The following is a 144179-nucleotide window of genomic DNA, read 5'->3' on the forward strand; positions in this document are numbered from 1 at the left end:
CTCATCATTAAGAATGCTCACATCAGGCAAGAGAGAGGTGGTGAGCAATGTGATGAGGCAGTGAGAGGAGTCACACAAGTCTTGGGCGAGTGTTGTGGGAGGTAGATGTGCAGCTGATCAACCGGTCCGGTGGAGGACCTCGGCTTGTCCTCGCTGCTTGTTTAAGACCTTGGTTTAAAGAAGGTGGTAGTGCTGGGCTGCTTGGCATCCTTCTTCGCTGCCAGGAGCTCCCAGTAGCATGCAGCAGCCTTGTCTATGAAGGACACAGACAAATCATTGCAACCCAGATTCAAATCCCTCTTTCGAATTAGGTTTATCAGTTGATCAGCCCTCCTGAGGATCTCCCGCAGTGTTGCCATGTCCAGCAACAGAATGAGATCTTCCTTGCCCTCCTCCAGAACATGTGTACATTCTTCCTGCATGTTTATAAGCTCTTTGCTGGACAGCTTCTCCCTGTGGCTCTTCAACACATGGATATCTTGTTCATCCACATCCTGGACTCTAGCCTCATGTGACATGTCCACAATGTCCCACTGCACCTTCTCTATGACATGCTCCACCTCCTCCTCCTTTCTCGCTGAGAACCTGATGAAGGAGTAGTTGCTCTCAGCCCATAACTTGCGCCACATGCCACTCACTGTTGAAGCTGACACATTCCGTGCATCAGTTATGTTTTTAGCCCCACCAAAACTGCTTTATGCTATCACTGTCATGGGAATCGCTCGCATCCAGCATCTGCTGCATGGTGCACCGTAGGTATAGAGATTTAAATGTAGAAGTGATTCCCGGGTCCAATGATTGTAGTTGGGTGGTAGTGTTGGGAGGCAGAAAAGCAAATTAGACGTTCTCTATCCAGTTAGCCGTGGAGCCAGGGTGGCTTGGCACAATCACTGATGAGCGAGAAGCAGTCAATGATGCTGTTTTTCAAGGCATTTAGGTGCAGAGAGTGGGAGACAAGTAGCTGGCTACACAGGACTGGCATAACATTGAGGTCAGCCAGAACCTGGCATTGGATTTCCAAGTTACACCAAGGTTTTCCTTGATATAACCTGCCAGGGCATGAGAATTTTTTGCATGGTATACCAAAAACAGCTTTAGCTTAAAGTCGCCCTCAATGCTGACCGCCTGTCCCCCAGCAAGACCATCATAGGGTTATGTCCCCGTTCCACACTACCACAGGCTCCAACAGCAGTAGTTCCGTATAGGAAGGATGTTGCCCAGTTCTTCCTATGGTCAGCCCCTGGTGCACATTACACAGGATCAGCTCAGGCGTTGTAAATAAACACTGGCTTCTTAAGTTCAATGTCTTCTTTTCCAAATGATCACACACTTTCCAACTTCACAATTTTCACACGCACTGAAGATACAAACTGCAACAACACTTCACTGTTTTTTAACAACACTTCACTATTTTCACAAGTACCGAAAAATATACAAACTGCACTGACACTGAACTACACTCAAACTGAACTGAAAACTGACTGAACCTGCTCTAGTCTCTTCTCCATACTTATATAAGTTTGCTTTGTTCTAGAATGATCTACATTTCTCCACAGTTCTGAAGCATTCCCGAGGGAGCACGGTTACAACAGTTACCAACTCAGAGACATCCAAAACATGCTCGAGTTTTCTTACATTACATAACACTGTAAATTATTTAGCATACAAACTTATATTACAAATTTAACAAAGAATCACATAAATAAAACATTATAAAGAAAAAGAGCACAAAAATTAATGCATAACTTACGAAACAACTATACTCACAAACAGCAGGCAACCTGGCAACCTGACTCATAGCGGAACTACAGTAAACATCGAGAATCAGTGAAAAACTTCTAGACTACCTAACTAGAAAATCTCGCTTCTCAACACTACCCCCTCCCTAGTTCTTTGTCGTCCCGACAATACTACACAGTGTATGCAAACATAATTAATCCTAATGAAACATCTAACTATACACAAAATAATCCTTCAACTTATCAGCTCTTCTTCTATGCCGCTTCAGATGATGTCCTTGCTCCTCCACACAGTCCACTCCTCCTGGAAGGTCTTGGTCCTCTTCCTGATTCACTTCTTCCCTCAGGAAACTGTCACCATCCTCTTGTACTGCAGCTCCTTGGTCCTTCTCAACATCCTCGGTTGCAGTAGAGCACAATTCCTCAGAGACATCCCAGCTGTACAGTACTGTCCTGGCCCATGGTACTGCCACAGGCACTTCATGTGTACCATCTTTGGGTGAGACTTCCTGCCTCCCCAAATCCGATATGTAATGTCTGATAGGCAGTCCAACACAGTGTTAGGCCCGTCCTATGGGCTCTGCAGCTTCTGTGATTGTCCCTTCTTTCCCTGAGGATTGTATAACCAAACTTGGTCACCATCCTTGAAGCTCACCTCACTTGCCTTGGCATCATACATGCACTTCATCACCTCTCCTGAAAACTTAGGGCTCCTCGCACTTGATGATGTACCTCAGCCAGCCTTTCCTGAAGATGCTTTGCATAGCTGGAGGTGTCTGTAAGCAGCTCTTCACCAAGTAGTCTTCCCATTACCAAGTCAACAGATAAGTGTACCTTGTGGCCCAACATAAGTTTTGCAGGGGTGTTGCCAGTTGACTCATGGGATGCAGTCTAATATGCCATCAACAATGCAGGTAATTTCTGGTCCCATTCTGTTTGTCCCTCTGTACCTGGCCAGTTCTTGTCCTTGGGTCCAGTTGAATTTCTCCATCATCCCATCTGACTGTGACCTTAGTGGGGTCATCCTGGACTTCTTGATCCCCAATAACTTGTAGCACTCACGGAACACAGCAGACTCAAAGTTTCTACCCTGGTCTGAATGAAGCTCCTGTGGCTTCCTAAAATGACAGAAAAACTGGTCAACCAACACCTGAGCAGCAGTCATAGCCTCTTGATTGGAGATAGCATAGGCTTCTAGCCACTTTGTAAAGTAGTCCATGGCAACACATATATACTGGTTTCCTCTTTCACTGAGTGGCAAAGGTCCAGCAATGTCCACCGCGACTCTTTCCATCGGTGCACCCACTTGGTACAGCTGGAGAGGGGGGCAACCACATTTCTTGGGTCCATTCTTGACACAGCATACATGACAGGCCCGATACCGCTCTTCAACATTCCGGCGCATGCCAAACCAGTAGAACCTCTGTCACAGCCAGCTTAGAGTTGTCTTCACTCCCAGGTGCCCACTAGTGATCTTATCATGAGATTCATCCAAGATCCCAGACCTCATTTTCTTCGGAACCACCAGTTGCCAGTACTTGCTGAGGCCACCAGGTGTCTCCCACTAACGCTCCAGAAGTTCGTTGTTCAAATGAAGAAAGTCCCACTGACTCCAGCAGCTCTTGGTCGCAGGGCTGAATCTAGAAACCTCTTCCCAAGACAGTCGTACTGTACTCCGCTGCAGCCATTCTAGCACTGACTGTAAATCTGCATCCTCCATCTACATCTTCTTCAGGTCTTCTGCATCTGATGCTGACCCTGTCACTGCAGTACAGCTGCATTTCTTGCTATGGTCTTCCTTTTTACTACACTGACGGCACTCTGGATCACAAGGCCAACAACTCAGGCTGTCAGCATTGTCATGTACCTGCCCAGGACGGTGCTGCACCTAATAACTGTGCTGGTCCAGCTTCCCGAGCCAGCATGCCAGTTGTCCTTCTGGATTTTTTAATGTCTTCAGCACTTCAGTGCCACATGGTCTGTCCTGATGATGAAATAGGACCCAGACAAGTAGGGATGGAAGAAAGCAAGGCTCTTCATCACTGCCACGAGTTCCTTACAGGTCACACAGTAGTTTCGCTCCATTGGGCTAAGCTTCTTGCTGTAGTACACCACCACATACTCCTTGTCATCCTACTTCTGCAACAGGACCCCCCCAATTTCATGGTCACTACATCACAGTCCAAGATAAATGGCTGATTCTGATCAGGGTACGGCAACATTGGAGCGCTGGCCAACGCATGCTTGAGTTCGTTGAAGGCTTTCTGTGTCAGTGTTGTCCACGCAAAACTTCTGCTTCTTCCCCAACAGCTTGTGAAAAGGTGCAGCTATCGTTGCAAAGTCCTGGGCAAAACGCCAATAGTAGGCGCAAAAGCCCAGGAAACTCCGTAGCTCTTTCACACAAGTAAGAACTGGCCAGTTTTCCACAGCTGCCACCTTCTCTGGGTCAGTACGGACATGTGTCCCAGGTACTTCACTTCCTTCTGAAACAGGCAGCACTTCTTGGGGTTCAGCTTGAGGTGCGTTGCTTGGGTCCTGTTCAACACCTCCGACAGCCTTTCCACTTCCTGGTTGAAAGTCCGTCCAAACACAATTACATCATCCAGATAGATGAGAGCTGTCTGCCAGTGCAGCCTTCAAGTACGCAATCCATGAGACGCTCAAAAGTAGCTGAGGCATTGCATAGGCCAAATGGCGTCACTTTAAACTGCCATAAACCCTGCCCATATGAAAGGCTGTCTTCTCTATGCCCTTCTCTGCAACCTTGACCTGATGATATCCTGCCTTCATGTCTAGGGTGGAGAACCACTCGGCATCTGACAGAGCATCCAGGGTGTCATCAATTCTTGGCAAGGGGTATGCATCCTTCACTGTCACATCATTCAGGGCTCGATAATCTACACAGCACCTTACTGAGTTATCCTTCTTCCTTGCTAGAATCAGTGCTGATGCCCAAAGACTGCTGGACTTTTCTATCACTCCTTGACTTTGGAGATTCTCCATCACCTTCTTCATTTCTTGCCGTTGGGTTCGCGCCATCCTCTGTGCTGGCTGTTTAACCGGGTGGTGATCCCTGGTGTCTATACTATGTTCCACCAGATCAGTGCACCCCAGGTCTAGTTCTCCAGTGGAGAAGACATCATCAAACTTTGTCAGCAGCTGCCTCAACTTCAGCATTTGTGAGCCATCCAGACATTGGCAACTCCTTGAAAATAACTCTCGTAAGTGGTCTGGCAGAGACCCATCTTCTCTGACTACACTCCTTTTACAGGCCTTCCTCTGATGCCATTCAGGGTCCACTGCCTGGAACAGTCCCAGAGTTTCTCCCTCATTGATCTGTAGCTCACAGGAGAAACTGGCCACCACAACTGGCACTTCACCAGCACCTGTTTCCATCAACATTCTCCCCACCATCACTCCGGCCTTCATCTTGCACCATACATAGGCTCCACTACCCCTAGACAGCTGTCAAAAGAGCCACTCACCTTGCACTGGAACAATAGTTCTGATTTTGGAGCTATAAATGTAGTGTGGTGCACCCTCACCTCACCACCAGAATTGGTACATCTCACTGCTGTGACAGGAACTGACTTTCCTCGACCCTCCAACTTCATGAAGCAGAAGTCCAGCTCACATCCCATGGACATCAAATAGTCCAGACCAAGACAGCAAGGATCCTCCATCTCGGCTACACAGACTGGAAGCATGGCCTCTTGCCCTGCCACTTCAATCCGGACGTCCAAGGGTCCCCTCAGTTTTGCGCGGTGCCCAGTTATGCCACACAATTGTTCTTATGAGTCAGGCAGATACTGATGATGTAACACATCAGGCCTAACAGAAGTCTGCTCCGAGGCTAAATTAAGCACCAGGGAACACTTCTTTCTGTCTATTCTTCCAACTACTTGCACACTGTTGATTGCAGTTCTCCTGCATTTTCCCGGTGGTGGGGCTACTTGGGAATAGCCGGCTGGTGGTTGCCCTTTAACACCAGCCTCCACTAGTTTTCCGCTTCTCTCTGGTCTTCGTTCTGTGCCTGTAATTGTTCTTTGAGTTCTTTCTTTGAAACTTGTAATAGCTTCATAATTGCAGCCAGGGACACCTCCTCCTGCCCAGCTCAGGATCTTGTCTGCACACCCCTTGCTCCATGTCGAAGACTTCACTCTCTGTGGCATTTTCCAAAAATCCCACCCCTGACACCAGTGTTATGTCCCTGTACCACATTGCCACAGCCTCCAACAGCAGTAGTTCAATATAGGAAGGACATTGCACAGTGATTTGTTCTTCCTATGGTCAGCCCCTTGGTGCACAGTGCACAGGATCAGCTCATGCGTCGTAAATAAACACTGGCTTCTCCTTCTGTTTGAGGATTTTGATCCTGTCACTCACTTTGTGTATTTCACTTCCCACTTTATCCTCTGCTGTACAAGATATCTCTTCCCTCACTTCTCTTACCTGGTTGCTTATTCTCTCTGCCTTGTTGTATGCCACCTCTTGTTGTTGCTACAGTTTCCTGGTCACATCCACATCCAGCAGCTCTCCTTACCACTTCCCATGATCCTCCTGACACTCCTTATTTCAAGCTCAGCCCCTCTCTTTAAATTCCTCTTGTTGTTGGTGAAGCTCCTGTCTCTGCCCACCTAGCATTTCCTCTAGTCTTGTGTAGTGTTGTGCCTGGGCATTTTTTTGTTCTTGATATTTCTATTGTTCTCAATATTTCTTATTCTTGCTGTGCTTCTTGCCATGCTCTCAACACTGCAGGTACGTCTTTTGTTCTTCTTGTCATTTTTTGCTGTTCCTAATATTTCTCGTTATCTTGCTGTTTCTTTTGTTCTTGCTATGTTTTTTTTTTTTTCTTCCTGCTGTGCCTGAACATAGCATGTTTATCTTTCTTTTGTTCTTGCTGTGCTTTCAACATTGCGAATATATCTGCCAGAGATGCATCCGCCATTTTGACAGCCTGTCCACGCATGTCCATCTCTCAAGATGCATCCCCGCACCTAACATCAGTTGTTACAACCTTAGTGGTTAGTTGATATGTAGACAGGCCAGGAGGTTAATCAAAGGCAGATAAACCACACTGAGGTGGTTTGGCCATGTGGAGAGGATAGAGTGTGAAAGACTGACGAAGAGAGTGTATGTGAGTGAGGTGGAGGGGGGAAGAGGGAGGGGGAGGCCGAGGATGAGATGGAGGGATGGGGTGGAGAGGTATATGAGAGAGGGGGGTGTGAGTTGGGAGCAGGGCAGTGAAATGGCGGGGGACAGGGAGACTTGGAGGCGATTTGTTTGTGGCCACCCCAAACGGGATTGAGGCGTCTGGCAATAGATAGATAGATACATACTTCTGGCCTTTATTTCTTCTAAGCACAGCTGAGGCAGACTTACAGAACACTGATGTTTCTCTCTCTCTCTCTCTCTCACTATACTCTGTCCTTCACTCACTACTACTCATTCACTGTCTGTTCACTGGCTGACTGACTCACTTACCTGACTAGGCCTACTCCATCCATTACTGACAAATATTTACTGTCTGACTCACTAACTCTGTCAATGACTCACTGACTGTTCACTGATGAAAAACTGAACTGCCGTGCACACAACTCACTGAACTGAACTGTCTGATAGACTGTCTAGAACTGATCCATCTCAGATGCAGAACAGTTTCTTCATATAAACCCCCTACCCCACCTACCAGTGCAGCCCAGAATGTTTAAGTGATCTTACATTTTCTGATGCAATAATGCACATAAATTAACAACACATAATAACAATAATGACAAGAACTAATTCCTTAGATAAGAGAGAAATTAAACAGACATGCTAAAATCTCCACAATATTCCTCACATCTCAAGATACAAACATTAACCTAATCCTCCGACACAACAATTAATTTTTAGTGTTCCTCATATCTCCAAATATAAAACACTACCCTAATCCTACCAGCAAAACAATATTATGTTAACAACACATTATCATCTAAAACAACTGTTTTTTACCTACAAAGCTCATTGGCATAGACTTATTCTTAATACTTGGACTAAAGAGTAGACCAACTCTGACCTACAGAGAAGAGATGGCCACCAACGAGGGAAGTGAGCTGATACAACTGCTTGTACATAAACTTTATTAAAACAGACAAACGTCAATTATGTAGCGCAAAGACAAGAACAGTACAATTCCTTACTTCTAACCAAACCTGACACGACAGCACCATCATACTGACAATCATTTATAAAGCTTAGCTTGCTACATCATATCACTGCACAATTTTTGCCGTTATCAATTTCTACAATTTTAGTTTACATGTTTTTGCTATTAAATACCTTTTCAGTGTGAAGACTAAGTAGTTTGAAGTTAATTTATAACTCTGTATTTTTTCTAGATTACTTGAATAGTATTGTGGTGGGGGGATGATTACATAGGATATCCCTCAGACCCTGTTGCAGAAGGGGGGGGGAATTTATCCTGCCAATCCGTCCTGGATCTACGCCCACGACAAAGCTACAACAGTGTACACATGACATTATTTTTCTTTTGGGGGGGAAGAAAAGCTTCAGCACTGTACTACACAGCTAAATTTCTTAACACCATTGTAAAGTAAAAAAATCACACACACTAACTGCGTGTTGAAACGCTAGGATCCCGAAGACGAAGCCTTGTGTGACCATTACCGTGTGCAGCTGATTCGTTGTTATGCACTGATCTCGGGTTTTACAACCACTCCATTAGACATTTTTTTGGTATTATTTTACAAGTTGCCAATACGCAGTTCAGGAATTTCAGCACCATTAACATACAGTATAGTATATTCCCTGAGGATCATAATGAACCCCCATAACTCCATTCAGAAATTGATATTTTCAGAGATAATGAATTTAAATTAAAATTCCAAAAAATACATACCTTGGATCTTCACTCGGTCAGTCCATGTTAAAAATGTGTGCATTCGTACGTGTGTTTCTCTTCCCTTCGACTGCACATGAGTCTCGTAGATCTGTATCACCCACTCAGAGGCCTACTTTAGGTCACGTGATGGTATTCTATCAATCAATTTGAATGGTGGTCTTTGATTCCTTGTGGATGGAAAATTCAAATCCTTCTCGGTATGGCCTCCGAAGACAAAAGACGTGCTGTGTGTCCCGGGTGTGATATTGATTATTTACGGGTGATTAAGCGTTTCCACTTGGAACCTGAGGAGGCTATTGAGTTTCTTAGAAGACACAGTGTATTACCTTTGGAAGTTTATTGCCCAGACTGTCAGGAACCATGTAAATTTAGAAAAGACAGACATCAGTGGTACTGTGGTTAGTACAAAAAGTACACAAAAAACTAAGAAACAGGTACAGTGAAGTTTTTGTGTTTCTGACTACAAAGGAACTTTTTTGGACAACACACACCTTCCTGCTTGGCAAATCATATTGTTCATAAATGAGGACGACGACGACCCAGACGACCCTCATCCTGGACCATCGTATCTCTACGGTAAGCATTCCCCTAGAATAGGTTAGATATGTTGGGTTAGGTTTGGTTAGGTTTAGTGTGTTTAGTGAAGTTACGGTATGTATTCCCCTAGGATAGGTTAGGTATGTTGGGTTAGATTTAGTGTGTTTGGTGAGGTTACGTTATGTCTGTTTGGCTAGGTTTCGTCTGTTCCATTACATTAACTGGTGGTGCAATATATTTTTCTGATGGTTTTTTACGCGATTTGAGTTGTTTTTTACTTCATATTTTTTGGAAAATCTTGATTTCACCTACTTGTCCAATCAAAGTTCATAATTGGAAGAGGGGAAATGAGGCATTTCCCACAAAAATGGAGGTCAGAAACATTCGAATCGCATCAAAAACTACCATAAAAATATATTGCACTACCTGGGGGGTGTATTGGCAACTCGTAAAAATTTACCTCCCCCCCCCCCCGACTCTGGGCATAGGCTTCACAGCCAGCTCCCATGGCTCAGTAGTCCTTCTACAGTCCGGCCACTTCTACATGTCACCACTTTGGTGCTAACACCCACCGTCCATATCGAATACATCCTAGGGCTGTCTCATACAGGACTGGTGTAATGGTTTCAGCAGGGGTATTTTTACGACGTGTCAGAAGGTCTTCTGGTAGATCAGTAAAGTCTGATTTTATGAAATTCAAATCCTTAAACTGTTCCCTGCCTCAGTGGCGGCCACCTCTCTAGCGACTGAGCCACCGCCTCTCCCAGGAGAAATTAAGATGCAGTTTAATCCTGTAGCATATACAGGATCACCAAGCACTTCTAATCTCTTTTCCATACCAGCAATAAGGTAGTGACACAGGTGCATATTTGTTTACTTATTTTCAATTTGCAAATATCCAGTGGGTTGTATGAGAATTTTGATGGGAGTATTGATTATTGCAGTTTGAATGTTCTTTTTATTATATAAATTTTAAGCTTAAAATCCAGCAAAAAATAAGTTTGTTATTCTTTTGTTCACTGTGACCCTGGGGTTGACCTCAGCATATCGAACATTAACCCCCTTAGTCCGTAAGGCCCAGAATAGGGCCCAGCAGGCTTGGTCCGTGAGGCCCCAAACTGGGCCCTGTTCAAACTCCGCGGTAAGCACAGCTGGGGAGACAGGGATGTGTTCAGGATACTCCTGCCAGATCTCGAGTTTTCATTGGCCCATCCATTCCGCCATTTTTCTTTCAGCAGCTAATCAAAATACAGGGTTTATTTCGAAATATAAACACACACTATGTCTGCCATATCCTCGCGCGAGCTAGGAGTCGTGGCGATGTGCGGTATATTTCATCCTGTTTAGCAGGTAAGTACACAAAATATCTTTACTTCAATATATGTAGAGAGAGATAAAGACAGCAGGTACATGATGCAATAAGTGTATTTTGTTAACAGTGCTGTTTTCTGTGCTAAAAGTGCTCAAGAACTTTACGGTACTGAAAAGAAAAACAATGTTTTGAAGTACAATAGACGGAATTTATCGTGCATAGATCGATAATTATACCATCTGTGAGAGTGACTATGATTGCCAATGATAGTACAGTAATCACTCTAATATCCGGACACCCAATATCCGAACATCCCCACTATCCGGACATAAGAATGTTTCATACTGTACTTTTTTCCATACTATACTTACCTCATTTCACTCTTTAATGTCCTTTATTGGTGTGAATAGGGTGTTAGGAGCTATGCATGTGCAGTAGGAAGGTGTTTTTCTGAGTTAGGCTAGGTTAGGGTCCATAAGTACCAGTCCAGGAGCCAGTCACCAGAATGTTTATTATTGTATGAACCTACTTCTAAACCCTCATTTTATGTTTCTTTTGCATTTATTTCAGTCATTTATGTGCCTTATTGGTGTGATTTGGGTCTTAAATAGGTGCTATGCATGTCCAGAGGGAGCTGTATAGGTGTTTCTCTGAGTTAGGGTCCATAAGTACAAGTCCATAAGCTGGGGCCCAATATCCGGACAGAACCAATATCCGGACCTACCTATGGCTCTATTACATCGGATATTGGAGTGATTACTGTAGTGACATGGAGATGTCTTCTGCTATGGGAAATAAGTCTAAAGAAGAAGAAAGTATGTGTTTTGAGTGATACCAGTGATAAAATTGTCAGTGACTCGAGTGTGCATGTGGTGGGTTGCCTGTAGTTGGGTGGTCACCTGTTGTGTCAGTTTTTTTTATTGGAATAATTGCATTTTCCTTATATTTACAGGGAGATATGTATTTCAGATAAAAGACTAAGAATTTAGGATGGCTGAAGAAAGTATTAGTATGGAGGATTCGCAGTGTTCTGATGGTGAAAATGAGTATGACACTAGTGATGAGGAGCTGAGTGAACCAGGTGATGATTATTTGAGTGATTCAAGTGATGACAGTGACTCACACGATCCAGGAGGTGGGCGTGGCCCCTCTGGACCTGTGGTAGCACTTTGGCATGGATGCCAGTACCTGACAGTGATGCTGGCCCTCCTCCCATGCCTTTCACTGGTGCCACAGGCCTGAAACGCCCTCCAAATGATTGTGCCAAACCTATAGAATATCTAAAGTTGTTTATTACTGGTTTCACTAGTTAGCAAAATAGCAGAGGAAACAAATCTTTATGCTGAACAGTGGATAGAGGCCCATGATGATTATTTGAGAGAGAGAAACCAAGATCTGTTGTTCATATTTGGATAACGCAAGGTAAAACTACAGTCAGGGAATTTTATGCATTTCTAGGAGTGCTTTTGAACATGGGGCTCATAAAGAAACCTACAATCAGATCATATTGGGACAGCTCAAACCACAGCCAAAACACTCCTTGGTTCAAAGAGCATTTCAACAGAGAGCGGTTTGAACTGCTGCTCAAGTTTCTTCCCTTCAGTGATAATTCTTCAATTCCCCAACCTAATGACCCATCATACAGACTGTACAAGATCCAGCCACTAATTGATCATTTCCAGTCAAGATTCAAATCTCAGTATTATCCTCAAAGGGAAATCTCTATTGATGAGAGTATAATTGGCTACAGTGGAAAAACTCCTCTTCTACGACAATATATGCCTAATAAACGTCATGCGAGATTTGGCATAAAAGTTTGGTGCCTCTGTGAATCACAGACTGGATATACTGTCACCTTTGAGGTCTTCAAAGGCATCTCACCACATCCAGTCAGTGAAAATGGAGCAACATATGACCTGGTCATGCACCTGTTGACCCAAGCAGGCCTTCTACACAGAGGCCACCACCTTGGCCTCGACAATTACTTTACATCACCAAAACTGTTCCAAGATTTGTGGCAAAAGCAAACCAAAGCAACAGGAACAGTCAGGATCAACAGAAATGGTTTGCCACAGGAAGCTGTAAGAGAAAAGCTTGTAAACCATCAGGTGTCTGAGCACAGACAAGGACCCATGCTCTGTGTGGCATATAAAGATGGAAAAAAGACACCTGTACTTCTATCAACTGTTGCAAAAGCTGGGTACACTACTGTTCATAGAGGAAATAGACCAGAAAAGAGGCTGCCAAATATAGATGCTGCCTATAATAATGTCATGGGGGGCGTGGACCTAAAGGACACAAAGCTGTACGCGTACCTGAGTGAGAGGCGAACTCTGAAATGGACCACAAAAACTGCATTATCTCTGTTTGGTACAGCAATACTGAACAGTTATATACTTTACAAGAAACATAATTCCGACAGTCATAAAATGACTGATTTCTGTCATTGAGGACCTGGTTGGTGACTACGCCCCATCAAAAACCGTTCGAAGACGTCGTACTGCAGAGCAAATTGAAGCAAGCAGTCACACATCACAACCAATCACATCTACACAGTCTGCAGAGCCTGGAGATGATGGACATGACCTTCAAAAATTGCCACCAGGGAAGAGAAGAAAATGCATTGCTGGGCACACAGGGCGTGTGTGAAGTTGCTACCAGTGCCCTAAATGTGATGCAGGATTCTGCCCAAAATGTTTTGTGCCTTACCACAAAAAACTCAGGAAGTAAATAACCACCCTTCAGCATCTACTACACACCAGTATTGCTCAAATATCATGAAAGTGCTTTACATAATTTGTAATTTTACACACGCTGATATTTTTTTAGTGTTATTTTCCTGGCTAGAGAGTTCATTTTATTTTCAGTTTCATTTATTTATTTACAAATCAGCTGCACTTTTTTCTTTGCTATAGGAAAGTATAGATTTTGAGCTTTCATATGGTGTATAATAGTAGTAGGTTTGCAAAGATAGAGTGTAGTATAAGGGAAGTAATTAAATATGGTCATTAGCACCAAAATATCAATTTGTTTATCTCCACATCTGGCTGCAGCTCACGATTTTATCTCCGGTGTAAGGGGGTTAAGTCCCGTTTGCTGCGGAATTTATTTTCAGCTTGATTCTCAAAAAGTGTCAGTTCTACAAAAAACAAAAATGGTATTACCGTAGGTAATTGTCAACAACACTTTTGATTGCACTTCCATTTTCAGCACTAAAATTCCTTAACTACGTATATTACCAGCAGGACGAAGAATACAAAAAATTTGCTGGGTTTTTAATTAAAAGGACACAGAGATGCTGGTCAGCTGATTTGTAAAGATCCGGTGTTTACCATAATAGTATATTCGTTATCAAGCGTCTTCTGTACAGTTACACTCCCAGCGCCTTCTTAAAAAAACATTTAATCACATTACATTGCATATAACTCACCTACAATATGGTAAATCTCCAAAAAAATGGGGACAATGGTCTAACCGTACGATCAGCTGGGCGGGCATGTTTTGTTGACATGATGTTTTGACTTGCTACCGTATGATGGCACCACGTTCTAGGACGCCGTTGCTATAGCAACGTCGGCGAGAGCCTGAAGTAGTAAGTACTGCACGGCCTGTTCAAACCGTTTTCTGAGGCCCGTCGACTACAGTCAGATTCCGCAGCGAAAAGGAATAATTCACAGAACGACTATAGTCATAAAACGCAGCGAAAGGGCACAACGTCAGCTGCAGGGAATTCATTTGACGCGGCCACTAGAGCCTGAATGAACGAACAGATGGGCGGACAGATTATCAAATGGACAACTCTCATTCTGGCTCAGCCGCTCGTCTCTCTACTTCGTCTTCGGGAAGAGAAATGTCGGCAAGGTATTTATGAGGTTATAGATATGTCAGGGAAACGTTGTACAGCCTGTGATGGCCTCGATTCGGAAAAAAAAAAAAAGTTTAATCATCACAGGTAAAACCAATTTGGAACTATCTTACAAAATGCCGTATATATAGCTACTGCAACTTAAGTATACGTTTACTAATCATACCATAAATTATATGTACAGGAATGACATTTGGAATAATAATGCCACTACACTTAATCATTACGGTACTGTACGTAAGAAATAACTACACTACTACAATATTACAGTATTTTCACCTTACTCGAAAGGAGTCAAACGGAAGGTAGCCTGTTAGTCCATACCCTGACAATGCTACAGCTACTTCTGAGGAATGTGTGGTTATGTCCTTCTTCTCTCCACCAAGACAGTATCATGCCTTTCCTTGAGGTTGTTGAGTCAAATACTACATGATGTTCGATGATTGGTTCGGCATCATTGGCGAGTGCTTTGACTGTCTTTAGGTCGCTCTGTAAAAGAAGTCAGTGTGTAAATGAATGGAAATGAACACACACACATGCACACACACTACACAGAATGGAAGAGAAATCGGAAAGAATTATACTAAAAATTTTAATACAAATATTAATTGGAATACTCTAGATATAATAAGCCAAGAAAGCTGTTGGGACCAAAAGATCCTGGATCTCGTGCAAGAGTTTTTCCTAATGCAACATGTAAGGGAAAGCACCAGAAAAAGAGGACTCGATGTACCCTCAATGCTAGATCTCATATTTACTAGACAAGAAAATTATATTGACAATTTAATATATCACCCTCCATTCGGCAAAAGCGACCATGCAGTACTAAATTGCAACTTCAGGATTGCATATGACATAGTTAACAACAATGAAAGTTACAGGAAGAGCCCAAACTATAAAAGGGGAAAGTATCATGACCTAAAGAAATACTTCTTAGAAACTCATTGGTAAAAGGAGCATAGAGGACAAGATTTAAATGCTATATATAAAAAATTCTGAGAACTTTACGAAATAGGAGTCCAGAAGTACATCCCACAGCACAAAGAAGCAGAAAAGAAATTAGAGAAATGGTTCAATACAGAATTTAAAAAATCAAAAGAAAAAAGAGATTTGTTGTAGAATAGATACAGAAGACACAATAGTGAAAGGGCTTATAATAATTACAAACAGGCAAGAAACGATTATACAAGAATAAGGAGGGAAGTCCAAAAACAGTTTGAGGAGGATATCATAAATAAAAGTAGTGATCAACCAAAGCTATTTTACAGCTACATCAAAAGCAAAACCAAAGTAAAAGATAAAATACAATCCATTACCTATAGACAAGAGAAGGATATTTGTGAAGCACTAAACAAGAATTTCCAATCAGTTTTTACAGAGGAAAAAAATTTTGAGAGGGATTATGTGGAACATGCATGCCCACACATACTACCAGATATACAAACATCAGAAAATGAAATATAGGAGGAGCTAGGTAAATTAGACAAAGGATAAGCAAATGGTCCTGATGAAATTTCATGCTGGGTGCTACGTGAATGTGCAAAGGAGTTAAGTGAACCATTATTTTTAATTTTCAAGAAATCCTTGAGTCAAGGTAAACTACCTGATATTTGAGAGGAAAGCAAACATTGTTCCCTTAATCAAGAAAGGGAATAGACAAAATCCACTTAACTACGGACCAGTATCACTAACCAGTGTTGTAAGCAAGGTATTAGAAAAGCTTATAAGAAAAGCCTGGGTAAATCACCTAGAAGAACACAATATGATAACAGAAAGACAGTTTGGTTTCAGAAAAGGAAAATCATGTGTTACTAATCTGTTGCGCTACTATGACAGAGTAACAGAAACATTACAGGAAACAGAAGGATGGGTGGACAGTATCTATTTAGATTTCAAGAAAGCATTTGACACAGTACCACACCAAAGACTTTTATGGAAACTGTACCATCAAGGAGGAATTCGAGGCAAACTGTATTGTTGGATGAAAGATTTTCTCATGAAAAGAGAAATGAGAACAGAACTAAGGGGAAATTACTCATCATGGAATGAAGTGACTAGTGGAGTACCACAGGGCTCAGTGCTGGCACCAATCATGTTTTTAGTGTATATAAATGATATAGACATAACACTGGAAATGAAAGCTATCTAAATATGTTTGCAGATGATGCAAAAATGCAAAGGAGAATTACTAACACAGACTCTTGTAAAGAGCTACAATGAGAATTAAATAAACTTCATGAATGAAGTAATACATGGCAAATGGAATTCAATGTGGACAAGTGTCATGTAATCAAGTTTGGTAAAAGTGGAAAAAGACCTGATTGGGATTATACGTTAGGAAATAAAACCCTACACACATCAGAAAGAGAGAAGGACCTAGGTGTGATTATCAGTAACAGACTATCTCCGGCTGATCACATTAGTGAGAAGGTACGGAACATGTATACACTGCTTGCAAATATGAAAATAGCGTTTACATACATAAATGAAGACATGCTAAGAAAGATAATAACATCATTCATCAGACCAACCCTGGCGTATGCATCAGTAGTCTTGAGTCCTAATTTCAAAAAACACATAGACAAGATTGAAAAAATTCAAAGGGCCGCTACAAGATGGGTACCAAGCTTAAGGGATCTAAGCTACGAAGAAAGACTAAATAAACTGAATCTACCAACACTACAGGAGACAAGGAAAAGAGGTGACATGATTATGCTATATAAATGCATATCAGGGAAGGAAAAAATAGACATAAATGATTACTTAACCTATGGGGAAGCATCAGCAAGAGGACACTGCAAAAAACTGCATAAGAAGAGAGGTGATAAAGACGTAAGGAAATTTAGTTTCCCAAATAGAGCAATTGATCAGTGGAATGCACTACCGAATGAACTAGTGTGTGCCAAAACAAATACCAAATTTAAGGATATGTACGATAAATATGGTTTAAGACACAGGACAGTACGAGCTTGACTCATTCCTGTAAAGATACAATTAGGTAAGAACACACACACACAGAATGAGAGAGAGAGAAAGAGAGAGAACTGCATCATCACCATAGGACTAGACAAGTGCTTGTGAGCCCTTCGGGCCCCTCGCACTTGATGGTCCGTTTATGTGCTGTTCTACTCTAACGTAGTCACTTGGATTTTTTGCAGCTAACCAATTGATCGTGTTATTTGCAGCTTTGGGAATGGATACCAAGTCGTCCGAACGCAAGTTGGAAGTACACACACAGACACACGGCTACTGCTGCAGTTCATTTTAGTCCTACCTCTGGGCAAAAAATTCTACGGAGATCCTATTCCGGGGCTCGGGAGCAGTGTTTCTTGGTCAAAATGTGATCGCTCATTAAATATAGTAAAAGTTTTTCAATAATGATGGGACCAAGTTTTTTCATATCAGCGATTTTTTTGCGATTTTTGTGCCAATTTTGGTGCGATTTGAATGTGTGGTTTCGGCTGCCCAAAACACACACACACACACACGGCTAGTGCTATAGTATATTAGAAGACAATCTGGTTGCTGGTCTGTTTTGTTAACTAAAATTTTCCACTCCTAATTACTCTACTCTGATTAGTTCTAGGAGACTAATATTGCAAGACGTGGTTACTGCAAAGGAATAAGTGCTTAAAATAACTTTCCTATTACTGAAGACTTTATGCACATCCAAATTATGGCTACAGATCACCAATTCATTGCCTGTCTCGCTGCTGGGTTTGTGTGGCCTCAGTCATCGTAAAGAATAGGGTCAATGCGTGCTTGTGGGGACTAAAGACTCAGTGCCTAGTTGGCTGCCTCCTCGAAAAATGCCCACACTCCCGTAAATAGATACTTATGGTTACATAAGGGTAACAATAACTGAAAATATAGCTGAAAGATACTGAGAGCAATATCATTTACCAGGCCAAGTGTGGTGGTGTGGAGCCCTGCGTCTCTCTCTACAGCACCGTTCCCCAGTTATTCAAAAGCCAAGAATCATGACTATGTACTTCACATACCCAGCTTTAAAGATTAGTTATGTCAAAGTGGTTGACTCTGTTGCATTTTCAGTGGTGATACTACAACATAATCTTTATTAGTTTCACTACAATTAGTCAAGGTGAAAAAAATCTTTTTAATAAATTTTAATTTTGAATCCTAAACTGTTTCCTGGGAACAGGCGGGTCATAAAGATTTTTTTATTTCCTTAATGAAAGAAAGAAGATACCCAAAGGCCAGAAGCCCGCAAGATTGTTCCTTCCAAAAAAAAAAAAAATAAATAAAATAAGAGACATCCAGATTCAAGTTCCGTTCATTTCTAGATACCTGGACACAGTGTGTTTAAAAGACTGGAGATCATAGGCAGTAGGAAATACAGACAGAGGAAGACAGTTCCAGAGGTGACCTGTTCCATATATGAAGGTCTGAGAGTAACGGTTAACTCTTGCATTAGAAAGCTGGACAGAAAAGAAATGAGACTTTGCTTCTCGACGGGTGCTACGTGCCCGCCGTCATGGTGGAGAGATGCAAACAGACAGTTCAGAGGAGCAGTGACCACTGAAGCAACGACAGAGAAGAGATAAAGATGCCACAGTGCAACGAAGAGGCAGAGGTTGAAGGAAGCCAACAAGAGGAGAGGAGTTAATGAGAGGAAATACAGTTTTTGACTCCACCTTCTTGGAAAGAGCTGTATGTGGGGAACCTCCCCAGATATAAGAGTTGTACACAACACATGGGTGAATAGAACCCGTGTATGAACTCAACAACTGTTCAGGGGTTAAGAAGGCATGGAGTCGGCTTGACACACCTAATCTCTTGGAAGCAGATTTTATAAAAAGGCATTATGAACTTTTTAAGATAAATCCCGAGAGACTGAAACCCAAGTATGTTAAAAGATGATGCAGCAGTAAGTTGGATATTGTCAAAAATTAGAGAATACTTCTGCGCATGATTTTGACGGGTTGACAGATGTAAGAACTGAGTTTCTCAAGCATCAGAAACAACAAGATTACTTTTACCCCAATCAGAGATATGTGCCATAGCCTCATCCTTTTTATATTGATGTAACTGCTAAGATTGAAACTGGAGGAACTGGATGGATAGGTGGATAGGATGGATAGGGTGGAGTCATCAATGTATGAGTGTCTTGGGTTAGATGTACAGCGTAAAAGGTCATTGATGAATAGAAGGAAGAGAGTTGGTGATAACACAGAACCCTGAGGAACACCACTATTGGTAGCTCTAAGAGAATTATGGTGGCCGTCTACAACAGCAGCTATATAAAACGACTATGATGGAGTATACTTAAGAGAATAAAGAATTATTGCAGTGAAAATTGAGGTAAATCCTACGAAAATGTTATAAAAAGGCAGGTATCGGTACATACTAGTACAAGCTTCACGGTATATCCTGAAGTCGTCAAGTGTGAAGCCACCGTTGTATGACCGTCCCTCTATGACAATCTGGAAGCGAGACCCTGACACTAGAGTCACCTGTCCGAAAGTCCATCCACCTCGGACCTGACTGCCAAGCGTGTAGCTCCACACCTGGGAGAGAAAAGGGAGAAAAAAAAAATCTTTTGGGAAATGTATGCTGCATCGTGCTGATGAGGGAAATTTCTGAAGACAATGAGATAACACTCATAACCCATTATTATTTAGATTCGTAAACAAAGAATATACTTTACTGCAAATATAGCAGTGGTTGTATATCACAAACAAAAGTTCACATATCATCCCTTGCCAACATTATGTCCTGTCTGCCACATTTCCCATTCTTCGCTAAACATCAAAAGGTATCCTCCTTCTTATATTTTGCTGTGCTTTATATTGCTATCAGATAATATGTAATACTCCATCTCTACAGCTGGGTGGGAGATTACAGCGATTATTTATTGTAAAAGTATAAAATCTACTGTGTTGTTTCTATAATGAATATGGTAAGACAGAATTAAAAGTACAACATGCAAGTGTTGCCTGACCAGAATATCATCAGTGAGGTCAACAAGGAGTCGATTGCCGATGAGCTGCTGTGCTGGTCGCTGGTACACACGTAAGGTAGAGTTGTCTGTTCCAAAACCAGCAAACCAGAAAGTGAAGCATGATGGAGAACGGTCAGAGGGTGGGTCCAAAGTAGGTGACACAAGCTGCAGCCTCTGGGTTCGTCCATTGAAATTGAATACATCAAAATAGATGTATCCACCTGAGGAATGAGAAACTGAGACTGGAGAAGACAGTGATTTAAAAATAAGTTTTAAATTATTTTCAGGATACTAAAACACTGGCTATAACATTGACATATCCAAAACACCACCAACACCCAAACCTGAATCCTGCGTAGATGGGATAAGGCACGATCTAGAAGTAAGGAAGTAGAAAACAAAAGTAGGAACACTATTTAACAACAAGCCCAATAGCATTCGTGTTGTGCTCCTGCTCCTGCTACTGAAGACGTTGTTGTTATTGCTGTTGCTTCTATTATTATTATTATTATTATTATTATTATTATTATTGTTATTATTACTCTACTACTACTATTATTATCATTATTATTATCATTATTAATTATTATTATTATTATTATTATTATTATTATTATTATTATCATCTCTTGCCCCAGGCTCATTGGAGTGCAAGGAAATAGCCACCTCACCTAGAAATTCCCGGAGATCTTTCACTGCGGCTATGTTGAAAGTTTGTTCGTTTAAGTAAGATGCATGAGGTGAGTAATTATGCTGGGGTGTGAGGGGCTGAAGTATAATGTGGAAGTTAAAACCGTACTGTACGTTTTTTTTTTTTTTTTTTTTTTTTTTTTGACCATCAGAGTCTGGCAAAGTCAACTCCTGTCTCTCAGGGAAGTTTCTTTGGGATCATTGTTTGGTGCGGGTTCATGGAAGATGCTGCTGTTGCTGGAAGTTTTTGATGGCTGTGGTGGCATTTTTTTTTTTTTTTTTTTTTTTTCCGAAGTGTAATGTTTGATGGAAGAGACGGCATTGTCTGAGGGGATAAAATGTTGGTAAGCTATTTATTTTCTGTGACTTTATGGTGGGGGTGGTGCTGTATATAATGACAAGGACTGGGTGGTTTGCCAAAGTGGCAAACTATGTTCCTCTCATGTTCAAGGGATCCTCGACTGGAAATACTTTTGTTTCTTGGTGAAGGTAATGTGTAGACTACTTGTGTGTGTGTGTGTAATTCACCGGGTCGGTCATCCTATTATTATTATTATTAAGATTTTATTAATTTATTATTATTATTATTATTATTATTATTACTTGCTTACAGGCCGCCTTTGGCGGCCTTGAGCGAAGGCTGCATTTGGCGGCCTCTGCTCAATGTCGTTAGTTTCTATTTTCAGTCAAAAGGTAACAGAAATTTGAATTACTCATGCCGTGAGCGAGACAGAGCGAGGAATTTTTCGTTATTTTTATCCAGCTGGGACACCCGTTGAGAGAGAGAGAGAGAGAGAGAGGCAGGATAGTAGTGTCTGCTATTATACTCAGTTTTACTATATCATTATTGTATACAATTTTAAGAGGATAAGGAGGAAGAAAGGAGAGGCAAGAGAGTGATAATACAACAAACACGTCACTCTTCTCTTTTCTGTCACGCTGGTAATTTCAATGCCGGATCAAGAGCGAATCCATCCCCTCCACTAAAAGCAAATACTAAATTTGAAGTAAATGGCCAGTAATGAGTCATAACTCGGGAATCGGTGGCCCAACTGGACTGGAAACTGTTCTATTCTTCAAGTTAGAGCAGTAAACAGTACCTTGCTCTAACAAAAATTGTGCTACGTTGGGGAGTTTTAGCTGTGTTACAGGATCAAACAAACATTCATACAGATCGAATCATTATAATATAGATTATCATTATGAGTATTGTTGTTGTTGTTCCACATTTTTACTGCTAAGGTGGGGAGGGACCCAGTTTGGGTTGTACAGTTTCCTGCTTTATGAATGAATATTTATACACTATATTTTTAGCATGTCTTTCAGTTGATCAAAGAAGGCGCCTGTAAGTCTTTTCAAGGCATTAAGTTTAGAGAGGCATTTGCTCTGATGTTGTCTGTGTGTTGAGGATGGGTCATGGGTGTATCAGGAGTTAGTCCTAGAGTTTGTTATGTTTTCTGCAGGGAATGATTAGTTTAAAATGGGCGACCAGAGGACGTAGTATTTGAGATTCATGTCTTCTGGAGCAAGGAGCATAATGGTTGATTTTGTTGCTGAAACAGTCGTTTTCCTTTGCACAGGTCAGTGTTCTACTGAGTGTAAGTAGTGCTGAAGCTGGTTTGCTGCTTGGTGAGCTTTGGGGTGTTGTGACGTTGTCAAGACAACAGTGTGCGGCATAACAGTTAGACAAGGAATGGGGATTGGTAGATCATGGAGGAAACGGTTGAAAAGTGAAGGTGAGTGCACTGAGCCCTGTGTAACGTAGTTATTTGGAAATATTCTGATTTATATATATATATATATATATATATATATATATATATATATATATATATATATATATATATATATATATATATATATATATATATATTATATATATTATATATATATATATATATATATATATATATATATATATATACATATATATATATATTATATATATATATACAGTTCTGATTGAGTACTTGGGCTGTCTGCTTTAAAAGAAGTTACCCACTTCTTGTCAGTGTCTCGGATATCAGTGTTCAGGATTTCATTTATTAAAATATGTTTTGGTAGTCAAAAAGCTTTGTTTACCAGCACGTTTCCTGGAAGGCAATCGGAGCATGTACCCGGCTCCCCTGCATATTCCGGGGTCATCCTTGGGCAAGAGGTAGCTTCGGTTAGCTCACCAAAAAGGTTGTAGGTGGATGGTTACCGTCGTCCCGGGAGGTACTACCATGGGAGTGAGGTGGGTCCAGGACTCAACCTGGATATGACAACACTCCCAGGCGGGAAACTCAACCACAATTATTACGGACTGAGGTTACTACTCTTATAGCTAATATACTATAATCCTGTGTGTGTGTGTGTGTGTGTGTGTGTGTTTACCTAGTTTTATTTACCTAGCTGTGATATACAGGAAATGAGCTACGCTCGTGGGACCCCGTCTCTGTTTCTCAGTAAGTCAAATTTTGCTTTGACCTCGTTTAAGTTTTTAGACTGGACAATCTCTTTGTCCAGGTTATTCCACAGGTCTATGCATCGATATGGAAAAATATATGTCTTTATATCCTTCAGGCAGCTTGGCTTTTTCAGTTTCATTTCGTGTCCTCTTTTTACTCTCCTATCCCATACAAACTGATCTTTTCTGTCAATTTTATCTACTACCATCATGGCCCTGAACACTGCAATCATGTCGCCCCTCTCTCTCCTGTGTGTGTGTGTGTGTGTGTGTGTGTGTGTGTGTGTATGTGTGTGTGTGTTCTTACCTAACTGTATCTTTACAGGAATGAGTCAAGCTCGTACTGTCCCGTGTCTTAAACCATTTCATCATACATATCCCTAAATTTGTGAACTGTTTTGGCACACACTATTTCATTCGGTAGTGCATTCCACTGATCAATTGCCCTGTTTGGAAAACTAAATTTCCTTACGTCTTTATCGTCTCTCTTTTTATGCAGTTTTTTGAGTGTCCTCTTGCTGATGCATCCCTATAGGTTACATATTATTTATGTCTATTTTCTCCTTCCCTAAGACACATTTATATACCATAATCATGTCTCCTCTTTTCCTTCTCTCCTGTAGTGTTGGCAGATTCAGTTTTTCCAGTCTTTCTTTATAGCTTAGATCCCTTAAGCTTGGTACCCATCTTATAGCGGCCCTTTGAACTTTTTCATTCTTATCTATGTGTTTCTTGAGATGAGGACTCCAGACTACTGATGCGTACTCCAGGGTAGGTCTGATGAAAGATGTTATTATCTTTCTCAGGATGTCTTCATTTATGTGTGTGAATGCTATTCTCATATTTGCAAGCAGTGTATACATGTTCCATACCTTCTCACTTACGTGGTCAGCCCCAGATAGTCTGTTATTTATAATCACACCTAAGTCCTTCTCTCTTTCTTCCTAACTTATAATCCCAATCTGGTGTTTTCCCACATTACCAAACTTGATTACATGACACTCGTCCACACTGAATTCTATTTGCTATGTAGTACTCCATTCATGAAGTTTATTTAATTCTTCTTGTAGCCCTTTACAAGAGTCTGTGTTAGTAATTCTCCTTTGTATTTCTGCTTCAACAGCAAACGTATTTAAATAGTTTTCATTCCCAATATTACTATCTATGTCATTTATATACACTAAAAACATAATTGGTGCCAGCACTGAGCCCTGTGGAACTCCGCTAGTCACTTCCCTCCATGATGAGTAATCTCCCTAGCACTGTTCTCATTTCCCTTTTTCTGGGAAAATCTTTCATCCAACACCACAAATTGCCTCGGATTCCTGCTTGATGGTACAGTTTCCATAAAAGTCTTTGGTGCGGTACTCTGTCAAACGCTTTTTTTAAATCTAGATAGATATGTCCACCCATCCTTCTCTTTTCTGTAATGTTTCTGCAACTCTGTCATAGTAGCTAACATATTAGTAACATATGATTTTCCCTTTCTGAAACCAAACTGCCTTTCTGTTATCATATTTTGTTCTAGATGGTTTACCCAAACTTTTTTTATCAGCTTTTCCAGTATCTTACTTACAATGCTGGCTAGTGAAACTGGTCGGTAGGTTAGTGGATTCTGTTTATTCCCTTTCTTGAATAAGGGAACAATGTTTGCTTTCTTCCAAATATCAGATAGTTTACCTTGACCCATAGATTCCTTGAATATTAAAGATAATGGTCTACTTAACTCCTTTGCACATTCTCGTAGCACCCAACATGAAATTTCGTCTGGAACATTTGCTTTTCCTTTGTCTAATTTACTTAACTCCACCTGTATTTCTTTTTCTGACATTTGTATATCTGGTAATGTGTGGGCATGCATGTTCTATATCATCCCTCTCAAAATTATTTTCTTCTGTAATAACTGATTGGAAATTATTAGTCAATGCTTCAGAATTATCCTTCTCTTGTGTATAGGTGATTCCCTCATCCGTAATGGATTGTATTTTATTTTTTACTTTGGTTTTGCTTCGGATGCAGCTGTAAAATAGCTTCGGTTGATCACTACTTTTATTTATGATATCCTCCTGAAACTGTTTTTAGGCTTCTCTCCTTATTCTTGTGTATTCGTTTCTTGCCTGTTTATATTTGTTATATACCCTCTCACTATTGTGTCTTCTGTATCTATTCCACAAGAAGTCTCTTTTTTTCTTAAGATTTTTTACATTCCTTATTAAACTATTTCTTTATTTTCATTTCAGCTTCTTTGTGCCACGGGATGTAATTTTGGACTCCTATTTCATAAAGTTCACAGAATGTGAACTTTGTGTGTGTGTGTGTGTGTGTGTGTGTGTTCTTACCTAATTCTATCTTTACAGGAATGAGTCAAGCCCGTACCGTCCCGTGTCTTAAACCATATTTATCGTACATATCCTTAAATTTGTGAATTGTTTTGGCACACACTATTTCATTCGGTAATGCATTCCAATGATCAATTGCTCTGTTTGGGAAACTGAATTTCCTCACGTCCTTATCATCTCTCTTCTTATGCAGTTTTTTTGCAGTGTCCTCTTGCTGATGCTTCCCCATAGGTTAAGTAATCATTTATGTCTATTTTCTCCTTCCGTGATATGCATTTATATAGCATTATCATATCACCTCTTTTCCTTCTCTTCTGTAGTGCTGGTAGATTCAGTTTATTTAGTCTTTCTTCGTAGCTTAGATCCCTTAAGCTTGGTATCCATCTTGTAGCGGCCCTTTGAACTTTTTCAATCTTGTCTATGTATTTTTTGAGATGAGGACTCCAGACTACTGATGCATACTCCAGGGTTGGTCTGATGAATGATGTTATTATCTTTCTTAGCATGTCTTCATTTATGTATGTGAATGCTATTCTCATATTTGCAAGCAGTGTATACATGTTCCGTACCTTCTCACTGATGTGGTCAGCCGGAGATAGTCTGTTATTGATAATCACACCTAGGTCCTTCTCTCTTTCTGATGTGTGTAGGGTTTTATTTCCTAACGTATAATCCCAATCAGGTCTTTTTCCACTTTTACCAAACTTGATTACATGACACTTGTCCACATTGAATTCCATTTGCCATGTATTACTCCATTCATGAAGTTTAATTCTTCTTGTAGCTCTTTACAAGAGTCTGTGTTAGTAATTCTCCTTTGTATTTTTGCATCATCTGCAAACATATTTAGATAGCTTTCATTTCCAGTGTTACTGTCTATATCATTTATATACAATAAAAACATGATTGGTGCCAGCACTGAGCTCTGTGGCAATCCACTAGTCACTTCTTTCCATGATGAGTAGTTTCCCCTTAGTAATGTTCTCATTTCTCTTTTTATGAGAAAATCTTTCATCCAACAAAACAGTTTGCCTCGAATTCCTCCTTGATGGTACAGTTTCCATAAAAGTCTTTGGTGTGGTACTCTGTCAAATGCTTTCTTGAAATCTAAATAGATACTGTCCACTCATCCTTCTCTTTCCTGAATTGTGTCTGTTACTCTGTCATAGTAGCTCAACAGATTAGTAACACATGATTTTCCTTTTCTGAAACCAAACTGTCTTTCTGTTATCATGTTGTGTTCTTCTAGATGATTTACCCAAGCTTTTCTTATAAGCTTTTCTAGTACCTTGCTTACAACACTGGTCAGTGATACTGGTCGGTAGCTGAGTGGATTTTGTCAATTCCCTTTCTTGAATAAGGGGACAATATTTGCTTTCTTCCAAATATCAGGTAGTTTACCTTGACTCAAGGATTTCTTGAAAATAAAAAATAATTGTTTACTTAACTCCTTTGCACATTCTCGTAGCACCCAACATGAAATTTCATCAGGACCATTTGCTTTTCCTCTGTCTAATTTACTTAACTCCTCCTTTATTACTTTTTCTGATATTTGTATATCTGGTAGTATGTGTGGGCATGCATGTTCCACATAGTCCCTCTCAAAACTCTTTTCTTCTGTAAAAACTGATTGGAAATTCTTATTTAGTACTTCACAAATATCTTTCTCTTGTGTATAGGTGATTCCCTCGTCCGCAATGGATTGTATTATATCTTTTACTTTGGTTTTGCTTCTGATGTAGCTGTAAAATAGCTTCAGTTGATCACTACTTTTATTTATGATATCCTCCTCAAACTGTTTCTGGGCTTCCCTCCTTATTCTTGTATAATCGTTTCTTACCTATTTGTAATTATTATATGCCCTTTCACTATTGTCTTTTCTGTATCTATTCCACAACAAATCTCTTCTTTCTTTTGATTTTTTACATTCTGTATTGAACCATTTCTGTATTTTCTTATCTGCTTCTTTGTGCTGTGGGTTGTACTTCTGGACTCCTGTTTCATAAAATTCACATAATTTTTTATATACAGCATTTAAATCTTGTCCTCTAAGCTCATTTTCCCAATCAACTTCTATGAAATAATTCTTTAGGTCATGATATTTTCCCTTTTGTAACTTTCATTGCTGTTAAGTTCGTCATATGCTATCCTGAAGTTGAAATTTAGTACTGCATGGTCGCTTTTGCCAAGTGGAGGATGATATATTAAACTGTCAATATCATTTTCTTGTCTAGTAAATATGAGATCTAGCATTGAAGGTACATCGAGTCCTCTTTTTCTGGTGCTTTCCCTCACATGTTGCGTTAGGAAAAACTCTTGCAAGAGATCCAGGAGCTTTTGGTCCCAACAGCTTTCTTGGCTTATTATATCTACAGTATTCCAATTTATATTTGTATTAAAATCCCCAGTTAGTATAATTCTTTCCAATTTCTCTTCCATTTTATGTAGTAATGCTCTTAAACTCTGAATTGTACTCTCTGCTAGGTCCTCATATTCGTATCTTTCCCATGTATTTGATCTGGGTGGCATGTACAAATTGGCTACAATTACTTTCCCTTCAGATGTGTTGATCTCTACTGCAATCAGTTCTACTTGTGAAGGTATATCTAGTTTTATTTCATTGACTTTTAGATTTTTCATAGTTAATATTATAATTCCTCCTCCTTTTTTAAGTTTCTATCTCTTCTCCATATATTATATTCCTCTAAGTTTAGTATGTCATTTGATATCCTTGGTGTTTTGTTTCAGTTAGGCATATTATATGTGGTTCATTTTCTCTAACATAAGCATTCATCTCTAATAATTTAGATACCATTCCATCCACAATTGAGTACATCAACTTAATCATCTTGTTTATATACTTGTCATGACATGGTTCTACTACCTTCCTCCTTTTTATTCCCTCCTGTTTATGTAACACTTTCGTACCTGCAATCCTATTACTTTGTAAAAAAAAATGTGTTCTTCTCTTCTTCTGATCTTCCCTCATTTTTTGTTTTTGCTTCCTCCCTCTTCTCTTTCAGTAATTCCAGTACCTCTTGTGTTAGGCATCTTTTTATCCATACATTTTTGAACTCTTCTTTTTCCATAAGATTCTTTGCACTTTTTAGTATCTCCTCGACGATGTTTACACTCTGGAAAGTTACCTTTAGAGGTCTTGACTTGCTTTTCTCGTATTTCCCTAACTTTTTGTGTTCCTCTATGTCTTTACTACAGATTTCCTCTGATACTTCTTTCAATAAACTCATTACATTTGCCATCTCCGTTTTGTCTCTTGAGAGCTTGTTTTTTACTTCTTCCTCTTCTATACCAGTGATTACTATAGATTTGTTGATATCTACTGAATCTCTGACTAACTTTGGATTGTTTTGGATTATTCTTGTCACTTCCTTTTTAATGCTTTTTTCTTCCACCCTTGTTTCTAAGTCTATCTTTACTTTCACCATTTCAGCATACGTGGTTTCCACATCATTTTTGTAGCTTTGCACAGCTTCATTCACCTGTGTTATCTTCTCAATATCACTGCTCTGGTCTATCAGACTGCTTACTTGCCTAATTGTCTCGTATCATTTTTGAACTCTTCCATAATACTCTCGTGTGACTACTGTTCTTGCCATTTCACTCATTTTCCTCCTAAGTGTACTCACTTCCACTGTTAGTTCACTGATGGTTGTGTCTTTCTTGTTGACCTCCCTTCCTAGTTTTTCTATTTCTTCCTTTTGCAAGTGCATCTGCTTCTTTATTTCATGAATCTCATTTTGAAAGGCCATTTCCAGTTTGTGTACAAGCTCTACCAGTCTATTGTGAGTCTCCATTTCAATCAGTTCTTGGTAGAAATCATCATCTTGCTTTCTACCTTTATCCCTTTTCTTTTCCAAATTTGCTTTACTAAAGTATGTGGCCATTTTGCAATACTAAAAGCACAGAGTACTTACATTCCCTGGGGCAGTTGTAGTCTAAACAATCAGCTGACTGAGCGCATTCTTTCGCTACTCGGTTCTCTTTTCTGTTTGAACAAGTCTTGTTTAAACTTTTTTTTTTTTAAATAATAAAAAACCATTTAGTCTAACCTGACACAGAGCTTGACTCATATAAAGATACTAATTTAGGTAATACCACTGGCCGTGCTGGCTCGGTATGGAGCGCTGTCGGCCCACGTCTGCACTCCTTGGTGTTTCCCGTGTGTGTGTGTGTAATGCAGCCGAAACTGGAAAAAAGATTTCGATGAGACTTGGCAGGATGGTTGCAGATAGGTCACAGATGAGTCCATCTCAGTTTCATGTCGACTGAAATTTTCTAATGGGGTGGTTTGACACCTATTTGTTCCCATTATTTTTAAAACTGAACAACCCAATAAGGCCACAAAGCACTTGCTCCTACATCGACGCATAAACCGTTTTTTTTTTTTTTTTTCTAGCAAAGTGAAGCATGGTTCAGAAACGGCTTTCATTTGAGCAACTACCGAGCGGCTCAATAGGGACCCGAAGTGCTTGCATTTCCCATATCGAGCTATGCCTCCTCCATTTTCCTTGCACCTCGTTTTGTGGAAGGACCCTGTTCCGAACCTGGTGAGGCATTGTCTGCCACAGGAAGGCGTCTGCCTGGTTGTGGTCGATGGATCTGCTCGGCTTTACAGACTGGGGCAGAGGAACAATAACAACAACCGGTATGCTTACTACTACTAGAGTGGTTCTTAGTGGGAATTTCTTCTCGCTGAATCCATCTGAAGTAAACCGGGTCAGTTTAGAATCCTGCGTGGTGGTTGCATGCTTGAGTGGAAATCTCTGCTGAGAATCTGACAGAGGATTGTGGTAGTGATATTCTTAAAGAATAGTCTTTCCATGATACTGAAACTTGTCGAGTGCAGAGCCTATTAGGTTATAAGCGTCCATAATGGAAAATGTGGAACGTCTTAGAGCGAGCATGCATAATTACGTTGTTTTTGTAGCTAAAAGAATAATATTGTACCCTCCAACTTGCCTGATGCTAATTCATAATTTGAAAATAACCGTCTTATATTAGATTGTGCAAATTCCGCTCACGCTCGTCAGGAGAGTAGTGCAGGTGCGGCCTTATTCTTGATCAATATCCGTGGTCTTAGTGCCCATTTGAATTCAGTTCATTTTTTCCTACAGTTCATATCCCCTCTAGCCCTGTTCCTCACAGAACCGCAAATCTCTCCTTCTACCGAAATATTCCCAATTTGTTTTCCTGGTTACCATCTTCTCACAAACTTCTGAATTTCCAGTTGACACTATTTTAAACTTCAACTAATTTTGATTACTCACTGTATAAACTATCTACATATCATCAAATATATCTGTGTTGTCTATTGCTCCCACAACGCTTCCTCAGAACCCATCCTATTTGACTCCATATCCACACAACTGAGTAACCTTAACCTTACCCTTAGCACGGAAATTACCATTTTGGGTGATTTTAACATACATAATGTAGAATGGTTATTGCACTCTGCCAGGACAAACGATACTGGTCTAGAGTGCGTACAGTTTGCAGAATCGTTTAATGTCACCCAGCTGGTAAAGCAACCAACCAGAATACCAGATAACCATAATGCCCATTGCTTGGATCTATTCCTGACAAATAATCCAGATCAATAAAGGATAGGAGTGCTGTCACCACTTGGATCCTCCGACCACAATCTCATCAAAGCCTCATTAGTCGGCTCCCCCAATCCTCCCCGTTCTGAACCTGTCAGGGTGACCCGATGACACTTTGAGAGGGCAAACTGTGATGGATTTAGAAATTATCTTGCTGACATTCCATGACAATCTTTCTTCTCTAGTGATATCAATTCTACCCAGTCCCACATTAATAACTTAATACTAGTTGGCATGGATTTATTCACACCAAGTCAACAGTTACTAAAAGATCGAACTCTCCAACATGGTTTAATAGCAACTGTGCCTGAGCACAATCGCTCTGTCAATATAAAATTGCTAGAAACTACGCAAAAGCAGTCATAAATCTCGCTAAATCAAGCTTTCTTCAAAACCAAGCATCAGAACTACGTAACACTCCCAATGACAGTAGAATAATCTGGTCAACTCTCAATTTTTTCAATAATAACTCAAATAAGTCATAATCCATTTCCCCGCTAAAATCTTCACACGGTAACATTACAAATGACCCGCGTGATAAAGCGAATATCCTTGGCAGTATATTTGCCAGAAATTCTACCTTAGAGGATGTCAGCCAGAATGTCCCTGTACTAGAACCTGACTCTCCCGAAACCGTTCCACTTAAAATACAAACTAGATACGTAAAATCCAACCAAGACAATTTACCAACCAACAAAGCTCCAGGCCCAGATGGAATTCCTCCAAATTGTTTTGAAAAAGTGCTCCCCTGAACTTGCCTCCGTTTTAGCTATATTAATCAGACTATGCATACGTACTTCTTCATTCCCTAATTTATGGAAGCCAATATCCACTCAGTTCCAAAAAAAAGAAGTTCCTCTGACCCCCCTAATTACAGACCAATAGCTATCACGTCTTCTCTTAGTAAAGTATTTGAAATTGTAAATAATAAACATATTTAAACATCTTGAATCCAACAACATAATTAGTGATAGACAATATGGTTTTCGCCACGAACGATCCACCATTGATATACTCAATCTCCTAACTCATACCATCCATCAATCAATTGACCAAATGCAGAAACTCACGCAGAAGCCCTTGATATTTCTAAAGCTTTCAACAGAGTGTGGCACCGTTCCCTGCCATCCAAACTCCCTTGCTATAGACTAACGTCTTTTGTTCCTCTGTTTTCCTTATATTTCAGCGACAAAAAAATAAAAGTAGATGATGCAAATGCTCAGACGAAGTTGCATCCATTGTACCACCGCTCCATGTCTTCCCCTGTGCTACGCGAGCATCTGGTAGCGCTCATGGCTGGAATGTCACACAGCCATACTGCAGAACTTCCGCCCATCAGAAATCTTTTTATTCCCCGAACTGCATCTCTCTGGAACTCGCTTCCCCGGAGGTGTCTCCCCCTAAACTTCAACCTACAGCTGTTCAAGTCCAACTGTTACAGATTTTTTATGAATGGAGGACGCCAGTAATCTGGTGTATGGATTATTTTTTATTCATTTGTTTCCCTTCCTCTGTTCTGCTATAAAAAAAAAAAAAAAAGTCAATTTAGGGGCTGTAGACCCTCATGCCAAAGAATACGGGTACCACACTGGACTAAATTTTTGTGCTCAGTATGGGGTTTCTCTCTCTCTCTCTCTCTCTCTCTCTCTGCTAATGAATTTTGAGAAAAGTTTTAAGTAACACCAATTACTCTTCCATAAGCTATCCAGTGATATAAGTAAGTTTGCTGTAACATAGTTTTGCTCTTAATTTGCCGATTTTTGCGCTTTTCAGCAAAATGGTGCCAAATTAGGAGAAACGTGACGGAGCAACACCTATTACATTTTCATGAGCCTTCCTGAGACGTGTTTAGATCTGCGGTGGTTTTAACAGCCTCCAGAACAGCACAGTTTTGGTGGTCAATTTGGCTAATCTAAGAATTAATACATATCAGTTTTTCATAAGCTTGCCAATGATGTGCATATTTCCGCTGTGACTTTATAGTCTCTGAAATATCACAGTGCTGGTGGTGTGCATGGTATAGGCGTCCACGCACTACTGCCACTTGAAAGTTCTCGTTCGTTTCGCTAGCTCGAGCAACAAGATGATAAACTTTTGGGTGGTTTACCTGGCACGAAAAAATGGGAATATTACTGCTCTCTTTCAAACAACAGGGATTTGGTTGTGAGTTCAGGTTCAGAGACTGGAAATTTCAGTGAGGGTATGCTAATATAACGTTGCTAAGGTGAAGGAATAGTAGGAAGATATAACGGACAGCGTCTGTTTTGGTGTAATAGAAAGTACGGTAAGGGAATATCTGTCTGATGAGGTGTACCCTGTTCCGTTCTTATTAGTATTAAAGCAACTATGCTACCCATTAGTTTCTGAAGCATTAGGAGAAGGCCGCTGTTACTGGTGTGTGCTTTGAAGACTTTTTATAACAAAATATAACTGACGTCATGCTTCTATCTGCGTAACCCCTAGAGGCTACTTAGGGTGACCATGGTGCAGGTAAAGTTTTCTATGGACTGGAAGCTTAGCACAATAACCAGCGTATTACTTTCAAACAGTTGCTGGACACTGTTGGGGAAAAAAGCTCTCACATGTGAAACAAGACATGCCGTACTAGATGCGAAATCTCAGTTTTGACCGTGCTTACCTGTGGATGAGTTTCGTACCTAAGGGTAGTGACTGTGTAGTTAATTACATGAACTGAGGGCACATTTCACTTTTTTGGTTGATGGTAGACAACTACGTACTACTTTTTACTGAACTCTCCAAGGAAAAAAAAAAAATCTACTAAAAAAAAATCAACGGAACAAGGTAACCGTCACCCACTAATAGAGCCACATCATCAGTTCCGACCCTAACATACAAGCATTCATTATTTAGTTACCCACCTAAAGCACCATATGTGTGATCAAGCATGCTGGCAGGGCGGCGTGAAGGTGAGGCGGACACCCATGTGAAGTCTGGGTCTGAGGTGAGGTTCAGCCAGCCACACGAGCCCCGAGTGAAGGTACAGTCGCCAGCTCGTACCATGGCAGCTTCTGGCAGAGCTGCGGGAGAGGTCACACTCACATATAGGACAATGTATTGAAGAAAGGACGTGAAAAAAGGTGAATGCAAGGAAAGTGTGACATAGCACTCAGGGAGGATGGAAACAGTCTGCTCAGATCCTGTGTAATTTTATCATCTTATAAGATCATGTGCAAATTCACCAGATTATAATTACTGCAATACAGAAAGTATGATTGAGAATAACTTTCCTTTGTACAATAAACATGAAAATATTGACAAACACATTTGACTGCAAAATTGTGTAATGGTCCCAGTACTGTACACAGCAGTACAATAGCCTGTTAAAAAGAAGTACATCTTACAGCATTATATTGTACTTGTGTTAAATTCCACAGTGAATTATGAAGTCCTTCATTAATTCATTCGTTCATTATTACAATATTAATAAGGGTAAACTTACTGGGACAGTTGCCTTCAAAGATGCTAACATCATCAATAGCTATGGTGCCGGAACTCTCTGATGAACCCCAAGTCCCCTCGAAGATAATCTGTGACAATATAAAGGACCAAACTAATCATATAAAGAAAGACTAATTAGCACTGAATATGATGTCTGCATTGAGGACAGGACGTTATACGAATAAACATATATATGCTGGTGTAGCCAGGCAGGATATTTTCTTGGAGGCGTAGGAGGTTTAAGGCTATGGCACAATCTCCTTTACTGATTTTCTTATGTGCGGTTTCTATTTGACGTACAATTTTTCGATGGTCTTCCTGGAGTTTCTTCAGGAGTTCCCCAAAGAGCAGTGACGTTTCGGAACTAGCTTGTTCCATCTTCAGGCTGGATCTGACGGTTCTGAATGAATGAATGAATGACGTACAGAAAAAGGGGGAACTGAAGGGAGATTAAGAGTGAATGTGTATGTGTGGTGTGTCGTAGGTGGCTGCTTATATACGATCAAGGTGAATCAGGTGGATACTGGTGGGCGGAGCTGATCAGCTAAGCTGGTCGCTCATTGGCTACTTCATTGGCTAAGCCTATGTGGCGTTTTGATGACGGTAGGATTTGGAAATCTTCGACTCGCGTATTTATTGTAGGTTGTTTGGTGATAATGTAGATTCCCTCTAGAAACAACAGATTGCGAGGGTCTTGTTCTCAGTCGACTATTTCGATGTTCTCGTCCACGTTTTGCCGTGTCAGGTGTGATTATTGATGGTACGTGAGGCGCCCCCAAGAATATATATATATATATATATATATATATATATACAGAGAGAGAGAGAGAGAGAGAGAGAGATCGACAGATTGATAAAGCAAACAGCAATAAAATATTTATTGAAAAAAAAAAATGAAAAAAGAGAAATTCAGCGGTAAATAGAGACTAAGTAATGACTTCTCCCCTTCCCCCTTCTTTCCTTATCCGTTCTTCCTCTCCAAGCTATCAGTCTAATGAAGCCATACAAATGTTAGGCTTCACTTTACACCCCAGGCGCAGGTTACAGAGTGCACCCGCCTTCCTTGGCATTAAAAAAAAAAAAAAAAAAAATCATCTTCAACTTGTTTTAATTCATGATAGAAAGGACAATTTTTATATTTAAGATTTCCATTATGAAAAGCAATCTTTCCTATGCTAGTAACAAGAAAAAGTTGCTAGCCTGTTTTTATATCGTAATGAAGACGAGTAAAAGACAAGGTAATTTTCGGAAGAAATTGCAGTTAGCACAGTGCTGCAGCATAAATACAAACGGATGGTGTGGAGGAGGGTTGTACTTGATGACTGGGCCACCATATGTTCCCTAGTTTCCTACCTATGACGTCCCGCAGGGGTGCGTTGGTAGGAGTTAGTGTCTATAGGTGGTGCAGTTCGGTAGAAGGCAGCCATGTAGTAATATGTCCGGAGGATCTTTCATGTGAAACATTGTTTGGGGTAAATGGTACTCTCCTGTGGCCGAAATCATCATTAATGTGGTCACGTAACCCTGGACCCACCCATGGTCTGGATATCTAGGATCCTCAAAGGGATCCTTTAATAAGAGATTAGTTGTTCTAACGTTTTTGTTCTTCATTCTTCTCCAAATATTTCTAATATACTGTGTTACAACCAAGTGTTAGACCATTCGTATGACTATTTTTAGCCTTCGTGATCGCACTGTTTGAAAGAAAAATATGATGACAATGGTGTACACACCAAGGAACAACTCAGTTACATTCCACACGGGTCTTTACCAGTACTTACCCAATTGTAGCTGAGTCTGAGACACAGTGGTGCCAGCATCAAACCAAAGTTTTATAAAACATATCAAACATAAAAACTAACCTGGAAATCATCGTCAGCTCTGAAGGGTGCCTGAGCAAAGTACCATGCCAGCCCCTGGAAGTTGTGCAGGGACCAAAGTGGGGTAAGGACCAGGGAGGAAGGCACATCAAGGGAGGGAGGCAGGTCAAGGGGACTGGAATCTCCTGTGTCCTCTCGCATTAAGAATGCCGCCAGTGAACCAAGGCTGGGGTCCAGTTCATCCAGGGGCTCAAACATCATGTACCTGTATAAGGATTGGGGTATACTGTAACTGGCAGTGTCATGTATTCTGAGATGATTACAAACTGTTATTAAGGAGGGAGAGAGAGTGGATGACCACCTATGGATAAGGATTTGATGCTAAGGGGTAGAAATTATTACGGGCAAGCAAGCTATGTTTACTCTCAGTTAAGTTTGGAAATAAGCGTCCCAGCCCGACCCAGCCTGAACCAACCATCACACTAAGCTGAAGCTAATAACTTCGCTCCTATGTGAAGCAGAGTTGAAATTCTTTCTGCATGCGATTCATCTATTCAATTAATTTTTTTATAAACTAAAAACTCACCCACAAAGGCGTGGGAACCCCTTGGAAACTTGAGTTTTCCATAGGAGTGTTCGGCTGTAATACGTGAATGCCTCAGTTATGAAATCAAATTAAAAAAAAGTTTGCGTCGTAACACTGTTTTTCTGGCATCAGCTCTAGCAATTAAACATCGGAGATTCCGCCTATACTTTTATATCAGAGGGAACTGTGATAACATGTCGCTCGCTCGCTCGTCACGCGCTCATAAAGCGCACTTTACTGGTATATCATACAGAAAGTAGAAAAAAGCATGAAAAATAAAATAGTAATGGCAATGTGTCTATGAAGGGTAACTGACTGGCATACTGGGCTGAAAAGAGAGTTATGGTAAAAAAATGGAAACTTGATAAATGAGAGGATGTTTGATACAACAGAACTTTGCTCGTTTTACTTCAGTATACAGGAATGAAGCAGTACAGATTTTTTGTTTTTTTTCATCAAAAAGGCAACGCCTGACGCATTATTTGGGAAATTTCTTACTAAACACTAAAATAATCTACTGTTCACCGTCTGCCAACAAATCTTACACCGTCCTTTCTTCAGAAATGTCTTGTCCCGTAACACCACAATGCTGAGAAAAAACCAGAACTTGAGTTGTATCAGAACCATTATATTTAGTGCTTCAAAGACCTTGAGTCTCACCAACTCTCAGCTTTTATGCCAAGAAACACTACACCCATGGAACCACCAAATGAGAGGATAGACAAGCAACATTTCTTACAAAACTTTTCTTATTACCACAAACCTTTGTAAATATGATGTGAATTAGCAGCTAAGTTACCTTTATGCATACCCAGTGGAATGTATCCTGGTGTTTAACAGCTGCCATATGCAATTCACTTGATGTCCAGAGTTCCACGAAGGAGCAATGCCACCTCTTAATGTCCACTGATACTTACTCATATATGAAAACAGTAGTAAATGGGATTACTGTAGGTAGTCGATGGATGGCTATTATCAACCCTGGGAGGTACTACCATGAGAGTGAAATGGCTGCAAGTATGGCAACTCACTGCATAATCTTTATTCCAAGCAAGAAACATCCAGCCACAAGTACGAAGAGTCAATGTTGTCTTGCACGGTTTGTTAAAGATCATATTACACACCTCAGATTTCTTTTTTCTCAACAATTTCCAGCAACTGTTGAAAAGAAACTTGCTGGTTTGGGGACCTGATGTACCCCCAGTGCATAGAAAGCATCAGTTATACCATGAGATTCGTTTAAAATGAAGCACGGCTGATTGATATGCTCCAGCCGACTGTTACCGGTAATTTCTGAGACACCAGTACAGTACCTGACTCACGGCAAAAGAATTCAAAACAACTGATCCTGCTCCACTCATATGTGTTTTACTGTGAACCTTAATCACTGAGAAAACAGTATTGTTCCTGCCCTGACAAAACGCATTTCCCATCAACGTATCCTGATCTACAGCATCATCCTACAAGTAAAGGGTTACCAATAGAGTAATAAAGCTGGCAAATACCTGACTAGACTATGTGTTGGCTATTTCATATAACTGTGACGAGGACATAATATAGCAAACGCCTACACAATCTTTAAAAAAAAAATGCAAAATGGGATTTGTTGGGTTCAAATTTCAACAAAATGCGCCTACAGATATTGTTGTTATGGACTGGATTTCACCAATGTATGGATGACAAAGGAAAAATAAATAAAAATAATTACTGAAACAAATACATTCACTGACCGCATACCTGTCATGCCACATAAAGGTTAGCTGCATAACTGCCGGACAATTAGCCATCAAAAATGGACAATGGTATTCATGAAAGAACTAATAGGGAAAATATAACTTCAATCGTCAAGGCGTACAATTTCAAGTACTGTACTCTTCTATCAGCTGTCTTAGTATTATATCACGTAAAGTTGACTAAACATCGTATATTGAGGATAATTATATTTCTGATTCTGCTACCAAATGAAGCAAACTAATTCGACTTACCAAAAAGAGAGGCACTTGATTTGACCCCGTCCCTCCATGACTGGTGAGAGTAGCCAGGCGCGGTCACCCTCTATCTTCTTGTTGGGGTTCTCCATGGTCATGTAGAACCCTGTGTCAGTAGGAGGCATGGATACAGTGGTAGGAAAGAGTGACTGGAAGGTACTATTGCGGACAGGAGTTCTTAACCACCCTCGTCTAGCCATCTTGTGTATGTGGCAGCGTCGCATTCACGAGCACAGAAGTTGCCTTCGATGCATTTCTGTCCAAAAATATTCCTTCAGCTTTGGGCTTGTACTAATGGATAAAGCAATAGTAATATTTACTTTGAAGGCTTGACTCTGATAACACGAATATATCATACTGATTATTTAATAACTTGTTTCTCGTATAGAGCCAAGCAAGTGATAAATATGTATACTTGGTTCCACTCCACGACTTCCTGTAGGTCTGAACCAGCGAACATAGAGTGAACAAGTTCGAAGCATTCATTTGTTAACAGGAGAGAGAGAGAGAGAGAGAGAGAGAGAGAGAGAGAGAGAGAGAGAGAGAGATCGTGTATGGTGGGTGCCTGTGAATTTTGGAATAATGAGGTGGAGGCAGACTGGCGCAGGGAAATGCAAGGGATGAGAAACCCTGGATTCCTGTAATCCATTGAAAACAGGACACAGTGTGAGTATTTCTTCCATCAGTCGCTAAAACTTGCCTTGCTGTGTGATATATATATATATATATATATATATATATATATATATATATATATATATAGATAGATAGATAGATAGATAGATAGATATATAGATAGATATATATAGATATATATATATAAATATATATATATAGTTAGATATATATATATATATATATAGATATATATAGATAGATAGATAGATAGATAGATATAGATAAGGATATATATATAGATAGATAGATAGATAAATAGATAGTTATATATATAATTATATATATATATATATATATATATATATATATATATATATATATATATATATATATATATATATTTCGGATTGCTTTCGTTGGAATAATGAATTAGGAGATAAATGCTGTTGATTTAACAAAAAGCTGTGCTTAAGAAAGTAATTTTCCTCTCTGTCCAGAGAGAAATATCCAGTTAATGAGAAAAATACTTATTAGTTCGCCAAAAATCTCCAGGTGCCAACCACCAGAGAGAGGAAAAAAATGCGAACATAAGGCATCTAACAGAAGTTATGCGGCCTGCCAAATTATTTGACAAAGTCAACTGGCGTTACCCAGAATAAAACCCATCTTTCATTTTGTCCGGTGAGACGTTATCCTGGGATAAATAAACTCCTTCGTCATCAGCGAAAGGAAAAATTCCCTGTTTAGCTTGAGCACCATATTTACTCATATCGCATAAAATCATGTGTATGTAGCCGGAATGAAGCCCCTTATCTATGGCCTGGCAAACTCCCTGTAAAGAGTACCCGGTACTATTTTCTATCGACAGACTGAGTTAAGCGGTGAGACTCATCTTTCGTGTAAGGAAATCCACCCCGCCTCTGTGTGTGTGTGTGTGTGTGTGTGTGTGTGTGTGTGTGTGTTGAATTGAGAGTCATCTGACTTGTGGAGCATGATATGCGGATTGGTAGGTTGGTAACTGGGTGGGTGGATTGGTTAGTGTAGGCTGGTTGTTTCACAGGCGGACTAGGTGGAGTGAGTGGGCGAGAGGGAGGGAAAGGGTTGTTGGGCTGGTTAAGTGGGGTGGAGCGGGGTTCGTGCATTGTTTAAGTGAGGTGGGTGGTGGGGCTACCTGTAGGACAAGGCAAGAGACGGGTTTGTGTCGTCCTGCTTTTGAGACATACTGTATTGAGGAAGGTTGTGGATATGTGCGTTGATGGGTGGGTGTGTAGGTGGATGGACGGATTATGGGAAAACAGGCCACTGGGATTAGGTGAATTGAGTTAATGTCCGAGTTGGGAAAATCGGTCCACAGGGGATATTATTCTGGAATCATGCTAAAGTAGGTATATATATCCAGTGAGTTACAACAGGTCCATCGAGCAATACGTCTGTTGGTTAGGAGGTCTGTGTTTCAACTGCACGCATCAGTGGGTGATATAACCACGTCGGATAACAGGTTTATGGGGAAAATAGGTTCATTGTGACAAATACATCCATGGGTATACGACCATGTAGGAAACCTGCATTCATAGAGAGATTCAAGGTCTACGGAAAAATTGGTCCATGGGGAGAAAATACATCAATGGGGAAAATTAGGTCGGGGAAAAATAGGTTACGTAGGGAAGTAGGCGTCTTTGAAAAAAAAAAAAAAAGTCTTAGGAAAATAGGTCCATGGGGGATTGTGCTCCGAGTGGTGAAAATGTCCATTGATAAAAATATTCATGGGGTGAAAATAGGTCCATAGGGGCATACACGTACTGTAAACATACATGGAAATATTTAAAATAACTGGGATCTAAAACATCCAACTTTTAACAGCGACCGTTGCCTGGAATTAGGCTTACCACTGCACACCTTGCACCAAACAACATTAGCCAGACCCTATTACCACTTCGTCATCCAGTTATTATATTTCATAATTTACCTTCATTTAGCCATTTAAGCATAGAAAGTCAACCGAAACGAAAGGAAAAATCCTTGTTTAACTGTGTTGAGCACCTCATTTCTCCACCTCATTTATCTAAAATTCACGGGCATCCACTACTTTCTCTCTCTCTCTCTCTCTCTCTCTCTCTCTCTCTCTCTCTCTCTCTCTCTCTCTCTCTCCTGTTAACAAATGAATGCTTCGAACTTGTTCACTCTATGTTCGCTGGTTCAGACCTACAGGAAGTCGTGGAGTGGAACCAAATATACATATTTATCACTTGCTTGGCTCTATACGAGAAACAAGTTATTAAATAATCAGTATGATATATTCGTGTTATCAGAGTCAAACCTTCGAAGTAAATATTACTATTGCTTTATCCATTAGTACAAGCCCAAAGCTGAAGGAATATTTTTGGACAGAAATGCATCGAAGGCAACTTCTGTGCTCGTGAATGCGACGCTGCCACATACACAGGATGGCTAGACGAGGGTGGTTAAGAACTCCTGTCCGCAATAGTACAAGCGTAAAAAAAGGATGAAAGGTAGGAAAAGATGAAAGATACGCAGGATGAAGAGAACCCCAGAGAACTGAACAGTACAAATGAAGAAGAAACAGGTGAAAAGACTATAATTATGAAAGCCCTGGAGGTAGAAAGGAATACAAACATGCAAAACTGATGGCGAGAATAACATGGAGGTAGCTAATATGAAGAGGAACTGGAACAGGTAAAAGGAAATCTGTAGCAAGTTCTAGAATAAAACCCTAAACTTAACTCTCAATTTTCTTTATACATTTATAAGCTCTTAGGAACGTTTTTTTTTAATGTACTACTCTTGTAACAGTGTACCATAATTACCAAGTCTGGAGTAATCAAGCAAAAGGCGCTGAATTCGAGGGCAGAGGCTAGCCCAATTCTTAAAATCTAGTATTACAGTCTATTGCATCAAGTCGAGCTTCAAGGCTATTCTACTTGAGCCTGCCCAAACCAAAAACGACGTATGGTAAACTGTGGTTACCGTGTTGTGCGGATGTGGTGTGGTCAGTAGGAGGGAAGGAGCGGTCGGAGGCCTTGATGCGTAGGAAATCCAGGTTGTCAATGCGCTGGCGGGGGACTACGTTGCTCCACCCACACGTATCATCCTCGAAAGTGCAGTCCCCGGAGGTAGGAGGAGCTGCTACAGTGGGCAGAGCTGATGGGGAAGTAAGGGGGTGAGGGGGAGCATAGGGAAGGAAGGCACAGTCACAGGGTGAGGTAGGGAGGGTAACCCGGGAGAGCTGAAGGAGGGCACAGTGTGGAGAGATGAGGAAGGGCATACTGGCAAGAGATGTAGGAGTGTATAGCGAGAAGAGATGAAGGAGAGTATAATGGGGATGTCACGGTTTTTTTTTTAAATATCACGGTGTTTTTAAAATAAATGCTATATATTATTTAATTGATAATAATATTCAATAATATTAAAGAGCAGGGACAATGATTGTCTTGCTAAATCAAACAACGATTCTCTAAAAACGAGAATTTATAAACTTTCTCGACAGTACACAGCAGAGACTAATCACTCAATTGCTGTTTATTAGTACTGTAGCCTCTGGAGAAAGTTACTTCACCCCTGACAATAAATAACTAATACTAACAATAGTATCAGGTTCTTGCTGATGCTTAACTCCTAGGAGGCACAACGGATTTTAAGTTTAATACACAAGACTGGCCTAAGTACCAGTTATGAAAGGCAAACGTTTATGCAAGCTAGGAGCTATAATAGAAATAAGCTTAACTGCGGAGAAATGAAACAAGAGTTTACTTTACATTAAGCTCAAGAAAAAGAACTGTTAATTTTATTGATTACAAAATAAATTTAACGTTACAATTCAAAATCAAATTAATGAGATCGCACTCACTCACTCACTCACTCGAGCTAAATTCTTACGCCTAGGAAAAACACCTTAACTAAGCTCTTAAAACTGGGAAAATACAAAAAGAAATACTGATCGATGAATGCTGTGTATCACCAAGGTGGGAGCACTGGATAACTGTGATTCTAGTGGAGCTTGGGTTGACCTCTCACTTCTGGAGCACAGGACCTCTCTCCGTCAGAGCAAACACTTGACTGAGTAAGTCGTGGGAAAGAAAAGGGGAGCACTAGGCCGCATTTTTTAACGGTCGAGTGAGCGAAACGCGCCCAAAACAAATCGCTCAGTGGAAGCGCTAATGTCTCACACAGAGACGATGACGTATGACAATGAAAAATTGATTTCACAAAGCTTCCGTCCGAATGAGCGGTTAACTGAACGATACACAGTGAGTTTTCCACTAATAGTTCGTGGCTTCTCACAAAAGGGAAATGTCGCGAATTTGATTCGTGACAGTGGAGCTGAGGCAGGATATAGTGGGGAGAGTTGAGGGAGGGCATGATCTGGAGTGATAAGGGGGTATGGTGAAAGGGAGAGGTGAGGGAGGGTATGGTGAGGGAAGGTGTGAGGAGGAAAGGTGAGGGACGGCATGGTGAGAGACAAGTAAGGTAAAATAGAGTGAGAGGAAATGTGAGAGAGGATATAATGAGGAGTAGAGGTGACGAGGAAATCAAGCCAAAGTTTAAGATGTCTACAAGGGAGGTCTTACATGAACCTACAAGAAATTATGTTTCACCCTTCATAAATAATCCAAATACCATCACCATCAATTCATCATTACCATCCCAACCATGATTCCTACCTAAGGGATGAGATGAGACAGAATCCAAAAATATAGTGGAAATATAAGAGAACCATTAAGCAGCTTACTCGGTTTAACGGGACACATCTTAAAAAGAAAAAAAATGTATTTTATATTTCTATGAATGTCGTCCTCTTGGTGGCATTGTGTGAGTAATAAAACCCAACCAGCCCTTGGACTGAGACTATTATGGGCCACTACTGCCAGTGTTTTAGTTTTCATTCAGACCTATCACATTCCACAAAGCCCTAAGAGTCTGCCTAGCTTTACTGGAACCTGGGCAGGCACAGGACCCAGATCCGAGGCTGTCTGAAAATTTCCAGGAACGGTTTAGACTCAAGAGGACAAAGAAATTTCTGGTCTCTAAAACCACCTCCCTTTTAACCTACTTCTCACTTTTGGTAATACAGGTCAGTATTCTCACCCTACGGAGAAGGTCTATGGTTAACCACCCAAGGGCAATAGCGTCATGTATATAGGATGCTATTTGGCTTGTCACAGTGTCGTGGCACCTACAGGTAGCACTGCAACAGATGAATGGATGATAAACTGCTCCACCTATCGCAAACAAAAAATAATAATCAATACAACTTTTAGAATACAGGAAGGTGCAGGTAAGGAACGCCTTCCTGTGGTGATAGCGATATACTGTAGTTGGGCGGCTCTGCTGCCCATTTATACAAACGTCTCAACTCATTCCCTGTCATCTGTAAGAGGATGACGAACTGCATCTGGCAATCTCAGCCTGCAGTTTGCCGGGTTCACACACAAATAAATCTGGAGTTGCAACAAGTCAATAACAAGTATAGAAATATGTTCAAACTGAAAAGATTCACTAGATGTCCTATTAAAACAGCACAGGCATCCTGGCCAAAGCATTAAAATCCGAACGTATATTAAAAAGCCTATGATTAGTTGGGATTATCCTACTCCCGAACAAACTATCAAAGTGTATTCAAACCAGTTAAAGGTCTGAAAGAAAAATATGCCAGTACAGCAAAATAAAGGCAGATTATTAAACAAATGTACTTCATATTCCATAAGCAACTTATCTGTAAGGTAAAGTACCCAAAACGGTAACAATCAGTACCATATTACCTCTTTCAACGGGTAGGGACCTGAGGCTAGGACATTATAATCATCCATATCATTTCTGAGCAGGTGACTGGCCTCCATCCTTGGTGGTATTAATTTACCCACATATATCTAGTCACGTCTTGAGGATTCAACCCTGAGAGAAGGAGATGAACGACACCCCAGCATGTATTTCAGGACACCAAAACTGATATATGAAAACTGTTTCAACCAAGAAAGGAATGCTTGACTACCCTTGAATCACAGTAATGCACATGACAGACTATAGGGGACATTATATAGGAGATAAACATAACTCACTAGCACAGGGTCCTGAGATTATGGTTATGTCGTCTAGAGCGATGTCTCCCAGCCTTGGTTTTCCCACTGAACCCTCAAACACCACCTGCACAGGGAGGGAGAAATGTGGGTGTTGGGAACTGAGTGGGCAAAGGGTATCGTGGAAATATGGATGGACATGAAGGGAACAGAGAGCTGGGATCAGGAAGAATGAACTTAACATGATTATTTTTCTGGCACAATAGACTAAAACCTCCATAATTATTTTCTTCTCAGTGTCTCAGAATTCATCATCATTATCATTATCATCATTATCCTGACCATTTATCTCGCCACTGTACCAAATCCTCACTGATAAATAGCAATAAGTAGGATTTAAAGACACTTCATATGTATTACTTCTGGCTTTAAAGGTATCTGATTCTATGGTCTCTCATCACGAAGGACCAAAAATATGATTATCTAAACACGAAACAGGAGTGTAGGATATGAACTACCTTAAGATCATAAATATTTAAACAGGAAACAGAAATGCCGGATATGAACTACCTTAAATGGTGTGGATGATGAGAGTGGAAGCTGACCCATGACCCAGCGTGAGCCCCTGTTACCACTGATGGTCCACAGAACCCGCTCCCGCCGTGTGACCACATCCTGCAGCAGCACCGCCAGTCGACCCACCCCGCCGCCAGACATGTACGTGTGGAACCTCATGCAGGGCGGGTTGTTGGGGTCTGCACTTGGCCACAGAAAATAGGTTATATGTTGGCTTTATACATCATTATGGGCTGTGATCTTAATGTTTTGAATCTCGTGACTTATTATTTATTGTATTCTTGCTCCTTGCACATATTAGATAAGACTTCTTGTACTGAACAGATTCGTGATGTCTATATCCATCCCCACCCATTCATAGAGTCTCTCCTAAGCTGAATTTAAGCGTCTGAAAGGAACAAGAAAGTAAGAAGAATGTATCAGAGTGATGTGGTTAAGAGGAAGTGGTAGCATTTCAAATTCCAGTACTGACTTGGACATAAAGTACAGTAGATTGAGTATAGAAAGTGAGCCTGCCCTCATACATTCTATAGCTTATTCAAATGTGATGTAATGCGTCAGTTGAACGCAATCTTCAATAACCACACATCTAGAAAATAACTCACTTTATTGAAACTCTTGTATCCTGTTACTCATCTTCCACACACAAGCTTTTACAGTCAGTCTCACTTCTAATCCATCACTCACCTCTCTCCCACAGTCTCCTCTGAGCTTCATACAATTCATTCGTGCATTTAGCATATCAGTCATTCCCCTTGAAGCTTGGTTACATCCTATTTATTTTATTCTTGTTGCTGGCCAATGATTTTATTCAACAACTGGTGTTATTAAGGCTGTGCGTACTCCCCTTCAGTATAAAAGGTCTCTCTTAATCTGAACATAATCGTCAGAAAATGGCAAGAATACAATTAGAAAGACGCCCCCAAACCGGATGGAAAAATTCTGGCCATTCCCTCGCTCTGACCTGTCTCCTGGAACTCTATGCTCTCCAGCCTGGCGACGTCTCCGGGGCGCCTGGGGAAGCTGGAGTCGATGAAAACATAGGCTCCACCCAGAGCGTCACCTCGGGAGCTGCTGTGGTCACGAGGAGGGCCGGTGATGGGGTTCTGGGTCCCTCGCCCCTACCACAAGGGAAGGAGGGATGTGAGAGAGGGAGTGAAGTGAGTTTCAATACATCACACAGTTGTATTACAGCCTTATCGCTGTTTTCTGTTTCTCCTATTACACCATCTTGACCAAATCTCTTCTCTTCCTAAAAGGAACCTTACTGAAAAAGTGGGACCATGGAGAATAACAAGATAATAAGAAGTTAATTCCTTCTGCCACGGAAGTAAGTAAAAAGCTGTTCTTTCTATCATCATATCATGTTATTAATCTCAGTACAGTACTGAAGAGTCTGACGACAACTATATCCAACTTCGAAATGTCTCTCCAGAGTCGAATTAAACTGGCTGTTGGTAGCTAGAATAAAACGAAAAAGATATCATCAGACTGAAACGATTATCTCCTTAAATCCAGCGACACATTTCATATGTTCTTGTTACCTCCAGAGGATTTTTATCAAACTCAAGGGAAACTTTGTGGATGGTGGAGTTAGACAACCTTCAATAATCATTTCAGTGTGAGAAGCCTTCCATACGTGAAATAGAATCATCAAAAAGTAACAAGAATAAAATATAAATACGTTACCGGCTTCAGGGGATAAAGGGATGCAGGCTGAAGAGGCCATGAAAGCACAGAAGAAATAAGATGGGAGGAGAAAAGAAAACTAAGGCAGGTATAAGGACTGATAAGGCATGAAGGGTGAGAAAGAAGTGGTACTATACCCACAGAGCAAGGAAGATTTGTTTGTTTTGAAGCCATGAGGGCTGAGAAAGTGGTGGAAATTAAAAAGGAAGGTACACATGCAAGTTTTAATGACATGAATAGAGAAAGTATAGTGAAAAGCATAACAAATATGAGGCTGCAACGTCTCCTAGACCCACAACCAAAACACCGGTATTTCGGAGAAAACAGTCATCGTCCTAATACTCAAGCCACGCAGATCACCCAATAATTCATCATTACAAGGGACAATGTCTGCCCTGAACACCATCCAATATCATGGAATAACTAATCCCAAAGAATATTAACCCTAGATTCCTACCTGATTAACATGGATCTTAAACCAAACATCGAACTACCAACACCTTTTAAAATCTATTTCCCTTACTTTTGATGGTTTTAACAAGAAGCAGCCACCCTTACGAACTAACTAGCTGCAACAAACACAAGCACATCCTTTGACAGTACAAAGCATTTTGACTAAATGTGCACGACAGTGACAAGAAGGAACTAGCCACCTTCCTATCAAGCATGCAAATCAAAGTGCCCAGCCAAACCATCCATCCATCCATTCACAAGCCAGTCTTGTACTACTTTTTATCAGTAGCATATGGATCCAGACATTCAAGACAAAGATTATCAGTGACTTTCCCTTGAGCGACTTTATGCGAGCAATTAACCCTAATCATCCTTCAGACTTACTGTAGACCCATGAGGACCACATATGGTTACTGAGCCTTACGTACTGAACCACCAGGCATCCATTTGTTGGTTGTGTTTACCATTCAAGATAGTAAATGGTGTCATGATTACAAGAAACCATTTGGTTTGTCACTCAGAGCAGAATGGAGAGTGACCTGAAGGTAGTACTAAATCGAGTATGTAACTAATGAGTGCCCGCACCTACCACCTTGTGTAACAGTAATATCAAATGTCAAGATGTCAGTAGAGGGGAGGCCTGCCCTTCCAATGGACGCGGGTTCGAATCCCGGATGGGACAGGAAACAGTTTATGGATTTGAATTTCTTTAAAGCAGACTTTATTGATCTACCATAAGACCCACCGATATGTCGTAAAAACACCCTCCCGCTAATACCAATATACCACTCTTGTGTAAGACACCCATAGAATTCATTCAATACGAGTGTGGACGGTGGGTGTTGGCGCCGAAGTGGTGAAATGCAGCGGTGCATGGTACATAGGAGGACTGCTGGGCATCAGTGAACAGGTTCTTAAGCATATGCCCAGAGTTGGACAAATAAAAAGAACTCAGAAGCATCGTCCCAGACTCCAGATGGGGCAATAAAATATTAGATAATGGATGAATAGACTGATGTGTAATAGTAATATTACTGTGAATTCACTAACCAGTGAATCAATAGGCAGAATATAAGACTTCCATGTGGCGGTGGTGGTGGTGGTGATGACTGATGATGATGATGATGACGGTGATGATGATTAAGGCCAACATCTGTGCAACTCACCAGAAGCCAGTCAAAGTCATCGGTGCGAGCATTGTTCCAGTCACACATGCCACCCTCGAAGGAACACAGACCAATACATTCCTGTCCAGGCCGCGTGCCCAGGTCGTCCACTGCTATGTGACCACGGAACACATTGAATGGGTCCGCCCCTGCTGCCGGGACTGCCTCCAACACCAGCTGTAAGTGAGAGGGAGAAGCAATGCGGAGTGAGATGCAGAAAGTCCATTCTTAATACTGGGTTTTCGGCTTCATCTTAGAATTTCTTTACTTCATATGTATTCTCTTATTTTTTAACTACATTTTCCAAAATCTGTAGTAACTTTAGTCTCTTCAATCCAATGACACCTTTTAAATTCTATTCTAACAACCTCTGGACGATTTTTTTTATTGGGGCTTAGGACTGTCCATTAGTGATGAACAGGAAAATGGACGCTACATGTAACTTCTTCACTCTGAGAAATTTCTCCCCTTCTGAAGAGAACTGTGTGGTAGTAGCATAACAAAGCTATAAAAGCTACGCGTTGCCCAGGTAAAAAAAAATATGACCGTGCATACTGGCACTGCCTGGGACGCTGGGGGGCCCACCCTTCTGTGAATGAAGACTCCCGGGGTCCCATTTTACTCACTGGACCTTGCCTGGGTCCATTTTCCCAGGAATATATTTCCCAAAGGCATATTCCTACCAAGGACCTATTCACTTCATGGACCTAATCCCCATGGACCTATTTAACGACTACTCACCCACCCATCCATCCCACCCTGCCCACCCAATCAACCAACTACCATACCTAAGCATCAGCCCCCTCACCCACACTCACACACTCACCCACCCACCTTCCCACCAGTCCTGCCCACCCACGCTGCCCCACCCTGCTCCGCCACACTCACCCATTCACCTAAACCTGCCCACTCACCACACCCACCCATCCTCCAAACCCTGCCCAGCCCATCCACCTCGTTCACCTACTCTACCCACCCGTCCATCCAACCACCCAACCCATCTGCCTACCACCCTACCCACCTGTTAATGTACTTCCACCATGCTGATTTGGTATAAAAGTTGTAATATTGTTATGGTTGAAAGAGGAAATTAAAAACTCTACGGTAACTGGCCACCAAGCTCCACTGTGTTGACATGGGTATTTCTACTTTTGGCCGTCTGGGGCGCCACTTTAGCAACTTTGAATCACACCATCAATTTCCTTGTAAAAAGTCACCCTCTTGGACCCCTTACAACAGACAGACAAACAAACAGATAAACTTCTACTAATAAATAATTCGCTGTAGTGAGGGAGTTAATCTCATTTTCAAAAGATACTACTGACCCAGTTTAGAACATTTAAAAACACAACTGTAGTCATCTGCGCACGTACGCACGCACGCACGCACATACACACACACATACACACACACTCACTCACTCACTCTCTCTTCTGCCGGCTGACTCACAGTATGGTTGCCGGTAAAGGTGTACAGCGCCTGGGCCTCCCTCCAGTCGCCGCGAGTCTGGTCCCGCGTCTCCCAGATGACCACTTCGGGAGGGGAGACACTGCGCGCCCCCGCCTCTGGTTGTGTTCCCCTCACCCGCACTCGCAGCACATTGGCGCTCAGGCCAGACACGCTGTACCAGAACTTGAGACACTTCCCTGGAGGAGGAGGAAGGGAGTGTACATTAGAGCATCCCTTCAATTCGATGACCTGTTCCTTTTTTCTCTGCTGCCAGATGATTTTATTTAAATTAGGAGAGACTTTCTGACTGGTAGGCTTCATTAAACTCCTTCACCGTGTGTGGGCGCTCTTATATTTAATCAGATTGTCTAGTGGTAGCCTGATAAATTTAAAAATACGTGATCGTACTGAAAGGGTCAATGCGTGGTTATACTCGTACTGATGGAAGGGCAATGACTGGGTAACAAAAGCTGACAAAAGAGGGAGGAATTTAGTTATTTGTGTGAACTTCTACTAAAGTTTGTAAATTAAGACAGTGATAGATGAATTAACTAACGGAGCTATGAGTAATAATGTAGTGATCACCATTAACTAAGAAACTGGTGGGTCAACGCCCATTCCAGATGAAAATTACACTTTACGACTAATACCCTTCCACCCCTGCCCATACTACCTCACTGTAACTCAACACCTGCAACTATAACCCATCAACAGAAATTATTAAAGCTACAGATGATGGAATAAAAGTAAGGGAGTATGAGTAGGTGTGGTTGAGTCGAGTCTTGGCCGAGTGTAATTCTAGTCTGGAATAGGTTGCTAACCTCGTGAATATCACTAACCCCTTTCAGCTCAGTTGACAGCCATGTGTGGTCTGGCTGGAGGCTGATTTTACTAGTAACCAAGCAGACTTGATCCTAACTAATAACTTAAAGTCATCGAATTTCATGCAACGACGATTTGGTATTGAAGCTGTGTAAGTGGACAAGTTCGTCAGGGAAAAAACAAGCTGGCTATAGTAGATCAGTGATTAAAAATGCAATGATACGGAAGCATACCAGCAGCTCCGGTAGGACCCTGGACACTGGATTCCATGACGGCCGGCTCTGCTTGCCTGCTGGGGGTACTGGAGGTCTCATGGAAGGCATACCCTCCTGGGGACGTTGAAGGGGGGAAAACAGGTTACATTAATAATTCAAGCAGCCATAATAAGTAAACGAATTTCCCTTTTATAAGCCATATACGAATTCTGTATTGACACACATTTGCTGTACATCTGAACTTCCTTAAATCATCAATGTATCTGCCTCCACCCACCTCTGCTGTCTCCGGTGGTGTCGTTGAGGGGGCCACCCACCCACAAAGCGTTGAGACCCGTTGATAAGGTCCAAGAACGAGCCATCCTGCCCTCACCAGACCTGACATACACACAGGTTATAGCCCGACGTTTCATACAGCAACCTCAAAAATGCTTTCATGAATAAACAGAATCTTGGTATAGTTTGTGTCAGGTATTTTACAGTACGTAGGAAATAATGAATACAACTGCAGTATTGTGATTTCTTTCCTTAACAGCAATACACAGTAAGCTCCCGTGATAAGTCGCCGTTCTGACACTTTTCATTCAAGTCCCAAATAAATTACAGAAAGAAAATGCCAGTTAACCCCACCAACCCGGCGATTATCATCATCATCATCATCATCATCATCATTATTATTATTTTATTATTATTATTATTATTATTATTATTATTATTACACTAATGCACCTCCTGACAATCGTTCAGTTTAGGAACGGGTTTTCCAGCGAAGAGACTGGATATGACTTACAATATCCCTTCATTTCAAAGCGATCCCCCGAAAATAAGAAAAAAATCCTCCGGAGGTGGCAATGACAGAAAAACATCATCAAAAAGAAGGGATTAAAGGTTCACTGCTACCTAGAAAGCTGGTATGCCCAGTTTCTCCCATTTTAATTTACATTATTATTATGTAAAAAGTTGCGATATAGTACATGACTGATTCTGAAGGACTGAGCCCACAGAATGATGCAGTGCTGTAATTTCGTTCTCAAGGAGTATGTACTTAAAATTAGAATATATTCCTAGCGTAATAACTGACCGTGAGGTAGCAGTGGGTCCTGGTGAGCTCCACTGACACCATGTCATGCCCTCCTCAGTACCGAAGTCACACAGCTGGTCTATCTGGGTGGCAAACTGCTTCTCCAGGCTCCGGTCAGCCACCTCCACCTGCAGGTACCAGGGGCAGAGTAACATATATCTCATCATTTCAAAACCACTATCATTATGTAATACTTGGATGTGGAGGCTTTTTAAAAGAAGCCTCTGCCTGACTAAACCATCGACTGTGTGTATATGGTAGTGGCCGGCCAGCACACAAAGCATTGACCGGCAGTTTAGTATACAGTAAACCGCCAAGCCGCGTTTCACGGGTCTTGAAGGAGAAGCAAGCCGTAGGACCGAGAAACACTATTTTCTGCCACAGAAGTGGCCTGCCCTCATCCAATGCTTCACCTGGAGTGTAAGATGCAAGGTGTACAGGGACACTGTGTTGAAGCGGCTGTGTTTGTGACTGAGACCAGGTATGGTACTTAATGCATCTTGAAACCAAAGAGAACCTTACACATGACTGACAGTCGAAGTTTATTTCACACGTAAGAAAATAAAACATAAAGTTCATGCCTCCCATTGGTAAAAATGAACTTGTCACAGTTGGGTTTCACAAAATAATCACAGGTGATACATATAATGGAAATGAGAACTACAAAAAGGAATTGCATAGCAAAAAGGAAATTCTCATGCATTAAAAAAAAATAGGGAAAAATTAAAGTGAAAGATAACCTCTACAATTCTGTGACGTATTTTTAAATTTGCATTTTTACTGTCACCAGATTTTATTCAATTTAAATCAGACCTCTAGTAGTGAAGGGGTTAATGAAGGCTATGTCTAACCCCTTCAGTTCGAAAACTGAGTTATCTTGTTCACACACACACACACACACACACACACACACACACACACACACACACACACACACACAAACAGGTCGAACTTTGGCCTTGTCATGTATTCTTGACCTCCCTCCGATTGTTGTCAACTCGAATACCTTCATCTTTGCCTTGCCCTCTGCCATTCCACCAAGTTTGGGCTGAATCGAGCCAAAACTGTTTAAGATGACCTTGCTGTGACCTTGACCTTTGACCTACTTGACCTACTGTTCAAAAAAAAAAAAAAAACGAAAAGGCTAATCCTTTGGGTGACCCTTAACTCTTCCAGCAAGTATGGTCCAAGTCAGATAAAGACTGTTTTGGTTATTTTGTTTACAAACACTCACACATGTGGCGAACTTCGGCTTTGCCCTATGTCTGCGATCTTTAACTGGTAGTTTTCAAAAACATCCTTCGTTCCTGCCTTACCCTTAACCCTTCCACCAAGTTTGGTATACACCAAATGAAAACTGTTTAATGTTGACCTATTGCACTAAAAAAACAATACATATGCTCCTTAGCTGACCCTCAATATTTCTCCCAAATTTTGCTAAAATCGAATCAAAACTGTTTGACTTATAAAGTCAAACAACAAAGAACCACGATGCGTTGAGTCAGCTGGGTTTGTTTATACTACAGCAACACGGGGAAAGTGTAAGTACATACTCTGTTCATTTAGTATTACAAAATGGATACATACTTCAGTAAAACATATTTGGAAAAGAAAAGGGATAAAAGTAAAAGGCAAAATGATGATTTCTACCAAGAACTGGTTGAAGTGGAGACTCACAATAGACTGGTTGAACGGGTACACAAACTAGAAATGGCTTTCAAAATGAAATTGATGAAATAAGCAAATGCACTTGCAAAAGGAAGAGATAGAAAAACTAGGAAGGGAGGCCAATAAGAAAGACACAACCATCAGTGAACTAACAGTGGAATTGAGTACGCTTAGGAAGAAAGTGAGTGAAATGGGAAGTACAGTAGTCAATCACGAGAGTGTTATGGAAGAGTTCAAAAATGACACAGAGACAATTAGACAAGCAAGCAGTCTTATGGACCAGAGCAGTGATATTGAGGAGAAGATAACACAGGTGAATGAAGCTGTGCAAAGCTACAAAAATGATGTAGAAACCACGTATGCTGAAATGGTGAAAGTAAAGAAAGACTTAGAAACAAGGGAGGAGGAAAAAAGCATTAAAAAGGAAGTGAAAAGAATAATCCAAAACAATCCAAAGTTAGTCAGAGATTCAGTAGAAATAAATAAATCAATAGTAATCACTGGTATAGAAGAGGAAGAAATTAAAAACTAGATCACTAGAGACAAAAAGGAGATGGCAAATGTAATGAGCTTACTGAAAGAAGTATCAGAGGAAATCTGTAGTAAAGACATAGAGGAACACAAAAGGTTAGGGAAATACGAGAAAAGCAAGACAAGACCTCTAAAGGTGACTTTCCAGAGTGTAAACACTGTGGAAGAGATACTAAAAAATGCAAAGAATCTTATGGAAAAAGAGGAGTTCAAAAATGTATGGATAAAAAGATGCCTAACACAAGAGGAACTGGAATTACTGAAAGAGAAAAGGGAGGAAGCAAAAACAAAAAATGAGGGAAGATCAGAAGAGGAGTAGAAGAAATTTTTTTACAAAGTAATAGGATTGCAGGTACGAAAGTGGTACACAAACAGGATGGAAGAAAAAGGAGGAAGTTAGTAGAACCATGTCATGACAAGTATATAATCAAGATGATAAAGTTGATGTACTCAAATGAGGATGTAATGGTATCTAAATTACTAGAGATGAATGATTATGTCAGAGAAAATGAACCACAAATAATATGCCTAACTGAGACAAAATTAACACCAAGGATATCCAATGACATACTAAACTTAGAGGAATACAATATATGGAGAAGAGACAGAAATTTAAAAAAAGGAGGAGGAATTATAATATTAACTAAGAAAAATCTGAAAGTCACGGAAATAAACCTAGATATACCATCACAAGTAGAACTGATTGCAGTAGAGATCGACACATCTGAAGGTAAAGTAATTGTAGCCAATTTGTATATGCCACCCAGATCAAACACATGGGAAAGAGACGAATATGAGGACCTGGCAGAGAGTACAATTCAGAGTATAAGATCCTTGCTACATAAAATGGAAGAGAAATCGGAAAGAATTATACTAACTGGGGACTTCAATACAAATATAAATTGGAATACTCTAGATATAAATAGCCAAGAAAGCTGTTGGGACCAAAAGCTCCTGGATCTCGTACAAGAGTTTTTCTTAACGCAACATGTGAGGGAAACCACTAGAAAAAGAGGACTTGATGTACCTTCAGTGCTTGATCTAATATTTACTAGGCAAGAAAATGACATTGACAGTTTAATATATCACCCTCCACTCGGCAAAAGCGATCATGCAGTACTAAATTATAACTTCAGGATAGCATATGACATAGTAAACAGCAATGACAGTTACAAAAAGAGCCTAAACTATAAAAAGGGAAATTATCAAGACCTAAAGAAGTATTTCTTAGAAGTTGATTGGGAAAATGAGCTTAGAGGACAAGATTTAAATGCTGTATATAAAAAATTTTGTGAATTTTATGAAATAGGAGTCCAGAAGTACATCCCACAGCACAAAGAAGCAGATAAGAAAATACAGAAATGGTTCAATACGGAATGTAAAAAATCAAAAGAAAGAAGAGATTTGTTGTGGAATAGATACAGAAGACACAATAGTGAAAGGGTGTATAATAATTACAAACAGGCAAGAAACGACTATACAAGAATAAGGAGGGAAGCCCAAAAACAGTTTGAGGAGGATATAATAAATAAAAGTAGTGATCAACCAAAGCTGTTTTACAGCTATATCAGAAGCAAAACCAAAGTAAAAGATATAATACAATCCATTACGGACGACGGAATCACTTATACACAAGAGAAAGATATTTGTGAAGCACTAAATAAGAATTTCCAATTAGTTTTTACAGAAGAAAAAAATTTTGAGAGGGACTATGTGGAACACGCATGTCCACACATACTACCAGATATACAAATAGCAGAAAAAGTAATACAGGAGGAGTTAAGTTGATTAGACAGAGGAAAAGCAAGTGGTCCTGATGAAATTTCATGTTGGGTGTTACGAGAATGTGCAAAGGAGTTAAGTAAACAATTATTTTTAATTTTCAAGAAATCCTTGAGTCAAGGGAAACTACCTGATATTTGGAAAAAAGCAAATATAGTCCCCTTATTCAAGAAAGGAAATAGACAAAATCCTCTCAACTACCGACCAGTAGCAATGACCAGTGTTGTAAGCAAGGTATTAGAAAAACTTATAAGAAAAGCTTGGGTAAATCATCTAGAAGAACACAGTATGATAACAGAAAGACAGTTTGGTTTCAGAAAAGGAAAATCATGTGTTACTAATCTGTTGAGCTACTATGGCAGAGTAACAAACACAATACAGGAAAGGGAAGGATGGGTGGACAGTATCTATTTAGATTTCAAGAAAGCTTTTGACACAGTACCACACCAAAGACTTTTATGGAAGCTGTACCATCAAGGAGGAATTCGAGGCAAACTGTTTTGTTGGATGCAAGACTTTCTCATAAAAAGAGAAATGAGGACAGTACTAAGAGGAAACTACTCATCATGGAAAGAAGTGACTAGTGGAGTACCACAGGGTTCGGTGCTGGCACCAATCATGTTTTTAGTGTACATAAATGATATAAACAGTAACACTGGAAATGAGAGCTATCTGAATATGTTTGCAGATGATGCAAAAATACAAAGGAGAATTACTAGCACAGACTCTTGTAGGGAGCTACAAGAAGAATTAAATAAACTTCATGAATGGAGTAGTACATGGCAAATGGAATTCAATGTGGACAAGTGTCATGTAATCAAGTTTGGTAAAAGTGGAAAAAGACCTGATTGGGATTATAAGTTAGGAAATAAAACCCTATACACATCAGAAAGAGAGAAAGACCTAGGTGTGATTATCAATAACAGACTATCTCCGGCTGACCACATCAGCGAGAAGGTACGGAACATGTATACACTGCTTGCAAATATGAGAATAGCATTCACATACATAAATGAAGACATGCTAAGAAGGATAATAACATCATTCATTAGACCAACCCTGGAATATGCATCAATAGTCTGGAGTCCTCATCTCAAAAAGCATATAGACAAGATTGAAAAAGTTCAAAGGGCCGCTACAAGATGGATACCAAGCTTAAGGGACCTAAGCTACGAAGAAAGACTAAATAAACTGAATCTACCAACACTACAGGAGAGAAGGAAAAGAGGTGACATGATAATGCTATATAAGTGCATATCAGGAAAGGAGAAAATAGACATAAATGATTACTTAACATATGGAGAAGCATCAGCAAGAGGACACTGCAAAAAACTGCATAAGAAGAGAGGTGATAAAGACGTAAGGAAATTCAGTTTCCCAAACAGAGCAATTGATCAATGGAATGCACTACCGAATGAAATAGTGTGTGCCAAAACAATTCACAAATTTAAGGATATGTACGATAAATATGGTTTAAGACACGGGACAGTACGAGCTTGACTCATTCCTGTAAAGATACAATTAGGTAAGAACAATTAGGTAAGAACACACACACACACACACACACACACACACACACACACACACACGAGCAAAATATTACACCAGGTGTGCCTCCAGAACGCGTAGAAGAAAAAATAATTTCCGGTACATACATGCTACCATCCTAGCTAGTTTGAGAGTGACATATAGACATACAGTACTAAGGACGTGGTAAGGAACGTACTACTAATATTTTCTTTAGCTAACACATGTATATGTTTCAGCTGTACAGAATCGTCACTTAAAAACAAGACAAAGGATACCTTAGATAGCCGCATAAAATCTGTGGGGAAAGAAATAATTATTCACTGGCTAAGCACTTATATGACACAATTCTAGCTCACAAACCGTCCCAGTACGTAATTTCGAAGCCGAAATATCTGTTTCCGGTATTATAACACTTTTGTTTAATTAAACTGTATTAAACTACAGTATCTCTGTGTAAATCTACAAGGCTTATAAATACACTTCAGTACATTATTCCAACTAACTTCCATTCACCATCAGAAAGAGTAAGAAAGCTCAGACACCAAATATAGACGATATATCACTTGCCGCTTTTATGTTAATAATACATTATTGCCTAGTTCCATTGACACTTTGGTAACACCATTAATTAAACAATCATGTTATTCCTCAAATGGCAGAAAGCGGCTGACCCCAATTTTCTCTACCTTCCACGTTAATATTTACAGTCAATAATCGCAAGCCTATAAATATTCCCATCATGATACTGCCTTATCCACATCTGTGACTGATGTCTACAGCTGGTTTGTTTTTACCCGACGGCGTAAGGCCACTCCTACAATATGAATACTACTTCATAGTTGCATGAAATTTGATGAGCCTTTGGCATGAATGAATACCTTTGGTTACTAGTCAAACTGACTCTTCAGTCTTACTACACTTGGCAGTTGGCTGAGATTAGAGGAAGTAGAGATATTTGACATGTTAAAAAAAAAACACGTTTTTGGTCGAATGATCGAAAATAATATAATGATTGGTGTATGGGTCGGTGCATACAAACAACAGACAACAATAACTTATTGTGATTTCGGGATCGTGTGTGGCCATGGTGGCCTAAAAGTTAGGGCTCATGAGTGTATAAAACATTACCACACCGATATATAATTACTGAACAGATACTGCATAAGTACGTAAAGATGTAACCAGATCGATGACATAAAACTTCAAGACCCTGTGATCATCGTTGTAGAAAATTGGCTATCCAACGTGATCAGAATCCTTGCTGAAAACAGAGGCCACAGAGGCACAGACAAATTTACGATCGTCTCCCTTTCGTAAGGGCGCCGCCACACAAGTCCTCGATCGTCTGTTAACAACATGTTTGGATGCATGTATACAGTTGTATTTAGACAAATGTATGTAACATGTTTTAGTGCTTCTTTGAACTCACTGGCAGCAGAGATGATGGGATGAGCGTCTTCATACGAGACAGTTGAAACTTTCATGATTTTGTCAACATGATCTGGATGCTGCTGTTCCCAACACGTTTACAGCGTGTTCGTTACTGTGTTGTTTACATGTTGCCAGCACTTGTTCCAGCACACGTGTGGACTTGCCCTACAGAGCTGCAGTGGTTCGATCAGCTACGCATTCGTGTCGCTACGCACGTATCCCAAGTCTATCGTCGAATCCAAGCTGTGGTGGACATTTAAAGTAGGCACTGGTAGTACGTTTTTTTATGTCTGAATATGTTCGCACTCTGCTGGATCTATCAATGACACGTACAGACTAACACACACGCACACACAAACACATAGCCATTACAACACCTGGACTTTCACAATCAGCACTTCCCACAGACAACATCTCTCTATTCGTACTTCGCCAGCATTAAGATGGGTTAATTGTGGCCATCACTCTCCATCCAAGGAGAAGGTCTGATCCTGCAGTGAACCTGATATGTGCTGATACGGATACAGATACAATTCCTCTCGTAAGTCGGTTATATAATTTGCAGGAAGGACAAAAACTGTAGAATCAACTCAAGTCGTTTGTTCTTCTTGCAAAAACAATTTTCGTTATGTGAGGAATATATATACATACATACATATACACACACACACACACACACACACACACACACACAAATATATATATATATATATATATATATGTATATATATATATATATATATATATATATGTATATATCAGCCAATCCTATGTTTCCCCATGAGGAGCGTGGGATCCTGGGGCTAGGCAAGTTGATCTTGACAATTAACCCAAGGCATCCCATTGATGTATGGGTACGTCGCAACATCTTGTCACAGCTAGACCAATCGACGTACTGGTACGTCACGCAATTGCAAGGTTCATAATTTGCACAATTTTTTTGGTACGTATATATGGGACACCTTCCTCTATTCCTCTACAAGATGCCAGGCAGAGACAATGCCTTATCCCGCATGACCTCCCCCCCCCCGCACGCCATTGTCTCGGCAATTCACCTGTTACCAGTGACCTGGCCAGTAAAGACATTCAGGGCCAGAGTGATTCCCCAATCGATGACAATGTGGAGGACAAAGTTTACATAGCATTAGAGGAAGAAACAGTCAGAAATGATGATCAGGTAATGTCATCAAAAAAGGTCAGGTATGTTGATGTGTGAGTGAAACAATGCTTATATTGCCTATGTTACTGTTTGAAAACCAATATACTCTCGTACTACATATAAACTCGTACCAAATAAATAAATAAAAACCGTTAATGAGTGGTGTGAAATAGTTACCCTCCCATAGAACTCGTTTTCTTTGGAGCCAGCCTGATAGAAAACACAGTAAGGTAAGGAGGTACTGCTACCTGTATCGAGTATTTTAAACCTCAGGTGAGCGATTTCTCTATGAATTTTCGATGTTTCTCACCAAAAGCAGAGGTTTCAGCCAAAAAAAAAAAAAAAAAATCCAAAATTGGTCGGGACTGGGAAAATCGGTCGGGACGTGACGGGTTAAGATGAGAGTGACCAGCCTCATTCATCCCTGAGTGGCATTACATGAGCAATAAACTCCAACCATCCCTTGGATATAAACCATCACCGGCTTAATCCGATTGCAGCTCCATAATTACCCACTAAACCACCAGGGGCCAAAACCTGGTAATATGGTTACCACCCAGCATAGTAAATGGTTTCCTGGTGTACAGGAAACCATTTGGCTTGTCACTCAATGTAGAGTCACCCACAGGCAGAATGAAGGAAAGAAAGACAGAAAAGGGAGTGTAAAGTCACCCGTAAGCAGAATGACGAGGAAAGAATGAAGGAAGAAAAGACAGAAGAGGATGGATGGAAAGAAGGATGAAGGAGAGGAAAGGGCAGACACCCGAGAGCAGTACTACACTGAATGAGTGGATGGTGAGTGCCCCCACCTACCACAGTATGTATACATATACATAATATATATATATATATATATATATATATATATATATATATATATATATGGAAGTGTGCATGGAAAAGTTTGGAAGGAATGAGAGAGTGTTTTTGATCGGTGATATGAATGGTAAGTAGGGAATGTGAAGGTGGATGGAACTGTTGGTGAGTGGGGTGTGCCTGCTGAGATACATGAGAATGGCAGTGCGTTAGAGGACAATTGTGCTGGGAGGGGGTTGGTGATAGCCAATACCCTCTTCAGGCATAAAATGATCCACAGGTATACATGGCGAGTGATGAGAAGGGTGGGTGGTGAACTGAATGAAAGAAAGGCAATGATTGATTATGTGTGTGTGGATGAAAGGATGCGAAGATGTGTAATGGACGCAAGAGCTTATAGAGGTTGGGGGAGTGGACTTTCTAACCATTACTTGGTGGTGGCCAGAATTAGGATCCAAGTAAGATGGAGAAATAGAAGAAGGGAAAGGCGAGAGGAAGGAGTAGTTGCAAGGAGAGTGGAAAGGTTACAAGAGGATGAGAAAAAGGCAGAGTATAAGAGAAAAGTGGAGGAACGATTGGGACGTGGAAGGTGTGTGCAGGATATTTACAGAAGAAATATGTGCAGCATGTGATGTGGTGCATGGAAAGAAGAGAAGACGGAGGGGGGGTGCAAGGAACAGCGCGGTGGACTGAAGAGGTGAGACAGTCTGTGGCACAAAAGAAGAAATCATACAATGAATGGATGAGAAATAGGGGCGTGGAAGAAGTTGAGAGGCGGAAGAGAGAGTTATATGTAGAAAAAAAGAGGTGAAAAGATTAGTAAGAGAGTGTAAGAAGAGAGTGGATGAGGAATTTGGAAGGAATTTGAGTGTAAAGTGGAGGGACTGCAAGAAAATGTTCTGGAAAGAGGTGAAGAGAGAAAGACAGGGTGGAAGTGAGGTTAGCAGGGGAGTGAAAGATAAAAATGGTAGATTACTAGTAGAGAAGGGAGAAAAAGTGAGCAGATGGAGAGAACACTTTAAGGAATTGTTGAACTTAGAGGATGGAAGTAATGCGAGTATAAGTGGCTGGGGAATGACTGGGAGAAGAAGGGAGGTGAGAAGACAGGAAGAAATCAGTAAACACAACAAGATTATTTTTACCCCAGTCAGAGATATAAGCCAAGCCAAACATTAGGTGTGCCATAGCCTCATTCCTTGTTTGTTGAAGAAACTGCTGAGATGGACGCTGTGGAAAGCGAATGTAAAGGTGAAGGGTGGAGTCATCAGCGTATGAGTGGATAGGGTTAGATGTACAGCTTAGGTCATCGATGACCTGAGGAACACCATTATTGATAGCTCTAGGAGAAGAACGGTGGCCGTCTACAACAGCAGCTATAGAACGACCAGAACGGAAGCTAGAGATGAAGGCACAGACAGGAGGATAGAAACCATAAGAGGGCAGTTTGGAAATTAAAGATTTATGCCAGACTCGATCAAAAGCCTTTGAGATGTCAAGCGTAATGGCAAAGTTTTCGCCAAAATCCCGAAAGGAGAATGACCAGGAGTCTGAAAGGTAGGTGAGAAGATCGCCAGTGGAGCGTCCCTGACGGAATCCATACTGACGAACAGAAAGAAGGTTGTGATAGGAATAATGCTTTATTTATTTATTTATTTATTTTTTTGTTATGAATAGACTCGGAAACCTTTGAAACAGGATGTTAAAGGAACTGGGCGATAGTTAGAGTGATGGGAATGGTCACCATTCTTTGGGACTAGCTGAATGAGAGCAAACTTCCAGCAAGAGGTACAAGTTGACAGACAATGGCGAAAGAGTTTACCTAGGCAGAGTGTAAGCACAGAAGCACATTTTATATATATATATATATATATATATATATATATATATATGAAAGGGAGACAGTTGACATTTGTTATATATCTTGTTTTTCCTGCATATAAAAACCTAAGCTGAGAGACTAAACTGACTGTAACTAAGTCTTTCCTGAATCTGGATCCTGGGTCTGCATTCATGAAGGATCTTAATTGGTTCATACGATAAACAAGTCTCCACAGTAGTTAAAGGTTATCACAAATCATTTTCCATATTGTTTACTTCCAACGGTGTAATTTATCCTAGCTTGGCTGTCAGATGTAAACAGTTGATTGAGCTGAAATAAAAGTGTAAACATAGGATTTCAAACAGCACGAAATTAAGCTGAGGAATATTATGGGGACGACCTCAGAGGCGTGGTGCGGCGCAAGGCCTAAAGAATACCACAGGCCTTGGTGCGGCGAGTGGAGTGACACATCCCGGGCACGTGAACGCGGCCACCCACTGTAAACATTGCAACACACTCTCTCCCTCGCTTTTTGTCCCGCCCTTACATGTAACCCTGAGGGGGGAGACGCTACACCTAATTGCTGGACACCAGGGCCAGGTGTTGGTCTGGAGGGTAATTAGTGTCGCTGTATGGCTCCCTACACTGGATAATGGGTCGTATTCCCGTTCACTTAGGAGCTCTCTTGGCACCTCTTCATAAGCGATTTATTTTCCCTAGTCCATCTTTATGTGTTACTGATGCAAATTGTGTCGACATTAGAACAAGCAGCATACAAGAATATATTAAAGTGAAACAAACAATTAATAAATAAAACGCTTAAGAGGAGTGCTACAAAGCCTCTCATGACAACGAGAAAACGGGCCAGTGCTTTTGTGAAAATGTGAGTCCCGGTCGACACTGAATAACTGTTGTGTTACGGTGGACGCCACGCCACGCCTCGCTTCCCTTACACTTGTTGTTAGCCTCCACTTTCATCACTTTCTGGTCATTATCAACTATCTTCACGGGAGGGATTCTGGGGTGGACAATTTTCATTTACATATTCTCCTCCTGAAGGACAAGAGAAAGTGAAATTCCGTCGTACGCTTCAGTGAATGGTCACCATGGGTGGAAGTTCTGGCATTTGTTACTCTGATAGTAAGCCACTGTATAATAGGCTAGTTAAATCAGAAGACAATGTGCCTTGATCAAAAGTTAAATTAGACTACTTACTGCGCTCAAAAAGCTAACGTTACAGCATAATCTGTATAAAAGTATCTATCTATCTATCGATAGATAGATAGATTGATAGACAGACAGACAGATAGATAGATATAAATATATAGATAGACAGATAGACAGACAGATAAACAGATAGAGATATTAAAGTAAAACTCATTCTTGTTACAGTTCCCTAACGTTCATCCACCACTAAGACACTGTTTACATATCCGTATGCGCTCCATGGTAACTTATGATGAAGATGGTGAAAATGTGTGCGCTTGTGTCTGTGTCAGGGTTGTACTGGGTAGATACCCGGTTAAGCTACAGTATCCATTTACCCACACGGGTCTTTTTTTTTTTCTTTTGAAAAGAAATAATGAGACAGGTTGTCTGTTAGAAATTTTAGAGGTAATGTGAACATAAGAAAAGAAGATAACTGCACTAGGTCGGTTGGTCTAATGCAGTTACAGGTAGCTCCTTTAAGACTGCATGACTAAACAACGAAAACGAGACAAGGATAGCATAATAAATATGTGTTTTTGGAGGACGTGTGTGCGTAGGGGGGGGGGGGATTAGAGCAGTCGGCTGCGGCCCAAAAGAACACATCAGTCCCTGGCAAAGAATGGGAACAGCTTGTGGATTCCAATTTCGAAAACAGTAAAGTCTTCAGTAATCTTCCATATCCCTCCAGTGTCCACCCTCACTAACACTGGGCTAACATATGGCCCGGCCCCTTCCACTTAAATGAAGGGGAAATCTTAAACAACAACAACAACCTCACTAACACCGTCACTGTTGTCCTGAATGAGACAGTCCTAGCATGTACTCATGGTTGGTATTAGCGCCAAAGCGGTGACACGTTAAAGTGTGTGATATGTGCAACTGTTGAGTCTGGAGGAAAGGATTGTCTATAAAAAAAAAAATAGTCCAGAGTCTAAAGACCTAGGTCTAGTGCATGTCGAGTAGGTAACACTGATGTATAATACCATTCATGAAACAAGAATTCTTATTTTCATAACAGGTTCGTGTTTCAAATAATACAATAATGTTCATTTAAATCCATGCCATGAAATAAAAGACTTTATACATCAAGCTGTTATTTAAATATTGTTAGCAAACACAGGATGGCATTTGTACGAGTATCACCAGACTTGCTGTTTCACCATTCTGCACTGCATCTAATATACTATTATCCTGGGCGCGCGCGCTTGCGTGTGTGTGTGTGTGTGTGTGTGTGTGTGTGTGTGTGTGTGTGTGTGTGTGTGTGTGCGGCCAAAAGTGGAAAAATTATTTTTTTATAAAACTTGGCAGAATGATGGAATAGGGTCCCAGATGAGCCAGATTCAATCTGATGTCGACTGAATTTTTGAAGGAGTAGCCGCAGCGAGAAATGAACGCTGTGGTGGGGCAGGCGGGATGACCTGGGATTCCCCCATTGTTGCCATATCCACATGTCACCGACCATAGAGGTAGGATGTCACCGACCATCGGCCACCGCTGCAGCCCCGCTCCATGATCCTTACCCTGTGTCTCTGGCTTTCTCTTTCTCTCTCGGTTTCTATATAAACTGGTGTATTTCCGAAACTAATTATGAAATTATTATGACTTTTGTTCCACACCACCACTGAGGTAAAAATCAAGGAGAGTTTTCTGTATAAAGGTTTCCCCCCCCCCTCCTAAATGTGGCATATGAGCGGGGGAGTGCGGCCTTGCCGATACCTCCGCCTGACCTATAATTATACACTCGCCAGAACTGACCTGCCCTCAGACAAGGGGGGGGAAACCTTTATACAGAAAACTCTCCTTGATTTTTACCTCAGTGGTGGTGTGGAACAAAAGTCATAATAATTTCATAATTAGTTTCGGAAATACACCAGTTTATATAGAAACCGAGAGAGAAAGAGAAAGCCAGAGACACAGGGTAAGGATCATGGAGCGGGGCTGCAGCGGTGGCCGATGGTCGGTAACATCCTACCTCTATGGTCGGTGACATGTGGATATGGCAACAATGGGGGAATCCCAGGTCATCCCGCCTGCCCCACCACAGCGTTCATTTCTCGCTGCGGCTACTATAGTGGTTGTCCCCACTGGTGATACTGATACAATACGCGCATGTTCACGAGTCGGCGAAGCATTTCTGTGGAGTTTCATGCATCTTTGGAGAGAGAGAGAGAGAGAGAGAGAGAGAAATTGTAAATCTACAGTCCTTCACTACAGTTACTTCACTGATGCTACTAACAGACGATTTTAATCAGTAAAAAGTGCTGGTGCTGGTGGTGGTGGTGGTGGTGGTGGTGTTGGTGGAAACTGTGATGGTTGTGGTAACAGTAGTGGTGGTGATGGTGCTGGTGGTGGTGATGGTGGTGGTGTCTGTGGTGGTGGTGGTGTAGCTGTGATGGTGGTGGTTGTGGTGGTGGTGGTGGTGTAGCTGTGATGGTAGTGGTGGTGGTCGTGGTGTAGCTGTGATGGTGGCAGTGGTGGTGGTAGCTGTGATGATGACAGTGGTGGTGGTAGCTGTGATGATGATAGTGGTGGTGGTAGCGGTGGTGATGGTGGTGGTTGTGGTGATGGTGGTGTAGCTGTGATGGTGGTGGTGGTGGTGTGATGATGGTAGTGATGGTGGCAGCTGTGATGATAGTGGTGGTGGTAGTGGTGGCGGTGGTGGTGTAGCTGTGATGGTGGTGGTGGTGGTGTAGCTGTGATGGTGGTGGTGGTGGTGTAGCTGTGATGGTAGTGGTGGTGTAGCTGTGATGGTAGTGGTGGTGGTGGTGGTAGCTATGATGGTGGTAGTGGTGGTGGAAGCTGTGACGATGATAGTGGTGGTGGTGGTGGTGGTAGCTGTGGTAGTGGCAGTGGTAGCTGTGATGATGGTGTTGGGGGCTGCTGGAATGGTGGTGGTGGCAGATGTTCAGAAACGGCTCTTATTTGGGCCAGTGCTTTATCGTCCAAAAGCACTTGCTCTAAACCAAAGCGTGGTTCACAGAGGCAGTTCTAATTCGGACAAATGCTGAGCGGCCCGATAGGGCAGCCAGGCTCTTGTACTGACTATAAACATTAATAGCCTAACACACTGGGGCTGTCGACAATGTCATGCTTAGAGTATTCAGAAGACCTATTTCAATACCCCCTACTGTCCCAATAAACCTGGGGTTATTTTGTTAAACCTTGGGTTTTTTAACCCTTTCTGTACCTTTTTTTTATGAGTTGGATCTTCTGATAAAATTAACAGTTTACAGTCCTGGTGTGTGTGTGTGTGTGTGTGTGTGTGTGTGTGTGTGTGTGTGTGTGTGTGTGTGGTTAGGGGTCTCTACACGAGGACAGGAGACAAACCTCAGGTGTGTGAAGCCAGCACTCTGACCCTCAAATGAGGAGCGAACCGTGTCTGATGAAGGTCACAAGTGAATCAGAAACGTCGCCTCACATTACCAAAATCAATCGCTCATTATGTCAGCTCACACGACACACCGATAATAATATTTCCAAACCATCACATCTCCTCCATTGCAAAGAAATATCAAGTAATTCAGCTGGGAAGAAAATGGCATAATAAAACCACTCTCGACGTATTTCCACACACACGGCAGCGATGCACACAAGGACCATGAAATAATTTTTTTTTTTTTCAAGAATAATTAACTCTTTAATCCAATTACATATTTTTCACTTCATGTGAGCTATCTGCAAACACTAAAATTCAGCTTCAGAATGTGTTTGAATGGGAGGAGTTAGATACATACTGTATATCCTTACTTAATCCCTCAAGGAAGAAGGCTTTGTGTCGACGCTGCCGCCTGCTCCCCTGCTGCAGTAAAAACTCAAAATATAACCCGCAGGCAATTCATTGTGCGCACACAACAATGCAGCCCTTCACACTACAATGCAGCCCTTCACAACAATGCAGCCCTTCACACAACAATGCAGCCCTTCACACATGCAGCCCTTCACAAGAATGCAGCCCTTCACACATGCAGCCCTTCACAAGAATGCAGCCCTTCACACATGCAGCCCTTCACACAACAATGCAGCCCCTCACACAACAATGCAGCCCCTCACACAACAATGCAGTCCCCTCACACAACAATGCAGCCCTTCACACAACAATGCAGTCCCCTCACACAACAATGCAGCCCTTCACACAACAATGCAGTCCCCTCACACAACAATGCAGCCCTTCACACAACAATGCAGTCCCCTCACACAACAATGCAGCCCTTCACACAACAATGCAGTTCCCTCACACAACAATGTAGCCCTTCACACAACAATGCAGTCCCCTCCCACAACAATGTAGCCCTTCACACAACAATGCAGTCCCCTCACACAACAATGCAGCCCTTCACACAACAATGCAGTCCCCTCACACAACAATGCAGCCCTTCACACAACAATGCAGTCCCCTCACACAACAATGCAGCCCTTCACACAACAATGCAGCCCTTCACACAACAATGCAGTCCCCTCACACAACAATGCAGTCCCCTCACACAACAATGCAGCCCCTCACACAACAATGCAGCCCTTCACACAACAATGCAGCCCTTCACACAACAATGCAGCCCTTCACACAACAATGCAGCCCTTCACACAACAATGCAGTCCCCTCACACAACAATGCAGTCCCCTCACACAACAATGCAGCCCTTCACACAACAATGCAGCCCTTCACACAACAATGCAGCCCTTCACACAACAATGCAGCCATTCACACAACAATGCAGCCCCCCACACAACAATGCAGCCCTTCACACAACAATGCAGCCCCTCACACAACAATGCAGCCCTTCACACTACGACACACTCACTCATCTCATGCATGTCAACACAAACAATCCTTCAACAAAACCTCAACAAAAGATCTCTGAGAGCGCCCGGTTAAACTAGGTGGTTTCATGCCGCCCACTGGGTACAAATCCAGACGAACCCGGAGTTGTAAAGAAAAAAAAAAAAAAGTAAAGCCTTCTCTCGGTACACATAAAAATAGTTGATGAATAAAATCGCATGACGGTATTTTGATTAAGAATGAAGAAATTACAACCAAGGAAATACCAAAAAACAATGGATTTCAAGTACGGTGGCGTTACGGTGGTGTGAACAAGAATGCAGTGTATGCGGTAAGTACTGTGCTAGTGTCGATGAGTTACGGACCGTTTACCGGGGGTGTGGTGGTGAAATGAACGGTTGACTGACTAAGTTACCTGCTGCGTGGTGATGTAATGGTGATGTACTGGGAACACACACACACACACACACACACACACACACACACACACACACACACGGAAATAAATAACTACATATACTCGCATAAGCTTTGCATTTTCATGAATTTAGAGTTACAACTACAATTACAAAACAGCAAACTCATTTTAAATCATAATAATGTCATTATAAAGTAGCATTTTTATACGAAGTGAGACAGGAAGAACCATCAGCAAGAACTACAACTCCACATAATTACATCTTTAAAAACTACAAAAAAACTAAAAAATAACATTAAGAAGATGGCCACAAAAGAACCATCAACAAAAAGGGCGCGAGAAAGTAGAGAAGGGTGGGGCGGAGCGTTTAGAAGATGGAAGCTGAGGGAGGGTAGACTAAAGAAGAGGTAGCGGGCTGGTAATGACTGGGTGTGTGTGGGTCTTTTTCTTTGTGCCGCACAGACGAACGACCCAGCACCCCCAAGGTCGACACACACCCAAGGATATGAGGTGTGTTTGTGTGTGCAAGGTCGATTGAGTTGGGGGAGGCAGGGGAAGGGGGGAGGAACAGAAAAATAGAAATGGGAGAAACAGTAGAAAAGAGATAAATGAGAAAGGAAACGCAATGGGTAGGGAAGGAAAGAGGGGAAACGGATAAACAAGGACAGGAAGGAAAACAGAAGAGAAGAAAAGAGGGGTGGAAAAGTGAAAGGAAAGCGGAAGAGCATAATGAAGGAGAAAGAAAGGAACATCAGTAGAAATGGAAAGAGGAAAGGGACAAGTATAGGAAAGAATTATAGTGAAAGGAAAGAGAGGAAATGGGGGAGGAGGAGGAGAAGTATACAAGGAAGGGACAGCATGAAGGAGGAGAAGGAAAATATTTGGAGGAGGGGAAAAACAAAGACGGGTAAGAAAAATAGAAGAAAATAAAAAAGAAATGAGGGAAGGAAAGACAAACATAAGAAAAAATACTAAACCAAATGAGGATGGAGGGACAAATGAACAAGAACGAGGGAGTAAAGACAGAGAAAGGGAAGCTCGGTGCCAAAAGAAATGGAGACAGAGAGGGAACCAGTAGCCAAATATACAGGGAAAAAGGAAGGAAGGGAGGAGGAGGAAATGGGGAAGGGTGGAAGTAAATAGATAAGGACGGGAAAGACGAATAGAAAAGACAGAAGAAAGAAATGAGGAAGATGGACATATAAATAAAGATGGAAAAGAGTAATAGAAGGCAAGAAAGAAGTCGGGGAAGGAGGAGGGCAAGATTTGGAATACGGGAAGGAGTAATGGAAAAGAAGGAAAGGATGAACAGAAAAAGGTGGAGAAGGAGAGAAAAATGCAAAGTACGGGAAAGAATAATGTGAGAGAGAGAGAGAGAGAGATGGGAGGGGGGGGGGAGCAAATCTACAAGGACGGGAAAGAACTGTGGAGGTGTAAGCTAGAAATGATAATCAAGTACTACAACAAAAGTAAAGAACACAAAATAAATAAGCTAGAGAGAGAAAGAGCAATTTTAAAATGGTAGAGAGAGAGAGAAAAAAAAAGGAAAGGCAAGAAGGGCTTTTTAAAGAGGTAATACAGCAACAAAAAATATTAAGTGAAGACCAACCCAAAACTGAATAAACTGGGAAGGAGGAAAGGGGTTAGAGAACGAACAACTAAGTTTGAAAGGAGGAAAAAAAAAAAAATGGAAGGGTAAGGGGAGACTTAATACGAAAAACGCAGCAAATGGGAGGACGTAAAGAATAGGCTTTAGGTGTACATGAAGGAGAAACGAGCGTATGTTGACCGTGCATACCTTCGTGTCAACCAAACCGTCAGTCACACTGCCCGTTAAAAAACAGTGGAAATGACCTAATGTCTTCTTACGTGACCTAATTTAAAAGCTTATTTGTCTCGTGGTCAGTTTAGGCTACTTCAGTTCCATTCAGGCCAACCCAGCTTAAGTCAGCCCCAATCAGGCCTCTCCAGGAACTCCACATCTAATCTACTGTGTCATTTCAACCATATTTAGACCCGGTCAGAGCCTTTCACATTCATTTCTACCAGTTAAGTCAAGTCTGTTCCATATTTGTCCATTACGGTCAGTTTAGAGCAGTTCATACTAGGTAGGTCCTTTCAGATTCTTGACATCCAGTCCACTTCTGTCAGATCATTTAGGTCAACCTGGAGCCGTTTAGGGCATTACGTGTACAAATCCGTCGATGGCTGTCACATCCATTCAGGTCTTGTCACATCAAATTTGGGTCATTTAGTTCCAGTTAGGTCATTTCATCCAGTCGGGCCCAGACATGCAAATTCAAGTTAATTCAGGTCAGTTCGGATCAAGTTATCACTATTCAAGCAATTTCAGGTCCATTTACTATCACTGAGGTCAACATAGGTCTATTCTAGTCGTTTTATTTCGTTCCATCATGCTATAACCGAGGATCTTTTCAATCCTATATCAGTCAATTTCGACCCTTCATGTCATGTTTACCTTCTAGGTCACTTTAGATCCATGATATCAACTGAGGTTGGGCTATATATCAATGTAGGTTTTGCTTTCGGAGGCGTGTGCCATGAATAAATGCTAACGTTGTTATTTTTTCTATTCTTTTAAATTTTTTCTTTTTGTCTCTTCTCTCTCTCTCTCTCTCTCTCTCTCTCTCTTTTTTTTTTTTAACAGATATAACTGTGGATGTGATAGGAAGCGTTATGAGGAACACACTGAGGTGGTTTGGCCATGTGGAGAGGATGGAGGGTGAAAGACTGACGAAGAGAGTGTATGTGAGTGAGGTGGAGGGGGGAAGAGGGAGGGGGAGGCCGAGGATGAGATGGAGGGATGGGGTGGAGAGGTATATGAGAGAGGGGTGTGTGAGTTGGGAGCAGGGGAGTGAAATGGCGGGGGACAGGGCGACTTGGAGGCGATTTGTTTGTGGCCACCCCAAACGGGATTGAGGCGTCTGACAATAGATAGATAGATAGAACTGTTCAGGTGTTTCAAGTCCTCTAAGATCCCATGAGGTTCAGATCTGTTTTCCTTGTATTCGAAAGGCTCAGTTAAGATTATATAAAATATCATCTTACAGATCTGTGCACAAAAACTAAAGGATGCTGGTCTAGGTCCCAGGCAACGCCCTCAAGACACTTCTTACACAACGCAAACTGTAACGGGAACATGCAATAAATAATTCTTAATGTAATATTGTTATGAGATTTTCTCATAACGTTTGCCTTGCGTAGAAATGATACATGTCAAAATAAAATTACACAGCCATGAGTCAAAAAGACACTAACTCATATAACCACACATTCTGGAGGTGGGCGGGGGAAGGATTACAGTCATTTTCATAAAATGCTTTAAGTGGCTTCTGTATTTGTAAATGCATGTTGTCAAAGAAGAGGTTGCCATCAAATTATCCCAAAGAGTCTATCACTGCATCACACGGAACTTTCAGTGACCGAAAAACTATAATGCAGCACACTTAGGGTTACAAACTGCCCTTTTTAAATACACAGAAAAAAAAAATGAGTTAACAAATAATTCTAGAATGCTAAGACTGCATCGGTACGACGCTGAATAATCTGTCGACCGTCAGTGTGTTACCGATTAGTTTGTCACCATTCAGATTCATCACCATGTGACTTCGTCACAGACTGATGTATATGGTATTTGCGGTTGATGATGATTACCATAAAGGCTTAAGATGTGTTATTTTGACGGAGTTCTACATTCGTTTTGAAGAGCATGCTCAACGTCTTACTCGAGTGTTTAATACTCGTATATTCTTGGTAATGCATTGACCCTTTCACTACGATGACGACTTTTATACTTTAGAATTTGGATCACCGTACACTTTTATACAGTATGGGAGAAGAGTTGGAACATGAGGTTCAAGACAGCCTTCAATTATTTCTTCACTATAAGGCATCTCTCCTAACAATTATTCATTGGTAACATTATCCATTGGTATCACGGGTAATGCATTAAAAGACACCATGGTACTAAAAAGGTTACGGACATAATATTTTTAAAGCTCTGCCCATTTTCTAGTGGTACACATGACAAAGGCCATCCAGGCATTCTCAGTCGTTGCTAATCACTCTCCCTGTGATATATCATCAAATGAAGACGAAGTACTTATAACTAGAAGTACAGACGAAGTTTAATATCCAACGGCAGTGGTGTTCATATCTGAAATTTTCATCAAAATTTTTACAATAACTGTTGCAGCAGTGTCTGCAAGATCTTCAGAATAAATATACCCTTTCAAGTCTTGATCAATGAGTCACTGTCTGAAATCATCCTGTAAGCCAGTAACTCACACTACCATTTTTACAGGGCGCAATCACCCACATCAACTCATGGTTAATTATAATGAAAGTGATAAAAAAAAATAGCACTGCTTACTTGAGAACGTTGATGACGAAATGACCACGAAATACACTGGTAACAGATTAAGTTCAAACGAAATAACGTAAAAAATCGGTGCGACAAAATTACCAGACGAAAAGACAGCCCACAGTTTTCAAAACCGCCCTGAAGAGATGAATCTCTCAAAATTAATCAGGTATGTTCAGTGGTGATAATCAGTATAATGACACACCTGATCTATCTTTTTTCTTTTCCCTTGAGAAAAAAAAAAAATGAAGGTATGCTGTAGTTGCCCCTCGTACAGAGAAGACAGTCTAGCCTATATCTTTTCCATCCTTAATGATCTAGAGAAGTTTCTGTTGCACTGTACCCATATCCCTGACCGCCTTGGAGAGAGTTCCAACATATTTGACCTCTTCCTTACAACTAATCCTTCTGCTAACGCTGTTAATCTTTTCCCTCCGTCGGGCTCCTCCGATCACAACTTCATCACCTTAACCTGTCCGATCGTTCCAATACGGCCTGTGGACCCTCCTTAGAAGCGGCGGGTATTGCACTTTGGAGCTGCTGATTGGAGTCCCTCAGGCAGTACTTCTTTGATTTTCCCTGGAATGATTATTTTTTCCATGGTCAAAAGCCATTCCAGAGTGCCTCACTCATTACGAAGATTATTCTCTCGGGCATGGAAGCATATATTCCTTTCTCTTATCCTGTGACTAAAGCAAAAAAAAAAAAAAAAAATTGTTTAATCACGCTTGTTCTAATGCTGTTCACAACAGGACAGGGCCGACAAAAGGTACTGCTGCCAACCCACCCCAGAATCTCATCTCTTTTATGTTTCTGCCCAGAATCGTGCTGAGTCTGTTCTTTGCTCTGCTAAAAATAATTTCATTCGTTTTAAATGCTCTGAACTCTCCGACTCAAATTCTTTCTGCTCCTTCTGGCACCTTACCAAAACCTTTTCTAACAACTATACCTCATCAGCTTTCCCTCTCCTTTCCACTATGATGGCTCTGTAGGTGTTTCTTTACTGATTACTCTTCGCTCAGACTTTCTGCTCCAATTCTACCTTCAGACAATTCCGGTGCTATTCCTCCATCACTTCCCCTCTCTGGCTTCCTCATGGCTGACATTCTGCAACTGATGTATTTTCTCCCTAACTGGCCTCAACACTAACAAGGCATATGGGCCTTCTGTGGTCTCTCCTGTTGTCCTCAAGAACTGTGCTTTCTATGCTTACACTCTGCTTAGGCAATCTCTTTCGCCTCTGTCTGCCAACTTTTACCTTTCCTACTTGCAGGAAGTTTGCTCTCATTCAGCCAGTCCCAAGGAAGGGTGACAATTCCCAGCCCTCTAACTATCGCCCAACTGCTTTAATATCCTGCACGTCAAAAGTTTTTGAATCTATTCTTTACAGAAAAGTTTTAAAGCATCTTTCCTATCACAACCCTCTTTCTCATCGTCAGTATGGGTTCCGCCAGGGACGCTCCACTGGCGACCTTCTCACCTACCTTTCAGACTCCTGGTCATCCTCCTTTCGGGACTTTGGTAAAAGCTTTGCCATTGCACTTGGCATCTCAAAGACTTTAGATCGAGTATGGCATAAATCTTTAATTTCCAAACTGCCCTCTTACGGCTTCTTTCCATCAATCTGCGCATTCATCTCCAGCTTCCTTTCTGGTCGTTCTATAGCTGCTGTTGTAGACGGCCACCGTTCTTCTCCTTGAGCTATCAATAGTGATGTTCCTCAGGGTTCTGTTCTTTCACCAACTCTCTTCCTTCTATTCATTAATGATCTTCTAAGCCGTACATCCAACCCTATCCACTCATAAGCTGATGACTCCACCCTTCACCTTTCCATTCGCTTCCCACAGAGCTCATCTCAGCAGTTACTTTAACAGACAAAGGATGAGGCTAGGGCACACCTAACGTCTTACCTGGCTCATATCTCTGACTGGGGTGAAAGTAATCTTGTTTTTAATGTTTCTAAAACTTAGTTTTTACTTTTTTCAACCCGTCAAAATCTTCCACAGGATTCTCTTCTAATTTTTAACAATATCCAGATCAATCCTGCATCATCTTCAAACATACTTGGGGTTTCATTCTCTCGAGATTTATCTTGGAAAGATCATATTACCTCTCTTGTAAAATCTACTTCCAAGAGATGTGGTGTGTTAAGCCGACTCCGTGCCTTCTTTACCCCTGGACAGTTGATGACTTTATGTACGGGTTTTATTCAGCCCTGTGTAGAGTACAACTTTCATGTGTGGGGAGGTTCCCCACCTACAGCTCTTCACAGCAAGGTGGAGTCAGAGGCTTTTCGTCTCATCAATTCTCCTCTTACTGACTCCCTTCAACCTCTGTCTCTTCGCCGCACTGTTGCATTTTTATCTCTTTTCTATCGCTACTTCAATGGTCACAGCTCCTCTGAACTGCCTGCTTGCATCCCTCCACCACTACAGCGGGCGCGTAGCACCCGTCTAACAACAAACTCTCATCCCTTTTCTGTCCTCTCTAATGCAAGATTAACTGTTACTCCAAGTCCTTCATGGTCAACTCTGGAACTGTCTTCCTCTCTCTGTATTTCCTATTACCCATCATTTCTAGTCTTTCAAACGCTGTGTGTCCGGGCATCTCGAAATTAACAGATACTGAATATGGTTCTATGTTATACTGTTTTCGTTTATTCTTGGACGGAACAATCTCACGGGCTTCTGGCTTTTGGTTCCTTCTTCCTTGTATTAAAAAAAAAAAAAAATGTCGCCCCCAGAAATCTGTTCTTCGCAGAGGTACTTTCGTCATTGTTGTTGCATTATCTTTGAAAGGAAACTCGTGAAAGAACCAGTTCATAAAAAAATAAAATGGAAGGAAAGGTTTGATATAATTATAGACACTCGGAAATAATTAAAGACTGAGAGAATGTCCAGGGATACTTGCCCAAGGAATAATTGTACTGTAACAAGTCTGAAGTGAATTGGTGAAGAAATAAAGGAATGACACCAGACTGAAGGGTGTTTTGAATAAAGAAAGAAAAAAGGGTTAAGACAAAAGATGATACGGAAGGAAGACAAAAGTGATGGACGCGGTACAAGTGACGATTTAAAAAAGGGCGTATCCCTGATGGTGACTGGCTTCTTCCCTTCCCTATACTGGTTACTGGCTCCTCTTCCCTTCCCTATACTGGTTACTGGCTCCTCTTCTCTTCCCTATACTGGTTGCTGGCTCTTCATCCCTTCCCTATACTGGCTACTGGCTCTTCTTCCCTATACTGGTTACTGACTCTTCTTCCCTTCCCTGTACCTCAGCCCACGTCAGCATCATGATCCTCCCACATCATTCAGCAAGGGTAACGTGAAATTTCATCACCACCAGCGCGGGACAGGCACGGCCACTGGATCCTTTAATCAACGATCTGAGATGAATCCTTCAGCTGAAATGCAATGGGTTTACCATGAATTAACATATACAGTCACTGTGTATGCGCTTCTTACTCATTTCTTTAACCGTCAGTAGCGTAACTTTTACAACCAAAGGAACAAAGCAGTACAAAACCTATAAGCATGCGTACATGTTTTATGTCCCGCCTAGGCAACTGTATGGTAAAGTAGTTCTATACTCAAACAACAGTAGGAGTCACTTAGATTTCTAAATGTACTGCAGCCCGCGAGATGAGTTGGGCCGTGCCTGTATCTTCCGAAGCGTCGCGAGTATCTACCTCACACATGAGTGTTTTGGCCACTTCCACAAGCACGTCTTTGTGTCAATGTGTTGTGATTTGTCTCATGGTGACTCGGTTAAGTTGTAACAGTTTTTTCTCAAAGTTCGTCATATAAAGACCTGGAACGTTTGGTGATAAATCCAGTTAATTCATGACCTACCTCTCCCCACTACACCTTCCGCCCTTCCTCTCCCTTTCACGTTTTTCATTTTCCATTTGTACACACCCACAAATACTAGTCATTGTCCTGATTGTTCTTCCCTTCCCTTCCTCCCACACCCTCTCCCCTCCCTTCTTTCCTCCCTCCTTTCCTCCCACTTCCTCTCAAACCCTCCCCCTTCTCTGTCTCTCCCTCCCAGCCACTTCCTCCCCCGCCTCAGTTTACGCAATTCCCTGTCATTACTTGGGACGTGACGCCTAGCGGGACCTCCAAAGTGTGACGTCATCATCCGCCGTCACTTAAGGTCACTACAGGCATCATTTTTCAACTACACGATTTGTCAGCAGTTCCTAAACCTGCCTCTTTCACCGCCACCACAACAAGCTCATTCATCGGCCCTGTACATGCTTCGTGACGGCAGTAACATTAGAGATACTGGCAAGTGTGTGTGTGTGTGTGTGTGTGTGTGTGTGTGTGTGTGTGTGTGTGTGTGTGTGTGTGTGTGTGTGTGTGTGTGTGTGTGTGTGTGTGTGTGTGTGTGTGTGTGTGTGTGTGTGTGTGTGTGTGTGTGTGTGTGTGTGTGTGTGTGTGTGTGTGTGTGTGTGTGTGTGTGTGTGTGTGTGTGTGTGTGTGTGTGTGTGTGTGTGTGTGTGTGTGTGTGTGTGTGTGTGTGTGTGTGTGTGTGTGTGTGTGTGTGTGTGTGTGTGTGTGTGTGTGTGTGTGTGTGTGTGTGTGTGTGTGTGTGTGTGTGTGTGTGTGTGTGTGTGTGTGTGTGTGTGTGTGTGTGTGTGTGTGTGTGTGTGTGTGTGTGTGTGTGTGTGTGTGTGTGTGTGTGTGTGTGTGTGTGTGTGTGTGTGTGTGTGTGTGTGTGTGTGTGTGTGTGTGTGTGTGTGTGTGTGTGTGTGTGTGTGTGTGTGTGTGTGTGTGTGTGTGTGTGTGTGTGTGTGTGTGTGTGTGTGTGTGTGTGTGTGTGTGTGTGTGTGTGTGTGTGTGTGTGTGTGTGTGTGTGTGTGTGTGTGTGTGTGTGTGTGTGTGTGTGTGTGTGTGTGTGTGTGTGTGTGTGTGTGTGTGTGTGTGTGTGTGTGTGTGTGTGTGTGTGTGTGTGTGTGTGTGTGTGTGTGTGTGTGTGTGTGTGTGTGTGTGTGTGTGTGTGTGTGTGTGTGTGTGTGTGTGTGTGTGTGTGTGTGTGTGTGTGTGTGTGTGTGTGTGTGTGTGTGTGTGATGGTTAATTCAGGTAACTTTAGGTCCGTACAAACCTTTCACATCCATTCCACCCCAATCACGTCAACACGTAACATTTAAGTGAGTTCAGGCTTTATTGCAGCCATTCTTTTAGCTTATTTCACCAATGTTCAAGTCTATTATCAAGAGTACAAGCTCATTTCTGCCAATTCAGATCTTTAGGTCAGTGTTCGTCTATTAAAGGACATTTAGAACCAATTAAGTATTCAAATCAACTCAGTTCAGCCCTAGTTAGCTCTACTGATATCACTGAAAGTCCACTCACACCCATTACATTCAATTAGACCCAGGCAGAGAAATTAAAGTCAGAAAATTCGGGGTTAATTAGGTCCAGTCAGGTTCAACTAGGCTCACACAAAACAGCTGAGTCCATTCCGGCCCTTCACATCTACAGCATTTTGGCTCACTCATGTCAGGTCAAGGGTGTTCACTTCCGCTTGGGTTCGTGTCAGTCCGCCACAACCCATCTGGCCCACTCGTATAAGTTCATATTCATTAAGTCAATTGATTGCTGGTTAATTAGTTCCAGTTGGAGCTATTCATGTCCAATCAGGCAACTTCAGAGTCATTAACAGATTTTCAGGTTTGTATATAGGTAATATCGGCTTTTATCATTCCAGTGTATTTCCGACATATTCAGGCCCAAACACACAATTTCAACCTATCTCAGTCATGTTAGGTTCCTTCAGGTCCTTCCAGGTCACTTCAGGTTAATATAGATCGATTTAGGCCAGATCCATGAGGCGCGTACCAAAATTTATTCCCAACAGAGGTAGTTTTCGTGATGTCAGTTATTCATATCTTTGAACTCATTTCAGGTTCCTGTAGTTGCATCAGATTACAGTTCTGGACAGACTGCTTCAGGTCATGTCTTCAAAGCCGTAAAAAAAAAATCACTAATAGTTTTGAGTTATATCGATTTAATCTTTTAGGTGTGAGTTGCAGGATGGACGAAGGGGAGTCGGCCGGATGGGTACGCATGACGATGGGTGAAATGATGGCGTACGATGGGGTGTTGTGGTTAGGCCGACAAGGAAAAGTGATGGAGGGAACAAAAGGGTGGGGCTGAGAGAGAAGAGTGACGGGACAGGTTGCCATGGTGGTGGGTTGTGTGTTAGGGCTGGACAAAGTACATCCTGTGAAAATGGGCGTTATATCTCAGGCAGCATTCACAGCAGGAAGATATTTTGCTGAACAGAAGATGGGGAGGGTGAAGAAAAGACGATGTGTAAGAGCGATGATGTCGGAACGGGTTGGAATGGCGTTAGGCAGCGGGGTAGAATGAGGGTACAGAGGTACAAAGTATAGAGGAAAGCAAACAGTAAGAGACCTAATTGTTCTTTCTAGGCTGTTTGTTATAGGGTAAGTTATAACTAAGATAACTGAGTCCATGGGAAGGGTAGCAAAGAAAGAAGGGTAACTAATCCAGTGAAAATGGGTGCTGTAGACTTGATGGTATGGATGACATGAAGGCTTCAATCAAGTTTTTCTCTAGAAGAAAAACAACAACAACAAAGAAAGCACACACACACACACCCTCTCATTCACAAGGCGTCTTATGACGTACTTAACCAAACATTTCGTAGTCAAACAAGAAAAACAAAAGATTAAGCACACGTTGATATAAAAGATCAGACGACATACGAAGCAGGTAATACGCAATGTGTGTGTGTATACAAGAAAGTGAGGGGGGGGGAGGAAGGAGGAATAATAAGCGATGGTGGAGATAGAGGGTCAAGAACGAAGTCCTCAAGGTCCTAAAAGTGTGTTCCCGCCAGACCACACCCCTCTGTCCCTGCTCTGCCCACCCCTCCAGGACACCACTTCTGTTTGGCACCTTGACCTGTTGAAGTGGATGGGCTTGATATGATCACTGAGATTTCTTTCCCAAACTTTATTAAATGGCCTGCCTGTAGCATAAATCTAAAAAAGAATAAGTTACATGACACTGAAGGGATTAACGTTCTTACTACCAAAAGGTCTTCATTTTACTCCTATCACCACAAGATTACCTTTAGCATTATCTGTGGTCGTAGTGAAGGGGTTAACCGCTGAACGGGTTTCTCTTAGCTAAATAACATCGTCTTGTGTCAGCCTCTGTGGATATTCAGGTGAGTCCTTAGCAAATAAAGTTAACACAGGTACTCTTACACCCTGTGACTGTTGGAATCTCTCCTAAGTATGTAAAAATGGTCTTGTGTATACCTGAATATTACAGTTTTGTGAGTCTGAAGTTGATAAAAGTTGGATTGAGACTGAGACGGACAGACAGAGGGGGTTAGAAGGAGGTGAGTTGCAGGATCTGAGGGGAGGGGAGGAGGGAGGTAGAAAAAAAAAACAGAGGCTGGAGGCACGACCAAAGGAAGGACTATGTAAGTGGAGCGATGATGGAGGGAGAGAAAGAAGGGATAAAAGAAGGTGGGGCAGAGGAAGGGTGGAAGAAGGGAGGAAGGAGAGGACAGAGAAAGGTAGATGGGATGGAGGAAGCAAGGAGGGAGGGAGAGAAGGGAGAACAGAGATATATAAAAGGAAAGAGTTGGAGAGCAGGCAAAGCCGAGAAGAAAGCATGGACATGGCAAATGAGAGTAGAGAGTGAAAATAAGAAGAGGGAGGGATGGAGAGAGAAATGGGTGGAAAAGGAAGGAAGGAAGCAACGGGTGAAAAGAATTAGGAAAGAAGGAAGGCGGGAGAGGAAAGGATGGAGACAAGGAAAAAGGAATTATTGAAGAATAAAGAGAAATGTGAGGCAGGAAAGAAAATGTAATTAGGGACAGGAAGGAACGGAAGGAAGGAGGGGAGAGGAGTGGAGGAAGATATAAATGAGGGGAGAAAGGAATGGGAAAGAAAAAACAATGGGTGAAAACGATAAACTGGGAGAGGAAGGAAGGAAGGAAGGAGCGAACAGTGAGAGGAAAGCATGGGTTGAAGGAATGCAGAGAAGGAAAGGATAGAGAGGCAGGAAGAAGTAGATGGTGGGAGGGACGGAAGGAGGGATAAAAGAGGGAGGAGGAATGGACAGGAGGACGCAGGAAGGGAGGATGGAGGGAGGGAAGAAAAGAACTATGAAGGGACGGAAGGAGGAAGGAGACAGGAGGGAGGGAACGATGGAGGAGTGGGTGGAGTAAGGAGGGGGTTGTGGGAAGCACGGAAGGACGGGTGGGAAAGTAAAAGGTGGGGCAGGGGAATGGTGGATGGCGGGATGAGCAGGTGGGGAGGCGTAACACCAGAAAAGTGGGAATGAAGAAAGCACATCACAAAAAGACAGAAATACGTGAAGAGGAAGCTGTGTGTGGATAGTGAAAATGACAATGGCCAGAAATACGTCAAGAGAAAGTGACACGTGGGTAGAAATACGTAAAGAGGTAAATTATTGGTGGACAAATTTACGTAGGAGGAAATTTAAAACAGGAGAGAAATAATGAGGAAATTACAACCGGACAGAAATAAGTAGAATGCCGTGGTGGAGCAAAGAGAGAAGGTAGAGATGATGTACCAGGATTAAACTGAGCGAGAAAGACGGCTAAAAAGGCAACAGTTGATAAATGAGGAAAGAGGAAGGATGTTAAAAGATCAAAGACTGCTGAGTGGCTAACAATGATCGGTAAAAGAATAAGTTAAAATGGTGATCTCTCCTGAATACACTTCTCTTTTCACACTTCTCTCTCTCTCTCTCTCTCTCTCTCTCTCTCTCTCTCTCTCTCTCTCTCTCTCTCTCTCTCTCTCTCTCTCTCTCTCTCTCTCTCTCTCTCTCTCTCTCTCTCTCTCTCTCTCTTTCTCTCTCTCTCTTTCTCATCATCATCATCACCCCCTATACTACTCTCCATAAGGAACTACCTGTCTTCTCACCAGCTCAGTCCTACTCTTTCTCCTTTCCCCCTCAGTCCCCCTCCCGTCCCCTCCTTCACCATCCTCCCTCACTTCCCCTCCCCCCCCAAGCCCGCACGCGTTGAGATGGAGCCACAAAACGCGGCACGCGGGTCGTAGTTTTACCTCACACGACCTCGCAGGTGACAGCGGTGCCACTCCCACGCTATGGAGAGGAAGGGAGGGGGAGGAAGAGGGAGAAGGGGAAAGGAACGGAGACGGGGAGAGGGAGAGAAGGGGAGGGGGAGAGAGGAGGGGCAGAAGAGGGAAGAGGGGGAGGGGGAGGGGAGGGGGAGGGGGAGAGGGAGGGGGAGGGGGAGGGGGGAGGGGAGGGGTGGAAGGGACGGAGAGAGGCGAAAGAAGAGATTTGATGTGGATGCTAGAATGAAGTACTCATTAAAAAATGTATATATATATATATATATATATATATATATATATATATATATATATATATATATATATATATATACAGTATATATATATATATATATATATATATATATATATATATATATATATATATATATATATATATATATATATATATATATATATATATATATATATATATATATATATATTTAAAAGCTACAATAGTTTCGGCTCCACGTAGACTCTTTCACAGCACCGTGAAAGGAGACAGTAGGGATGTTCACTTCAGTACAGGTACTGTTTTCCAGATTACCTCTGACTAGGGTCCATAACTTATTTATTTATCAGTCCTTCGAAGCAGGATGTATAATTTTCAACAACGTGCCCTATACTGTTGCGAGCGATTCAGTTGTGTGTGTGTGTGTGTGTGTGTGTGTGTGTGTGTGTGTGTGTGTGTATGTATGTGTGTGTGTGTGTGTGTGTGTGTGTGTGTGTGTGTGTGTGTGTGTGTGTGTGTGTGTGTGTGTGTGTGTGTGTGTGTGTGTGTGTGTGTGTGTGTGTGTGTGTGTGTGTGTGTGTGTGTGTGTGTGTCCCTCCACGGGAACCACCTTGTCGTGGTGTGGGACTTGCGTGCCTTGTTAATCTGGTAGGCCGTAACAGCGGGGGGGATCTCCTAACTCAGCAGAGGACAGTGCTACCCATGCTAGAGGGGCCATCAGTGAGGGGTCAGATATGTGTTCCCAGATCCACTGCCTTGTGGATTTGCCCTTGGATGGGTTAAGGCTACAGGAGTAAACCACGAACGAAAAATCCGTGAGTGGAGTGCCACGGAAGGCGGGGCTCGACAGACAAACAGGTCCCAGCAGACTCTTGCAACCCTGCTCAGTAGAAGGTAGACGGTCGTCCTGAATCTTCATGGCACCATCACAGGCTGAGAAGGGCCAAGTCATGTGGTGGTAAGGACTGCACACCCTCACCACCACACCAAATCCATTCATTGTGCAAGCCCACTGCTATACTCACCTCCCACATCATCCTTTCATCAAAACCAAAAGTCCTATGGCGAAAGGATAGGGTGACAGCGACAGGTCATGGATGTGGCTGGAAGTCGCTAGCTCCCGTCCTGAACACAGGCAGCATTGGCCCTGTGGTCGTTGGTATGATGGCATAGAAGCAGGCCATGACTTCAGCAGCATCCAGTGTGACTAAGCGCAACTGCATACCCTTGATGGGGTGGGATTTAGAAAAGGTAACCTAAACATTTGCTGCTCCACACAACCTGGGCAGATAACCGCGTCTGTCATGGCATCCCACACTGCGGTCGAAAAACCAAAAGAATCCCTCTGACTCTTGCTACTTGAAATAAATGAACTTTGCCTGATACTGACCACGGCACAAGACCTCGCCATAGAACTACGTTTATTGCCCATGAAGTGAAAAGATATAAAATTAACATTGCTGCCTTGTCTACAAGCTAACTGAAGCAGGAGAAGGGTATGCCTGTTTATGGAGGGGATACCCAGACAATGTAAAAAGAAAGAATGGCATTGGCTTTGCACTCCAAACCAACGTACTACAGAATATCCAATAAACACCTGTGGGTATACGAGGTGTTACCCAAAAGTTCAAGTAATTTGAATATTTTAGGAAAATAAATTACCTTACCTCCTAGTTCTCACTGTCGCCTTCGAAGTAGTCCCCTTGGACATGTATACAGTGGTCCCAGCGTTTTTTCCACGAGTCCATGCATCTCTGGAAGGCTTCAAGCATGACGGTCTTGAGTACCTCCTGCGATTCTGTCTGGATCTCCTCAATCGAGTCAAATCGACGCCCTTTCAGTCGTAATTTCAGCTTGGGAAACAGGAAAATATTCCAGGGGGGAAGGTCAGGTTAATAGGGTGGACGGAATGACTACCGTGTTAGTGGAAGCCAGGAACTGCTGGACAACAATTGATGTGTGGGCGGGGGCATTGTCATGATGCAGGACCCAGTCCTTGTTCTTCCACTGTTCTGGATGTTTGCGGTGGATGTTCTCCCTCAGATGCTTCAAAACTTCACAGTAAGACTTTCCGCTGACAGACTGACCGGGTGGGACGAATTCCTTGTGAACAATCCCTTGGCTATCGAAGAAAACGATCAACATCAACTGGACATTGCTGCGAACTTGACGTGCTTTTTTCAGCCTTGGTGAATTGGGAGACTTCCATTGCGATGACTGCTGCTGTCTCCGGGTCATAACCATAAAACCATGATTCATCACCAGTTATGACCTTGGAGATGAAGGTGGCATCATCACTGACCTGATTCTTGACCTCCCTGCAAACTGCAACGCGATGTGCCTTCTGCTCGTCACTCAGCAGTCTCGGCACAAATTTTGCAGTGATGCGTCTCATGCCCAAACGTCCGACAAAATGCGTTGCATGCTCCTGCACGACAGTCCAACGATATCACAAACACCATGGATAGTTTGTCTACGACCTGCAAGGATAGCCTGATGAACATTTCCGACGTTTTCTGATGTTGTTGCCGTTGACGGTCGTCCAGAAACGTCATCATCTTTGACGGACGTTCGTCCTTCCTTGAACCGCTTGTACCAGAAAAAAGTTCTGCTTTGAGACATGGCATTGTCACCAAAGGCTTGCTGAAGCAACTGATTAGTTTCTGCAGCCGTCTTTTTTATCTTGAAGCAGAACTTGATGCAAATTCTTTGTTCCGTGAGGTCCGCCATTGCAAAACCGCCAAACCATCTGCACACCACGTTACAGTAGTAAGCGTAGCTCAACAACACATCCGCTCATAGACACTGCCGGGGCCACACTGATGTACAAGGGGTGCTGCTGACTCCTCCTAGCGGCAAAAGGCAAAACTGCAAACGGTTGGCTCCCTCTGTTCATATTACTGGAACTTTTGGATAGCACCTCGTATTTGAGAGGCTGATGTATTGGTGCATACCACTCTCTGAAGGCCAATATGCAACACTCATCAGTACCTATGCCCAAGCACTTGATTCTGAGGACACCATCAAATTGTTCTTGTAACTCTTTTAATGCTACCATTTGCTCAGTTTCACTCAATGACAAACTGATCCTGCTTGGAGATTTTAATGCCAGAGCTAGAAAAGATAATCATCTCTGGCAAGGCATCATAGGCTGCTATGGTGTTGGTAACATGAACAACAATGGCCTTAGATCGCTTTCTTTATACTCAGAACACAGTCTGGTCATCACCGACACCACTTTCAACATAAGAATAAACACAAGACCACTTGGATGCACCCACGATCTAGACATTGGCCCCTAATTGGTTATGTCATTGTAAGGCAGAGAGATAGAAGAGACGTTCTTATAACCCGAGCTATGAGAGATGCTGAGTGCTCAACAGACCGTTACCTTATAGTCAACAAACTGCAACTAGTCATAAGCCCGCAAATGTACTGCAGACTATCCACCAAGAAACTTAACTGTAGTAGTTTGAAGGATGTAGCAACTTGTAACACTGTCCACAGCGCTATAACAGAGTATCTCTCTCAATGCCCACCACTCAATCCAAACAACAATGCAACAGACCTAGATGCTGAGTGGCAAAACATTAACCCGCCGACTCCTGTTGACGTATATATACATCCGAACGTTTTGTCACTGTGACTCCCTTTGTCATATATAAACGCACCACAATTGCAAGGTCCGTCATTTGCACATTTTTCAAATTTTGTGCATGATTTTTGGTACGTATACATGGGACACGTTCCTCTACCCAATGCCAGGCTGGGACAATGCCTTACCCCTCGCAACCTCCCTCTCCCCCACACGCCATTGTCTCGGCAACTCACCTGTTACCAGTGACCTGGCCAGTAAAGACATGTCGCGCCATGGTACGAAATTCAAGGGCAGAGTAATTCCCCAATCAATGACAATGTGGAGGACAAAGTTTACGTAGCATTAGAGGAAGAAACGGTCAAAAATGATGATCAGGTAATGTCGCCAAAAAAAGGTGTGGTATGTTGATGCGTTTGGCGAGTGAAACAATGCTTATATCACCTATATTACAGTGTGAAAACTAATATATTCTCGTACTACATATAAATTCGTACCAAATTAATAAATAAATACCTAGTATGAGTGGTTTAGAATAATCACCCCTCCCATAGAACATGTTTTCTCTGGAGTCAGGCCCCATAGAAAACACAGCCAGGTGAGGGTACTGTTACCTGTATCGGCAAAGCTAAGTGGGCGATTTCTCTATGAATTTTCGATATTCCTCATAAAAAGCGGAGGTTTTAGGGAAAAAAAAATCTGCCGGGATTGGGGGGAGGTCATTGGTTAAAAATCTGCTGGGATGGGGCAGGTTAACCCGTCACGTCCCGAGGTTTTCCGCACCTCCGACATCCCCCAATCCCGAGGTATTTTCGAAAATTTTTTTTTGGCTAAAACCTCCGCTTTTGGTGAGGAACATCGAAAATTCATAGAGAAATCACTCACCTGGGGTTTAAAATACTCGATCCAGGTAGGAGTTCCTCCTTACCTGACTGGGTTTTCTAACATGCTGGCACCAAAGAAAACGAGTTCTATGGGAGGGTAACTATTTCACACAACTCATAAACGGTATTTATTTATTTACTTGGTACGAATTTATATGTAGTATGAGAGTATATTGGTTTTCAAGTAGTAATATAGGCATTATAAGCATTGTTTCACTCACTAACTAATCACCATACCTGACCTTTTTTCGGCACATTACCTGATCATTATTTCTGACTGTTTCTTCTTCTAATGCTATGTAAACTTTGTCCTCCACATTGTCATCGATTGGGGAATCACTCTGGCCCTGAATATCTCTACTGGCCAGGTCACTGGTAACAGGTGAATTGCTGAGACAAAGGCGTGAGGGGGGGAGGGGGGAGGTTATGCGGTGTAAGGCATTGTCCCTGCTTGGCATCTTGTAAAGGAATAGAGGAAGGTGTCCCGTGTATACGTACAAAAAATCACGCGCGAAAATTGAAAACTGTGCAAATTAGGGACCTTGCAATTGCACGACGTACCAGTACGTCGCCGGGACTGGCAAATGCAAAATGTTGCAATGTACCCATACGTCAACGGGACGGGGCGGGTTAAGACACTGCTCCATAGCACTGCAAAAGAAAACCTAGTCTTCTCCACTCACTGCCATAAAGACTGGGTTGATGAACATATGCAACACTATGCTGCTGCAATCCTCCATCTGACCAAGCACATCCCTCACTTCCCTGAACACTTAACCAAGCCCATTACGGCCCTCACCCCCTCTCATCTTTTCTTTTAATGGTGGGAATGAGGAGAACGCCTTGAGGACACATAACCTGGGCCCTTCAGATTCCTTGAACAGGTTGCATTGAAATCTTAGGATTTTTTTTATTTACTTTTTCATTATTTTCAGAAAAACTACTTAAGACACAGCACTCTACCTATCAAAAGCCATCAGTTCACTCCAAGACACATAACTATGTGAAATTTCATGACTCTATAGTGAATAATTTGTTCTGGCCTGGAAATGAAATCTCTATGCCCAGCCAGCTGCCCTGCCGCCCAACTCTACAGAGAGATACCTATTGATCCCAGTGATAACAACACCCTCCACTGACTGTCAGGTGGAGTGTAAAAATGCTGGGGCATACATGACCTTCTTGCAATGAAGAATTGAGCACGTAACAACTGGCTGGCTCACCCTAGCTCCTTAACCCTAAAAACTGAACTCCAGTATCTCAGAAGTGAAACACAGAGAAAACTACTTGACATGGAGAACAAATAATGGACTGAGCAAGCAAAGAGCTGCAAAGGCTGGCTGATCTTAACTACCAACATGGGTTCTACAAGTCCATTAAAACCATCTATGGTCCAACTAAATACAACATAAACCCTGTCGGACCAGCCAAAGGAAAGCTCCTGAAGGACAAGCAAACAATCTTAGGAAGATGGGCACAACACTTCAACATCTTACCGAACTGAACAAACCTGATGGTGCACAATATCCTTGGTAACATTCGAAATGTCCCTCAAGCGGCGGATCTCGATGTCCCACACTTACAGAAAATGTTCAGTCCATTTGATCTCTAAAAAATAACTAAAGCACTGGCCCAGATGGCATACCATCTGAACTGATCAAGAGGGTGGCCAGTTACGTGATCAGCGTCTCCATAATTTAACACTGACTGTCTGGAACCAAGAACAAATTCCATCTGAATGGCTTTTTGTTGATACTGTAAGCATCTACAAGATGAACAGAGACCACTCAAATTATGACAACAGTAGAGGCATCTCCTTCCCAGTGAATGTTAGCAAAGTACTAGCCAAGATAATGTTACCCTGACTGACAAAACATTTTACTGACTCAACACTCCCTGAAACACAATGTGAATTTTGGAAGGAACGAAGTATCTGTGACATGATCTTTGTTGCCCAACAGATACAAGAGAAATGCCACGAGCAGAACCGTGACTTGCACACTGCATTCATCGATCTTGCAAAAGCATAAGACACTGTCAATGGAGAATTTTTATGGAATGCTCTTTCAAAATTTGGAGTTCCAAACACATTTCTTACCATCCTGAAGAATCTGTATGCCAATATGAATGCTCGTGTGTGTGTAGGAGGGAGCAAATCCCAACCCTTCAATGTGGATGTGGGTGTGAAGCAAGGATGTGTCCCGACTCCTGTCATTTTCAACATCTGCCTAACTGCAGTCACCCTTTTAAGCCATCAACAAATGAACCCTGATGAGACAATGAAAATCCAGTTCTTTCTAGATGGTAACTTATTTAATCTCAGACATCTTCACGCACAGTCAAAGACTGAAATGGCTCATTTCCTAGAGCTGCAATATGTTGACTGTTCTTTCCTTGCACATACCCTAGAAGCCCTACAACAGTCTCTTATCATCATTTCCAACATATACCCTCTCTGAATAAATGTCAATAAAACAGAAATACTATCTCAGAGAAATAATGCAGCAGAGCCTCTTGCATCTAAATATTACAATGACCCGATTTCTGTATGTTTGTTGGTTTGTTACCGTCACACCACAAAAACGGCACATGTAACGCAAATTTTTGTTAGAGCAAGATGCCGCTAAAATGCTCTAACTTGAAGAATAAGACAGTTTCCAGACCAATCAGGCCACCAGTTCCAGAGTTATAACTCATTTCTGGCCTTTTGTTTCAAATTTAGTACAGTATTTGCTTTTAGGGCAGGGAACGGATTCGTCCTTGGTCTGGCGTTGATATTACCAGTATGAAAGAAGAAAGAAAAGTGACGTGTTTGTTGTATAATCACTCTCTCACCTCTCCTTCCTCCCTCCTTATACTCCAAAAGTTGTATAGTAAAATGGTATAGAATATTCTGTATTATAATGATCCAATTTCTGTAGCCTACTGTATATTTGTTGGTTTGTTTGTTACCGCAACAGATCAAAAACAGCGCATGTAAAGAAAATTTTTATTAAAGCAAGGTATTCTTAAAATGCTCTAACTTGAAGAATATAACAATTTCCAGTACAATCGGGCCACCGGTTCCCGAGCTATGACTTATTTCTGAAGACAGGAAGTGACTTGACCTCAGCAGCCTCTCAGTGAGTTTCAGATAAATGGCGAAAATGTAAAACACATGGAGAATTTTACCTACCTTGGAAGTGTGCTCACAGATAAACATAAGACTGATGCAGTCCTAGCATGAATCAACGATGCCTCAGCCTCATTTGGGCGTCTCAGATCCAGAGTCTTTGAAAATACCAACATGAGAATTGAGACGAAGATATCGGTATATACAGCTGTATGTCTCTCCACCCTCTTATACGGTGCTGAATCCTGGACAACTTACCAGCGCCATGTCAAACAGGACTCGCATGGGAGGATAAAGTCCCTTCCTCACAAATTCATCAATGGGCTAAGTCAACCACATACTGGCTAAAAAACAGCTTAGATGCGTTGGACATATGTTCCCCATGCCTGAGCACCGCCTTCCCCACCTGGTTCTGTATGGCCAACTCCCTGCAGCATGTCACAACCCACAGGGACAGACGAAGAGATACATAGATCATATAAGGACAACTTTGAAGAAACGCAACAGCATATCAAAAGATCTTGAAACTAATGCCTTTGCAGAAAATAATGGCGTGCCCTCTGCAGCAAAAGAACCATTCATTTCGAAGAACCACGGAATCTGGCCAGAGAAGAGCGTAGACAATGGAGGCACAACCAAAACAGAGTTCTCCCGGCAAACCCAAACTTGACATGCCAACTGTGTGGCAAAGTTTGTGGATCCAGAATTGGTCTGCACAGTCACACACAGTGGCATCAAAGATCGAGAAACGCACTGTCTTAATGTGTATAGTAGTCGTCGTTGTCTGTAGCAGATAAAGAGCTTCAAGTCAGTTCTGTGTGTGTGTGTGTGTGTGTGTGTGTGTGTGTGTGTGTGTGTGTGTGTGTGTGTGTGTGTGTGTGTGTGTGTGTGTGTGTGTGTGTGTGTGTGTGTGCGAGCGCGCGAGCGCGCGTGCGAGTGCTGTAGCTCCTAGGCCAGGACTATTCAACTGGCGGCCCTCGTGCCAAATCCTGCCCTCGAGTTGCTTTTCACTGGCCCTTTGACAGACTCGGAAAATTGCAAATAAGCAATTGTAAAACAAAATTTTGCATTTTCCTTTTTATTTATGTGCTTAGTGGAATACGTAAAAGCAAATCATATATGAAATTTTCCTTTTTGTTCTGTGTATAAGTGTTTAGATAGGGGGAAAATATGGAGCTAATATAAATGTATGGCCCTTCCATCAATCTGACTTTCATAATCAGGCCCTACTCCTAAAGTACTGGAATAGCCCTGACCAAGGCTATTCGGCGAGTTTGAGTACAACTTTCCAGGTAAATTCGTCTGGCTACTTGGATTCCACAAATATACAATTTTCCAACCATGATTTTTAGAAAGCTCAGCCACACTCATCAAATTAAAAATTCTCAGAAACAGTGAAAAGGAGGCAGATATGGCTTTGATATCTTAATGCATGTTGTACAATGGACTCACAATTAACTCTCATTCTTACTGCGATAATTGATGACCGTGATACCAGCCACCCACCCCATGGTTCTTGAAGGGTCAGTCCCTCTCCCAATAATAAAAGTAATCAGAAACAGGTGAAAATTTTGAATGATGCTTCACAGACGAGTTCGTCTGGTTATTCTGATAGTCTTCCACTATATACAGTTTTCTGACTACGATTTTTAGGGGGCTCAGTCCCCTAACCTAATCAAGAATTCTCAGAAATACTGAAAAAAGGGCAGATATGGCTTTGATATCTCAGCAGATTTTGTAACATGGACCCTCATCCATAAATCGATATTTAGGGAGCGTGACTCCCCAGTGATTCTTGAGAGGGTCAGCCCCCTTCCAAAAATAAAAACGATCAGAGGTAGGAGAAAGTGGGCACATGGATATCACCGAAATCGGCATACATATAGCAGGATTGGACGAGCAGTTTGCATATTTTCTCTGAATGAATCGGAAGAAACTGCACGTCTGCTGTATTTATTAGTTTGTTAATATTTTACATTTAACATCCCTATGTGGGATAAAGAATCAGATGATGATGATGATTTTTTTTTTTTTTTTTTTTTTCCCACAGCTGATGTTAAAAGCCTTAGTCTGTGTTGAGCTTCATTCGCCACGTGTGTTGTGAATACTTATATGAAGCCCTGTGTTTCTGTTGTTCGGAGGGATATAATATGACTGAACGGGAGGTGGAACAAACTGAACAAAGATTTAATTGGTAGAGAGGAAGACGAAGGATAAAAATAAATGGGTATAAGAAGACTGTCTACATTACGCCTATCGACTGCATGAGGGTCATTAACCCTCCTCAGTTTCGCTTACAACTTAGGTACACTTGGGTCTGTCAGACCCAGCTAAAAAAAAAAAAAAAAAAAAAAAAAAAAAATGCTCGTGTCACATATGTTTTATATAATGAATTCCTGAATATCCTACAGTGTATTAGGTCTTATCATTTACAAAACTATGTGAATAAGTTTTAATTAATTGAACTCCACGTAAGAAAAAAATGCCAAACTTTTTTTTTTTTTTTTTCAGTCACCATACACGAAAACAAAGAACACTATGAGCCTAGCACTTGTGTCACAACTTGAGGGATGGAAGACCTTCATTAAGGGCATAGTGGATTCCACACAACATTAAATCAACCTGCAAACTCATTCATTCATTTTCATTCATTGCCAGACGCCATGTATCCCAGACGGGGTGGCCAATGGCTTAGAGTTAATTGTTTTACAGGGAGGGGCACTAATCCTCCACCAACCCCACTTGACACGTAGGGATGCCAACAGCATCTGGTGTTCCCAGGCGGTCACCCATCCAAGTACAAACTCACTGTGAAAAATTATCCCCCCTCCTCAGGTACACCAGGGGCTCACAGACCCGATATGCAATTCTGAGTGATATATTGCAAAAACTTAGAGAGACACGAAAGTGACTCCCCCTACACCCTGCATGGGAACAAAAAGTTAGGATGCTATTGAGAAGGACAAGGATCCCAGGCATCTGTAAGTTACTGAACTATACCATCGAAAAAATTGCCCGGGTCGGTCAGACCCAGCTGTACTTGAGGAAGGTTCAGGCACACCGTTAACTATTTACCAAGTCCTAGTCTTCCTCTAGAGTAGACTATAACACAAAACAATCGAATTTGCACCCAGGTCCTAATTGTACTGTTGGGTAAACAGGAACAACGGGAAAACAAACTTTGTTCAAGATTGTAACCGGCCCGTACATCAGCGAAAAGTACTCGAGTGTGGAACGACCTCACGATGATAATCACAATGATCACAGGTCTATAGCTTCTGCCTAAAGACGAGTACAGAGACTTCAAGAGGAGAGTAACTAAAGATCCTATGCAGGCATAGGAATTTCTGCCATAACACATATTGTGAGATCTCTACAGTAAGTAGTGATCCTAGGCAGGTACAGGACTGTCAATAAAATTTCAGCAGAAAGATCTGTACAGAGATCTCAACCGGACACTACGTAATAATCCTGGAGAGAGAGAGAGAGAGAGAGAGAGAGAGAGAGAGAGAGAGAGAGAGAGAGAAGGAAATGAGTCGCAAGAATAAGAAATTAACTGAATGAATACAAAAAAATTAAAATAAACTAAAACAGCGTAAAATTGCCCAAGGACAACTTTGATAAAAAGAAAACTTGCCGCGCCATTGCCCACCTGAAACCTAGCTATAAAAGGGCCTTGAGGTCAAGGTCACTGATCTTGTGCATGTCACCTTGTCATCACAGTCTCTAAACCACCAAGTTTGGTGGCTCTAGCTTTAATCCTTCATGAAAAATTAAGTGACACCCAGAATTTCTGGAAAATTCCCAATTTTTGCCCCCAGGCGATCTCAGAGAATCATCAACCGATTGAAAATACACTCCTTTCCGCACTGCGGCCGCCAAAAGCTATACTGCAGTAAACTTTCAGTTTGCAAGCCCAAGCAGTTTCTGATAAGGCGTTCCGGAATTTTTTTTTTTTTTCATTTTGGACAACATCCGCTTATCCGTTTGATGAATTGCTATCATAATTATTTGGTCAGAAGAAGCAGCCAGTTGGGCGCTTAAACTGACAAAGTTTGAAGGCTGTAGGCCAAAGAGCCTCCAAGTAATGGCCATTTCATTTTTAAGCGGAAAGAATAATAAAACTTACTGACAAAAACAAGGAAATTTCTCACAGGGATGTGGAAAGGTTTAATAAATAAATAAATCAGTTCGGTGCCGACTGGTGAAGGGAGGAGAATGAAGGAAAATGTGAAAGTATGGAAACAGTGGAAGAGTTAAACAAAGAGAGTGAAGATAGGAAGGAGAGTATCTATGTGAGAGAAGTGCAGACGTGGCTAACCACTTTACTTCCATGACATATTGTTTAATTATTACTACAACTGGACGATTTTAATTAGGTTAAGAGAAACTTTTCGAACTGGACGGGTTAGATACAGCCTTCGCCAGCCCCGTTATTGCATGGGGTTCTTCAGAGATGAATAAAATCGTCTGGCAGTAGCAAGAACAAACCTAATGCGTCCTTGGGTTGATGGGATTAAGAAAATAAGAAGAAATGAAAAAGTATATATGAAAATATAATAAATAAATTGGGTTTCTAGTTATGAAACAGAGGTATAAATAACCTAGGATAAAATGGAGAGGTGAGGGTAAAAGAAGACTTAAAATAATGCCAAGGCTCAGTCTTCCCTTAAAATACGGGACGCAGCAATCTAATTAACATCAAGGTCCCCATTTGCGCCGATGGATGAACATGAACAAAAGGGAAATAAATTACGTCTGAGAATCTGATACGCCAAAGAACTGAACTCGAGAGCATTCATTTGCGAGTTGGACATGCTACCACTGCACCACCGGCTGCCCCTGTGTGAAGGTGGTACGGAGGTGTTAATGGTGTACATGAGGGATGGGGACAGTGGCCGATCCAGAGAAAGGCGAGGTTCCTGGGGCTCCTGATTTCCCATTTTTTCAACTGTTCAATATATTTACAGGCCGCCAGGAGGAGGAAACACACACGCCACAGTCTTCTGTTCATACACGCAAATAAGTGTCCACAACGAGTATGCAGAATTAATGCAAAAGCAGGGCCGGCCTTAGTAGCTGCGTCCCAGGTTCACAGCTAAGGTCTGTAGAATCATAGAGATATAAATAAAGTCTGTTACAGACTTCATATTTCAATGGTAGAATGGAAAGCAATGAAAATGTATGCTTAAAACCTAGATGTGAGTCAATAGATTTAAGCTACATTCTAATACAAAATTGCATACATGTAACCCTTCAAGCAAACAAAATGTGTTGATCACCTTTGAAAAGTACATAATCACAAAACCACTTGTTTTAGTGACTGAAATTATTTATAAAAATATTAGTTTTATTTTAAGTTCAGAAAAACATTCAAAATGTAAGTAAACATCACTGTTAGAAACAAATCATCTTGTTTCTTTTTGTGGAAATTGTTGGTATTGGTAATGTAACTTGTGCAGCTGTGTACTGTGAGTTATGTAGTACTTGTGTGTTGTTGTTTTCCAATAACAAATTATAGATTATACATGATTCATATTATTATCGCCTCATATTATGAAAAAGTTCTTTTTCTTGCTTTTTTCTCAGCAAAGTCTTTTAAGACTTCGTGTAAGTTTAAACTCCTACTAATTTCAGATTCAATGGACATAACTGTCAAACTGTTCAAACGTTCTTGTTGAACTGATGCTCTCTAAGTAAGTTTTGACCAGTTTCAGCTTGGAAGATTCGTTTTTTATAGCCAAATCTACATGCAACACAGATTCACCATAATAATGTATAATTCGCTGCTTGACATATTCATGGAAGCAGAGCTTACGATATATGCTCAAATTATAACAGGGCGTGCAAAAGAAAAAAAAAATCTGACCTGCATCGAAAAGTGTGGCGTTTGTACCTTGGAGATTCCGTGTAGTCGAAGTAAACAAACTCCCGCACTTTCATGCACGACCTCGAGGCCCTAGGTCCCATACGTTTCTCTGGAAATGCACTGTCCGAACCATCCCACTGTCCGAGCCATCACCACTCTCCCCTACCCTAGGTCCCTAGCGCGGGGCCGGTTCCAATTGGTTTAAAGACGGTCTTGTGCAAAGCATAAGCACTGCACGTTTTCTTGTTCTTTCTTGTATTAACCCTTCTTATAAAGCTTTACATCAGCGGGTAAATGAAAACCAGACCCCCTTTTACTAAATGCTGGATCCGTCTCAGTGGTTGAAATGGAGGAAGGATGCTTATAAACTATACAGGGAACTTGTATGTGTGTAAACAGCACGGAGAACGAGGATGAGGGTAAACATTACGGAGAAATTGAGAGATGACCTTAAAAGAAGACAGAAGCAGAGAAAAAGGTAAGAGTGAGTAGACAGAAATGATAAAAACAGGCTATATGGAAGTGGGTCGATACTGTGAAAGGTAAACGGATGTGTAAAAGAAGGGGAGATAAGTGTGTGTGACAGGAGGGTGGGGAAAGCAGTAGGAAGCGAGACATCATGAAGCGAACTAAAAAGTAGACTGAAACAGAGAGTGGGGAAGAAATGGTACAGAGAAATGATGAAAACAGACGCGGTGGAAGTGGGTTGATATTGTAAATGGTAAGTGGATGAGCAAACGAGGAAGTGTGTGTGTGTTCTTACCTAATTGTTCTTACCTAATTGTATCTTTACAGGAATGAGTCAAGCTCGTACTGTCCTGTGTCTTAAACCATATTTATCGTACATATCCTTAAATTTGTGAATTGTTTTGGCACACACTACTTCATTCGGTAGTGCATTCCATTGATCAATTGCTCTGTTTGGGAAACTAAATTTCCTTACGTCTTTATCACCTCTCTTCTTATGCAGTTTTTTGCAGTGTCCTCTTGCTGATGCTTCCCCATATGTTAAGTAATCATTTATGTCTATTTTCTCCTTCCCTGATATGCACTTATATAGCATTATCATGTCACCTCTTTTCCATCTCTCCTGTAGTGTTGGTAGATTCAGTTTATTTAGTCTTTCTTCGTAGCTTAGGTCCCTTAAGCTTCTGTGTTCTTACCTAATTGTATCTTTACAGGAATGAGTCAAGCTCGTACTGTCCCGTGTCTTAAACCATATTTATCGTACATATCCTTAAATTTGTGAATTGTTTTGGCACACACTATTTCATTCCGTAGTGCATTCCATTGATCAATTGCTCTGTTTGGGAAACTGAATTTCCTTACGTCTTTATCACCTCTCTTCTTATGCAGTTTTTTGCAGTGTCCTCTTGCTGATGCTTCTCCATATGTTAAGTAATCATTTATGTCTATTTTCTCCTTTCCTGATATACATTTATATAGCATTATCATGTCACCTCTTTTCCTTCTCTCCTGTAGTGTTGGTAGATTCAGTTTATTTAGTCTTTCTTCGTAGCTTAGGTCCCTTAAGCATCTTGCAGCGGCCCTTTGAACTTTTTCAATCTTGTCTATGTGCTTTTTGAGATGAGGACTCCAGACTACTGATGCATATTCCAGGGTTGGTCTAATGAATGATGTTATTATCCTTCTTAGCATGTCTTCATTTATGTATGTGAATGCTATTCTCATATTTGCAAGCAGTGTATACATGTTCCGTACCTTCTCGCTGATGTGGTCAGCCGGATATAGTCTGTTATTGATAATCACACCTAGGTCTTTCTCTCTTTCTGATGTATATAGGGTTTTATTTCCTAACTTATAATCCCAATCAGGTCTTTTTCCACTTTTAACAAACTTGATTACATGACACTTGTCCACATTGAATTCCATTTGCCATGTACTACTCCATTCATGAAGTTTATTTAATTCTTCTTGTAGCTCTTTACAAGAGTCTGTGTTAGTAATTCTCCTTTGTATTTTTGCATCATCTGCAAACATATTCAGATAGCTCTCATTTCCAGTGTTACTGTTTATATCATTTATATACACTAAAAACATGATTGGTGCCAGCACTGAACCCTTTGGTACTCCACTAGTCACTTCTTTCCATGATGAGTAGTTTCCTCTTAGTACTGTCCTCATTTCTCTTTTTATGAGAAAGTCTTGCATCCAACAAAACAGTTTGCCTCGAATTCCTCCTTGATGGTACAGTTTCCATAAAAGTCTTTGGTGTGGTACTGTGTCAAAAGCTTTCTTGAAATCTAAATAGATACTGTCCACCCATCCTTCCCTTTCCTGTATTGTGTTAGTTACTCTGTCATAGTAGCTCAACAGATTAGTAACACATGATTTTCCTTTTCTGAAACCAAACTGTCTTTCTGTTATCATACTGTGTTCTTCTAGATGATTTACCCAAGCTTTTCTTATAAGTTTTTCTAATACCTTGCTTACAACACTGGTCAGTGATACTGGTCGGTAGTTGAGTGGATTTTGTCTATTTCCTTTCTTGAATAAGGGGACAATATTTGCTTTTTTCCAAATATCTGGTAGTTTACCTTGACTCAAGGATTTCTTGAAAATTAAAAATAATAGTTTACATAACTCCTTTGCACATTCTCGTAATACCCAACATGAAATTTCATCAGGACCACTTGCTTTTCCTCTGTCTAATCTACTTAACTCCTCCTGTATTACTTTTTCCGCTATTTGTATATCTGGTAGTATGTGTGGACATGCGTGTTCCACATAGTCCCTCTCAAAATTTTTTTCTTCTAAAAACTAATTGGAAATTCTTATTTAGTGCTTCACAAATATCTTTCTCTTGTGTATAAGTGATTCCCTCGTCCGTAATGGATTGTATTATATCTTTTACTTTAGTTTTGCTTCTGATATAGCTGTAAAACAGCTTTGGTTGATCACTACTTTTATTTATTATATCCTCCTCAAACTGTTTTTGGGCTTCCCTCCTTATTCTTGTATAGTCATTTCTTGCCTGTTTGTAATTATTGTACGCCCTTTCACTATTGTGTCTTCTGTATCTATTCCACAACAAATCTCTTCTTTCTTTTGATTTTTTACATTCTGTATTGAACCATTTCTGTATTTTCTTATCTGCTTCTTTGTGCTGTGGGATGTACTTCTGGACTCCTATTTCATAAAATTCACAAAAATTTTTATATACAGCATTTAAATCTTGTCCTCTAAGCTCATTTTCCCAATCAACTTCTAAGAAATACTTCTTTAGGTCTTGATAATTTCCCTTTTTATAGTTTAGGCTCTTTTTGTAACTACCATTGCTGTTTACTATGTCATATGATATCCTGAAGTTATAGTTTAGTACTGCATGATCGCTTTTGCCGAGTGGAGGGTGATATATTAAACTGTCAATATCATTTTCTTGCCTTGTAAATATTAGATCTAGCACTGAAGGTACATCAAGTCCTCTTTTTCTGGTGGTTTCCCTCACATGTTGCGTTAAGAAAAACTCTTGTACGAGATCCAGGAGCTTTTGGTCCCAACAGCTTTCTTGGCTATTTATATCTAGAGTATTCCAATTTATATTTGTATTGAAGTCCCCAGTTAGTATAATTCTTTCCGATTTCTCTTCCATTTTATGTAGCAATGATCTTACACTCTGAATTGTACTCTCTGCCAGGTCCTCATATTCGTCTCTTTCCCATGTGTTTGATCTGGGTGGCATGTACAAATTGGCTACAATTACTTTACCTTCAGATGTGTCGATCTCTACTGCAATCAGTTCTACTTGTGATGGTATATCTAGTTTTATTTCCTTGACTTTTAGATTTTTCTTAGTTAATATTATAATTCCTCCTCCTTTTTCTAAATATCTGTCTCTTCTCCATATATTGTATTCCTCTAAGTTTAGTATGTCATTTGATATCCTTGGTATTAATTTTGTTTCAGTTAGGCATATTATTTGTGGTTCATTTTCTCTGACATAATCATTCATCTCTAGTAATTTATATACCATTCCATCCACATTTGAGTACATCAACTTTATCATCTTGTTTATATACTTGTCCTGACATGGTTCTACTACCTTCCTCCTTTTTCTTCCATCCTGTTTGTGTACCACTTTCGTACCTGCAATCCTATTACTTTGTAAAAAAAATGTGTTCTTCTCTTCTTCTGATCTTCCCTCATTTTTTGTTTTTGCTTCCTCCCTTTTCTCTTTCAGTAATTCCATTTCCTCTTGTGTTAGGCATCTTTTTATCCATACATTTTTGAACTCTTCTTTTTCCTTAAGATTCTTTGCATTTTTTAGTATCTCTTCCACAGTGTTTACACTCTGGAAAGTCACCTTTAGAGGTCTTGTCTTGCTTTTCTCGTATTTCCCTAACCTTTTGTGTTCCTCTATGTCTTTACTACAGATTTCCTCTGATACTTCTTTCAGTAAGCTCATTACATTTGCCATCTCCTTTTTGTCTCTTGTGATCTTGTTTTTAACTTCATCCTCTTCTATACCAGTGTGTGTGTGTGTGTGTGTGTGTGTGTGTGTGTGTGTGTGTGTGTGTGTGTGTGTGTGTGTGTGTGTGTGTGTGTGTGTGTGTGTGTGTGTGTGTGTGTGTGTGTGTGTGTGTGTGTGTGTGTGTGTGTGTGTGTGTGTGTGTGTGTGTGTGTGTGTGTGTGTGTGTGTGTGTGTGTGTGTGTGTGAACGCAAGACGGATGGGAAAAGCAAGACCAAAGAAAGACGCAATGAAAACGGGACAAGGAGAACGGAAATTAACACACGAGGAGAAACCCAACAAAAAGCGACAACAGGAAGCACGAAGACGAAAATCAGCCGGACCAGAACACGAATATATATGACACACGGCGGGCAAAAAAGTAGCAAGCGAAAGGAAATTAGAGACATGGGAAATATGAGAGTGAGAGAGGATGGGTGAGGGACCACGGCAAGGTTAACTTAATCACGCTGCAAGCAATTTAAGTTATTCTGAGGCGAAACAGCCACCCTTCTGGAGTCTTTTCCCGCCAATTTCGTTCACTCGACACAAGCTAACTGCATAATTAGTCCACGGAAGAGTTTTTGTAATCTGATCTGGGTCAAGACAACTCATTAGCGTCCTTGAAATACTGTCAGGTGAAACAAGGTATGGTACTCGTCTAAATTACTGACACTCATTTTTGTTGCATTTCTTATCACTGTGTCTGTCTGTTCCTGTCAGTCCCCCCCTCTCTCTCTCTCTCTCTCTCTCTCTCTCTCTCTCCTTCCCTCTCTCGACAGACTAACTCCAAAATTAGTTTTAAAAAATAGCTTGCCATTTGCTTTAGTCCAAGATAACTCAGTGTCTTTAGAATATTATTAAAACTATCTTACCGCCTTCACCATCATCAAAACTACCATTATCAGTCTTGGTTAGTCTAGCACAAAGCCTGCCTCAAATCACTAGTTATTGAAGGATATATCGGTTCAGTAATAGCAACACAAACAGCCGTATTCTTGGTGGCTAGGAGGCTTCGTAACGCCCTCTCCTCGGCGATCTATTCAACGTAAAACATCTGGGTATCCTGTTCTATAATGCTGATGCAATATTGGCGTCTATATTTAAGTAATGATAATGTGCAAGAGAATATTAAGGCGCTACTCTCTCTCTCTCTCTCTCTCTCTCTCTCTCTCTCTCTCTCTCTCTCATCACACACACATACACGCGCGCGCGCACCCACCCGCGCACCCACCCACCCACCCACACAAATCGCTCATGAACAGTCACTACGCAATCTCCTCTGCCAACGAAACAAGGACCCACAAACAAGCAGCAATCACATCAGCCCAGTCACAGAAAACAAAGCCAGGTCACTTACACACGCAAGTCACAGAGCAATACAGCAAGAGGGTAACGCCGTCCTCGCCACACACACCCATTAAATCACTGCGGACACTAATAACATCGCCACAGATCTTCCGGGAACGCGAGCTACCACAAAATCCGTGAGCTGATGGGCTACGGTCTGATGGCTGTGGTCTCCGCTGTGCTCAGTCCTGGATTCACAAATAAGCTTAAGATCAGTTCCCTGGCGTAAGTGTGATTTGTTTTAAGGAGGAAGAGAGTAAAAAATCCTCTCTTATCTCTCGTTCTTCCTACAGACAGATAAGGGTTAAGAATGGAAAATTATCAATACAGTCTTAAACCTCAATTAGACCATGATGTCCTTTTGCGGCTTATTCCACGTTGCTCAATGGCAGAATAAGAAAATACCCTGGTTCTACGTCTTTTCCATTCCACTTAACCATAACCAGCACCATATTCTAGCGTTACTCTATCGTTACACCTCAGTATTGAAGATGGAGAGATGGCAGCTTTAGTACAAGTTAGAATGGCATAGAAATTATTATGTTATCTATCTATTTTACAGGAGGGACATGGAAGAGAGTGCAGAGGCTTCCCATGTTTTTGTTCATCCTGTCAGGCAAAATCAGAGTTACGACAGGGAGATGGTCGTAATCGTTGGTGAATCTCCAGACGTCCACGTGTCACGATCCAACAAGTGGGTTCCTCGCCAGCCGAACCGGGAAAATCTGGTCTAGAGTCTGCGGGGAAAAACATTATTCTCCCGCCACCTCAAATTGCACCGCACACCGCAATACCTCACCAGAATGCGCAATCTGACACGACTGATTGAAATAACACTGACAAATTATACCAACCAAATATAATACGCTCCCTGAAAAACGAAGCCGCCTCGAGGAGAAAAGCTACTACTCATGGCAAAAAATTTTCTGTGTTGAAAAAAAAAAAAAAAAATGCTACTAACAGACCAGGAAGCAGGAAAGAATGTAGCGACGGTGAAAAATACAAAGAAAGAAGTTCCATAGACGACACGACAGGGATGAGGGGGGTGAGTTAGGAATTGTGATTTCCTTCTCTCTCTCTCTCTCTCTCTCTCTCTCTCTCTCTCTCTCTCTCCCTCTCTCGCTCTCAAAATCAATCAGTCAGTCTATTTTTCTCTCAACCTTTCTTAAGTACAGAGAGAAAGAAGAAAATATGTTCTAGACCTCTCCATCCCAAGCGTAACACAAATAAAACACAATGACTGTCATCCATAAGAGAGTCTGACATCTTCACAATGTAAGTTTACCAAGACTTATTCAAACCAGGTCTCGGACGTGTTATCTACGCTGAATAAAATCATCTGATGTGAGCCGGAGTGAAATTTGGATACTGAGAAAGAGAGAGAGAGAGAGAGAGAGAGAAGGGGGGGGGGAAGAAAGAAAGAACTCACAAGAATCCACGGTTTTAGAAAATTGTGTACAAGTGTTTATTATTTTGATCAAATTCAGGAGCAGCCAGGCATATCATCCTTGAACATCCTGCCAGTGTTTCCGCGAGTAAATAAGTGGAGTGCAATGGGGAGTGACCGTCTGCTGGGGAAAAAGGATGTACGTGAAACAGATTAGTCAGGGGGCGGTGAGGCGAGGCAGGAAATGGGTGGGACGGGGCGGGGTGATGGACAGAAAAGAGAACAACATTTTCAGGACAAAAGAGAGGAATACTCTTAATCTTAGTTACTTTGTTCGTCCTGTTTTTCCTTCTTATTTTTACGATGACAAGGGAAAATATCCAAAATCCTCGAGTCTTGACTTCTTTCTCATATATTTGTGTTTTATCGAGTACTTCCTGTAACTATATAATTTGATTTACTTTTAACTTTGACTCTTGATATCGCACTTGTCTGGAGGTCGTTTAATCAAGGTGCAGCTGAGAAAACCGCAATATCCTGGTGCGGGAAATCCCTTGCAATCCAAAAGCCAAAGTCGAATTTTATTACCCTTTCATTGCCCCAGCTTCTTTCGTTCTTCCTACCATTTTCAGTTTGTTAAATCTGAATGCTACGGCTTTTCCTCCCTGAACATTAACCCTATCTAGAAAAATATAACTAACCATTCAAAGGACGGTCAGGACACTTTCGGATCATGTTTTGGCCGCATTCACGCCGATTTATTCTACCGAGGAAAGCAACCCGCCCTTACAGAGTTAAGTGTATATACAGCTCTGTTAACCTTGGCCCACTTTCTGTTCTTCCCACCTTTATCATCTGCTCCAAATATCTTTCCCACTTCCTTGTCCTTATCTCCATTCTTCCTTCTTTATCATTCATTCATTCGTCATCTAATCCTGTGTTGCCCCATGAGGAGCGTAGAAGCCCGAGGCTAGGCAAGTTGGTCCTGACATTTAAGACGTGAATGACCAGCCTCACTCATCCCTGAGTGGCATTACAGTACATGATCAATTAACCCCCCAACCATCCCTTGGATATAAACCTGCACAGACTCAATCTGACTGGATAAACCACCAGGCGCCATAATTTGGTTATATGGTTACCACCCATCGTAGTGAAGTTTCTTGGTGTACAGGAAAAATTTTGGCTTGTCACCCAGTGAAGAGTCACCCATATGCAGAAGGAAGAGGAAAGAATGAAGTAGAGAAAGATAGAAGAGGAAAGAATGAAGTAAAGAAAGACAGAAGAGGAAAGAATGAAGTAAAGAAAGACAGAAGAGGAAAGAAGGAAGAGAGGAAAGGACAGTCACCCGAGAGCAGCACTACATTGAGTGAGTGGATGGTAAGTGCCCCTGCCTACCACTACCACTCCTTTATCATCTGTTCCAAATGTGTCTTCCCCTTCCCAGTGCTAATCCCCATTCTCCCTCCCATCACCCTCTCTTGTGTATCTTCAAAGTGTGGCCAACCCGTCCATATCAGATGAGGAACAAAAACTTACTTTAAATTCTCTTCTTCCTTCTCTCGTAACCTATTCCCAGTAACTCTGCCTCCTTTTTCTCCAAATCTCCATCCTCAAGGTCTGACCCACTCACCCGGCCAAACAAAAGAGGATCAACACCTGCGTACAACTCCTCCCATCCCCCGGCCCTTCACCTCAGCCATTTCCGTTCTCCATCAGTCTTCGTTTAACAGTTCCGCCACACTGAAGAAGTCACGCTTGTTTTTATCGTCTTTACACCTCGGGGCTTCTGTACATTTTTTCTGTGGTTTTTATTGGCATTTTTCTTAAACACATTTATTTAAAAAATGTTCTATATGAATTACTTGCAAATATACCCCTTGGACCTCGTGCAGGTATTTCTCATACACACATTAATAATAAAGTAGCTGTGCAGTTTATTTCTGTGCATTCAGAGGAAACACGGAAACTGCATACCCAATCATGAGACACGTATGCCGATTTCCTTGAAATCCTTGTGCTCACTTTATTTCTGATCATTTTTGTTTTTGGTAGGGGGGCTGACCCCTTCAAAATTCACTGAGGAGTTAAGTTCTCAAATTATTGCTTTACAGATGAAAGTCCATCATGAACTATCAAAGCCACATCTGCCATCCTTTCACAATTTCTGAGAATCTTTAAATTTCCTGACGAGGGTTGACTCCCCTAAAAATCATGGCTGGAAACTTCTACTAGTAGAAGACCTTCCCAGTAATCAAACGCACACACCTGGGAATGTCATTCGAATCTTTCCCCTGTTTCTGGTCATGTCTACTTTTGGGAGGGGTACCAACCCCGCTAAGAATCATTGGGGGCGGAGACTCATATTAGAGGTCATTGTACAACATATACTGAGATATCAAAGCCATATCTGCCCTCCTTTCACTGCTTCTTGTTTATTTTGGTGAGTGACTGACCCCTGACCCCTCCTTAAAATCATGGATGGAAAAACTGTACAGTACAGCACAGTATATAGTGGAAAGCCTTCGGAGTAACCAAACGAACTCATCTGGGAAGTTTCATTCGGATCTGTCTCCAATTTGATTTTTTTTTTTTTTTTAATTTTTGGCAGGGGGTTGACCACCCCAGGAATCACAGAAGGGAAGTCATGCTTCCCAAATATCGATGTTCAGTTTCTTCTTGTTCATTCAGAGAAAACATGAAAACTACATACCTTACCATGAGATATGTTTTCCCAATTTCGTTGAAATCCATGTAATCACCTTCTCCTTCTTCAGATTGTTTTATTTTTGGGAGGGGGTTGATCCCCTAAGAATCATTGGTGGTTCATGCTCTCCAAATACTGCATTACGTATAACAGTCCACTGTATAGTATGCACTAAGATATCAAAGCCATATCTGCACTCCGTTCACTACCTCAAAGAGTTTTTAATTAGACTGAGGGAGGCTGACCCCCTAAAAGTCAGGACTGGAAAATTATGCTGTACATTGTGGAAGACTTTCAGACGAACCAGACGAACTTACCTGGGAAGTTCCACTCAAATATTTCCCCCTGTTTCTGATCTTTTTTAATTTCGGGATGGCCTGACCCCCAAGAATCACTGAGGGGGTCACGCTCTCAAATATCGCATTCCGGATGATTGTCCATTGTGCAACATGTACTAACACATCAAAGCCATAATTATCTGCCACCTTTTCACTGTTTCTGAAAATTTATTACTTCGGCAGGGTGGTGCTACCCCTAAAAATCCTGATTGGAAAATTGGATACTCGTGTAGTGGAACACCTTTCCAAAAACACGAACTCACCTGCGAAGCTTCTTCAAAACCATCAAATAGCCTAGGAGGAATTAAAACAAACAAATACACACACACACACACACACACACACACACACACACACACACACACACACACACACACACAGCCTGATGCTCAGGCAACGATATAAGGCGCGTTACCGAAACAGATACCACGATGCTTTGCAGGATTAAAAAGGTTATGATTTTTATGTATGAACTGCAGTTTTACACCCCGGACCTTGACCATATTCCTTTAAAATAATGACGGACAACACAACACTCTTCACGCTTCAAAATCCAACTTCCTAACAGTAAACGATGAAGAAATTATTTATGCAACACAGTACAGTGTTAACTTTCCAGCAAGAACCAGTATCAAGCCTATGTTGTATGTATTTCAAGTATATAAATATTCCATATACACTTTTCTTAAATATACTGTACATTTTGCTGTGCTTATTTCTGGTAGCTACGAACCAGGCAATTGCTGACTATAAAGAGGTGACTAATATTAATTGTACTGACAGTTTGTAGGATGCACTAGTAACTGCGTCTATGCCTCGCCCAGCGCAACTCAGGTAATCAATATTAACCCCAGGTAATTAAATATAAAATAAGATATCAGTAATTCCAAAGCACCAGTGACTAATGTAAAGGATAACAGTGAAAATATGAAATTCCAACGCACGTACACACCGGGGTAAGCTTCGGTGCTGAGTTTACACACACACACACACACACACACACACACACACACACACACACACAAGAACAACGGAATACGGAAGCTGACACTCGCAAAACCATGCACACACCTGCGCACCCAAAAACACACAGAAAAATCCCATACACGGAAAGTCACGCCTGACCCCACACGCCACGGGAAATGTACTCACAGATTCACGATGCACACACACACACACACACACACACACACACACACACACACACACACACACACACACACACACACACAGGCGGGCCACTGGTTAATTTTAGCATCAGTAGTACTCAACCCCAGCTCTCACCTTGCTCAGTACAATTTGTGTTAGTGTGTGAAGGCGACTCACTCCATTTGTCACCTTCCCTCCGTGATTCTTGTCAACAGCTTTCTTAAATTACCTTACTTCCTTCCCTCTTCCTTCGCTCCTTCCTTCCTTCTTTCCTTTCCTCCTTTCTTTCTTCTTTCCTTCCTTGCCTCCTCTTTCCCTCCTCTCTTCTTTCCTTCCTTTCCTACCGTCTGCCACACGCTAACACTCACTCTCATGCATACTTACAAGAGCACATACTAGGACACGCTCTCTCTCTCTCTCTCTCTCTCTCTCTCTCTCTCTCTCTCTCTCTCTCTCTCTCTCTCTCTCTCTCTCTCTCTCTCTCTCTCTCTCTCTCTCTCTCTATAAGATGTAATTTATCACTCCACGAATTTCTAACGCAAATTATCAAACAAGGAATAAACGATCCAGTAAGTTACATGTCTAACAATGCATATCTGACACTAAGCTTTTCACAGCCAAGTATAATAGTAGTAGTAGTAGTAGTAGTAGTAGTAGTAGTTGATGTTGTTGTTGTTGTTGTTGTTGTTGCCCCAGGCTCATATGAAACGTGAACCCGGTGGACTGCTGACTTACGCTGTCCTTCTCGTAGGTAAAGTAAACAAGTTACGTAGAAAGTGAGGTGGTTTCGATATTGCGTCCCCTCACACGATGGATAACAAGATCTAAAGACTAAAAAAAGAGACACAAAATAATGATGCGTAATGTAACTGATTCCTATTCGTTTTTAGAGAGAGAGAGAGAGAGAGAGAGTCGGTCACAGTCGCCTGAGTCGGAGAGCACTTCCTGTAAGATTGTATTAAGGAAGTGAGGAAGGATGCATGGAGGAGGAGGGGAAAGGGATGAAGGAACTGAATAAACATGGGAATGAATGAGAGAGAGAGAGAGAGAGAGAGAGAGACAGAGACAGAGACAGAGAGAGACAGAGACAGAGAGACAGACAGACAGAGACAGAAACAGAGACAGAGACAGAGACAAACAGACAGACAGACAGAGACAGAGACAGAGAGCAGGGAACAAAATCAATCACGTGAGAGGACGAGATGGCAGATAGGGTTCAGGAAATGTTCAAAAGAAAAAGAAGGAAACAAAATGAACATGAAAACTAGATATTAGAAATAAGAAAAGGATGCAGGAAGGAGGAAGCAAAGACCTAGGGAAAGAGGGATATGAACATTTAACAAATTTCTCATCTCTACTATTTCTAAGCAGTGTTATGAGGTCGACCCTACATTAAATTCTCAGGAAGCCAATCTCCATACTTCTCTGGCTTACTTGAATCGTCCTCTGCCCTGTAACTCCTAATTTAATACAAGTGATTACCGGTACGTCCTTTTCTTTCCGCATACTTTCACCAATGATAATAACTTCATCTTCGGGTCAACAGGAAATTCTCACAAACTTATAAAATCATCCTAATACTTTTTTTTAAGCGAGTGAACACAGACAGATAGGATGAATGCAAAGAAAAAAAGACAGTGATAATAGAAAAAAGGCTATGGGGAGTAACAAGAAATAGAGAGAATTCTAAAAATGAGAAAAAAAAATTGGGTAAAGAGAAGTGAAAAAACAAAGGGAAATAAACGTAAGAAAACAATACCAGAATTTCGACTTGGTAATCATAACAAAATGAAAATAAATTAGAAATGAAAGAGTAGTTTTAGTGAACGTGAATGATAAAACTGAAAATGAGGTAAGAAAGAAATTAATACATATCCTAATGGCCGTGGAAAGAAAAAGGGGCAACTACAAAGGGAGAAAAGACTAGGAACGATAAATGAAGGGGAGGAGTAAAAAGGGAGAGGAAAAAGCAGGCAAGCGACGCGAGAAGGACAGCAAGGTAAAGCGACGAAGCAATAGGAAGGCGAGGAATCAGTGCGAACAGTAAAATAAATGAAGGTGAAGAATAAAACTAGGATGGAGTGACGGGAAATGGGGCAACAACAAAGGAAGTCAAATTGTGTGAAAAAGGGGAGACTGGAAAGAAGGCACACACGAATGAAGAAAGCAGTCATGAAAAGAAAAGGAATGATAGGAAACCAGGTAAGAACAAAGAATAACGATGAAATGACAATTATCCCACAAGGAAGTGTTTTAGAATACCAGTTTCGGCGTATTATAACTAGATCCAAACACATACACTCATGCATTGTGTACGCTAACCTTCACATACGACAAAGATCCGAGACCTTCAGTGCTACACACAGTCAGTCTGCGGGAGGCAATAATTTCCACCTAGAGGGGCATTTGATAAGTTTCTATTACACTAGAGGAAACCCAATTGACGCAATTTACAACACAATATTCCAATTTTCCAGAACACAGTCATTTTACTTGACAAACATCGGCTTGTCAGGTGCAGAATACTATGGTTCCTCACGTACACCTTGCAGACATAGTTCCCAAAATTTGCTTCACCTTACAGGATAGGTAAAATCGTTTTACATAGAAAGATGCATTGTCCTTTATTCTAAGGTCCATTCTCACCAGGAGAACCATATGCACTCTTCTCAGAAAGATGTCCTCCATTACACCTGCATCTCCTAGATAAAGTGAAGACGCAAGTTCATAAAAACAAAAACAAAAAAACGGGGACGGGAACATACAAGAAAGATGTGAGCAGCCCTGACAGCACAAGCAAGACATGGTTGCAGTCAATGACACATACAAAGCCAGTGTCCTAGAACTGCAAACGACCTCTTCGTAAACCATACATTTTTCAAGTACTTTCATCCACAAGGGTACTTCCTTTCCTGGCCAACTAAGATTTAGAGAAATTTGATACTGGCGATAACCAACACAGACCCAATAAATATTCTACCAAATACATGACTGCTTCAGTAGGATAAAAGAGACCAGACCTTTCCACAGACCGTAGTTAGATCATTAAAAACGCATAACTTCAAGATGGAAGGAAGTCAGATGAAATCATTATATATCTATAAAGTAACAATTGCAAGAGAGGTACTGCTTCCAACAACTACCCTTACGAAGCTTTTACCTTGGACATCTAGAATTATGGAAAAGAAAGACACAGCAAAATTGTGCTGCCTCGCTTCACAAAAGGATCGAATATGAAACCTAAAGACTCAAAGTAAACGAAAGTGATACCGCAGTTTACCCTTTAAAAATCTGCAACAGTACCATAGTTAGCCTAATACTTTCCTGTATTGCTTCCGGTTGCTAGTCAACGCTTTCTCTTATAGCCACTCCCTCCTCCTCCTCCTCCTCTTCCTCCTAGAATCAAACTGCTCCTTGTTCATTTTGTGGAGTGAGGGGGAGAGAAGAGATGTAGAGATGCAGAAAGGAAGCAAGCATGGATAGAGAAGGGTTAGCAGAGCGAGAAAGAAGTAAACAACGAGGAAACGAAGAAAACATTGATTAAAAAGAAGGAAAGAAATAACATGGTGCAAAGGATTTACGAAGGATAGTGGTAAAAATGGAAGGGAACGGGGACACAAGAATGGAGGAAGAAGGGTGGCGAGACAAGGATAAAAACAGAGAATGGAAAGTTTAAAAAAATAGAGGTGAAGTAGATAGACTGCAAAACAGGGTAAACACTAAGGAAAAAAAAAGATGAATGGAGAGAGAGGATAAATTGCTTAAGAAAGTAAAGGATACTAAGGTAAGAAGTAGACGGTATTGGATAAAGGAAGACAACAAATGAAGGATACGAAAGAACAAAAAAAGTAAAGAAGCAGAAAAAGAGGGAGGGAAATACAGAATGACGAATGGAAGGAAATAAAAGAATGAAGGAAAGAAGTAAAGAGAAAATGAGGGAAGGAATGAAATCAGGGGAATGAAGATGAAATTAAGGAGAATGAGGGAAGGAATGAAATCAGGGGAATGAAGATGGAATTAAGGAGAATGAGGGAAGGAATGAAATCAGGGGAATGAAGAAGGAATTAAGGAGAATGACGGAAAGAAGAAAATAAGAAGAATGAAGAGAGGAAGTGGAGAGAGAACTATGAAAGAAAGGAAATGAAAACAATGAAGGATGGCAGGAATTAGAGAGAATGACGATTTGCAGGAGACTGAAGAATGGAGGAGAATGAATGAAGAGAGTAAAGGAAAAGATAAAGAGAATGAACCTGCAAATTTAAAAAAGAGAACAGAAGAAGAAGAAAAGGAAAGAAGCCGAAAAAGAGGGAATGAAGGAAATAAACGGAGAGAGAGAGAGAGAGAGAGAGACAGACAGACAGACAGACAGACAGACAGACAGACAGAACGAACACTGGAGGGAAAGAACAAAGAAGGACTAAGAGGTGAAGGAACAGGAAGGAACAGGGGGGAGTTAGGTAAAGGTTACGCAAATCTAGAAGCAATGAAAGAGGGAATGAAGGATGTGAAGAGGAGAATGAAGGAAATAGCGAGGCAGTGAATGGAGTGAAGGAATAATGCTGAAAATAAATAACAAAGCAGTGAATGAGATAAATGTGAATGAAAGTTACAAAGCAATGAATGAAAGAAATGGAGATAATGAATGAAGTGAGAGAGTGAGAGCAGTCAAGAAGTATAATGAAGGAAGGCGAGGCAGGGAACATAAAATGGGCGTGTTACCTGTTTCACGCTCATCTCTCTCTCTCTCTCTCTCTCTCTCTCTCTCCCACACACACACACACACACACACACCATTTTCTAACACCCTATTCATACCATCATACCAGCACTGAGCGAGACAGCCCTGGTATTTAGCCCAGTACAGAAGGTTCGATACTCGTGTCCAAGGAGTGACATGTGAAGGTACGTAGAAGGTAAGCGTCAGGGAACAGACAAACCAGATTCAGGTGTACTAAACGTCAGATACGTGTAAGGAAGAGAGGCTGTTAAAATGCGTGCCCTCTACCGCCTTTGTTGTTACTCCCACTTGTCTCCTTCTCAAACAGCTTCTTGTACTGCATCTCCACTAACCCTATCCCTGCCAATTACCTGCTTTGCATTTCGACTAACGCCAAACGATTTTGCTATGGTCAAGAGAAACCTAGGGAATCAACAATATTAAAAACTATCGCAATAAACAGTTCGGCTCAAAATAAAGAACTTCGCTCAGTATCTCAGCTCACGACAGGCGTTTTTCCTCAGTCCATGGAAACTCAGCATCATCACCCACTCCCTCCTTTGTTGCCTTGATCATGGAAGGGTCAGTGGTGCAGGTTTTATCACTCAGGCTCCTATGACTCACTCCCAGTTTCGCAAAATCGTCTGCGGCTAGTTAGAGTTGATTACTGGAGTTGTCATGATCATAAGCTAACTTACTGTTAAATTTCCACCATAATTCGATTTTATATATGTAACCTCTGCAAATTAGTTACCAAACCTCTTTCATTTCATCCTCCCCCTGAAGATTCTCCACTCTCAGCGCTTCATCTTTTACCTGGTGTGTGTGTGTGTGTGTGTGTGTGTGTGTGTGTGTGTGTGTGTGTGTGTGTGTGTGTGTGTGTGTGTGTGTGTGTGTGTGTGTGTGTGTGTGTGTGTGTGTGTGTGTGTGTGTGTGTGTGTGTGTGTGTGTGTGTGTGTGTGTGTGTGTGTGTGTGTGTGTGTGTGTGTGTTGTCTAGAAGATCGTGGCATCCCCTATGAAAATATTTGTGTCGTCTGCTGGTGCTTGGGCTTCCCACCAGATTTTCCAGATGAGAGCCTTAGCCACTTTTTGTTATATCCCTCGCCACCTACTGCTTCATCTTTTTTAATGTTTATGTTACACGGACTTTAGGCAAGTTTCAGTACAAAGCACATCCTGAACTTTCGATCGTCTATATTGTTTCAGACTAAAGGTATATTACGGTTCTAAAGTTACTAATAGCCTCTTAGTGATCAGCGTGCTCTAGACAGGATATAGTGGAGTATCTTCGAAGGTTAAATGAAGGAAACACAAAAATCTGGACCAATAAGCTTCGCGACTAGAGCCAGTATGCGAAAGGTGGTATAATGAGTACCTTCCACGCAAAATTCTACATCCGAGAACCTTGGAACAAAAGGGGTAAACGTATTAGCCATGTCTCCCGTCACCCGCAATAGTTCTACAGTGAAGTGTTGTAACATTCTAAATATTTGCCAGATTTTTTACATAAATGCACCTTATACTGTATATCTAAACTCTGAGCCTGGCAACTGTGCGCACAGCCATCAAAAAAGAAACTAAAGAGGGATGAAGTGTCCGTACGTCCCTACAGCAAGACTGCAATGAATTACTGGTTTCTGCCACTACTGTAAATGGTGTACTTTAACGGATGGGAGAGTGCGATGACGGAGGCCGTGGGGTCTTTAACGGGACTGATATTGGACTGGTAATGATGTGAGTGTGATAGCTGGCGCCGCCCACACATCATGAGCATATTCGTGGAGGGTGAGTGGATACACACACGAAAAGGATCCTGACATACACGGCACAGCCAGGAACAAAACTTCGCCTACTATTATATCTATCTATTGCCAGACGCCTCAATCCCGTTTGGGGTGGCCACAAACAAATCGCCTCCAAGTCGCCCTGTCCCCCGCCATTTCACTGCCCTGCTCCCAACTCACACCCCCCTTTCTCATATACCTCTCCACCCCATCCCTCCATCTCATCCTCGGCCTCCCCCTCCCTCTTCCCCCCTCCACCTCACTCACATAAACTCTCTTCGTCAGTCTTTCACCCTCCATCCTCTCCACATGGCCAAACCACCTCAGTGTGTTCCTCATAACGCTTCCTATCACATCCACATCCACACCACAACACTCCTTTATATCCTCATTCGTCAGCCTGTCTCTCCATGTGACTCCACAGGCTCCTCTTAAATAACTCATTTCCACTGCTCTCACTCCTGACTTGTGTCTTTCCAACAACGTCCAAGCTTCACTTCCATACGTTAAAGTTAGTATCACAATACTGTCATATAATAACTTTTTCACTTCCATGCTCACTTCCCTGTTTCTTATCACTGCTTTCAAAGAACCAGCAACCTTTCTTCCCTGCTGTACCCTTTCAAGCACTTCACCCTCCAAACCTCCATCCTTACTCATCACACTACCTAAGTACTTAAACGTACTCACATTTTCCAATTCCTCACCATCCAATCTCGCTGTACATTCACTAACTTCACCTTTCTCAAAGACCATCACTTTACTCTTCCCTACATTCACCTTTAGATTCCGTTTCTAACACACTCTCTCAAACTCATCCACCAAGCCTTGCAGCTCCCCTTCGTCTTCACTCAACAACACAGTATCATCTGCAAACAACAGTACATGGAGTTTCCAAACACTATCCTCTCTCACCAGGGCCTACTATTCTACTGCGTCTATATCATATCTAGAGCACGGCCCTCACTTTCCTCCCATATGCATTACATCAAAGAACATCATCTATAAACATAAACATACCAGGCCTCTCTCAGTTTAAGAATGTTAGCCAGCAAAGGGAAGTCAGAAACGGCAGCAGTGGAATATCCGTCGGGCAGTTGTCCCCGACCGCACCTACGCCCAGAGTTGCAGTGTCTCATTCGGTAGCGTACTCGTCTCGTGATGCGTGTGCTTCGAGTCCAAGACTCAAATCCGAGCCGTGGTGGACATTTAAAGTGTGTGCTGGTAGTATGTCCTTTCATATGTTTGCACATGTTCGCGCACACCTTGTCGGTTCTGCCAGTGACATACACAGACTATAACACATACTCGTACAAACGTAACCATCACAACACTTCAATTTTCACATGCACCGCTCTTCCTAAAGATATTTCTTACCCATTCATTTTTCGTCATCATGAGGACGGGTTAATTCTAGTTATCATTCTCCCTCCGAGGAGAAGGTGTGATTCTGTAAGCTCAGGCCTGCAGTGAACCTAACGTAAACAGATACAGAAAAGGGTAAATACGGCCACATAAACTTACAATATGGGGATAGTGTAACTGCTTTCTTGTATACTCACGTCATTATTTCACAATCTGACATGGCTACAGAAAAAAAAAAATGTTTAAGATAAAAGTGTGAGGACAGTTATAAGGCTAGGACCGCTAAGAGGAGCTCGATCGTGAAGCTGTGTCGAGCACCGTAAGTTGGCGCACCTGTATGAGGGGGTTGTTCATGTGAGGGTAAGGGCTCAGCTCAACTATTAACCTGTGCTGGTGCACAACTACACTTTATGCCAGGTACTTGTGTGTTGTTACAAACTGAACATCTGCGTGGAAAGAAAGATAACAATTCCTTTGTCCCGCACCGTCATGACAAAAATATTTCACTCTTTGATTTCCAGTAGTAGATGATCTAGATCTGACAACAGTACACACAACACAACTAATTCACGAATATCATATGGTTACACACCAGTAGTAGCATCACACCTCTGAGAGAGCAATCGATAAATCATCTGCGGGGTTGGTTACCTTATATCATATTGTTATCTACGTGATTTACATGTCCGTGTATATTCTTCACTAGCAAATCTCTGAACACAAAAAAACTAACAGTTTACGCTTATGGACAAAAAACTAACAGTTTACGCTTATAGATCAAACTAAAACAACAAGTAATGCAGCGTGAGAGATAAATCAACACTACAGGTGAGTAACGCCACATAACACAGAGCATATATTTTTAACTTAAATCTGAGCAGTCAGTTTCCCCATCATAAATCCCAGCATCAGAGGTCATTTTCATAAACTCTTCTAAGCTAACGTTGTGTATAAGATTGCTTGTTTGTACTTTCGTCTTGACTCGTACACCTGCCAAACACTTCACAAGCAAATCGAGTGAATGCTTAAGTGAATAAATACAAAAAACAACAATTCATAATTATAGTTAACTGCACTGCTATCGGTTCATGTAGATTGATTTAGATCCTTCATACATACAGTCTCAAAACTACCATGGTCCCCAACCCTCTCCCCCCACCCTGCCGTCAACCCTGGCACCCTAACTTCCCCGTCAGGGTTAGCGTCAAATGCGTCACGGGGCGGGTGCAGGGGCGTCCAGGCGTCAGGTTACGTTCGTTAAGGGCGTTAAATAACATCACTTGAAGCGTCATGACTGGCGCTTTATGAGGTAGTTAGCCGAACAATTATAGTCTTGGCAACAAAAACTGTTACTTGGCAGAACACACACACACACACACACACACACACACACACACACACACACACACACACACACACACACACACACACACACACGAGATTTTCTGTACACAGCGAGGCAGCCAAGGATGATTGAGAGTGTGAGATATTTGTGTGGTTGTATCCCACACGCAGCCTGCGATGAGTGACGCTAACACGGCCTCGTATAACTCCACAATGACTGAGTTGACTGGCAGCCTCACACTGCAACTGGCAGGTGCATACATCTAGAACAGAGGCTGAGATTAATATAACGCCGAGATGCTTGACAGTACTCGGCGGACAGAAAGATTTGCCAGACTTACGTGCATGCCACTTGCCAATTATGCAGCTGCCTGTATTTAATGCAATTAATGAACTTAGTTGACTTTATGCAAAACAAAATATTCTGATGAAACAGTAAAAGGATTACTTTGTATATTAATTCAACATCTATGACGTGGTCGAACAAAGAGCAGTAGCAGACTAAATGGATGAAGAGACTGATACAAATTACTGTAAATGACAATCGTAAAGCAGTTAATAAAATTATTCATCATCATCATCATCATCATCCAACCCAGCGTTGCTCCAAGAGGAGCGTAGGAGCCCAGGGCAAGACAAGTTGGTCCCGACATTTAAGATGAGTGACCAGCCTCACTCATCGCTGAGTGGCATAACGTGAGCAATAAACCCCAACCATCCCTTCGATATAAACCTGCACGGGCTCAATCCAGCTGGAGCGCCTTAATTACCCACTAACCACCAACCGCCATAATCTGGGTATATGGCTACCACCCAGGGTAGTAAATAGTTTCCTGGTGTACAGTAAGCCATTACTGACTTGTCACTCAGTGTAGAGTTGCCCGTAGACAGAAGGAAGAGGAGTGAATGAAGGAAAGACGAAAGAGGAAGGAAGGAAGAGAGGAATGGGCAGTCGCCCAAGAGCAGCACTACAGCGAGTGGATGGATGGTAAGCGCCCGATTAATAGCAGTAATCATTTATACCGGTATAAACTAGTAGAGTAACAATATTTGTAACCCCAGGTTCATCTGCACGCGAACCCAGTGGACTGCAGACTTAAACTGCCCGTCTGCTGCTGCCCAATATCTCCCTTTCAGGAGACAAGAAAGAAGTTGAGGGGTGTAAATATAACCAGGCAGTGGAACTCTCACGATATATCAGTGCCACCTCACAGGAGGCGCTCCTCTCTAGCACCAATAATATATATATATATATATATATGTATATATATATATATATATATATATATATATATATATATATATATATAATAATATTCTTCCTTTTTTTTTTTCTTTTCTCCTTTCTATGTGGGGTCAATGATTTGACCAATTTTCGCCATACGGCTCGGTCCTGTGGTTTTGGCCAGTTTTAACGGCTGGACACCCATCTTGACGCCAACCTTCCCCATTTGCCATTTGCCCAGACCTGGGAGCGGCACCGAGTTTGCTTTCCCTTTTTTTTTTTCTTTTTTTTTTTTTTTTTTTTTTAATGCAAGGAATAAGGGATCATTAGCCAGAAGCCAGAATGACTGTTCCCTGCAAGGAAAAAACTAAAACAAGATAACAGACAGCCAAATTCAAGATCCGCTCATTTCGAGATGCCTGGCCCTGGACACACTGCGTTTGAAAGACTGGAGGTCACAGGCAGTAGGATATATAGACAGAGGAAGACAATTCCACAGATGACCTGTTGCATACATGAAGGACTGGGAGCAATGGTTAACTCTTGCATTAGTGAGCTGGACAGAAAAGGGATGAGAGTTTGTTGCTAGACGGGTGATACGCGCACGCGTAGTGGTGGAGGGAAGCAAGCAGAGAGTTCAGAGGAGCAATGACCATTGAAGTAACGATATTAAAGAGATAAAGATGCAACACTGCGGCGAAGAGACAGGGGTTTAAGGGAGCCAAAAAGAGATGGAGACTGTCTTGTTCCTTCAGTGGCTGGGGGAACGCTTTAAGGCTTGGAGAAGTGCTAACAGGCCCCTCTAATATGTCCCTACTTAGTTAAACCAGCACCCAAGCCTGCTTACCACTAAGGCAGCTCTCTCTCTCTCTCTCTCTCTCTCTCTCTCTCTCTCTCTCTCTCTCTCTCTCTCTCTCTCTCCCCCCCCCAGCTAATTTAAAAACTGTCTTCATATTCATTTGCCTCTTTCAGTTCTCCAGTTTGACAGATCTCTAATAACTGAGTAAAATTATCTTCAAGAGCTAAAACAATCTAAAACAAAGAAGGCACCATCGTACTGAAGAAATTGATATATCAGTACAGGTAGTTCATGGGTTTTAATATTAGAGGAAAAGATAAATCATAAAACACAGTGACTAAAAACCATTATTTGCTTATGGCAAATAATAAAGTTAGACAATGTGTGTGTGTGTGTGTGTGTGTGTGTGTGTGTGTGTGTGTGTGTGTGTGTGTGTGTGTGTGTGTGTGTGTGTGTGTGTGTGTGTGTGTGTGTGTGTGTGTGTGTGTGTGTGTGTGTGTGTGTGTGTGTGTGTGTGTGTGTGTGTGTGTGTGTGTGTGTGTGTGTGTATTGGTTCCACCCTGAATTTCTAAGAATGTGAAGTGTACCGAGAACGAACACATGCTACAACATCACTCGCGTAAAAAGAATTCGTACAAGAAAAAACTCAGCTTACCTTTTTCCCTCTGCCATTTTTCTCTGACTTCTGAGGGGAGCCAAGACAGAGGCAGGATGAAAGGATAAGCAATGTCAGTAACAGTGTCCCTCCCACCCCCATCGTGCCTGCGCCTCACTCCACCCACTGCACCTCTAGTATTTTTCCTTAAGCCAGTCTTCAAAAGCTGCTTCTCTTCAAAACGCGCAGTGGGAAGTGTGTGATCAGAGCTTGAGGGTGTCGATAATAATATCAACAACTTCCTTAAACACTTCAACAGTCTTGGTCAACTTTCAATGTGTCTTTAATGATGAAATAAACTTCGTGTGGAATGCATAAGAATCCAGTTATCTTTATGCTATCACTCCTTCCTTGACAGTCGGTGTAGGTGAGGAGTGAGGTATGAGGGAATGATGGGAGAAGAGGGGATGGAGGGAGGGAAGTTCTCTCCACGACGGCTTAGCGCTGACTGGAGGCAGGAGGAGAGACAACATTGGATATGAGTGTCACCCTTGGATAAGGTTCGCTGGAGACCGAGAGGTAAGAGCCAGACAGGCAGACAGGCGAGGCTATGGAGGCGGGAAGCGGGGAGAGGGGGGAGAGGGGAGATATAGGAGAGGAGGGATAGGTAGTGAGAGAGGAGGGATAGGTAGTGAGAGGATAAGGAAGGGGGAGGGAGAAAGGGGGATAGGGAGAGGAGAAGCTTGGCGAAAGGATAGTGAGAACAGAACAAAAAGGGAAGAGACAGGAGAAGTGGGATAGGGTGCAATAAGAGAAAGGGGGGGGGGAAGGGACAGGGAAGGGAGAAAACTGGAGAGAGAATAAATGAGAAGAGGAAAACTTGAAGGGGAAAAATGGCAAAACAAAAAGGAAGGCTAGAGAAGATACGTGGAGAGGGGAAGGGGGAGGTAGATGGCAAAGATGAGGAGGGAAAAGGAGAGGATGAGTTTAGTGAGAGGACAGTGGAAAGAACAGGAACAGAGTAAGATAGATGAGAAAGCAGAAAAAAAGAAAGAAAACGAAAGAAAAAGAAAAATAGGTGCGAAAGCAAAAAAAAAAAAAAAAAAAACTGACAAGGAAGGAAGGGTTGAAAAAATGGGAGAAAATAAATAAGATCGAGGTGGTGAATGTTCAACAGGAGACAGTAAGAGGAACAAAAGTAGAGCGATGGAAGGGAAAATAGAGAATATAGGAATGAAGAGAGGGAGGAAGAAGGATGCTAGGGATGGAAGAGAAAGGGAAAGTGAGGTGGGGAAGACTGGGTTGAGTATTGTGGGAGGAAGAGGACTGGAAAGAAATAGACGGGAAGCCAAACAGGCAGATACGAAGGAAGGTTGGAAGAAAGTGAGAGTAAAGTAGGGAAAACGGGCGAGAGGGAAGAGATAAATGACGAAGAGGCTGCAAGTGGGGGGAGGGGGGAGGAGGAGAAGGGAAGAAATGTGAAGACTGGCCACGAAAAAATGGGATGAAGGAGAAAAAACAAGAACGAGATGTGGTGGTGGGAAGGGGGACTGAGGGAGGAGGGATTGCAACAGGGATGGGGTAATGGGAGAACTGAGAGCAAAAAGATGGATAGGCGAAGCTGGAGGCTGGAGAGGACGGCCAATTGAGAGGGGGGAGGGGAGATGTAGCTGAATGCACGGTGATGAGGATGAGATGGGAGGGAATGAGGTGGAAGGGGAGAGGATGGAAGAAGAGAGACTGATATAAGCGCACTGGCTGAAGAGGTACTTGTAGCAGCAAATTACATGTTAATCCTGTCGGGCTCCAGGATGGCCTGGGGTGTAGGAGGGCCCGAGGTTAGGTTATAGCAATCCAGATAATTTAAGTCGTAGGAGATCACCCTACATCCCTGGTAGCGTTTAAATAAGAACACCCCGGCCTCCTCTTGGATTGATCAGAACGCACTAACCCAAGCTGCCTCCAACCTGAGTCTTTTACCACCAGATCACCGAGGCTTCTTGACCACCAAGGAAGGAGAGGTAGACAATATAAATAAATCTTGAGAATTATTGACAGGGAAGGGAAAAAGTACAAATGGAAAAGGAGATTATGGAGCGAGACGCACGCGCACGCGCACGCGCGCACGCACACACACACACACACACACACACACACACACACACACACACACACACACACACACACACACACGGAGAAATAAGATACAACTACATGAAATATGGTTGTATGGTACTGAATAAAAGGAAAAGCGAAAGGGACAGAGTGAGACGTGAGGAAAAGTGAACAAATTTGGGGGAATGAAGGGGCAGAGAGAAAACAGAGATTGAAAATATGGAAAACTGAGGCTGTCACAGAACATGAAAGAGGACAGAAAGGATGGTAGATGGGAAAGGGGAAAATCAGAATAAAGGACTGATATGCAGAAAAAAAAAAAAAAGGCAAAGGTGCAGGAGATAAGGAGTGGAGAGAGCCATGAAGAATGAGAAGTATGGGAAGAGATGGGATGTACACTGAGGCAATGGAAGCGACAAAGGAGGAACCAATGAGATCGGGAGAGATTCTGATACAGTGACTAGAAAGCACTCAGAGAGTGCCTGCCTCCGCCAATGCCATTGCCATAAAAAGAATCCGGATCCGGATCCGTGGAGATATTGTGTGGAATACATAGGACCCGGATCCGACCCCAAATTTAATCAATTGTTCCTTGACCCATGGCCCACTCTTCCACAAAAGTTTATTGAAATTCATTGAGAACTTTTGGAGATATTGTGTGGGATACGTAGGATCCGGATCTGGTTTCGCCCGAAAATTTTATCAATCCTTTCTTGGCCCATGGCCCACCTTTCCACAATACTTCATTGAAATTCATAGAGAACTTTTGGAGATATCGTGTGGACAAACAAACAGAAACACAGCTGAATTCACAACCTCCTTCAACTTCGTTGGCGGAGGTTATGAAAGAGGAATGAATGACAGGAGGATAGTATTGCACAAGAGGAGGGTAAGCGAACAAGTAAATGGCCTAGAAGAGTATGAAAATAATTAGAAATCTAAGATGAAGACCCACAACCGTCACTGACATGTGTTGTTACAAAGCAAGGACGGCAATGATTTCAACATCCCTACCGTAAAAAGTCAAGCTGTAACTGACTAGAGGGGATGGAGGTGGGAGGTGGGCAGACGGTGTCCCTCTTAATATACTGCGTCATGTTTCTAAGAACAAATCAAATAAAACCAAGTTCAGAACAGAGGATTAATATACCCACTAGAACCATTGGTGCTTCATATACATAGTGCAAAAGGAACAAAAGCAAGCACACACATATTTACACAGATTACTTAAACTCAGATATATGTCTCCATACTAAGGTGTAGAAAGTGTTCTAACAAGCGGAACGTGTTTGTGTCCAGTAGTTTTTGATGGACATTATGCTAAGCACAGATGTTACTCAAATTCATCAATTTCCATTGCAGTTTCACGTTTTGCTTCGGTTGAAATTATTTTCATTTTGTTTTCTTTCCGCAGAAATCAAATAAGCGCGTCGCGACTTGTGATGCTCCAAAGCTGCTACTCGCCTGTTTTGCATATGGCGGCCGTGGTGTTAAACAGACAAAAATCTGCCTATCTTTCTATTGCCAGACGCCTTGATCCCGTAAGGGGTAGCCAAAAACAAATCGCCTCAATGTCACCCTGTCCCCCGCAATTTCACTGGCCTCTCTCCAGCTCATACCCACCCCCCTTTCTCATATACCTCTCCACTCCATCCCTCCAGCTCATCCTCGGCCTCCCTCTCCCTCTCCTCCCCTCCACCTCACTCACATACACTCTCCTCGTTAGTCTGTCGCTCTCCATCCTCTCCACATGGCCAAACCACCTCAGTGTATTTCTCCTAACACTTTCTATTACATCCACATCCACACCACAACGCTCCTTCATTTCCTCATTTGTCAGTCGGTCTCTCCATGTAACTCTAAATGCTCCTCTCAGATAGGTCATTTCCATTGCTCTCACTCTTGACTCGTATCCTTCCAACAGGGTTCAAGCTTCACATCCATAAGTTACAGTTGGTATCACAATACTGTCATGCTGCGACTATTTCACTTCCATGCCCACTGCTCTCAAAGAACTAGCAACCTTTCTTCCTTGTTGTAACCTTTCAAGCACATCATCCAAACTTCCATCCTTACTCATCACACTACTCAAGTACTTAAATGCACTCACATTTTCTATTTCCTCATCATCCAACTTCACTGTACATTCAGCGACTTCATTTCTCTGGAAGACCATAACTTTATTCTTCCCTACATTCATCTTTAGATTCCGTTTCTTACACACTCTCCCAAACTCATTCACAAAGGCTTGCAGTTCCCCTTCGTCTTCATCCAACAATTCAGTATCATCTGCAAACAGCAGTACAAGTAGTTTCCAAACACCGTCCTCTCGCATTACGGCCACCCCAACATCCACTTCCCTGCCTCGTATCTCTTTTATAGCTCCATCCATATACAGATCGAACAACCATGGAGACGTGACACATCCCCGTTTGCATTCAAAATTCAGACAGAATAATTCAATCAATTCACTATCTACACGCACTGCAGCCTTAGCACCCTCATCCATACATTTCACGGAATTCAACAACTTCCCATTTATTCCATCTATTCTGAATACTTTCCACATTCCTTGTTTATCCACTCTGTCATTATGCTTTCTCCAAATCCATGAAGGCCGCATACAACTTCGTTCCCATCTCTAGAAACTTTTCTATTAAAGACCTAAGGATGAATATCTGATCTACACAACCTTTTCCCTTCTTAAAATCTCTGACAAAATCGGTGACACATGATGTCTCATAGTCATTATTCCTTACCAAATGTTCAACAATTTCGGGGCAAATCCTATATTTTTATGACCGTCCAATCAAAAGAAGTTTTCTAATAACACCCTATCTTTAGTAAGTTCAACGCTATGACAAGTTTAGGAATATTTTTGGCATTATTTAAAAAGGAAAACGGTGAATATTGAAAAGTCAAAATATTTCATGAGGATTTCAAAAAGCTATAATTCACATCTGAAAGTGTGATATTTGCACAAAACTGCATAAGCAGGGACAACCTCAGTTTACACCATAGAGGTAGGAGTAGGTAGAGGCGGCATATGGGATTAACCAAGGGTAGGTCAGAGTGAGGCCGACAGACCTGACTCGACCAACATGGCGGCGACCTCTTTGACAGCTGTCTGACTTGGTTCCGCCGACCAGGCGGGAGTGTTTTCTTAGTTGCAAACAGAAAAAAATATGTTTTATCTTTATTTATTTATTTATCTATATTTGCATACTAACCTACAAACTATAATTCACTCTAAAGATACTCACCAGTGAAATGCAATGGATGGGTCAGATTTCTTATCTCCTCTTTCATTACACCCAAATGCGGCACAGGTGGTGGGCATTTTTGGAGACTTAGGTTTTTGATGGTGAGATACAACTTAGGACAGAACGTCTCACACCCACAGCTGAACTACAACTAAAACCAGAGGTAGAATGAAGTCTACTTTGTTTCTGGCATTCTCCCTGAGGAATACCAGGTGGACACACAGCTGGAGGTATTAAAGGCTTAATAATCTCATGGCCACACCCACGGAGGTAGGATTAGGACTCTTACCTCTATGGGCACAGCCATAGAGGTAGGAGTGCACAGCAATCTTCTTCAAGTCAGGTAGGTGTTGCCGTGACCTCTTGACTTGACCAATATGGCCGTTTGACAGTTCTCTGGCTTCACCGGAGCCTTCTCACGCCGACTCTACCCTATTCCTACCTCTATGGTTTACACCCTCGCCCATGTGCTTGCCTGTGGGGAGCCGATTTTGTGATCTATAAGACGTACTGTACAAAGGCAATTTTTCATTTTTTTCCCTTTACCAGAGAAATATGAAATGCAGGAGAGATGAACAGCTGCAGATTGGGAAAGGTTGAGACAAAGAAAAGGGTATAAGGATTATAACACAGGTGTCTACAGAAAAAAAGGATCTGAAGAATATGGATGAGTGAGGGTAGGGGAGAGAGAGAGAGAGAGAGATAGGGGAGGGTAGATGGGGGGCCATGTACTCGTATGATGGGAGGGATCAAGTTGGGAGATGGGGAAAAAAGGGGTCATTTAGGGAAGGAGGTTAGGGAAGAAGGGGCCGTGATAGGAGGGGAATAGGGAAGCAGAGAGATAGACAGAGGGAGCACAAAAGAGTAATTCAGTAAAACGAATACACTGGGAAGCAAACAGCCACAAATCTATTGCTTCTTTCAAGACTGTTATAAGAAAGATTATGACTATCGTAAATATATCATGAGTCAACGAGAATGATATAGGAAAGTAGGAAGGGAGGTGCCACGAAGGAAGGGAAAGTGGGGAGGGAAGGGCGATGTGGGGAGGCAGAAGTGAGAGGAAACAGTAGCTAGGGAGAGCAGGAGGGAGGGCAGTCACACGTCACCACTCCCTCAAACACCACCATTACTCTCACATTGTGGTAACGGTGGTAATATCTGTCCTTGTCGTGGCTGTAGCGGTGGTGACAGTGTCGTTAATGGCATAATAATCCATATTACCGGCTAATTACCATGGGGAACTGGAAAAGCTTGGTGGTTATGACGGTGAGAGTGGAAAATGCTGATGTTAGTGGTAGTGAGAGTGGGAATGCTGGTGGCTGTGGTTACTGTTAATGTTGGCAGAATAAATGATCATGCTGTGTGTCGTCTGTTTTCCTTTGTTTTCGATGACACATTAATATCGTAAATCCTTCAGCTGATGGCGCCTTTAAGTAGTGTACTCTTGCGTCAACCAGCCGATTTTATTCAGTTCAGGAGAATCCTCTTTTCTGAGGAGGCTGATGAAGGCTATGTTTAACCCCTCCAGTTTGGGAAGTTTATTGTAAGCTAAAGAAATTCATTCAGAGATGTAAGAGTAAAAGCAGGGACAGATGTTATAAGGCTCTTAGCCTCAGTGCTCATCTCCTTAAAGGACCGGACACACGTGCTCGAAACATGCGCATGTAACAATGTCTGAAACATTGTCCTGAACAAAATCGCGTACATGTACAAGGCACCATTGTCAGGAGCATGTGCGTAGCTTTGTTCGAAAACATGGAAGCTCACGTGTGGACATTTCCTGGGCATGAAGGAAGCTGACTAACTGCTCCCTAAAGCACTATAGATGGTACGTGAAGGCCACCCTACTATCATGGAATGAACCTGAGACCACCTACTACAATTACTAAAATGTAACACTCCCACCGTGTGTGGTAGCCGAAGAATACAGTAGATCCTCTCCTGCCAACATACTCGTAATGGAAAACACTGTTACACACACACCCGGACTCCCGGAGTCCGAGACCGGTCCGTGCGGGCTGACGTCTGTTTAGAACATGTTGAAGCCTTTGCCACGAAACTTTGTTATCGAACACTGCTTCGGACATGTTTGTAGTGTGTTCGGTGACAAGATTCTAGCACACTCAAAATATATCTGGTGCAGTATCTTTGAGCGTGTGGCGGGATATTCACTCCTATTGCGATACACTGCCACTGTATCATTTAGATTGCAACAATTACCATCCCTAGGGCTAGGTGTTACTCTAATGGTACCAACTGCCATACCAGGGCGGTGGCTCAGTCGGTAGAGAGGTGGCCTGCAGTCCTACCGGACCCAGGTTCAAATCCCCGCTTAGGCAGGAAACAGTTTAAGAATTTGAATTTCATGAAGATCAGACTTTACTGATCTACCAGAAGACCCGCCGACATGTCTTAAAAATACCCCCGCTAATACCAGCACACCAGTCCTGCATGAGACAGCCCTAGCATGTATTCAATATGGACGGTGGGCGTTAGCGCCGAAGTGGTGACATGTAGAGGTGTTTGGTATGTAGGAGGACCACTGGGCCTTGGGAGCAGGCTGTGAAGCCTATGCCTAGAGTCGGACACATACACACACACACACACACACACACACACACACACACACACACACACACACACACACACACACAAATAAAAAGGACTCGAACCCTGGTGCCTTCAGACAGGCTTCAGTGCTTACCACTTGGCCACCGAGGCGGTTAAGGGATGACAGGAATAACATCAAACTGACGTCCTCGGGTTGTAGGGGTTGACATCTTATAAATCTGCTATTTATATACCCTAAACCTCTCACTGTTAACATGTGTAGCAAACTGCATAAGTAAATTTCCGACTACTTTCCTCACTCCTTCCTAGTTTTACAGATATTCAGCTCCCTCACTCCACTTTATCCCTCTCATTCCTCCCGCTTGCACTTATCTTCCCCTCCCTCTCACTCTCTTGCTCACTGAAGTTAACTCACTCCCTCGCAGTCCCTTTACCTCTCGTTTTCCCTCCCCCCTTCCCTCCTTCTCACTTTCTTCCTCCTCACCCGGCCATTTCCCTCCTTCCCTTTCATTCCTGCTTCCTCAGTTCATCGTCCCTTCCCTCTGACTCCCTCCCTCGTTACAGTTTAACCCTTCCTTCTTCCATCCCTTCCTCTTTATCATCTTTCCTCCTTTCCTCCCTTTCTTTCACTTTCCCCCTTTCTCTTCCTCTCACTCTTTTCTCTAAATTTTACCCCTCCTGTTTCCACCCTTTCCCTCTCTCTCCCTCTTTTCCTTTCCTTCCAACTCCCCCTCATTATCCCTCGTCCAATCCCTCTCTCATTTTCCCTCCTTCCCTTCTCTCATTTTTCCTCTCTCCCTCTCACTCCCTCCGTCGCTGCAATCAACCTTCTCCATCCCCATCACTTTCCCTCCCTCCCCACCCTCGTCACCTTCCCTTTCCCTCCCACAACCGAGATTATGGAAGGCGTGTCGACAAAAACCCAGCAAACGCGTATAAATGCGTGGGAAGGCCGTCCGCGCGCCATCTGGTGGACAATTTAGCGTTACGAGGCGAAAGAGACACAAACCGGATCCCATGAGACAGACCTCGATAGTAACATGGGAGGGAGGGAGGGAGCCGAAGGAAAGACGAAAAAACGGAAGGAACGGGAAAAAAAAAAAAAAAAAAAAAAATAGAGGAAGAAAGGTAGGTAAAATACGGAAGAAGAAAATCTACCGCAGAAGGAAAGAAGATATGAAAGAAATGAGACCAAAAAAAAAAAAAATGTGGGAGGTGGGAATGGGGTGACTTGGAAAAGAATTGAAGGAAAGGGGAAAATACTGTTGAGGAATAAAAGTAAAGGATGAGGTTCGTAAATGAAGAAGGTTTTCGGTTTATTCCATTCTGCTGCACGAGCCTCATAATTAAGGCACAAATGAAGGACGGGGAACAGTATATAACTCTATTCACCCTAGTTTCTAAAGCCAATAAAGGAATAGATGAGGGAAAGGTGAGTTGTGAGAAAAGGATAACATGGACGAGGATCAGGAGTAAGTGTTAGGGAAATGAGGTGAGGGACAGGAGTACATATATACAGTGGCAAAGTGTGCGTTTTCGTACACTGAAGAACGAGGATTCACGCCCCGCCAGAGTAATAAAATTTGGGAGCGTTCTTCAGGCCACGTACTGCATTGGCGGACACAAGGGGTGCTGTGGTTGAACCAGTGACGCATACTATAAAGTATGCTTGCACTCAGTCAGCTTGCGTGGGGCGATTACACTTGGTTCACAGACTACACACACATCCAAAGCCACTCCAACACTACAATACACTTACAAGCACTTCTCACCCTACATACAATCTCTACTAGACAGCCTAAGCCACTTGGTAAAGATACATTGGCTGTATCGTCCCCACTTCGGTTGGGATAGGCCGGTCCTGCAGTGGACATACAAACGGCTGATGAGAGATGATATATATATATATATATATATACTGTATATACATACTGTACAAAGAGCCTCTGTGTTACAGTGGTAAAGTGTGCATGTTCGTACACTGAAGAACGAGGGTTCACGCCCCGCCAGGGTAATGAACTTTGGGAGCGTTCTTCTGGCCACGTACTGCATTGGCGGACACAACGGGTGCTGTGGTTGAACCAGTGTCGCATACTATAAAGTATGCTTGCACCCAGTCGGCTTGCGCGGGCCGATTACACTTGGTTCACAGACTACACACACACCCAAAACCACTCCAACACTACAATTACACTTACAAGCACTTCTCACTCTACATGCAATCTCTACTAGACAGCCTAAGCCACTTGGTAGAGATACATTGGCTGTAGCGTCCCCACTTCGGTAGGGATAGGCCGGTCCTACAGTGGACACTCAAACGGCTAATGAGATTATATATATATATATATATATATATATATATATATACACAGAGGAGGTAGGTAGTGGCAACCATTATCCCATCACTTTATGTAGTGCTGCTTACTTCTTCCTTCGCCTTTATCATTCTATTTTTTTTGTGTCTGCCCTTCTTGCTTCCTATTTCTCCCATCTTTCATGTCACTTTTCATTATTCTTCTTTCCTTTTCAGGTGGCTTTACACTGAGTGACAAGCCTAATGGTTTCTTGAAAGTCAGGAAACATTTACAATACCGGGTGGTAACCATATAACCAACTCATACGTGTTCCCTATGTGTCAACATGCGAGTTGGCGGAGGGTTAGTGCCCCTCCCCGTAAAATAACTACCGGCATCTCAAAGACAAATGGTCACTTCTTACAGAATTATAGCGTCTGGCTATACATAGACTGATAAACAGATAGTATACAGAAGGTGTACGAGAATGGCATGACCGTGTGTGTGTAGCGAGTGCCTGTGTGCGGATGTGTACGCTTGAGTGAGTTCCCAGGTGTGCGTGTGTGACCGTGTGCGTGGGATGTGTCATATTATTTTACATTGGGCGTGGGGGTGCCTGCGTGTGGGAGTGGCTCGGAAATTTCCCTACCCAGCTGTACGGAGGGAGGTCAGGGGCGTGGGTAAAAACAGCTGAGCAGGTGGAAAAACCACCACGGGAAAGACACGGTAAATCTTGGTCGTCTGCAGGCCGTTTCTCTGTCGTGTCGCCGTGCTCATAATTCCCTGAAACAAGACTGGGGTAATGAGTACTACCGGCACCACCACAATCACTGGGGTTGAGTTGGCTCCCGTGGTTTTTACGATACTAAACTTTTCTCCCTCCCTTTCTCGCGGTAGCTGAATGGTTAGTATTATTAGTTGCGATGCTGCCGGCCCACTCAGGACCGAGTACTTGTTCGGGCAGCTGGTGCCACTTGTCTCAGGTGTCCATCCATCCTTTGCGGATTATTACGTAAAATGAATACATACGGTAAGGAAACATGGAGGGGAAGTAAGTGTGGTGACTTGGATAAAGCAATGGCCGTGCATCCCAGGACAAATGGACGAATAACCCATCACAGACTAAAAGGCCTAAGGCATGGAAAAGAGAATCGCGGCTACGCGCCTCGTGGCGTCTGCCCCATTATTTTATTTCAGTCCTGGAGATGGGCGTCTTCGAGCGGTGGCACTGATATAGGTGCGCAGCTCCGCTGCTTGTTTATGCAAACACCCCTCGACTCCCTCCCTATCCCCTGAAAGGTGGATGGTGGACTGCAGGAGGGGGGCAACTTCAGCCTGCAATCTCCAGGGGTTCACATTTCAGATGAACCTGGGGTTACAACTACTGCTATACTCTGTTTACTTTAATTGAGCCCCGATTTTTTATCATTTTACAGTTTGTTTCACGAGTTTAGTTGCAGAAAAGGACAATGCTACAGCACTACATTCTCTCCACAGTACTTCGTGACTAGCGTCAGATTCCAGTGGTAAACTATTGTTACACCTGAGAATCAAAAATGGAGACATACCAATATGAGGCAAAGTTAGAGTAAAATGAGTATCGTTCTCCTTTCATTTCTTTCTCCGGCTCTTTCTCTCGTATCACTGCCTATAACCACTTCACTAGGATTACGTAATTTTCAATTTTATCAACACCAAACGATTTTATTCTCCTTTATGGAAGTTATCTGGCAATGAAGTGGGTAATGGTAGCTTTATCCAACCTATCCAGTTCGAAGTCTCTCCAAGCTAAATACAAACATCTAGAGATACCATACCAACAGAATTAAAATACGTCATGGAACTGAAGGGGTTAATTCGTAATATGTCTGTTTCCTCTACTTTCTCTCTGCCATACAGAACAATGGTATGATTCATCTGGTTAACCCAAATGTGTCTACCGGTCGCACTCACAAAATGATGATTATAGCATGTCAGATAAGAGTGCCATGAGGTGAAAACCTTGATTCTCTCCTTCCCCTCATGCAAAATTGGATCTATAAACAGTCTGTAACTCTGTTACAGGTCTGGTGCGGGTAAGGGGATGAGTCTGTTATGATGTGGCAGGGGAAAACCAGCTCTGCTGTCGGGCCCTGTTGCGGATGTCACTGATTGCATTGCACAGTTGACCCTCGTGCAGTGTGGTGCGGTGAGGATCTGTCCGTTCTCCCCTTTGGGGCTAAGATGCGAATGAATGTGTTTGAATGGATGAGTAAATGGGGAGTGTGTCGTCCTGTCTCGGCTACCTCCCTTTCCTTGGGGGAAGCAGCCTAGGTATATAGATAGATAGAACTCTGTATGTGCCATGATTGCCAAAACCGTATACTGTACTTTAATACAACTATAACGGTATGTAGGCTACCTGTGCCAACTCTTGCAGGAAGACAGGTTATTCTTCGGTTGAATAAAATCCTCTGACGGTTGCCAAATGTAGGACTGCAGGCTGCATAGCAAAAGGTAATAATGAGGATGCGATTACTGGGTTAAGATGAGATACAGGGATGGAGGTGCGGTTATTTTTCACGCCATAATATTTAGGAATAGATAGGTGGAATAGTATGACAGTATCCTGTTTCTCTCTTTTCTCGTATTTTCCTTACACAGTCACTTCACCCCTCTTCTTGTCCCATTAACCCAACTCTTTCTATCTCAGTCGTTCATCTCCTCCACATCAGGTCCATCCAAAACATTTTCTTCCTCGCCACTTTAGTTTTCACTCTTCCTCCCTGTTCACTGCACTTCCTCCTTCTCCCTCACACTACCAACTCTCCCACCAAGGGCATGATGGGGGATATCTTTTGGAGGACAGACGAAAGCTAAATTCGATTACTCTGCCATCTCTGAAGCGTACATCATTCATATAGCCTACCGTACCGTACAGTTTCATATCTGACTTCCTATTAACTGAACACCTAGTACTACATAAGGAAAGTCCCCCCTCACTTCTCTCACTTCCCCCTCCTCAGACAATCCATACCGCTCCTGTCTTCCCCGTCCCCTTCACTTCGATGACATGCCAGTTTTATTTTTGCTTCCTCGACTATCTTATTCAACTTAGGAATGATCTCTCGTACAGAAGGGGTCAATAGAAAAAATATCTAACACTTCAAGTTCGAAAAATCTACCGAGCAGAAAAAAAAAAAAATCTGGAAATAGGAAGAATGGTATTTATAAGGTGTCCGTGATCTGAACGAGTTAACCTATTCATTACGCATCTATGTCAGCTCTTGTTTGTTTTATATCCTCTCGCTCCATTTATTCTTTCAACTCCCACCTCCCTCCCTCAATCTGATTTGTCCTCTCTTCCCCTCCCTTCTCCCTCATTCAGTTCTGGCTCTATATCCCTCTGATTTCTCCATCCCTCCGGTTCTCTCTCTCTCTCTCTCTCTCTCTCTCTCTCTCTCTCTCTCTCTCGTTTCCTATTTCCTCATTTCCTTCCTCTTGTTCTGTCCCCATTCCCCTTCTTCCTTCTGCTCTCTCTCTCTCTCTCTCTCTCACCCATATTTGTCTTCCCCTTCACTTTCCCTCATTCCTCTGTCTCCCCTCTCATCTCTCCCTCTCGCCTCTCCACCCCTCTCCCTCTTCACCCTCTCCCGCTCTGCCCCTCCACCCTCTTCCCCTCCACCCTCTCTCCCTCCACCCTCTCTCTCTCTCTATCCTCTTCCCCTCCACCCTCTCCCTCTCCACCCTCTCCTTGTGTTCCCGGCCAGTGAGCAGGCAAGGTCGGGGTGATGAGGCTCACTTGACAGGCCTTCCTTTGAAACAGCGGCCGTGTTCATAAATTTCCCTGCGATGAAGTTGCGTTCAATATCCTTTCCTTACATTTTTATCACAAAGCCAAAAAAACTGTCCAGAATTAAACTATACTTCATTCTTTTCCATTTGGCTGAGATCTTCGTCCTATGTAGCTTCTTTCCCGTTGCGTAGTGACGGAATGAGACAATGATTCGGGTCACCAGCGCTTCCACAGCACTTCCTCGTGACTGGCATCATAGTTTAGCGTTAATATATTGCACCAACTCGACACTGAAGGTGGAGAGACGGCAATTTTACGCCCAGCTGACGTGAACAGAGTAGAGGTACAGGGAACAGCAGGGGGAGACAGACTCAAACTTTCACTCACACAGCTACCAAACACGCCACAGCCAAATTACAGTGAACTGGTGTGGCATTACAGTGAACTGGTGTGGCATTACTGTGAACTGGTGTGGCATTACAGTGAACTGGTGTGGCATTACGGTGAATTGGCGTGGCATTACAGTGAACTGGCGTGGCATTACAGTGAACTGGCGTGGCATTACAGTGAATTGGCGTGGCATTACAGTGAACTGGTGTCGCATTACAATGAACTGGTGTGGCATTACAGTGAATTGGTGTGGCATTACACTGAATTGGTGTGGCATTACAGTGAATTGGTGTCGTGTTACACTGAACTGGTGTGGCATTACAGTGAATTGGTTTCGCATTACAGTGAATCGGTGTCGCATTCATAAACTGTCCTGATGCAAAGTTGTGTGTAAGGACCTTTATATTTGGCCATTTTTAACAAACTCAGGGAAACTACTGTAGAGGGAAGAACAGGGACAGTCTTTACAAACTTTCTTGAGCTGTGCATAACCCAAGATCCTTCGTTTATAAATTATTTCATCGTTTATACACTTATGCTATCAGACATTTTAAAATCTAATGAGTGAATAACGAAGTGAAAAATACTGAAAAATAGTATGATTCATGATAATATTTAACCTACGAAGACTTTAGAGGAAATACAAAAAAAAAAAAATAAAAAAGATGGGATTATTCAATGGTATCATTTATATTTAACCCTTTCAGTCCAATGACGTGTTTTCCTGCTCACCTTCGTCTCGCTCTTTTTTTTTTCTTCTTCTTCTTCTTCCCTAGAGACTATATTAATCATCTTAGAACGGATCTCCAATAGGCAAAGGGGTTAATGAAGGCTACGTCTACCCCCTTCAGCTCGGCAAATCCCTTCTTAGGTGGACAGAATCGTGTAATAATCGCAAACCACCGAAAATACGTTATCGGAGTAAAGAGGTTAATTTCTGCAATAACGAGATTACTTTTTTATTTCAGGTCAGTTGGGGGTCAATGAAAGCTGTCCAGTATATCTTTCTTAAACTTAATAAAATCGTATGGAGGCAGCAGGAATAAAAAATACATAGGTCATTGGACTGAATGGGTTGATCCTATATGAATACTCTCTCTCTCTCTCTCTCTCTCTCTCTCTCTCTCTCTCTCTCTCTCTCTCTCTCTCTCTCTCTCAACACCCGTGAACAGGACACGGCCTGGCACTGGCAATGATATGTCACCTATAATATACTACACTCACGTCAACAGTTCTCCCCAAAACAACACAGGTACAGTATAAGCTTTCTGTCTATCTGTTCATCCACCTATCTACCTACCTACCTACCTATCTATCTATTTATCTATCTATCAATGTATCTGTCTCTCTGTCTGTCTATCGATAGCCAGATACCTTAATCCTAAAAAGGGCAATCACAAATAAACTTTCGAGGTGATTTTTCATCTGGTTACTCCGAATGTCTTCCACTTTATATTATTTAATTTTCCAGCCATGATTTTTAAGGGGTCAGCCCCTTCATCTAATTACAAATTCTCAGAAACGGTGAAAGGGAGGCAGATATGGCTCTGATAACTTTAACATGTTGTAAAATGGACTCTCATTCGTTATGCCACATTTGGGGAGCGTGACCCCCCAAAAAAAATAAATAAAATAAAAACGACCAGAAACGGGGGGAAATGAGCTCATGGGTTAAAACAAGCTTGACATACATATTGCGGGATTAAATATGCGGTTCCATGTCTTCTCTGAATACACAGGAAGAAGCTACACATCTGTTTTAATGTTACTGTTTATTAATGCATTTTGCAAGCTATTCAATAAACAGTTCAATAAAAGCTTAACTACGCCGCATATATTAAAGAGTTCTCACGTGACGCCACCAAACCGGACGTCCCCCATTTTGGCGGCATCAGATGAGGGCATTGAGCTGGTGGCCTTGCAGTTTTCTTCCATTTTCTGAGTATATAACATAAATGTGTGTTATCACCGTGTTCATGGCTGTCATAACAAGCAGGATCGAGAGGCACAATCGCAGTTCTACTGGTGTCGAAGTTAATCAGGAATCAGCAAATAATAATAATAATAATAATAAATAATAATAATAATAATAAATAATAATAATAATAATACCAACAACAACAACAACAACAACAATAATAATAATAATAAATAATAATAATAATAATAATAATCTGAGTAAAGAATTAAGATACTTGTGGCTTGCTTGGGTGAACCAAAATATCGACAAAGGAAAGAAGAAAATAGCAGACTCTGCTTGGCTCATTTTGCGTCTAGCACACAAAAATTTAGTTTTTCTTCAATCATACTGGCCACCTCCCTGGGGGATGAGTGGTCGACATCACTGACTGCAAAGCTGCCGGCCAGCTGGCGCCAAGATTCGAATCTTGTGCATGCAGTTGGTATCACTTGACTCAAGTGTCCATCCACCCTTTAAGTGTTAGAAGGTAAAATCACAAGAGTACCTTGCGTAACACCTCGGGGAAGTAACTGTAGTAACCTGGATGATGTAGTGGCCTTTAACCCCAGGATTTTGGGTGAAAACCCCGCCACAAGCTTAGCACCGCGGCTAAGCACTCCTCACGGCTAGACCAATAAACACTTTCCACGTATGTTCACAAGAGTAATGTGTGTATTCTCCAGCATATAGGAAGGCGTTCGTGTACTGGCAGGTAGAGATTAAAACATCTATGTCGCTTGCCAAGTTGCGTGGGGCTAAGCGAAAATCCAGGTGACTGAAATGTGTCATCATATGGGTTCGGGTTGGAAAAAAAAAAAAAAAAAAATCTGGCATAATGGATTTACCTGGTTCTTCACAGAATTCATATGGCTTACCTTTTTTCACTCCTTGGTAGTAGTGACTCGGTACCTGTCTATCTAGGAGTTCGGTGTTCGATTCTCGAGAGTAAAAAACTTTCCACTTGGGCTACTGTGTGTGTGTGTGTGTGTGTGTGTGTGTGTGTGTAGACAGATAGATAGAGATAGATAGATATAATACTTTTGACTTGCGTAACATTAAATGAAAACCAAGAATTAGGATATGACTCACATATGAATTTCCCTTGTCTTGATTACAAGGTTCACACACATACTAATATTTTTCACTGTTATTATCTTGGGATTGATATTAAGGAAGTGATGAAATTTTACGTACCAAACAGTGTATTCCTCATTTTCCTTACTTCATTAATGTAACACACACACACACACACACACACACACACACACCTATCTTCACTTCGGGTAACTTCCCAGACAATGGGATTTTTTTTTTTTTCATTCTAACACAGATATAGTACAAGGGATAAGGTAAAGCCACCTACAACACTTACATCTCTGAACTTACTATACAAATACATAGCTAAACAGTCCTAAGCTCGATGTCTCTGTTATCTTTGCTGAATTAAACAGTCTGGAGTAAGTGAGGATAAAATACAAACTCTATTTTTAACTATTTTAGTGAGAGTTACAATTTTATAATAATTTACGAGAAAATTCACCCAAATGTTTTTACCTGCATCGTAGGGTTGCCAGCTGATGCCTATGCGAGTGACGCGCTTACTTATTCCTGTTCTTACTCGGCTTGGAGAAAATGATTAAATCCCTCACAAGATCCTACTATACCAACCCAACACCATCTTCACTGAGGCCAGTAGTCTCGTCAGTTAACCCCCAAGAACACCTTCCTTAAATATTCGTTTTGTATTATTACAGCTAAATATTCGTTTTTGGGTTCTCTATATCGTTCTCTTATCGTCATGGTGTGCATAAATGCCGTAGATCCTAAAAGAAATAAATTGGTAACGAAGAGGTACTAGAAAGCCTTAACCGACGTGAATGCGGACCTGAGTGTACACCCCTCAGAAAAGTATAACGCCACCTCAAGCACCTAAGCATTTGAGATGTGCAGGGCCGGGGCCTGCGGGGCCCAATCGGAACATTTTTGGTGGGACCCCTAGGTTCACAACTAACGTCTGTAGAATCATAAAGATATGAATAAAGTCTATTGCTGATTTTATATCTCTACGGTAGAATGGAATGCAATCAAAATGTGGCTTAAAGACGCTAAAGAGTGCATGTGAGTTAATAGTGGGGAGATAGTTCGGACACTGACGAACCATTCCCCTCCTCAACTGTCCAGATTATCCCAAATATATATAATTAATTGATGGATTCCCTCAAACTCCACACGAAATGGAGAAATGAATTTTCCAAGCTAGACCCTGATTGATCATATAGCCCCGCTCGGTGACGGGAAAGCCTTACCCCTCGCAGCAGGGCAGCTACCCAGGCGGGGCGCGAACTCTCGACCCCTCGGCTTTGACGCAGGCTCTCTATTTAAGTCTACTATACCTAAGTCTACCAAGACTACAATTAGTAGACTTAGCTCTCTACCATTGAGCCATCCCGTCCCCCAAACTTCTCACGAGTTTTTGAAATCTTCTATATGCAACACATATTCACCAAAATAATGCATAATTCGCTGCTTGACATATTCATGGTGGTAGAGCTTACCATATACACTCAAATTATAACACAGGTGAAAAAATATATATATAAATAAAATCTGACCTGCATCGAAAAGCGCAACGTTTGTTGTTTGGAGGCTCCGTATGGTCGAAGTAAACAAACTCTCGCACTTTCACGCGAGTCCTCGCGATCCTTGGTCCCATACGTTTCCCAGGAAATGCACTGTCCAGTCTCACTGTCCGAACCATCACCGTTCTCCCCTGCCCCCAGTTGGCTTAAAGCCAGCACTTGATGTGTGGACGAATCGTTGTGATATATATGGGCCATCCCGTGATGAGTGCATATATTTTTCTTAGTACAGTACTCTAAAAATACAAAAAATGGCAAAAAAGTTCCATTGTGTGTGGGGAATGTGCTCATCTCTACGACCATCGAACCAAGTGGAACGATACTTTTTTTGAGTACTGAATACAATCCAGCCAGTCCCCATCATGCATCACTACTTCAACCTTTCCCACCTATTTCCTCCCCCCCAACCCCTGCATAGAATTTTTAAAAAGCATTACCACAGCTATAACCGCTAGATTTTGACATTCGGATAGGTATATATCACAGATTGATTCGTAACTGAAGAAAGAGTAGAAAGGTGAAAACTATGACCATAATACTAAGCCATTTTCCCATGAAAACTGGAGTGAGTTAGACTGTAGAAGCAAGGAAAGTACAGCAAAGTGGGTTATCAACAATCCACTGAAACTGGTCTCACAAAGAAAACAATGTATATACGCTGTCCTAACTAATAACCTCAGCAAGGCGATGTCGAGGGGTCACCGGAAAAAGTAGCCAGTGTTGCAACAAAGTATCCTGGTTGAGGCGTTGACATTCCTCGTTGTTTCACTTTAACCCTCTCAGTGGTTCACTTGTGAAATTACTGACGCCAAACGATTGTATTCAGATGAGGGAAACATCGCCTCGTGAAAGAGTGGAAACTTATTTCATTCAATCCTTCCAGGAATTATCGTTCCGGAACAATGTTTTCACTAACGACACAGGTTTTTTCACTTGAGAGTAACGTCCTCTGTGAAAGGGTAGCGGTATGAAACATCTCGGCTTTGGCAAAATTATGACAGAAAACAATACCAGTAGGCTTAAACACATAAGACACAGAACTTAAAAGAATATTTTCAGCTAAATCGAAATATAACAACAAGAGGTCCGAAATATGGGATAGATCAGAAACTATTGCACTATGTTTTATTAGCTTTTTATTAGTCTTATTATATATGGGTTTAGACTGACCTGTCCATAATATAAAATTACTTGGTTTAGTTCACTGTGAATTTGGAAATGCTATCTGGATCTACAAACAATGAATACAAAGACGAATTACTTATGTACAACTAATAACTCGCTAATAATAATGAAGTACAAAAAAAAAATCATGGTATACGTATCAAAATCTAAAACAACTCTGTGCATAAAAAAATCTAATTACAAAAAATATCATGGTAAACGTATAAAATCTAAAACTGATATGTGCATTAAAATCCTTATACACTACCAACAGCAGAAAAAAAAAATCGGTGGTACGTAATAGTAATAATAATAATAATAAATCGTCATAATGACGTCTTTTTTTTATCAGACAATTTCCTGAAGCTTGGCAAATACTTTTTCCAGTTGGAGGGGTTGAATTTAGTCCTAATTAACCTTTTCATGAGAGAGAGAGAGAGAGAGAGAGAGAGAGAGAGAGAGAGAGAGAGAGAGAATTTCGTCTGGTAGTACCCTGATCGAAATGAAAAAAGATGTCATCAGACAGAAAGGGTCCGCGCCTATCTCTCTACACACAAAACTCTGAATGTAGCGAGAGAATATGTTATTAGTTTTAAAAATAAAACTCTAATTGCCACATCTAAGTACATTTACACAGGAATTTATTTATTGCATTACCAAACATCAAATGGTTTCAAACGCAAACAAATAATACATCTGTTATGCATGATTCCCTAATGCAATGTAGTCTTTTATTGCAAACTTCAATATGCCTTAACATCATACTTTGCAAAACACTTAATGGTAGGTTTTTGGTGTGTTTAAAGTAATTTTGTGAATGGAGAATAATAACAGGAATTTATGAAGTGCAAGTGACAGTAATCCTACATATAATCTTGTACAGTACCAACCTAATCATTCGCTTCAGACTGACATTCATATACCCCTATAGTCTGAGAATGATTTTACATTAATTTTGCTGTCTCTTGAACGATTCTATTAACTTGGAGACACATTTCGAGCTGGAGGGGTTAGGTACATCCTCCACGAACCCTTTCACTATTGGAATTCCCTCTTACACTCATTAAAATCGTCTAGTTGCAGTAACAATACAATTCCTGTGGCGTCCTCGGACTGAAGGGGTTAAAAGTGACTCATCCATTCATGTACTCATTCGCAGAACCGGCCATAACCACTGTTCTTCATCCACCCATCCACGCTTTCATTCATTCATCTCCCTTGTATTCATCATCCATGCTCCTAGTTCACTTTGTGTATTAATCCAGTTGTACTTCACTACGTTATAAAGATTCCCAAGCATCGATGCATATTAACAGCCACTTCCACAGTCGTTGCTTTTGTCAAGATGCTAACCAAAGAAACCGTCACTGCTGTCCCCATGTCCACAATAATGCCGGGCGGCATGTTGGCAAGCGCACAGACCATTAAACGTTATGAGAATGGTCACTCTGGCATCCTTAGTGAAATCCATACCATCCCCACAAAATTTGCCATGTTAAGGTTTCTTTTCGTTGAGATGCAGACAAATCGACAGTGAGAGTGACGCCATTACTCACCTACAGATCATTCGCAAAATTTCACACATGCGATTCTCAGACAGCCCTTTTAAAACATATTATATATAACCACTTTAAGGTTCTTCTCCCTCTCAGAACTCCTTCATCCTCCTTTCCACCCACCAAGAGCCACTCCTTCCTTCGCCTATGACCTATCCTAATGGCGGAGTGAACTGGAATGGAGGGGAGTGTTGTGGAGTGACCTGGAGTGGGATGGAGTGAGCTAGTTGGCGGGGCCGAATCCTTGGTCTCCTGTGCCGGTCTGTGTGGGGTCTGCTCGCTCCGGCCGCACTGCAAATACAAGGCCGCATTTAGGGCACAACACAGGCATGCGTACACAGCTGTAAATTGATGATAATGGCAGAACTGTATAAGAAGACAGTAAGTGCACAAACGGAAACCATGATGAAGGTAAATTTTCGAAGACTAGAACAGTTGATATATTCAAATTGATGATTTTGATAAGTTGTGCGGAGAAAAAAAAAAAAAATCTTAGGCAATATACATACGCATATTACAAACTCAACGTTACGCTGATCATTTGAAAGCAAGCAACATGACAAAAGTACTTTTCTTAAACACACACTTTAACCCAGTAATACAATGCCTTAACATATCAGAAATTGTAAGAGTTGCGGAATGCTGACCCACAGGACGTAAGATCGATCATGGGCTGGAACAGAGAACAGTTTGTGGAAGTGAATGATCTAACACAAGATGAACTGACATGCCATAAACTGACCACCATCCTTGCTAATACCATCACACTAGCCCTGAAACAGATTGCCATAACAATGTATTCATTATGGGCACTGAACATTAGCGCTCAAGTATGGACACGAAAAGATATGTGGCGACATCTGTGGTGCGTAGGAGAATGGATAAGTTTGAGAATATCTATGTATATCTTTGTATATAGTTATTAGCATTATTCAAAGCCTGCTGAAAATAGCAAAATTGTAATGGACAATTACGTTATGCAGTACCTGCGTCGAGGCCCACATATTTCAAATATTGAAGTGAATATCGGTTATCGCACAAGCTACATATGTAACTTGGTGCCTCCCGTCTCCAGTTTAACAACACTGCAATCACAACAGTCATTTTAAGTTTTTGTTGGCAGCAAAATGGTTTTCTTAGTAATTCACTTAGAATGTGTAGAAAAACTCTACACTAACGCTTCCTGGTATGACAGATTATCCTCCCATGTGTGTAAGTCAACTCTCTATCCGTCCTGACCCTAGCCTTCACCCCGCCCCACACAATACACCCTCATTCATCGGTTTTTGTCTCGGGTCTCCATCAGTGTAATTGGAGGAGAATCGCAACAATTTTCTAATCTTATGACTCAAGACCATCGTAACAAGTGACCTCCAACGTTCATAGTCATTACCAGTGTTCGAAATGCTCGGGTTTGGAGGGCTTAACTCCCTAGTTACACTTGAGACGCACGGAAAATGACTGCTCACGAGGACCCACCATGGGTCCTTAAAAGACAGCTTCAGACTGATGGGCTCATTATCATCACACGAG

The 144179-nt window shown here is 41.8% G+C and overlaps 2 protein-coding genes across 2 annotated transcripts in view; both read right to left on the minus strand.

Moving 5' to 3' along the window:
- Positions 1–14489: 14489 nt before the first annotated feature.
- On the minus strand, positions 14490–121084 carry LOC145413609 (MAM and LDL-receptor class A domain-containing protein 1-like). Its single transcript, XM_080283264.1, has 17 exons — positions 120977–121084; positions 53373–53500; positions 52569–52669; positions 52310–52405; positions 51255–51451; positions 49806–49982; positions 47462–47618; positions 46492–46676; positions 45964–46048; positions 42875–43048; positions 39269–39377; positions 36740–36962; positions 34879–34966; positions 34298–34456; positions 20320–20540; positions 19726–19885; positions 14490–14846 (listed from the first exon to the last, which is right to left on the minus strand). The coding sequence occupies exons 1-17, from the start codon at positions 121076–121078 to the stop codon at positions 14812–14814; spliced, it is 2397 nt and encodes a 798-aa protein (XP_080139390.1). The 5' UTR covers positions 121079–121084; the 3' UTR covers positions 14490–14811.
- A 20906-nt stretch (positions 121085–141990) lies between these two features.
- The window catches only part of LOC145413641 (MAM and LDL-receptor class A domain-containing protein 1-like), a 114724-nt gene continuing 112535 nt past the window's right edge, over positions 141991–144179 (minus strand). Inside the window, exon 18 of the mRNA XM_080283300.1 lies at positions 141991–142937. Within this exon, the coding sequence (XP_080139426.1) occupies positions 142870–142937 (68 nt within the window). The 3' untranslated portion in view covers positions 141991–142869. The remainder of the gene's footprint in view (positions 142938–144179) is intronic.

Source organism: Coenobita brevimanus, chromosome 97 (assembly GCF_032717465.1).
Source record: "Coenobita brevimanus isolate Jiangsu-jjx chromosome 97, ASM3271746v2, whole genome shotgun sequence".
Lineage (NCBI taxonomy): Eukaryota > Metazoa > Arthropoda > Malacostraca > Decapoda > Coenobitidae > Coenobita > Coenobita brevimanus.

Coding starts and splice junctions, on each gene's coding strand:
- LOC145413609 (XM_080283264.1), bottom strand. CDS start 121,078: ATGGGGGTGGGAGGGACACTGTTACTGACATTGCTTATCCTTTCATCC. Junction 43,049..45,963: donor AATCTCAGGACCCTGTGCTA/GTGAGTTATGTT, acceptor CTTCCCCATCAG/CTCTGCCCACTGTAGCAGCT. Junction 39,378..42,874: donor CACCACATCCGCACAACACG/GTAACCACAGTT, acceptor CTACTGACACAG/GGTTCTACATGACCATGGAG.